This window comes from Anastrepha obliqua, chromosome 1, assembly GCF_027943255.1.
Source record: "Anastrepha obliqua isolate idAnaObli1 chromosome 1, idAnaObli1_1.0, whole genome shotgun sequence".
In the NCBI taxonomy this organism is placed as follows: Eukaryota; Metazoa; Arthropoda; class Insecta; order Diptera; family Tephritidae; genus Anastrepha; species Anastrepha obliqua.
In genome coordinates this window covers 66602508-66732426 of record NC_072892.1, presented here as the reverse complement: position 1 = coordinate 66732426, position 129919 = coordinate 66602508, and the positions used below count along the sequence as shown (strand labels likewise).

Sequence of the window (129919 nt, the reverse complement as noted above, 5' to 3'; positions counted from 1 at the left end):
TTGTATGCTCTTATAAAAAAATTGTAACTGAGCGATTAAGTTCTGCGGCTCCCACGGTCTTTTCCTGCATGAAGTTAAAGAAGTCACACGACAGAGATTCACCCTGAAATCTCATTTGGTATCAAACGGGTCGGAGAGCTCCTTCTCAATTCTGACGGCGCCGCAAGTGTTGAGCGACGTCATTTGCATATTATTTTAGCGGCCTCGGTAGTTCTAGTCTAAGTGCACTAGCCTGTCATCCCAGAGGTTGTGGGTTCGAATCCCACGTAAAGCACGCTCCTCGCACTTTTCCCAGTTTACCTACTTTCCCTGTTTCTAAACAAAACAAACAAAAAAATCTCATTCCTTAAACCCAAAAACTTCTCCTTTCCATCCTTACTCTCGCGCAATAGTCAGCGCATTATTTGCATTGTGGCTGCTAAAACAAGCAAAAACAAAGAAAAACACGTGTTTCACATTTTTCTGGCAGAAGGATCGCACAGATGGTTGAGGATTACCGCAGTTGCCCGCTTCCTCTTGCTGACGTCACTGATGCAATGTGTAACTGTTTGTTTTTCTTTGGTTTTTGCTTGTTTTAGCAGCCACAATGCAAATTGTACGGGAGTAATGATGGAAAGAATAATTTTTTTTTGTTTGCTTAGAAACAGGGAAAGTAGGTAAATTTGAAAAAGTGCGAGGAGCGTGCTTTACATGGGATTCGAACCCACAACCTCTGGGATGACAGGCTAGTGCACTTACGCTAGAGTGCCGAGGGGATTTCATTTAGATAACTATAAGTCTCAAATTAGTATCACATCATTTTCAAACGCTTAATATTTTAGAAAGACCTTTGATTTTAATCATTCTCAAATAAATTTAGAACTTAAATGTTTGCTGGGATGTTCGTGCATAATTATAATATGTACATATACATGCGCACATATATAAATGACAATGCAAATAATACAAAATACGCAAAGATTTTGCTTATCAACAGAAACCGGGGGTTTAACTTACTAAATTTCGCGATAGCGTCAATTATATTCTTAACTGATTGATTTTACGATTTGGATATATGGACTATGGCATAAAAAAGTGTGGCCACGTTCTCGGGTCACATTGTACTTGAATTTTTTTCCTCTTGCAGAGAGAATTAGTATCCTTTGTGTATTATGAAAACAAATCAGCTACTGGCTGTCAGAAAATTGTAAATAAAATAAAAAATATTCCTAATAAAACTAGCTTGCTTTCTTATATATATTTAATTAGCCAAATATCAAATATGCATACATACATATATTTGAATACAGCACTATACGAGGTGTGTTCAAAAAGTATAGCGAATTTTGTGTTTTTTCAAAAATTATTTATTTATTCATTAATATCTATTTTGTCCCCTTCAAAGTAATCCCCATGAGATATTATGCACTTGTGCCAAAGTTTTTCCAATCTTCGAAACACTTCTACAAATAATTTTTTTTATCTTGTTCAGCTCCTCCTTCGATGCCGTCTTTATTTCGTCAATCGTATCATAGTGTCGTCCTTTCATGGATCTCTTCAGTTTCGGGAACAAGAAAAACTCACAAGAGGCCAAATCTGGGGAATACGGTGGCTGTGGCATCATTAGTGTGTTGTTTTTCCCCAAAAAGTCGCGCACAAGTAACGATGTGTAAGCAGGTGCGTTATCGTGATACAAGAGCCAATTTTTGCTCTTCCACAGATCCGGGCGTTTCTGGCGGATTGCTTCGCGCAAATTGCGCATAATTTCGGTCTTGGTTCGTGCGGCAGCTTCCATTGAGATGCTTGAGCTTTGGTTTCCACGTCATACCCATAAACCCACGATTCGTCACCAATTATGAACCTCTGGAGCAAATTTGGGTCGTCGCGGACAGAGTCCAACATCTCATTAGCAATGTTCATGCGATGCAGCTTTTGGTCGAAATTGAGCAGTTTTGGTACGAATTTTGCGGCGACCCGTCTCATGCCCAAATCATTGAAAAAAATCGAATGGCACGAGCCAACTGATATGTCAGCAACTTCTCTAACGGTGATTCGACAATTGGCCAGGACATTTTCTTCACTTCACTTCATCAATTTTTTCGTCAGTTGTTGAAGTGCTCGGGCGTCCGGCACGCTTTTCGTCGTTCACATCTTCTCGGCCTTCTGAGAACATTTTGTACCATGGGTAAACGTTGCTTTGGTCCAAAGTAGCATCCGCGCACTTAATTTCGTTTTTCACACAAAATTTGATTCGTAACCGCGAAAATTCAAAATTCGCGATACTTTTTGAACACACCTCGTATTTCGTGCGCATAGAGTCACCTCTAAGCAAACCCATCGAAGGAGAAAAAAGCAACAGAACGTCTTGCATCCATAGAAGAATGGCAACATAGATGGGATATCAGTCAACGGGCGTTGAACCCATAGGGTTATACCTGAAATCGCACCATGGGTGGCTAGTAAACACGGCGACGTTGATTTTTATCGAAAGCAGCTAATCAGCGGGCACGGATGATGTCGTTTTCGGCTCGGAGACAACCCCTACTGCCCGCACTGCTTCAACACGTTCGAAGATGCAAAGCAAGTTATTTTCCAATGTGACCGTTTTCGAGACGAACGTCAAATGCTGGAAGAACGCTACTTGGACACCCGTTGCAGGTGAACAATCCGATACAAGCCATGTGTTCATCAAACAATAACTGGAATGCTGTTAAGGCACATGCAGCAAAGCTAATGCAGTACCTCCGATACGCGGAGTGAGCGGCTAAAGAACAGAAACTCTTGAGTAAGGAGACACTAACTGTATGACTAACAAACGACCCTCACGAACACCTGAGGTAACACTCACGATGATATCAAACGGGAACAAGTCGATACTAACAAATTTGACACCGCTTTCTTCCGATGTTCCTTTTGTTCCAAAAAGCGGAGCAATGGAGACTATCGATATGTCCAGACTATTCATATGTGAGAAAGAAAAGGGCCTGGATGCACGAGTCATTTGTGATCAATAGACAAAAAAAGACGAGCTTATGGCATGAAGCTGGCTACAAATATGTAGGGTTCAGACATGGATGAATAGAATTGGTCCAATTCCACACCACTCAATGCAGCAAACGATGATCGCTCTACCTCACCCACCAAAAAAACAAAAAGGGCTATATTTCGCATTTTCGGCGTAAACATTTTTAGCAATCCAAATTTTTCTTTACCTCCGGTAACTTCGAAGCTGTATATAACTTTGTCTACTTAGGAATCAGCATAAACTAATAATGTTAGCGTTGAGATCACCCAACAGAACTTTAGTTTGGACTCGCTACACAATTAAAAACAGATTCGCAGATTCGCCGAGCAAAAAACACAAATATAAATGCGTGCGGTGGACGATGCCGAACAAATATGAGAAGGCAAGAGGAACATTCGAAAAAGTATCTTTTGGGATATATAGGAAATAATAACTTTTAAGCAATGATTTAATTGACGAACCAGGACTAGCGTAACAAACAAAAAACAACCACTAAAGAATGGACACGAAAAATATTGGTCGGGCGAAAATCAAGTCGGGCCGAATCGTTATAACATCAAAGTTATATAAGCTATCAAAACAATTTCTATTTTATTTTCTTCTTTATTAAATTTATGTTGAACAAAAAACCCATCTTAATTCTCTTTGTTACAAACAAAATGGTGCAATGTAGATTTAACTCCTCCCATTAAGCGATGGACATCAGTTTTTGTCCATCTGCTCATTTTTAATTTCTTTTTTCGTCTTTAACAATTTTCTTTAAACAATTCCCAATATTTTCCAATGAGTCTCATTTGTGGACAGTTTGGTCAGTTGTGGTTCTTTTCAACAATATTTACCTCGTGATTTTTATGCCAGTTCATAGCAAGGCGGCTTTAATGATATGAAGATAAATTGGACCAGAACAGAGCTGAGCCATTATGTTATTTTATGAATGGCAGCAAACGTTTTTGCAAGTACTCCTTCTGGCAGACATGCTGGCAGATTGCTTGGCATTAGGGGTAATCAGAGTTTTCAAAACATTGGAGTTTTTTTTTGAAAGTTCTTAAAGTATAATATCTAAAATTTGAACTGAATCAACAAGTAGCTAGCAGCAGCAAAACTTTAAATGCGTTTTTCTCAAAACTATGTTTTTTGAACTGGTGATCACTGTAACTTAAAAACCGCTTGGTAAGTTTCACTAAAATTGATACTGCTTTTTAAAAACATAAAAAACTCGTGCCTGATCGAAGGATTGTTTTTACAAAAATTTCGATTTTTTTTAACAATTAATTGTCGACAATCTGAAAAATATTAGTTAATTTTGGTAAAAAGCTTCGATCAGGCACAAGATTATCTATTAATAAAACTGATTTCTCTTGTCCGATTGATTTTAGATGAATCTCCAAAGATTTGTGATGATCACCGCAAGGAACTTCTGGAGAAACGGGCTCCACACAAACAGCGATAACTTTTACAATTATTAATTTTTTTTTACAATTTTTCTAAAGTCAAGTCGAAGCATGATGCATTAATTCTATGTTTTTATTTTTGTTAAATAAAGCAATTGACTAGCAAAAAAAAAAAAATATTGAAAATAATTATTTTTTCGGGCCTCAGACTACCCCCAACCCCATAAAGGCACCTCTGAGATTCCTCCTCTGTTCGTTGCAGTATAAAACTCAGCTTACTGAATTTGACGTATGTTTCATCGTCCATAACCACCCAGCCATATTTATGAATATCTTGACCGTATAATTTTCGCACGTGTTTTATTGCTCTTATTTGGTTTATTATTTCGATTGGGTCCTGCAATCTTTTTACATGAACGTAAACATTCACTTTTGCACACTTCTCGGAAGTATCCTTCCGACATACAAGCCTGTTTTGCAGCATCTCGAAGTGAAAGGTCAGCTTTTTTCAAAATAATGCCACCTCTCCTTTGGCTTGTGATTGCAACACAATTACTTTTTTTCTTCTACTTTCAGGCCTTTGTTCAACCTTGTTTCATTTAACTTTTTTAACACATAAGTTACCGTACTTTTCGGACAATTTAAAGTTTTTGCTTAGACGCAATAACTTCGCTTCCAGTGTCAGCTAGGGATGTAGCTTCCAACGTATTAACTCATTAAAAGATGGCGCCATCGAAAACATTTTAATGACGCCAGTCTTGTTTATGTTGGACTTCATCTTGTCTGGATATGTACATGTAAAGAGTGGTTAAATTTTAAGGGCCGATGTTGAATGTGAACCATACCTAAACGTCAAGTTTTTTTCCGCATTTCATTTGACATTTTTCAATTTCAGACTAACTCAATTTGACTGACACAAAGAGTGACTGTTTGGTGCGGTTTATGGGTCGGCGGCATCATTGGGCCGTATTTTTTTCAAAATGAGGCCAGCCAGGCAGTTACTGTGAATAGTGTTCGCTATCGTGAGATGATAACAAACTTTTTATGGCCCGAATTGGAAGATGTGGATGTGGACGATATATGGTTTCCACAGGACAGTGCAACTTGACTCACAGGTAACGAAACAATGGCTCTTTTGCGCGAAAAATTTGATGGCCGAATAATCTCACGTCGCGGCGATGTCAATTGGCCGCCAAGATCATGTGATTTGAAACCGTTGGACTTCTTTCTTTGGGGTTATTTGAAAGAAAAGGTGTACGCCGATAAGCCAGCAACAATTCAAGAGCTAAAGAATTAGATAATTCGGCACATTAACGGCATAGAACCTCAATTATGCCTCAGAGTCATCGAAAATTTGGACCATCGGATGGAGGTGTGCCGCCGAGGCCGCGGCGTCCATTTGACCAATATATTATTCTATACGTAATTGAGCCATACCAATATTATCATAATAAAGAGGAATGATAATAATTTCCTAAAAAAAATTGTATTTTATTCAAAATCAACACCGGCCCTTGAAACTTAACCACCCTTTATATGTATATGTAAGTATTTACCACTTTATTCTGACGAATACTCGTACATATGTAACAGCGATGAGCTTCCTATTGCCTGGAAATAGAGTTGCGCATTTCAAAGTATATTATAATATTTCTCTGCCCATTACTCTACTTACTATCTTTGAGGGCTCTCAATACATCCATGGTGCTTACTAATACTTGTGCTTGTATATTATACATATATATATGTATGTATGTTATTTATAACAGAAAGTCTTTATTTGTTAAGAGATACTAAGCATGAAATATTCAGTTCTGCTGGCTACTAAGTGACTTTGAGCTTAGCATAGCGACTACCAGTCTAAATGTTGTTGATTAAGGGGTTAGGGGTAGTCAGAATTTTCAAAAAATCGATTTTTTGTTTTTTGCATTTTCTTAAAGTATAATGTTTTAAAAATATTGTGTAAAAATTTGAAGTGAATCCGACAAATACTTTTCAAGTTATTCAACAATTAACAAAGGGCGCTCGGCCGCTCCGGAGCCGATAGCAAAACTTTAAATGCATTTTTCTCAAAACTATGTTTTTCAAACTGGTGAACACTGTAACTTAAAAACCGCTACGTAGATTTCAATAAAATTTATACAGCTTTTGAAAAACATAAAAAACTTGTGCCTGATCGAAGGATTTTTTGTTTTTTCAAAAATTTCGATTTTTTTTAACAATTAACTGTTGGTTTTTTTTTTCTAAAATCTGGAAAAAATTTTCTGAGGCCGCCATTTTGTTCATTTTGAAAAAAAAAAGCTTCGATCCGGCTCGAGATTATCTATCAATAAAAATAATTTTTCTCATCCGATTGGTTTTATATGAATCTGCAAGGACTTGTGATGTTCACCGCAAGGGACTTCTGGAGAAACGGGCTTCACACAAACAGCAATAACTTTTGCAATTATAAATTTTTTTTTTTTTGAAATTTTGGTGAAGTCAAGTTAAAACATGATGTTTTTATGCTATGTTTTTATTTTTGTTAAATAAATTAATTAAGTAGCAAAAAAAAATTCGTGAAAATCATCATTTTTCCGGGCCTCTGACTACCCCTAACCCCTTAATTTCAAAGCACTCAGTCGGCGATGACCACCATCCCAGTGAATTTCAGCCATCAGAAAGCTTGGTATTAGAAACTATTAGCCGTTTGAACGAAAAATGAAACTAAAATGCGAAAAGTGCTATAGGTTTAAGTTAAACTGACATATAAGGAAAACCTTGGCCTGTCTCAATTGCTTGAGTCATTGCAACTCATAGCGTAAATTTTCGCAAGTCATACTATCCAATGCGCATATTGGTAGCTAGCAATGCAAGCGACAAATAAATTAATGAAATTGATTATTTTTGCGACATTCTTGAAGTATTTGTAAAATATCCAGACTGTAAAATGTACAGTATACCCTCTTAGTAGAAGTGAAGTTTGCCATGAATCCTTCTTATTTTTGAATGTTTCTTTGCCGATTCGCTTAATTAAATCTCCCCAAAGGATTGCAATGGGGTTTAGGAGTGTTTTGGGTCATTATCTTGTATAAAAAGTCACCGAAGTGGCATATTCTCCTCAGCAAATAGTAGGTTCGCTTTTTGAAGTATGCGCTTGTCAATAAATTTGTCCATTTTATTGGTTATGAGGAGAATAGGTCGTACTCCATACCAAGGGAAGCATCCTAAAATCATTATGTTACCGCCACCGTACTTGACTGTTCTTTTTTTTGTGAACCGCGGTGAGAACTCTTGTCCTATAGAACGTCTGACATCTCGCCCAGCGTCATTTCCAAATAAATTTATTTTGGTTTCATTGCTCCAAAGTATGTTATACCATGTTTTCACACCCTCGGGTCCACACCATGACTTGTTGGTTGGTTGGTTAGTGTAAGTGTTGATTCGAGCAGAATCCAACTAGCGCTTCCGCACCATTTTGTTTCCACATCCTCGTTGGGATCCCAATTTTGGCTGCTTGTTCTCCGACAGACCAAAAGCCGGTTATGACTGTCGTTAGTCTCTAGGCGTCCCATCGTTTCATGTTTATCAATGTTGATGATTGCTACCAAATGGTTATTCATGGCAGATCCCCTTCTTGCCAGTTCTTTTACTTTTTCATTACCTTCAATGCTGTGATGTCCCGGGACCCAGATTAAGGTAACTTTATAGTTTTCACTCAAGATGGTAAGGCTAGTCCTGTTTTCTTCCACCAGTTTAGAGGTTGTTGTCGCCGTATCCAGCTTCCCCAATTGCCCCTACCTCCGCCTGAAAGGCATTGTAGTCATTAGGGAGACGCACAGATTTTTCAATTTTAAGTCTATGAGAATATATACCAGCTCTAACACCACAATCCATTTTACTGGCTTCTGTATGAACAGTAGTATCGAAGTTGTTTAGTGAGAGCACAGCACATCTCTGAAAGAAATTCATATTAATTTTTAGTTATTAAATGAACTATCTAATTCGCGACATACGTTACATTCAATATTTTTCACTTAATTAGTTAAAATGCAAGAGTTATCCGCAAAGTACCTATTTTACTGGTCAACCAAAGTTACACTTTGTGAAAATAACCGAATCTGTACAACCAATAACGCAACTTTATATTGTATAACACTTCTTTTAATGGTCACGACGCACAGTGCGCCCGATTCCCGAAAAGCTGGCCGAAACTCAAAAAATTAAGTAATTGATTCAAAATTTCTTACTCGGGGGTTGTCGGGGTCGCTGATTACGAATTTGATCTTAAAATTTTGAAAATCCACCCCCTTCAACCCCTATTGGCCACCCCCTCACGTGAAATAGCGTATATTCAAGAACATAATCAAGATGCATGTAAATTTATATGTTTTCGGGGTCGCTGATTAGCAAGTGGTAGCAGCTGAATCTTATTTTATTCAGTAACCATTACTTTTTTGAGTAACCTTTAATAGGTTTCAAAGCAACATATGACGGCGTTGTATTACTATACAGTTTGAAAACTCAAATTTTATAAGAAAAATTGCAAAAAATGTATCTACGTATTGCTGCAGCTAAAAATTTTGTGTCGAGGTATTGATATGTACTAAAGATTTCTCGTATCTTACTAACCTTCCGAAGATGATTCCATTTGGTTTTGTTAAATTTACTCCATTACAAAATCTTTCAAATGTGTACAACTTTCACTATTCATCGACAGTAAACGATGCTCAAACGAAGGCCACTGCGACTGAAAATACAGAGGATACTTAGGGTACAGGACGTTGCTATGAACGGTTTTCACTACTCAAGGCATTACTGTAGCCAACCCAAAGACAAAAAAACTCTATCTAGAAACTTTTTTTTCGACTTTTGGCCAGCTTTTTGGGAATCGGCCGCACTGTGCGACGGGTCACAATTGATTGGATCATTACAACCCATTGAGTAATTTTTCGCAACTCATACTATACAATGCGTATGTATAAAAACATGAAATTGGTTATTTAAGTCCGATTATTTAATTTTCCGCTCTGTAAAATGCACAGCAGAGAACGTTAATGTTAACATCATATCATATCGGAGAATGCTTACGAAAGAATATAATTTCATTAACATTCTCCGATCCAGTGTTGGGGTCTCTGTGAGGAAATTCATTAATATTCTCTGATAGGATGTGATGTTAACATTAATCAATTTCATGATTTTATTCATTCGCATTGGATAGTATGACTTGCGAAAAACTAATCAATTTCTCTTTCATTCATTAACATTATCTGATCCTATGTTGGGGCCTCTGTGCAGAGTACCATATATCCGCTTAACAGCAGTGAAGTTAACATTAAAAAAAAAAATAAATAAATAAGCGTACGCTTCTGTTAGGTGTTTGGCCGAGCTCCTCCTCCTATTTGTGGTGTGCGTGTTGATATTTTTATGAGGAGCTTTTTCATGGCAGAAATACACTCGGAGGTTTGCCATTGCCTGCCGAGGGGCGACCGCTATTAGAAAAATGTTTTTATTAATTTTGCTTTCACCGAGATTCGAACCAACGACCTCTCAGTGAATTCCGAATGGTGATCACGCACCAACCCATTCGGCTACGGCGGTCGAAGTTAACATTTAGGATGCGTTTATATGCACATATGCGCCCAGTAAGTGTAATTATGCAATAAAGTTCCCATTAATTTTTGTGCATTTGCTTTTTATGAATGTAACAAAATAACAAAATGCAATAAATTAATTGGGCTTAAACTATTGCTAGAACAAATGAAGGCAAATTTTAGTAAAAAAACCATTCTCAATTGAAGTGCAAAGCGGGCTCCGATCACAATGAATTCTGAATGGAAATCTGATCTAAACAGGGGAGTAAAATTCTACCTTTTAAACCCAATACATATTGTGCTCTTGACCTTGGGAGCAATTATAGTTTACTTGCTTAAGTGGGCTCTGATGCTAAAAAAACTTGTATGCTCCAATTTTGGTTAAAACAGTGAGTAAGTAATAGCATATTTAGATGCACAATCTCGAAGAGAAATTATTTTGTATGTGGGGTGCCAGTACTGGCAAATCTGTTGTGCATCTCTTTTTTGTAAAGTAAAAAGTATAAAAATAAAAGGATAGACAAATCATAATGCCGATTTATAGAGACGAGCATCTATGGCTTTGCTCATATACAGAGTAAAAAGAAAAGTAAATGACGCACAGTGCAGCGGCTCTACATAAAAAGTGGGAAAAAATAAGGAAATGGATGAGATTTGCTAACAGTGTATTCCTTAGTAGACTAGAGTATCCCGAACCTGAGAACCAGATTTTCTTTTTCATAGCTTTTATATTTTCAATAAAATTCAGACTACGAATAAGATTAAAAAATTTTGTTTGAAGCATTCCAACAATACGAAATCCGTCTGTAGGTGGAACAAAGTATTTTTTTTAATTTTTGCGCACACAGACAATCAGCAAGTGGCAAGTGGTTGCACGTAAAAATATTTCCATCGGAAATTTGCAACTTCCATTTAAAATTAAATGCTGCTTTGACTGCTCAGTTTCCAACGGAGCTTCTATTATGTGATTTGTGGAATGAAAATTTTTGTAATGCCTATCAACTAATAAATACAAGAAATTCAAACCGTTTCAGTTTCAGATTCAAAAATGCCCCTAAGAGCAGACCAATGTTCTCGTGCATATCATTCCCCACATCTTACAAATGTCTACTTTGGCTGGAGTTCTAATGCAAAGCAGCGCTGCTTCGTGTTGCTTCAACGAATGCGATGCACAACTGCAGTACTGTAGTACTCAGGATATTTTTGGAACAGAAGGATGGAGTCACACCTTATATAAAGCATATAAGTATGAAAACCCCATTAATATATTTATTATATATGTATATAGTACCTATATTATTATTATTTATTTATTAAATTATAATTAAAATTATAAATGAATATGTTTACAGCACTAGCTACCAGGACTATCGGCTAAATGCATATGTTTATCCTGATAATTTTTTCTTGCCGTTGCAATGGTTTAAAGGAAAGCAGAAAGCTGTTTTTTTTTCTTCTTGACCACGCTGTGTTGGGCTATTTTGCTTACATGAACACATTGAAAGCAACAACTCCCCAGAGAACGTAAATTATGTCGTGTTGTTGTGGGAAGTTCAGAGAACGTAAATTCATATATTCATATATATATTCATATTCATATATATATTCATATTCATATATATATTCATATATGAATTTACGTTCTCTGAACTGCCCACAACAGCACGACATAATTGATTTAACTGCACTGTAGATGGCAACGTTATTTTTGGAACAGAGTAGAGAGAAGAATTATTTCAAAGAAAGTTTATGTTAGAATTAAATTAATAACAACTAAAATTAATTTCATTCATAAAGGTGTCAATTCGTTTATAAATTATTTGAATACAATTATAATAACTTCTTATATAAAAGAAAATAATGGTACCTATCTCATCTATTTTGGTTATAATGGCAATTGCGGTTATAGAAGTATTCTCATTTGAAATTTCGTTATCATGTGAGAGCTTTCAAAATGTGATTTTATTATTAAATCCATAAGAGAAAGTGTATAAATAATTTTTCAGATTTTGTCCTGTCGTTATTGCGATACCCATAAATATTTCTAACTTTTGTATTAAATTAGTGGAGTTTACTTTTCCCGTAATAATATCGCATTTATTCTGCCTAATCACTCTAATCAAGCCAATGTGTGGCATTTTTTACCCCCTACAGAAAGTGAAAGTGATCATTGCCCGCCTGATTTGAATTTATCTGTGTACGCACGTTCCACAAAATATCTGTGAAAAACCTTTAATGTTACATAAATGGAAGTAAATTATTCCATCTCATTATAGCGGAAATTTAAGCACCCTAACGAAAAATTTACAATTTTGCAAATGGTGTCGTGTTTGGCACTGCTGAACTAGACCACTGCAGTATACAAATATGATTGGAAAGCTTAAAGGTCAAAATAAAGATTTCAATTACTCAATACCACTTTTTTATTTAGTAGAAAAGTTATTCAAAAACAAATTGGATGCTTAATTGTGCGTCACCTTCTATTATCATATTACATTATACATATATGTGTAATAGGTATATATTGAGGAATTATTGAATTTTTTTGTTATATTCTCATGTGAACCCAAATTGTTCCCAGAGCGTACGGCAATATTTTTTTATCATTAAATAAAATTACATCTAGCAATGAAGGCCCTAGTAGCCAGTGTGCTAATTAAGTTAGGGTTATATTGTATATATCCCCTATAAATAATAATAATAATAATAATAATAAAATTACATCTTTTTTTGAGAAAACACTATGAATATTTTTACGATAACACTTCAAACGTTAATGAACAATCACAAAAATGCAACCCTGCGTTGTTGGTTGACAATTTTTATGTCAAAAAACGTGTGTGACATTTCAGCTGATCGATAGCGCTGTTGGCAATGCTGTTAGTTTCTTAGGAAATCTTTCGTAATAAACTATTATACGGTTGCGTGTTTTCTTCAAAATCATTTCGGTGACTTCATTCAATGAAGTATATAAATATTTATTAAAACAAATTTGTGGTTTGATAAAAATTTTATAATTGAATCAAAAACAAAACAACATGTGTTGAAAACGAGTGTGCAATAGAAAAAAAGCGTGTGAAAGAAAATTAACGAGCAGTGTAGTGGAACTTTTGAGTCCGTCGTCTTGCTTTGACTTTGTTTCTTAGAGTGGGAGGAGCACAAATCCAGCGACATTTCCAAAAAAGGCAAGTAAGTACGAACGAGTAATATTATAAACAGATATATCGGAGAGATGTCGGTTTATATTAGACGAAAACTTTGCAATATTTTGTATAAAAACATAAAACCGCACACGAATAACATTCACAAATTACGACCTAGTTTGTGTGAGTACAATGTTTTGAAATTATGAACAAGATAATTAATCACATGTGTGGATACATATTAAATAAACAAGATGCCGAAAATCTTCGCAAGTCTGGTGTGTCAAATCAACAGTAAAATATAAAAACAACAAATAACACTTATACGTAGTGTTACATGCGTGTGTCATTGTACAAAAGTATGAAAATATATGCAATCGCAGGCAGACTTGGATATGCATACAAATATACGTACATATGTACACGCATATTATGTGCTTGAATATAGAACGACAGGCATACAGAGTTTTGTGGGTTGAACCTCAGCTTGCTTCCCTTGGAAGCCGGTTTATAGCGCATTCAAAGCGGCTGTATTTCCTTGTTCACGGCATTTTATTTCCGCCGCCGTAGTATCGAAGGTATTTGGACCCTCTTTTTATTTGCCCATAATCGATTCAATCATAAACTCCACTAGATATTCACCATTTCTTATTTCGCTTATTTCACAGTTTTTGAATTCCTCCCCTTGCCACATTTGGACTTATTTATGGCTATGTGCACCAGTCGTCCCCAACACAACCAGCAGTTGAATTGGGTCAACGTCAAGAAATTGATGTTACCTTTATACGTTGCTGCTATTGTTTTTATAACTATTATTTCTGTTCTCTCCAAAAACTGGTTTCTTATTTCAAGCATTTTTTGACATTGTTAATGAATTTATGTGTGTATTACATACACATACATATGTATGTACAGTGGGGGTACAATTGTTGTTTAACATTTTCTGTAAATCTAGTTAATGTAACAGAGAAATCAGGTCATCATTGAGCGCTGTAATAACGGAAATCTGAGGGAACGGCATGTTCTAGCCAGATTTGATGCTTAGTATTAAATAAATAAAAAAATAAATTATTGGCGCGTACACTTCTGTTAGGTGTTTGGCCGGGCTCCTCCTCTTATTTGTGGTGTGCGTCTTGATGTTGTTGTGGGGGGACCTACAGTTTCAAGCCGACTCCGAACGGCAGATATTTTTATGAGGAGCTTTTTCATGGCAGAAATACACTCGGAGGTTTGCCATTACCTGCCGAGGAGCGACCGCTATTAGAAATATGGTTTTCTTTAATTTTGTTGTTTGAACCTACGTTCTCTCTGTGAATTCCGAATGGTAGTCACGTACCAACCCATTCGGCTACGGCGGCCGCCAATGACATAGAGATTATTTAATCTTCCATTCGGAATCAAGAGAGAATCAAAATTAAGAAACAGTTATTTCTAATAGCGGTCGCCCCTCGGCAGGTAATGGCAAACCTCCAAGTGTATTTCTGCCATGAAAAAGCTCTTCATAAGAAATATCTGCCGTTCAGTTCAGTTGTGAGGTAACACTCATTCAACACAATAAGATGGGAGCTGGAGTAACCAAGATTTTTGTTCAACTGAGTATCAACCCCGAATGAAAACTCAATTTTTCTTCATGGGATCACCATTTCCCAACGAATCTCTTTAGTACACTGGTGGGTGCGAAAAAGTGCGTAACAGGTTTTTTCTCAAAAGTTCATTACTCAAAAACAACAGATTTTAGCTACTGAGCATTCAGCTCAATTAAAGTTTGATTTGGAAAAAGTTAAAAAAAAATACACTTTTTGAAATATTGAATTTCGAAAAAATTTCGCACTTCTTGTTTTTTTTGCAAAATAAAAAATGTTCAACTATTTTTTTGGTATTGTTTGGTATTGTCGCTCGTGCAAGTAATTACGATCATTTTGAACCCAGAATCATTAAAATCGGTTCATTTTTGACTAAGTTATGAGCAATGTAAAAAAAATGTTCTTATGTAATTAAAAAAACGATTTTGAGCCGGAAAACCAAATTGCCAATAAATCTCGAAAAAAACTTTTTTTCGGGCAAACAAAAAAATACGTGTCTCATTATTTTGACCAGAGAGCAACATATTTGAGTTACATCGAAATCGAAGAACATGCCCCGAATAGCCCGGTTGAATTGAAATGGAAAGCATCTATATTATTTTATGTATGCACGTATGGTTGTATGCCCATATGTACATAGATATAAAAGTTTCCTGATTTTCCAACCTAATCAACTGATTGCGTTTTCCATTACACCTGTCTTATCGACGTCTGGTCGCTTATATGCGGCCATTGACCTCCTGTTCGTTGCTTGTGATCAATAAACTAATATTCTTGGTTTCCTTGTTTGAAATTTCCCACTCGTTGTCTGCGCTTGTATACTTCAAAAAAGGAGTGTCGCTTCTGTGGGCTAAGCATCGCAAAAAAATGACAAATTCTTAAAAGCTTCCCTTTCCTTTCGTGAGTCATGCCAGAATTGAATACTTTTATAATTAATAAATAAATACTGAATTTTGTAATCGCGGTCACGCAAAGCAATATCTCATTATTTCATATCTTCCGCTTTTCATACAACATTTACAAAGTAAGTATGCATATAAATTGACAAATGAACTAAAATTGAATATATCTAAATTTATTTGCTTGCAGGCCTTAACAATCAATAAATACTAACTCGCCACCAGAGCAAAATAAATATTTTTGTTTAAAATAATTGCGTTTTTGTGGTGAAGTGAGAAGGGCCACTGCTGTAACTGCCGCTGCCCATCATCGACGTATAATGTCAAAACGGAATTTCTATGAGATATTGAAGTGCACACCAACAGCAAGCTTCGAAGAGTTGCGCCGCAATTACAAACAATTAATTCTACAATGTCATCCGGATAAATTACAACCCGATAACACCAATACCCAAACAACAACGCAAGTTGATAATAGCACCAGCATAACTAATGATTCTGCGTCCACTTCGGCTGCTACTGTTGACCTAAATGCTGAATTGACAATGACCACATCTTTAGATCAACTCAATGGAGAATTTGTGACCATAAATGAAGCATGGAATACGCTCAAAGATCCCACCAAACGACGCCACTACGATGCCGAATTAATGTTGACAAAGTTCCAAGCCCACAGTAATATTTTTGCACGGTTAAAGCTTGCGGACATGAAACGTTGTGCCGCCACAGCAACAACAAGCAGTGGCAGTGGCAGTGACAGTGATATTGGTGAATACTACGAGGGCAAGGCAGCTGAGGGTGGTACATGCTGGTACTATACGTATGACTGTCGATGTGGCGGTCAGTACATTGTTGATGAGTCAGCAGACAGTGAAATACTTGAAAGCAAACAGAAGCGCACTGCCAACGACCACAGCCACAATCAACCGCCACAAGAGTATGAAACGCAACAAAAACAAATGAACCTCGATAATGGCATCGATAAGCCAAACAGCCAACCAGCTGTTGACTGTGATGCAGAGAATGCGCCTTCACCGAATTGCGGCAGCAACAGAAACAGTGAAAAGACTGGTGTTTATGAAGACGTTACAGGCGCTGGTGATGGTGATGGTGACGGTGACGAAGAGGGCGAAGTGCTTGTCGAATGTAGTGAATGTTCTTTGGTGATCGTATTGACTTAAACGAAATGTGAGTTGTTGTCTTTTGAAACAATACGGCACAAATAAATATATACTTAAGCGAGTAAATAATTGTGTACAATGAAATATAAATAAAATAACGATAATTATGAATAACTATGCGCAGCGATTATTGCTTGCGCAGATACCAATACCAATCATCACATGGTAGGCAAAGATGCGATAGTCTGCAGAAGAAAGAGAACAAAACAAAAATTGCTTGAACAGTGAGTCAAAAAATTATTGGCACACTCGAAAAATCAAAGTTTTCAGAGCTATAACTTTTCTTCTAATGAAAGTATAAAAAAATAAAAAACGGCATTTTCTAAATGTATTTATTTAATAAAAACATTTTTCTATTAGCGGTCGCCCCTCGGCAGGCAATGGCAAACCTCCGAGTGTATTTCTGCCGTGAAAAAGCTCCTCATAAAAATATCTGCCGTTCGGAGTCGGCTTGAAACTGTAGGTCCCTCCATTTGTGGAACAACATCAACACGCACACCACAAATAGGAGGAGGAGCTCGGCCAAGCACCTAACAGAAGTGTACGCGCCAATTATTTATTTATTTTTATTTATTATTATTTATTCATTACGTATCTGAACAAAAAAACATTAATATTGACATACATATGTATAGTAGGTTTACAAGTTCAAACTTGAAAGGTAAAATAAGGCACAAATTCACATCAAAAAAGTATTGGCACATTCTTTATGTTAGCTTATGCTTTTGGCTTCGTAACGGTAAACTCCCGTGATTTTCACTCTTGCTTTTTACTTATTTGTACGTTTTAGGATTTGCATACGGTCGCAATCACCTTTGAATACCCTATAAAAGTCTGGGTATCATGACCTTCATTTCGAAGGTAAATAAGAAAAACAGGCTAGAATTTTCTAAACAGCATTTAAATGAGCCCGACGCTTTTTGGAACACCATCATATTTAGTGATGAATCAAAATTCAATTTATTTGGATTATATGGAGCACAAATATTTGGCGAAAGCCAAATGAAGAGCTTCAAGAAAACAACCTGTTCAAAACAGAAATGTGATGGTTTGGGGGTGTTTCGCGGCATCTGGTGTCGGAAATCTCCTGTTCATAGATGAGACAATGGGTAAGCATGTGTATCGCGACATTCTTAAAGAAAATTTAAATCCAAGTGTCAAAAACTGGGCCTTAATGGGACAACTTGACAATTTCAACAAGATAATGACCCAAAACATTCGTCTTATCTTGTGCTGATGTGGTTAATATACCATTGCAAACAGCTTAAAACACCCTCCAATCGCCGGACTTAAATCCTATTGAGCATGTGTGGCATCTTCTGGAACGGAAGATAAGATCCCACCACATAACATCAAAGGATTCTCTAAAAGAGGCAATAATTGCTGGATGGAATTAAATAACACCTTCCGAAACTTCAAATCTGGTAAATAGTATGAAGAGACGTTTGCAGGCCGTTATTCAGTCTACAGGAGGACCCACAAAGTATTAGCGCGTTACAGCTGCAATGGAGCAAGCTGATTACGCTACCTGTGCCAATACTTTTTTGATGTGAATTTGTGCCTTATTTTACCTTTTCAGTTTGAGCTTGTAAACCTTTGTCGATATACATTTTTTTTGTTCAAATACGTAATAAATAAATACATTTAGAAAATACCGTTTTCTATTTTTTTATACTTTCATTAGAAGAAAAGTTATAGCACTGAGAACTTTGATTTTTCGAGTGTGCTAATACTTTTTTGACTACACTATATACTTACATATACAGAAATTAGTAGCTTTCAGCGATGTGCTGTAATTTCTTAAAAAGATGTTTGCTGGAATTGAAAAAATATAAATCCCTGTATACTCAACTGCACTTGACGCAGGAGAACTTTAACAGTTGTTGCTGCTCGACTTGCTTCTATAAGATAGCTTTTTAGAAACGTCTATGCCAATAAATTTGAAACCTGAAAGTTTTTTTTGAAAATAACTCTTCAAATATTCAAAAATCAGCGCGTGTAACTGTTGGTAAGGCGGAAGGGGTAAACAAACAAAACTGTCGGTTCGGGCACACACATCCTCCTCGCTAACCCGATTTGACAACGACGTACTTTCTTCTGTGTGGCTATTGAAAACTTCAAATATTCGATCTTCTAAAGGCTAATACTCGCGAGGAAATCGACGCCATAATATTAGTTTGGGTAAAAATAAATCTATTATTTTGCGTAAAAATTTTGCGCAAAGGGCTTTAAACTGTTTTATGATCGATCTTTAGCTCCTAAGCGATGCATTGGCTACAAAAACTTCGATGATTTCTGTGATTTTATCGACACCGTCGGCATTTTCTTTGACATCAAAAATGCCTGAACGGAATCGACGAAACCAAAATTGCACGTAATTAACTGTTACAACATCGGTAGCATAAACACCAATCACAATTTCAGCAATTTCGTCTTTATCAAAGAAAAATTGTAAAGTGGAACGAATTTTCCCTTTGTTGACTTCCATTGTCAACACCCTGTAACTCACAACTGAATGGAACAAACAAAAAATAGCAAACGAATTTTTTTAGTGTGAAATGTCACCTTCACAACGAGCATAAATTTTTAATTATTTGATCGATACTTTACGAGATATCGATCACTGCATCCATCTACCGAGAAAATAATGGATTTCTTTTTCCCCAATTAATATAAATTCTTAAAAATGTTATGGAAAATGCAAAAAAATATAGCCCAAATGTACATCACTGGAAATGGTAACCTCGATATTAATTACTGTTATTAACCCAATAAATTGTATTATACCAAATAAAATTTGACTCGGACGAAATCGCAATTGATGAATTTTTCATTAAATTTTTCGGAGTTCACTTGTGCCATGTATAGATGGAACATCCTGTGACACATTCATTTTTTGTATATTGGTTATAAAAATTAAATATTTTTATAGTCCGATATAATTTTTAATATTATATGAATAAAAACATCATGAAGACGCGCCAAACAAATAGGAGGAGGAGCTCGGTCAAACACCTAACAGAAGTGAACATTTTTTTATTTGCGATTTTTTTTTTTTTGTTTTTTCATTTGTAACTTTTTTTATCGTTTTTTTTTTCATTTGTCATTTTTTTTTTATTTATCGTGTTTCTTTTTCATTTGCCATTTTTTTCGTTTTAAAGTTGAATATATCGTAAGCTTTGTTGGATGAGGTTCATAATCCAACAAAAACGAAATATCGATAAAACCGACTTTAAATTTTAAATTTACTATTGTGCCCTGAGTATAAATTAAGAGATATTTCATTATAATGCAGTATTTCTACACAACATAATATAAAATAATAGATGCCGGTCTGTTCCGCATATTTATCTCACTCATATGCTTGACACTTGGAGCAAACGAGTGATATGTTCTTTTTCTTATTCTTTGTTATATTTTCCTTTATATTGCTTTAAATTCAACAAAATACAAAGAAACAGTATCTTCCACTGTTCTTTTTATATTTGGTAATCTTTTAAGCAGTGTTACAAGCATTTGCGTTTGACAATGTTTAATTCTCAAGCTTTCCTGATTGGTGAAACATAAGTATTGTAAAAGTGCCTTTTTGTGCATTTTTCATGGTATCTCAGTATAGCGCAAACAACTTTCAAAAAATTGTGTGGCTAACTTTTTCGCTGGCCTATCAAACTATAATCTCTATTACACAGAGTGTACACTTTTGAATGTAATGGTAAATTGAACTATACTACAGCGACAGTGTAAATGAAAGGCAAAATCAATAAGTGACTCATCAAATTCTTGCACTAAATATTTTGTATTGCATTAGTATTTTTTTTGTTATATCCAACCCTTCTGGCATGAATATACGCTCCTTACTATGAAAGTAGGTGTGTCTGATTAAAAAATTTCCTTCAGCTGTGATAGAAAACACAGTATTGATGGATGGCTGTATAGGAAATGTAGATATAATCGGATTCAACGAAGTATGTATCTCGATATTACAGAACCAAAGTGTTGTGGTTGTTTTAGCAGAATTGCAAAGCTTTGTAGAAATTGGTGGGCGTTTGAAGTAGATCGTAGATTTTAATAGGCCCTGAGGCTGAGCGTATGCGGCTTTCTTCCGGCCACATCCGGCCGATATGTCTAATGCTTATTACCGCTATACTTATATACTTATACATCTGGAAAGCGCCGCTTTGATAAAAATGGTGTATTGTCAGCATCAGCTTTGTGGTCGTTGGTGCCCATTAACGGTTAGGCAAGAGTTTCAACAAAGTCAGACCAAAGCAAAAGTGGTGTTATATAAGTTGGTTCCTTCACAAGCAGGAAATGAATAGAACTTTAATCTGCAAAATATCAGAACCTAAACCAGATGAAACTCTTTGCCAGTATTAGGTGGTAATTGATCGCCTATAACAGCATTATTGGAGCAGAGTTGGTGAACGCGGTTACAGTTTCTCGATATTTTGTCGTAAGGCTTCTCACTGTGAAGAAGTTAAGGGAGTTTTTAGAGGTAAAATTTTACTTTGTAACTAAAGCCATGAATGCCATTGCCGAACGCCACTATACTCGTAGAAGAATAATCGGCTATGTGATCTGACCCCATGGGTTGTGTTCTGTAATAATAGCGACCATCAACCGAACGTCTTTTCCTCTAAGTTTTAGAAGAAAGTTCGACAGTTTTCTGTTCGAGTTTGTCACAAAACACTTCGGAGTTCTGCAACATTCTAGACCGGGCCATCGCTCCTTATGTAAATTGTATAGGGTGATCAATTAAGAGGAGTTTTTTTCATTTGCGTTTTTTTTACAGATCGCGCGCGAGTTGTGGCAAACCTTCATCGTGGATTTGTTGAACAGCGTTTGGCATTTCATCATGGAAAGACTCACACCGCAACAACGTCTACAAATTGTTCAACTGCAATAAGCAAAATTGCCGTATTTGGGATGAAGAGCAACCAGAACAGGTTCAAGAGCTACCTTTACACCCAGAGAAAACAACGGTCTGGTGTGGTTTATGGGCTGGTGGAATCATCGGTCCATATTTTTTCAAAAATGATGATGGCCGCAACGTAACTGTGAAGTCCAAGGTCTATGCTGATAAACCAGCTACGATTGAAGCTCTGGAAGCCAACATTACGCGTGTTATTCACGACATACCAGTCGAAATGCTCGAACGAGTGATTGAAAATTGGACCTTCAGAATGGACCACCTTAAGCGTAGTTGCGGTCAACATTTGAATGAAGTCATATTCAAAAAGTAAATGTCAAAGAATGTCCTTTCAAATGATAAATAAAGGTTTTGAACATAATTTACATTTTTGTTTTTTTTTTTAACTATTGAAAAAAGCACCTCATGATTGATCACCCTATATATACAGTTTGTCAAGAATATCTTTGCATAGTGAAGAAAAATTTAAAATTTTAGCTTTGATCGAGAATTCCAACAACAAATAAAATAATATAGCAAACAAAAAATTTATACACACATTCCATTACTGTACTTGTCTACGACTATTAGGCGCCAACAGTTATTAAATAAACACACACAAAAAGATGTTTACTCTATTTAAAAAGGATCAAAAAAATCTTTGCATAACTGATAAAAACAGCAAAAAATGCAGTCTTTTGAGGTTAATATTTTCTATGTCCTCCTTGGGCATCAATTACCGCTTGAAGACGACTTCGCATTGATTTAATTAGTTTCGGAATATCATATTCCAATGGTATTTTTCCCCACTCTTCTCTGATGAATCTTATTAATGCAGTTTTATTAGTTGGCGATCTTTTTCCTACTTTTCTTTTTAAAGGAACCCACAAATTTTCGGTTGGGTTAATGTCGGGACTTTGGGCGGGATAATCAATAACTTTGGTGCAGTTATAGAGTAACCAGGACCTGCATAAATAAGATTTATGTTTAGGATCATTATGTTGATAGTATTTGTATTTAAATTTGTTCGAATTTTCCGGGTCAACAAAGCCGAATTTTCTAATACTGGAAGTCAATTCGTTTTTTTAAATATCAAGATATACTTCCTTGGTCATTATTTCGTCCAAAATTTTTATTTCACCTACTCCCATTGGTGATATACAACCCCAAACCATTTCTGACAGTTTTCCAAACTTTACGGTAGGGATAATATTTTTGTTTTGTAGTGCTGTGAGAGACTTACGCCAAAATCTCTGGGATCCATCATGGTAGTAGAGCATCATTTTCGTCTCATCTGAGAAAATAACATCATCCCAGTACTCTGTGGGAAGTGATATATGCTCGGCGGCAAATCGCAATCTTTTCTCAATGTTTTGTGCTGATTTTCCTAACCACTCTTGAAGAATATTTGTGTTTTTCGAACTTTTCATGCACAGTTTCATGAGAAACTCTTAACCCGTAATCTTTTTCTACTTGAAGAGCTAATCCTCTTGTACTGCTTTGCGGACTATAATAAATAGTTTTAATAATTTTACGTTCAATTTGCTCCGTCACTACGTTTGGTCTGCCTGTAGACCCTTTTAACTCGAGTCTTTCTTCATTTTCAGCAAGATTTATTATATTATATACAGTTCTAATTTTGAGGGAGAACATGTCGGCGATTTCTCTGGCTGATTTGTCTTTGTAGTGATTCAAATACACTAATTGAATAATATTTTTTGAAACTCGATTATTGGCTCCAGTACCTGTGGGATAACCGCTGATCCGCAGTAGGCCAATTAATTCATCGTGGGACAAATCTTCATTTACAATCTCACTAAATACTCCAATATGTTTCCCGCTCCATCTCCTCTCAATTATCTATTCTGCTACTTTCATAATGGCATAATTTCCATTTGGAAAACAGTTACCACTTCTTCCGAAGCGTGATAATACTTATTACTATCGGTTAAGTGCCGACTCCGGAACCAATTACTTTCTAGAAACCATCTGTAAAGAAAAGATCCGTCAAATTTCTTTGAATGTACTCTGGATTAAACCATTGCGTGACAAATTTTCTTCCTCCATTGACATCAAATTTCCTTCCAAAGGAAACTATGGGCATAAGATCGTCCTTAGGTGCGCAAAACATTGGATGGTGCTTAGATAGCATTATAAAGATTTCTCTGTGTCCTGAAGTTTTGTCTTAGTGCCTGGTTGGAGTCTACACTATGTTGATTATTTCAAGATAAAAAAAAATAACTGTTTTAATCATGAAAACAACTTTAGTTTACTGCCCAAAAGTGGTTTAACTCGCCTCTGCGAAAAAGACACCAAATAATTTTTTTATATTTCAATTTGCAAAATGCCACTTTTCAAACGCTTTATTGTGTTTCCATATAAAGATACTCGAGTTTAAAGCCAACTATTTTGAGCAACTTGATATCGTAATTTTAGATAACTCAATATTTTGATACGCAAGGCATGTACTTCTCCACATAATATTTTGAGTTTAACTATGACTTAACAAAAACGTCAAGCTTTGCATATAAAACCAATCTTCACGTCCATTACTCTGAACTCACATACGAATCGCTCAATGCTCCAGTATACTTTATCATACTTTACTTTTACTTCTTTTTCTCTACCAACACATAGCAAATGCAAATACAAATTCATATCGCTCGTTTACCTCAATAGTGTCATAATCCAAAAACATCTTTTTTTTTTAGATGAGTCAGCAGGAACGACTACAAGCTCTTCTTTTATGCTGGGTAAAAATGCATGGCGATATCTATTAACAGCATCTCATTAGTTGAAAATATATATAATATTTACTTTTACTTAGGGAGGCATAATAAATTGAAAACTTTGAAGCCATTTTTCACGAGATTTTGAATTTTTGTGTTATGACACTTTTGAAGTAAATGTGCGATATGTAAATTCTGTGTCTGCTGTCTGCGTCTGACGCATTTACCGCATCTTACATACGAAATCATTTCCGATGTCCAGTTGGCAGTGTCGCGCATATTAATAAGCTCGTTGAGTGTGCCGCAATGTTGAGTATATACACACGTGCACATTTTTTGTGGTTTTTTAAAGAAATTACTTTTTTCCTTCATTTGGTTTGCCCATTCAGTGGCAGAGTCCACAATTATTTTGGCCAAAGGAAAACAAAAGTTAAGTAAATATTTTATTTAAGACTGAAATGGAATGGCGAAAGGAATGGGATGGGAGAACAGTTTACTTAAAGTAGTTGGAAGCTAGGCTATAATTTTTTTTTATTTTTCCCTTGAACTATACGAGTTCTTTTTTCCAGAGTTCCTCTTTACCTTTTCAGTATTTTCACTTTAGCAGCGTGAGTGAAAACCACAATTTTCTTTGCTTTGAAACTTTTGAACATGCCATCCGTAGCAGGGGAGAAGAGAAATACAAGTGCAGAAAGTCTCATATAGAAATATTCCTATAGAAAGCAGATTTGCAATTAAAATGAAAAGGGGGGTTTGTACTTCGGCCTTAAGGCATTTCTCGAAAAAAATCGGAAGTATTTTATATGCTTAACACCTCACCGGGTTCCAGAAGACAGTGGAGTGATGATGTGATTGAGCGACTTCTCAAGTGTGATTCTGATGAAGATGAATTTGTTGGAGATGTAGATTCAGACGCTGAGCCGGATGAAATCATTCAAGATTTTCTTGACGAAGAAACTTCTTCAGACGAGGACGAAATATTGCATAACTTACCTAAAAGTGTTGGTTGTGCCCAAAAGAATGTACGGCTCAAACAGATATACATGGAGTGGAGAAGCTCCGCAATCATCTGGACGTACTCCACGACGAAACATTATATTACACCCACCTGGTAATAAAGGACGTGCTGAACAAATTTCTACACCATTAGAAGCTTTTATCTTTATTTTTTGATAACGAATCTCTCCAATGTATTTTGTGTTACACTAATGCTGAAGCCAATTTACAACGCCAAAATATAAAAACGATCGCCAAAACCACGACGAAGATGATAGCTCTACAAGTATTAGGCCATCGTACACTCGGAACACTACCATTACTGAAATTAAAGCTTTGATAGGTTTATATTATTTGTCTGGAGTTTTAAAGATGAATTCTGTCACGGTAAAAGAATTATTTGATGAAGACACAGGAGTACCATATTTTAGACAACGATGTCTGGATCTAGATTTGAGTTCCTAACAAACTGTTTGAGATTCGACGATAAAAATACTCGTGAGGAACGTCGTAGAGAAGATCGATTAGCTTCAATAAGAGAACTATTTGATGACATTGTGAAGAAAAGCAGCAGTTTTTACACTCCAACAAGTTGTTGTACAATAGATGAGCAATTGCATGCGTTTAGAGGCCGAAGCCAATTTCGAATGTATATACCTAATAAACCTGACAAATATGGTATAAAAATAATATTGATGTGTGACTCAAAAACATTTTATATGATAAACGCAGAGATGTACTTAGGTAAAGAAAGTACAACGAAAACACAACCAGTTGCTGATTATTATCTTCAGTCTCTGACATCTCCCATACACGGATCTAACAGGAACCTGACATGTGATAATTGGTTCACGTCAATACCTTCCGCTACTACTTTACTGGAAAAGAACATAACATTAATTGGTACTTTGAAACAAAATAAAAGATAAATTTCTTCACAAATGAAAGATAAACCATCTTTTCAAAGAAATTCTGCTAAATTTGCATATAGCGGATCTCTAACTTTATTAGCTTACTGTCCACCTAAAGGCAGCCAAAAAAAAGAGGTTGTCTGCAAAGTCGGTTTACTGACGATAGTTTAACGTGATAACGTCATAAGAAAATACTGATTGAATGGTTGCATTTTTCAAAAGAAAATTTTAATTTTATTTGTTTGATACATATTTTGAATGGATATAGAGAATGAGTTAACATTAACATAACATATACTTTAACATAACATAACATAACAAATTACCCCGTATTAAAGCACTTATCAACAGCTTTCATTTGATACCCATATTGTACATACACAACCAAAGGTTACCCGGGTCCACGTTTTGACCTATATCTCGAGACCCCAGTCACGGAGCGGCATGAATACTCTGTACTAAAGCATTCACCAACAGCTTCCATTTGATACCCATATTGTACATACACATCCGAAGGTTACCCGGGTCAACGTTTTGACCTATATCTCGAGACCCTATCTACCAATAGGTATTCAAACTATACGGAAATCATCTTCAATACCTACTTAACAATGTGCGTAAGTTTGGTTTAATTCGGTTCAAAGACACGGCGGGTCCACGTTTTGGCATATATTTCGAGACCCTAGTCATCAATAGGTATGAAAATTACCCCGTATTAAAGCACTTATCAACAGCTTTCATTTGATATCCATATTGTATAAACACATTCTAGGGTCCACGTTTTGGTCTCTATCTCGAGACCCTAGTCACGGAACGGATGGAAATACTCTGAACTAAAGCATTCACCAACAGCTTCCATTTGATACCCATATTGTACATACACATCCGAAGGTTACCCGGGTCCACGTTTTGACCTATATCTCGAGACCATATCTACCAATATGTACCCAAACAATACGGAAACCATCTTCAATACCTCCTTAACAATGTGTGTAAGTTTGGTTTAATTCGGTGCAAAGACACGGCGGGTCCACGTTTTGGCATATATTTCGAGACCCTAGTCATCAATAGGTATGAAAATTACCCCGTATTAAAACACTTATCAACAGCTTTCATTTGATATACATATTGTATAAACACATTCTAGGGTCCACGTTTTGGTCTCTATCTCGAGACCCTAGTCACGGAACGGATGGAAATACTCTGAACTAAAGCTTTCACCAACAGGTTCCATTTGATACCCATATTGTACATACACATCCGAAGGTTACCCGGGTCCACGTTTTGACCTATATCTCGAGACCATATCTACCAATATGTACCCAAACAATACGGAAACCATCTTCAATACCTCCTTAACAATGTGTGTAAGTTTGGTTAAATTCGGTGCAAAGACACGGCGGGTCCACGTTTTGGCATATATTTCCAGACCCTAGTCATCAATAGGTATGAAAATTACCCCCTATTAAAGCACTTATCAACAGCTTTCATTTGATATCCATATTGTACAAACACATTCTAGGGTCCACGTTTTGGTCTCTATCTCGAGACCCTAGTCACGGAGCGGATGGAAATACTCTGAACTAAAGCATTCACCAACAGCTTCCATTTGATACCCATATTGTACATACACATCCGAAGGTTACCCGGGTCCACGTTTTGACCTATATCTCGAGCCCTATTTCCAAAATAAAATATAATCCTTGTTACTCGTGATGTAGCTTTCGAATGGTGAAAGAATTTTTAAAATCGGTCCAGTAGTTTTTGAGCCTATTCATTACAACCAAACAAACAAAGTTTTCCTCTTTATAATATTAGTATAGATATGGTAAATATTACCATACATTTTTTCCTTCAGATATAATAAAAAAATAATAATAATAACATTAAAACAACAGGTATTATTAACAAACTTGGTTTTATTTGAAATTCTTCAAGTAAATCAAAATAATAATAATCAATAAGAAGGCATATGCCAATACAAATACGTGAATTTATATATGTACATATGCGCATATACATACATACATATATACGCTCACTTAAGTAGGGGAGAGCAAGATGTCGAACGTTGCCGTTCGTTTGCTTTGTTTGCTTTGTCGTTCCTTCCGCTCTTTCGCTTGCAGTTCATTCAATGCAATGAGCAAGGTAACTACATATGAGCAAGGTAACACTAATATGAGCAAGGTAACACTAATATGAGCAAGGTAACTACATATGAACAGTAATGAGCAAGGTAACGACACATTTTTTCGTGCGTGCAGCCTGTTAAATCGAATTATAAGACGTTATCACGTCAAAAGGATAGTCACCTTGTTATCAACGATGCACATTAAACCTGATAAAGATAAATCTGTTGTTTTGCCTGAAATAGTTGACTTTTACAACAAGACAAAAGGAGGAGTAGATCGTTTTGATCATCTAAGTCACACTAATTCAGTGTCACGTAAAATCCGTCGATGGCCATTGTGCGTTTTCTTTGGATTACAGCGCTGGTATAAACTCGATGATACTACTGAGCCTAAGTAATGCAACAAATAAAGAAAATGTACCGAATAGACATAATTTTTTAAAAACTTTGTCTCTCCAACTCATAACACCTTTTTGGAAGAGCGCCAAAATTGGCGCACTTTGTCTACCAATATTTGCGAAATGATAAATGGCATACTGAAAACGTCCAGTGAACCTGATGCACCATCTGATGGCACCATAAAGCAAGGGCGATGTAGATTCTGTGCTTACAAGAAAGACAGAAAAAGCAAGACTTATTGCAGCAAGTGCAAAATACCTATATGTGGAGAGCATCAAATAAAAATTTATAGCAAATGTCTTTAAGGGAGGGGTCTAGAGTTTGAGCATTTTTTGTAATGAATTTTTGAGACTTTGCTTTAGAGATATGAATAGTGAAAATGTATTTAAACTTTTTGTACATTATAAAGCATCATTTCAACAATATTGTACTAAATTTTTGTAAGAAAATATCGGAAAATAAGCCGGTGAGGTAACTTTTCCGAAAACGCCTTTTCCAAAAGGTGATTTGCGGTGACTATCGTATCTAGTTGTAGAATCACCTGAAATAAAAAAAACAGAATTATTTGGTTAAATTATCACCAAAAGTTTTGCTCCGATTGAGCTGAAATTTTGGGACAATATTTTTGAGATGATTTACTATAAGAAAAAGCTATTTCCAAAAAATCGATTTTTTGAAAGTCAAACCCTAGACCCCTCCCTTAAAGCATGTTTTGTGAATTTTTTATAATTCAATACAAATTGAATCAATAAACACACTGAAGTTAAAAAAACCGCATTTTTATAATATATCTTATTTGGAAAATATAATCTATAAAAGGAAGGTAGGAAAAGTCAATGTAAAATATGGGTAGGGTTCTAGGGTTAATGTACTTTTTGGTTTGGATAATAAATGGCTTAAGCAAAGACGGAAAATTATTCAAATGACAAACGTCTACAGGCTTTTGTAAGTAATTGTACATTTTTACAATCAGCAATTAAATATTGTCTTTTATGCCAAATTATATTCGCACGCAAGTGTTATTGTCATAAAATTAAAAAAAACTATTTGATTGTGCACTCAAAGCAATCATAAATGCCACAGTGTATTCAAAATGATAAATTATTGTTGTCTCAGTGGCGGGCTGGCACCGGCTTTGCGCCGGTAATGAGTCAGCTGCTATCAGAAAGTACATAAGTTGCTTAGTTGTTGTTGTTTGTAAAATGAGAGGTTGTGACAAGTTAACTTGTACCTGGAAAATCTGTGCATGCACATACATTCATATGTACATGCCGGTGTGTATAAATATGCAAATATTTCTAATTAACTAAAATCTAAAAATTTATCAGCCAAGTAGAACTCCTTTGACCTTTTTCAATTTTTGTTTTTCTTTGTTATTGTAGCTTTTATTCTCTTGCTAAACATTTGCTTCGTTCATCTTATCTGTGACTACTCATAACTGACCTGCAGCAAAATTCCCTCTTCTAAATAGTTACCTTTCTAGTGAAATCGGAACCATGACCAATTCGCATTTCTCTTCTTTTCAAAAAATATGTACAAATACACTTTGGATGGCGACGATTTTGCTAATATAGGTAATCAAAGACTTACATATGTTAAACAAATGATTTTGTAAGTAATATAAGTAATGAATTCTCTACCAAGCCAGATAATGCGGAGTGATTCTGGTTCACTTACAAGAGATGCTTTCCATTTCAATTCAACCGGGCTATTCGGGTCATGTTCTCCGATTTCGATGTAACTCAAATATGTTGCTCTCTGGTCAAAATAATGAGACACGTATTTTTTTGTTCGCCCGAAAAAAAATTTTTTCAAGACTTATCGGCAATTTTGTTTTTCGGCTCAAAATCGATTTTTTTTAATTATATATATAAATATATAATAACTTAGTCGAAAATGAACCGATTTTAATCATTCTGGGTTCAAAATTATCGCCATTACTTACACAAATGACTTCATGTAGAAACAATTGCAAAAAAGTTGTTGCAAATTTTTTATTTTCCAAAAAACAAAAAGTGCGAAACAAGTTTTTTACTCAAAAATTCATTACTCAAAAACAACTCATTTTAGCTACCGGGCATTCAGCTCAATTAAAGTTTGAGATGTTCTTTTCATTTGGAAAAAGTTATAAAAAAAAAAAAATACACTTTTTGAAATATTGAATTTCGAAAAAATTTCAATTTTTTTTCTTTTTTGCTAAATAAAAAATTTTCAACTACTTTTTTGCAATTGTTTCTACATTAAGTCGCTCGTGTAAGTAATGACGATCATTTTGAGCCCAGAATTATTAAAATCGGTTCATTTTTGACTAAGTTATGGGCATTTAAAAAAAATTGTTTCTTATATATTAATATAATTAAAAAAAATCGGTTTTGAGCCGAAAAACAAAATTGCCGATAAGTCTTGAAAAAAATTTTTTTCGGGCGAACAAAAAAATACGTGTCTCATTATTTTGACCAGAGAGCAACATATTTGAGTTACATCGAAATCGGAGAACATGACCCGAATAGCCCGGTTGAATTGAAATGGAAAGCATCAAGAGGTTTCTAACCAAATTTGACGTCACGGTATTACACCATTTAATTTTTTCGTCAGAAATTGAGCCGCGCGTGCACTAAAAAGTACAGTAGAAGACCTAAAGTCTTAGTTTCGAACAATGAAAGATTCTCATGAAGCAGTGTAAGGATATAGAAAAGGTTGCAGGTTGAAGTAGATTTAAGTAGATATGTATGAAATCTAAATAAAATGTTTTGCGGCGCCAGTCCTAACTTTTATTTTATCACAACTTACCGATTTGACTTATTGCGAGGGCAGACTGATGAGGGTCTGAGCTGAAGATTTGAAAATTCATAATATTTGTTGCAAATAATGAACCCAAAGGTGGCCACCGTAGTCGAATGGTTTGGTACGTGACTCCCATTCGGGAGTGCATAGATTCGAATCTGCGTGCATAAAACAGCAAAATCATAGAAAAAGTGTTTTCTAATAGCAGTCGCCTCTCGACAGGCAATGACAAACTTCCGAATGTATTTCTGCCTTGGAAAAGCTTCTCATAAAAAATACCTGCCGTTTGGAATCGGCTTAAAACTGTAGACGCACGTCAGACATAGGAGGAGGAGCTCGGCCAAACACCTAACAGAAGTATACGCCCTAGTTATTTATTTATTTTTATTTAAAAAAAAGAAATACGACGCAAGTAAATTTTTGAAAAATGGGCTGTGCCACATCCACTTTTGGGTGAACGCGTGTATTTCGATAACGATTTAATAAAACTCGCCCAAAATTACCTCTTTCCTATGCAGGGGTACTCTGTATGTATATTAGGGAGGGTCAATTTGTGTGCAACTATTTTTTCGGCATCATTCCTAGCAGAATCGAATTCCACATAAAATTATAAGAAAACAGGTTTTAGAGCATAGCTCTAAAGTCAATTTTGAGCCCCCTAAATTTAAGGGAGCGACATTTGTGATCACATACTTAAATCACTTACTTTTTTTACAATATTCCCAATATTTTTCATGGAAAATTGTTCTTGCTAATTTTTGATAAAAATATGGTTCATCCTTTAACAAAAATCTTATAAATCAAAGTTCTAAACTTTGTAAAAAATTCAACAAATTTATAAAAAATGTCATCAAAATATAAAATTTTTTCATTAGTCTTTAGAAAACTTCTGAGTATGTACTTGTATAGCCCATACAAAGCATATTGTATGCAATTTTTTAATATTTTAAACGGAAAAGTGACTGCATTTATATGTACATCAAAGAAAAACTAAAAAAAAAATATAATAATGAAAATAATTTTCAACAATTAGTGCCATCTTGAAGTTATTTAAGTAAACAATGATATAAAAAAAAATTTTCCTACCAAGAAATTCAAGTACAAGTTTGTAATAAAAAATAACATCCAGTGCTCAAGTAAAAGATCACCATTTGAGCAAAATAAAAAATAAAAATAATAGATTTATTTTTCCACAACCTAATATTAATCTTCCATTTGTGGAACAACATCAAGACCCACACTACAAATAGGAGGAGGAGCTCGGCCAAATACACAAAAAGGGTATACGCGCCAATTATATACAGGGTGAATGATATGAACTGTTACCAACTTCACACTGCTTGTAAAGGGTGTTTTTTTAGAGGTTAGGTTTTCAAGATGAAATAAAACGTATATAGTTTAATGTTATGGCCAAGAATTTAGCTTTATTATAAAGATAAGGGTTTGCCATTATGTTGTTGAAAAATGATTTCGGGTAAGTGGCCGCCGCGGCTGGCTCGAATAAATTCCAGCCGAGAGGCCCAATTTTCGACCACTTTTTGCAGCAATTGGGGCCGTATGTCAGCAATAACGCGCCGAATATTCTCTTCCAAGACGTCAATCGTCTCAGGCTTATCTGCGTAGACAAGCGACTTCACATAGCCCCACAAGAAATAGTCCAGCGGTGTTATATCGCACGATCTTGGAGGCCACGCCACAGGTCCACGGCGCGAAATAATGCGCTCACCAAAAGTTTCCTTCAATAAATCGATTGTTGCGTTGGCTGTATGGCATGTAGCGCCGTCTTATTGGAACCAAAGGTCGTCCACATCAACATCGTCCAATTCAGGCACGAAAAAGTCATTAATCATGGCTCTATAGCGCTCTCCACTGACTGTAACATTATGGCCGGATTCATTTTTAAAGAAATATGGACCAATGATTCCCTCTGCCCATAGAGCACACCAAACAGTGACTTTTTGAGGATGTAACGGCGTCTCAGCAATGGCTTGTGGATTATGTTCACTCCAAATGCGACAATTTTGCTTATTGACATACCCATTCAACCAAAAGTGAGCTTCATCGCTGAACAAAAACCATTATTTTCGAACCGCGCGAACCGAACCATTATTTTCGTAATAAATTTGCACGATTTGCAAACGTTGTTCAGGTGTAAGTCTATTCATTATGAAATGGCAAACCAAACTGAGCATAAATCAAGTGACAGCTGTCAAAAAGACTATCTACGAAAAAAGTAGTGCCAACTTGAAAACCTAACCTCTAAAAAAAACACCCAAAACAGCTCATGACATCAACGTCAAAATTGTTCTAATGACAGTTCAATGTATTGTTTATAAGCCATCAAAAGCATTTGCGTCTCAGTTTTGTTGAATTTTTTTTCTGTGATAGAATTCAAACGTAATAGTGTGATTGCGTTATATTTGGCTGGAAAATCGCAACCAGCCATTGTTCGTGGGCTCAGTCATCTCAAAGTGAATAAAATGTTTGTGTATCGCACTATAAAACGTTACATTGATACTGGTAGCATTGCAAAACGCTATGGAGGTGGACCAAAAAAAAACCTCAACAACGCCAGAAATGGGTCGGAAAGTGAAGGCTCGACTTGAACGAAATCTACGTGGAAGTGGAAAAAAATGGCCAAAGAACTGAAAATATCGCAAGATAGCATTCGACGCATATTGGAAAAATGAGCTCAAGGTCAAGGCTTACAAGTTCCAAAAAGCACATGATCTTACACCCCAGCTAAAAAAAGTTCGGTGCGAAAGAGCAAAGGAGTTGTTGCTCTTGCACGAACGTGGCGAATTTCCTTACATTGTGTTTTCCGATGAAAAAAATTTCCCAATTGAGCAGTTCATAAACACTCAAAACGATCGTGTTTACTTGACCGAACGCTTATACGAAAATTTGGAGCCTAAGTATGGCCACTCGAAGCAATTTCCCATCGGAAGTAATGGTTTGGGCCGCAGTGGCCGCCCTCCAATCGTTTTTATCGAGCCTGCTGTCAAAGTGAATGCCACTTATTATCGGGAAAATGTTTTAGAAGCTGCTTTAGAGCCGTGGACACGCAAACATTTCGGTCGTAGACCATGGACGTACAACACGACTCGGCACCGTCTCATAAAGCTCGTGTGAACCAAGAATGGTTAAAAAATCATGTTCCACACTTCATTTCGTCCACACAATGACTTTTGAACTCGCCAGACGCAAATCCGATGGACTATTCCATCTGGTCCATTTTGGAGAGCAAGGTGAGGACTAAAAAATATGCCAGTATGGATGCGCTGAAAAAAGCGATTGTACGAGAATGGGCCAAAATACCTCAAGATCACATTCGTGCAGCATGCAACTCATTTTTTGAACGTTTGAAGGCTATAGTCAAGGCAAAAGGTGGTCATATCGAACTAAAGTGAATATATGTTAAAATTATAATCATTTTTGAACAATTTTGTCTTTGAAATCAATTAAAACTAATTTAACACAAAAAAGTTATGGTGTTTTGAATAGGTAACACTTCACATCGTTCACCCTGTATATATATATACATATTAAACTGACCCATTGAGTAACCCTATAACTTTTTACTGTAATTTGAAATCTAAGGTTTACGTCAACAAGCCAAAGACACTAGGCGCACTTAAGGCCAATATCCGACGGGAAATAGCCGCCATATCGGCCGAGACGCTGGCCAAAACTATGGAAAACGCCGAAAAACGGGCACATTACGCTATACGAGCTAAGGGCGACCACTTGCGCGATATCATATTCAAAAAGTGATGTAAACGAATCTCCTTGAACTAAATTAAATGTTTTTCACAATGAAACACAAAAAAATGTTTCTTTTTCCATATTTTTTTAATAATCACATGGGTCAGTTTAAGATGGCCAACCCTGTACATATCCAAATACGTGCTAAGGGCGACCACTTGCGCGATATCATATTAAAAAAGTGATGTAAACGAATCTCCTTGAACTAAATTAAATGTTTTTCACAATGAAACACAAAAAAATGTTTCTTTTTCCATATTTTTTTAATGGGTCACATGGGTCAGTTTAATATGGCCAACCCTGTATATAATATTAATCTCCATATTAACCTCGTACTAATTAAAGACAGCTTCTTTTAAAATTTTAGGTCCTGGAAATAGTCTTTGGAGCTATGCTAGTGGACCTTTTCTCTTAGAGTTTTAGGTAGAATCCAAATCTGCTAGAAACGGTGTCAAAAATAAAAAAAATTTAATCCACCTAATGTGCATACATATGTATGTACATAGTCACCAAAGAAAAATGCTCTTAACTATCAGCCACTCAGCCAAACCAAAAATCAAGATGTTTTTACATATTTAATATAAATATAGTATTTCTATTTTATTGCATTGTTTTATAGTTGTTTGTCGTACTTTAAACCTCTCACACGCAATGTCGACAAACACTTTCATTCGTGGATATGTATGCCACATTTTCGCTTGGCGGCAGCATTAATTGCTTTTCACTCGACAATTTAAATTGTTGTAATTCGTCAAACCACGTTATTATTGCTGTTTTTTCAAGCTTCTTAATGCAATTGCCCTCCAAGGTGCAACCACCGTGACAACTAAAGTCACACTAAGAACTAGAAAAGCCCATCAACGTAACGAATGTGTGCGTGTCAGTGGCGAGGCAAAATATCATGAAAGAAGCAAACATACATACATACATAGGAATGGTGTATGGGCATCACATGTAACCGACTAGTGACATCCATGAAGTTGGCATGCCTGCATATGCGTACTTGGACGCCGGCAAAGCAAAGTTTTGTGTACCAGCTGGCCCCAACCTGGTCGTGTTAACGCGGGTAGTGTCTGTATAATCGGTGAAAGAGTTGTGTGCGGAAACGTGTACTTACATGTTTATATTTGAATGGAAGTGTCGGAAGAAAATACTTAGTTGAGCCAGCCCACATTTGCTAAAAAAAAAAAACAATCGCATTAATTGGAGCAGAGATTTTTTCTTTACTTTCGTTTGCTTTTGGTAGTTTTTACGTAAACTGCTTTTAATATAATTACGCTGCGCTTTAAGGCACACAAATGTGAAAATGTTTAATAACATATCAATTAATGCCTTATAAATACATATGTGTGTGTGAATATCTGCATATACCTACGGACAAAATAATATAATTTTCTTCCATATAAAGCAAATGTTCAGTATGTTTTTTGTATGGAAGAAAGTGCTCAAAAAAAGTGTCAAAGATCAACGCGATTCACTCATTCAAACTTCAATCTATCACTTTATTATACTAGAATTGAATTGGCTATATGTTATAACTCCACACCCAGAAATTTTCGAAAGTTGAACATTTTAATGCTAATTCTTTGAAATTTGTTAAATTTTTGTGAATTTTGTCAAAGTTCGAAATTTTGATTTATATAATTTTTGTTGTGGAATGAGCAATATATAAAAATATGAATGACATTCAAGCAGAACCTATGTTCCAAGGCCGTATGGGTTGGTGCGCGACTACCATTCGAAAGTGCGCAGGTTCGAATCTTCGTGCATGAAACACCAAATGTAGGAATAGAAAATTTTTTTCAAACCTCTGAGTGTATTTCTGCCATGGAAAAGCTCATCATAAATCATTTGTTGTTCGAAGTCAGCTTTTGTCTCAAAATAGGCCTCAGTTTCAGCGATAACCTCTTCATTCGAGCGAAATTTCTTACCGGCGAGCTTTTTTTTAGATCTGCGGACAGCCAGTAGTCGCTGGGAGCCAAATATGGCGAATACGGTGCATTTGGCACCAATTCGAAGTTCAGTTCATGTGGTTTTGCCATTGCTCAAAATTATCAATAGGCATTCTTTTAAAAATTATGTTTTGTTTAGAAAAACATTTTTTGGTTTGAGATTCGTGTAAAAATAGACCGTGTAAAAAGAGAGTTTGGTAAAAGATGATAGATTTGCAAGGTTTGCGCAATAACTATGGAGAAAAAGACAATTATGAGGGAACTTTGGCTGCCACACACAGGGGATTCGGCAACCGAAAGCTGGTCGGCCATATCACATGTATTCACACACTGGTTCCATCAATCGTTGTTGATATGGCAAGGAAGCAGCATGGGTGTAGGCTGTATTACTTTTTTTTCGTATATCACTAACACAATCTTATCGCCAGCCGAAAGCTGCACGATAATTTCATTTTTTTTGTATGTCTGTAACACAATCTCAGTTTTTTTTTTTTGTAAACACATCCCCTGTTACATCAGCCCATTAGCTTATTCGCTGTCAAATTCGCTGAGAGCCGTATATCTAACGGTCTGTTATTGGCCACACCCTCTCAATTCGTTTCACTATGGTTTGGTGTATGTAATATAAGGCCTGTTCTAGTCGTCATTTCTCTGCTCGGCTAACTTGACGAGAAATTTGCATGTGAAAGCAACAACAAAGTTGTCGAGCAAGATTCGCCACTAGCCTCATAAAACTGATATAACTCAATATTTTACAAGCAAATGTAATTTTGCCCAAATATGTTTATTTAATATATACCAGTTGCTTCATCTATTCGCCACTTGATAACGCTTGGCGAAAAGAATAGGCCTTTTCTTTCTTTGATGACAAACATATGAGAAAAATTTAAGAAAATATTTAGTTTCAAATGATAAACAAAGCTAAATATCGAAATGAAAACTAAGATTTTTCCAAAGGTTTGAGCATTTTTTTCAAGTGTTTTTAGTTTAATATCGCTTACACATGTGTGTTCACCACTGTATGTACATATGTACAAACATTTGTACGAGTTTTGCGTCTATTGCCAACATTTTGGATCATTAAATTAATAAAAAAAAAAAAGTTGAGACACATGCACTTAAGTACATAAGTAAAGTAAGCACCAATATCAAATCCATATGCGAATATTTCTATTCCACTAGTAGTATTGAATATTTCGAAGGCAACAACAGCATCACTCAACAGCAAATAACATTTTCGTCTTATTTTTTTTAGATTTTTATTACTTAGATTTGTATGGTTTTGGAACGCAGTTGTTCATTCTCTGAATTAATATCAAGCTATTCATTTTATTTACAGTTTAATTCGAAAATAACATACGCCGCCCCTCCACCATATCAACAAATAGACGTCACCGTGGCTAAGGGAAATCGAAAATCGTACACCTCCACAACCGCTGCCATCACAAGCAAAGCCCGTAAAATGGCATCTACCGGCGATATTTGGCTGCAATGGTTCTCCTGCTGTTTTCATCAACCGCAATCACCGTCACGACGACGCCATCAACGCCTGCGTATCGATCGTTCAATGATCGGTAATCCAACGAATTTCGTACACACCGCACATATCGGCTCGGCCGATGTAGAACTCTCCACGAATCATCTGAATGCGTTGCAAACACAGATGCAGAGTAAAGGTGGCTACGAAATGAATTCGATACGGTTACAGGTGAGTGAAATTTACAAAAAACAAAAACAAAAAAAAAAATGTTTTAAAATGGTGTAAAAGAGTTGTGGAGTATGCAATTTTTTGTGTTTTATTGTAACTTTGGGTGGTGCATGTGAGTACTCTCTCTTGCACATTTTAGTATAGAATATTTGCATTTTGTGCTATTGTGCAATATTGCAAGACATAGATAATCTCCATATTAAAATTCTTAAGTTAGAACTTCATGCCGGTCCTTTCAGGCGTTGTCGCATACGCCGCTTATGTAGCAAAACTATCTACTTTTTGGTCTCTTCAGGCGTTAGTAACAAACAGATGTTTCGAACATTCGTTCTCGGTCCACTAAACGGTAAGATTCTAATCGAAAGCTCTTTCTATATTTTATTGAAAGTTTTGCATTGCATTGCAAATTCAAATTGTTTGAAATAAAAAAGCTGTATTCTCATCAAATTCACATTTTTTCAGCCGATAAATTACTTATGGGAAAAATTTTCTCTTCACTTTTGTATTTTGGTCTTCTATTTTGGTTAGATTTTGGTTATTTGTATGCTTTAGTATTTTATTTGATATTTAAGCGTGAAGAAGATTTGAATATTTAAATGTCACGCCTGAAAATTATTATATGGAGTTGCATAATTTTAATGCCTGTAACGCCTGTAAAGTAGAGTACCAGATTCCCGAATTCGCTCGAAACTCGTTCATTGCTCAACTGCTCAAGTTTTTGTTGGAAATTTTCGAAACATTTTTAATTTTACTAGGTTGTTCAATAAGTCCTGCGGTTCAATAAGAAAAGCACAATTTTATTGTTTGAAATAAACTTTATTATTCAGTATAGTCTCCCTGACCCTAAAGGGAACATTTATGCCAACGAAATTCCATTTTAAAAAATCCTAATTTATGGTTTAAATTCCTTATACACTTTCAACATTCGTTCATAAATTTCCTCTGCTTTTAAACCTTCCAAAAATAAAAATTCAATCGCTACTTAATTTTTTCCATTGTAAAATAGTAATTTGTATTAATTTGTAAAACTTAAAAAAAAGTGTTGACAACAACAACTTTGTAAAGCCTGAACAATTTCGTAGCTACAACGACTGAAATAACTGGTGTGGAATTCTAACTTGAGAGCCGCAGCCATGCTCGCCGATAATATCATATTTTGTGTTTATAATAAATAAATAAATATATTGAAATTCGAAAATGAAATTGAAATTCAATGGTAGCTTAGCTTGGTTGGTTGGTTGGTTAGAGTGGTGATTCATCCAGAATCCAACTAGCGCTTCCGCACCATTTTGTTGCCACATCCTCGTTACCAAATTCTTTAACATTTATTTACAGCAGGACTATATCCAGTCTGTGCGGTTTAGGAACCTTATTAGGTTGTTGATGTCTAAGCCAGACAGCTGCTCGAGACTCTCGAACAGCGGTTTGCCCAGGGTTGACATTCTGTCCTTCCATAGGGCAGGGCATTCACAGAGAAAATGGAAGATTGTTTCTTTTTTCTCCGGTTGTTTACAACTATGACAGTATGTGTTGTGAGGGATGCCCATTTTGGCGGCTTGTTCTCCGATATACCAGAAGCCAGTTATGACTGCCGTAAGTCTGCAGGTGTCCCGTCGTTTCATGTTTATTAATGTCGACGATTGCTTGAGGTTGTAGGTGGGCCATAACGTTCTGCTGATTTTGCATTTCGTCTGGTCTCTCCATCTACACTCTGCAATTCGAAGGTATTTTAGGGAAATTGCATTCTTGACCGCACCTAGTGGAGTGAGTACTGGTACTGCAAGAGCGCTATTCATGGCAGATCCCCCTCTTGCCAGTTCATCAGCTTTTTCGTTACCTTCTATGTTCCGGTGTCCCGGGACCCAAATTAAGGTTACGCTATGGTTTTCACTCAAGTTGGTACGGCTAGTCCTACTTTGCTCCACCACTTTAGAGGTTGTTATAGTCGCATCCAGCGCCTGGATTGCAGCTTGGCTATCCGAGAGAATAGCGATATTGCCCTTAAAAGAGAAATCTGCGATTAGTAACCTACAGGCTTCCCCAATTGCTAGTACTTCCGCTTGGAAGACGCTACTGGTATTAGGGAGACGCACAGATTTTTCAATTCCAAGTCTCTGAGAATATATACCAGCTCCGACACCACAATCCATTTTACTGCCATCTGTATAGACTGTGGTATCGAAGTTGTTTAGAGAGAATCCCTTATTCCATTCTTTTTTAGATGGAAATAGTGTGGCAAAATTCCTATTGAACGTTGCCATCGGGACGATGTAGTCAGTCCTCACCGAGGTTAACTGAGTTTGTCGCAATAATAGACTAGCGTGACCATAAGTTTTTTCTTTCCAGCGACCCGCTTCATTTAACCTAAATGCACTCATGGTTGCCGTCTTCTTTATATGTAGGTCTATTGGAATAACGTGTGTCAGTGCATTGAGAGCCTCTCTAGGACATGATCTGATTGCACCGACCGTTATTGCACAGGCTGATCTTTGTATTCTGCCGAGTAATTTGGTATTGTACTCTCTCTCTAGAGCTTTCCACCAAACTACCGAGCCATACGTTAAAATTGGTCGTATAACCGCCGTATACAGCCATAATGTGTGCTTAGGTTGAAGACCCCATCTTCTTCCAAGCATACGTTTGCAGGCATATAAAGCAATTTCTGCTTTCCTTACCCGTTCTTTGACGTTTAACTTCCAGCTAAGTTTGGAGTCCAGAATTACTCCTAAGTACTTTGCGCTGGTTGATAGTGACAGAGTTTGTCCGTTGATATTTGGTAGGGTGAAAGTTGGTACCTTGTATCTGGTGGTAAAAAGCATAAGTTCTGTTTTACGCGGGTTTAAACTTAGCCCACATCCTGTGGCCCAAGAGTTAAGCTCGCCTAACGCCCTTTGGATGATCCCACTGATCGTATTTGGACACAGTCCTGACACCATTAGCACCACATCATCAGCGTACGCCACCACTTTTACCCCACCTCCGTCAAGTTTTATTAAGATTTTGCTGATCACACATAGCCAAAGAAGTGGAGATAATACTCCTCCTTGTGGAGTGCCCCCGTGGACCTTCTTGGTTATGTTGATATTACCCATATTAGCTTTGATGATCCTGGTTTCTAGCATGGAGATGACCCAGTTACTAACGCAACTGTCCACCTCCAGGTCTATCAACGCCCGTTGGATGGCATCTGTGCTAACATTGTTAAAGGCGCCTTCGATATCCAAGAACGCCGCCATGGTATAATGTTTGCTCTCTAGAGAGCCCTCTATAGTTCGGATTACCTCGTGAAGTGCTGTCTCCGTAGATTTGCCTTTAAGGTATGCGTGTTGTGCAGTTGATATACCAGAGCTCTCCAAAGAGCTTCTGAGGTGCATATCCAAAAGTCTTTCAAAGGTTTTTAACAGGAAGGACGAAAGACTGATTGGCCTGAAGTCCTTCGCTGATTCATGTCCTCTTCTACCTACTTTTGGTATGAAGACGACCTTGACTAGTTTCCAGCTATCTGGAATATGGCCTAAGTTTAAACACGCTTTAAAAATTTCCTCTAGCCATGGTAGGATACAGTCCAAGGTTTCCTGTAGCATCTTTGGAATGATTCCATCTGGCCCCGGAGATTTAAAGGGTGAGAAAGATTTGATTGCCCATGCAACTTTTTCTTTGGTAATAATTTCATTTGCAAGATGCTGTGGATTATATTGGCTCCGCCTAATGTTTCCCCTCTCACTTTCGTAAGCGCTGCATCCCGGAAAGTGCGTGTTTAGCAGAAGCTCTAGCGATTCCTCTGCTGTAGCAGTCCAAGTTCCATCAGGTTTCTTGACCCAAGAAGCCATTGAGTGGTCTTTGGAAAGAACACGGCTGAGCCTAGCAGAATCCCTGGTGGATTCGATTGACGAGCAAAATTCCCTCCAGCTCTCTTTTTTGGCGGCCCTGATTGCCTTTTTGTACTGTCTCCGACTTTCTCTGTACAATTCCCAATTTCCCGTCGAGTAGCTGAGGTTAAACGTTGATCTAGATTTTTCCCTTAGTTTTAAGAGCTCACTGCTCCACCAAGGAGGGTGAGTTTTTTTGCTAAATTTTATGGGGCAGGAAGTTTTGTAGGCCCTACTAAATGCCTTTCCCAGTGTTATGACCCTACTCTCAAGGTTTTCCGTGAGAGTGATTTGAGAGATAGGAGTCTCTCCTAACCTATTGTTTACTGCATTTTTGAACCTCTTCCAGTTGGTTCTTAAAGGATTTCGATACGGTAGGGGTGGATCTACCTTAAGATCCAAATCGTAGAGGATCCAACTGTGATCAGAAAATGACCTTTTATTGGATACCCTCCAATTATCTACCCTTACTGAGCTATTTTCAGACAGTAGAGTAACATCAATCACTTCCTCCCATCCTCTGAAGTACTCCGTACTGGGAAAGGTGAAAGTGGGAGTGTTACCCCTGTTACATACCGATAAGTTAGTATCAATAATAAAATTATATAAAGACTCACCTCGGTCGTTTGTCTCAGAGCTTCCCCACAGCGCATGCCTCGCGTTGGCGTCGCATCCGAGTAGCAGGGTTTTGTTTCTGGTTGCCTCAAGTACAAGCCCACAAGCCTCCTCGGGCGGTGCTGGCCGATCATGTGCCATATAGATGGATGCAAGTGTGATGCTGACACCGTCAGCAGCTTCCACCTCAACGGCTGTCACATCCTGTGAACTGTATGATGGGATTAAAAATATGTTTAAGTGTTTTTTGGCTACAATACATGATCTAGGATTACCTTGAGTACGCTTATAGTACAGATTGTAGTTTCTTCCAGGGAACCCCTTCACCTCGTTGCTCCGCACCCAGGGTTCCTGAATTAAGGCTATGTCAACGTTCTCCTCCCCTAGGAGAACGGTTAGGTTGTCCGTTGCAGTTTGTGAATGCTGCAGGTTAATTTGGACAACCTTTAAAACCATTTTTATTGGTTTGCTTCCGCAGGTTCGGCGTCATTTAACTGCATGCCAGTCAGCAGTTCGCTGGTGCCGTCAACCTCATCCTGCTCCTCCTCCGGATTCGCAGAACGGAATATCTTCAGCTGGGCCTTCCGTATGCCGAACCGAAGTTTATTTTCCACTTTTTGCAGTGGTTCAAGGCTCTCTTCTGTAATTTGAAGGAGGAACGACACGCTGTGCTTTTGCGGAGCCTCCGCTTTGATGATCGACCAGTCGGCCATCGGCACTGCGCGGTTGTGAGCCTGGAGATAGGGAATCAGCTGATTGGCTTCAAACTCCATGTTTGGTATCCAGATGCGAGCCCTCGGCCTTCGTGGTATCTCGCTAGCTAGAATGAGCTTGAGCCTCAAGCCATCCCAGCTGTTCTGAATTTCGCCAATCGCTTTTTTCAGGAAATGCAATGAGTACTGGTCATCACATTTGATTACCCGGCAACCGCGAACCACTTCCACCGAGTCGAAACCTGGCGATTGACCCTCCGGGTTCGCCATGACATGGTCGACGATTATGCGAGACAACCGTGCCTCAATCTCCGACCATTTTTCAAGCACAGGTTTGCCGCGGTTGGAAGTTTCGTCCACCAGTGCCATTTGAAGGTGGTCCCGTGCCACCTCACTGAACTGTTTGGTAAGTGTGGGGACAACCGCACCCTGATCTGAGATCTTGTGCTTCTTTGCTGCCCTTTTGTTTTCGTCTTGCGAACGGTTACGTTTCTTGGCCTCTGTCTTTCGGGCGGTTTGGAATGCCAGATATTCGTCCACCACCTTTTGACACCTTGCCTTGTCAGCCTCATCTTTGGGATGAGCTTTACCTTCGGTCTCGTTCTTACGAATCCTGCCAAGGATAGCGAGAGACCTCTGGTAGAGCTTGTACCTTGATGGGCCTTTATTGGCACGCTTTTGCCCCATGGCTTTAGCGGATGTTGTCGGTTTATTTATTGTTGTTGGTGTGCTGTGGCCCACAGCTTTACCCTCAACTGCTTCCTGGCTGGAGGCCAGGAGCTCATCCTCCGTGGAAGATCCGATCCCCAGTTTGTCATGGGTGACCGATTGCTTGTCCTGTAGCTTAGTTTGTGTGTCCGTTTGTTTGTCTTGTGCTGTCAGTGCGTCCGTTTGTCTTTCCGTCACTTTGTCCGTCTGTTTCTCGCCGCTATCCGATTTTGGTTTTTTTGTTGGTTTCATTATTCTGGTTCGTACGGTCACCTGCCCCGCCTAAGGGGCTGCGCATGTCGCCATGCGCGGTGACCAAGGAGGAATTAGGGGAAATAACCGGTCGACCATGGCAGCGCCCCATACCATGGCAAGGCCACCGTTACAACCTGAGGCGGCCTGATATCAGGAGGGCTCCGTTCAAAGACAGCCTTGTTTAATCCCCCGGCTGCCAAACCCACCCAATAGGCACGGGTCGCATCACACCTTGGGTTGAGGGAGTTTTTTTTTAACGAAGTTTACGTCTTCGGCCTGTGTGGTTCGCGGGAGACCTACTCTCCTACCTTCCATATCTGGGAGGTGTTCCCCTATCCACCACCTGGGGACGCGCCCTCTAGGGATAACAGGCTCCCCCAAGGGAGCTTAGCTTGAATATTGTTATCGATTGTTAAGCGGGCTGTATGGCAAGTTGCGCCGTCTTGTTGCAACCAACTGTCGGCGATATTTATCTGATTAATTTTTTGAAACCAAAATTCGTTCAGCACGGCTCGCTAACACTCGCCATTTACCATAACGGTAGCACCCTCCTCACCTCGAAAGAAATTAGGGTCGATGAGGCCGCTAGTGCTTTATGAACTTCACGAACAGATTTATTATTTTTTCATCATGATGACTTGCCAAAACTCACTGAACAGATATGTCAATAGAGTTTATCATTCTCAGGTGTCAAACCATAGTTAGCGATATCGATAGTTCTCATGCACCTAAAAAACACTCGATAAAATATTGTTATTAATCTTTGTTTATTACAAAATAATTTACAATAAATATTATAAAGCACGAGCAACAAAGCCTATCGATTTTTGAGGCTTCAAACTATTACAAAGTTCATTTTATAATATTAATTGATACAGTCACATAACCGTGCTCTACCAGCAACATGCACTACCAACAACACACACTTCCTTATAATACGTTCACATATGCATTAATCACCTATGTATGTATAAATCCACCAAATTAATCTACCCGTTCACATATGGCAGATTACCTCCAAAATTTACAATCAGCTGTCAATCTGCGTTGAGAAGTTTTTCTTCATAGAAATTATTTTGGTGAAATATTTAGGAGTTTTTGGTTTCTTTAATTATTATTAATGATATCAAGAAAATACAAGGAGAAGGAATTTAATAGCGCAATTAATTGGCTGCTAATAATAAACAGTTGAAGGAAATCCGTATGCGACGTTTACTGAGGATGCAAACAATTATGGCAGCAATGCGCATGGGATATTCTATATTACATTTTATAATAAGTAATAAGAGGACAAAACGTTTATGGACGCACGCTTTTTTCTGTAAAACGAATCCCTAATTAATAATATTTAACAAATCTTTTATTAGAACTATGTTTACAGACCTGTTTTCTTTGCCGGCATCCATTTCATTTATTTTGATGTTTCTCCTTACATTCGTAATAATAATTATCGATAACACAGAAAACACAGGGTTGTATGTCAATAAGTATCGTTATTATCTGGGATTATTTTATAATCTCAGATTTTGGGAGAGAAATTTTGTATGGGAAATCGCGCTTTTTAATTACGGATTTTGAGTTAAGCTCGAAAAAGTAGATCATCGGCTTATATGTGAACGTATTATTACTTATTCTCTCCTTACCCCTCCACTTACCATATATTCTCACATCTCTTCTTCAAGTTCCCCTTTGTTACATAACAATAACAACAATTTACATTTTGACTCTCACTATTAGTTTTTAAACTCATATTTGTTAACTTAGTTGTAAGTTGGAAATTATTAAGAAATCTACTTTCGAAAAGAACGGATTATTATTATACTTAATATATATATATACATAAGTAAGTTTAAATATAATATTTAAGATTAATTTTGCTAAAAAAAAGTTTAAATCATATTAGCATGAGAGTCACTCGGTTTGTTTAGGATAGAGAGGGATGGAGAGTACGTTTGTGTAAGGCTGGGGTACTGGGATGTTGTGATGGTTAGTGGGGAAATGTTGCAAAAATGACAGACGGACTGCAGTTCTCGTTTTATAATGCAAAAAGATGATTGGCCTTAGTATACCCTTGTATATCTTTTATTTTATAACATCGTGATTGTTGAAGATAGCCTTAGAGGAATTCCATTGGGGTTTATTTGCTTGTAACTGTGATTGCAGTTGAACAAGTCGGAGGCAAATTTTTGTTTAAGTATGTTATATGTATGTAAGTTATATGTATGTATGTACCTACTTATGCAATTTCTCATTTTTTTTTTCTTTTCTTCATGCAGGCCTGCTGATGCTAATGAACGCTGCCGAAGCTCATCATATCACTTGCGGCACAGTACCCTTAGCTGGATTTTCATCACCTAATCCGGGCGCTTTATATACACAATACGATATTACCCCGATCAGCGCAGTGCAATCAATTGAATCTCATGTATACATACATACATACTTATAGATTTTTTACAACACGCACGCAATGATTTATTGTATTCGTTTATAAAATATACATACATATGTATAATATGTTTTTTTGTTTTGTATGTATTGTAAGACTTTGGAAGCTGAAACACAATTTTAAAGAGTATCAAATCTTTTAACATTTTTGAATTTGATTTAATTTTTAATTTATCGTTGGGTCTTAGCACAAAAAGGGCTGAAAATCGATATCTAGTAGCTGGTGATAAAAAAGAGTATCGAAAAAAAGTAAAATATTTGAAAATTTTTTTATGAAATCTTCAACTGATATTTTTCTTTTCGATCTTTTGCAACTACTGCAGTCGATTTTAAATAATTTGACTATATACGAATACTTTTGTAGGAAAAAGAAACAAACAGAAACACAAGAATAAAGTATGCAGCGCGTGTGTAAAAAAAAATAAATTTAAAAATTCTTTTTAAAAGTATGTAGATGGAGTATGTAAGAGATTATGTACATGTGTGCCTTTAATTTTTAATGAACTTTAAATTGTTTTGTATTTTTTTGTTTTTTCTTTTTTGAGCATACAAACATATGCAATTTTCGCTAACATCTATTTACACATTTATGGATTCTTTTGTGTTTTTACTAGCAATACTTGAAGAATTTTGAATAACCAAAATCAAAACGAAATATACTTACATATAATTTCATTTTAGGCTATGTTTATTAAGCATTTTATTTTGCACTAATTTGTGTACTTAAGAAAGCATTTTAAGCTGCCTACATAATTTTTTGTTCGAACGAATTTGGAGTAAATGTGACCGCGAATACGAGGGCACAGTTTCTTGGACGTACATTTTACTTTATTTATAATTAGAATTTTGAATTTTGACACAACCAAACATTAGATAAATTGTACTGAAAGCATTTTTTGTAGCAGTTTCGCATACATAATCGTACATAGAAAAAAAAAACCGGTTAACAAAAAATAAAAAAACAATATCGAAATAAAAATAAATTTAAAATAGTTGTTGAATTTTTTGAAATGCATTTAAACGCACAATCAATTTTACAGAAATCGAAATGAATACTGCTAATGGTGAGTGCATATGTATGTGTCTTCATATGTATGTGCGCGCATACCACAAAGAACTATTTATATATATTTATTATAAACTAATTACAATTTTAATAATAGAAAATAAATAAAATACGTATTTACTTAACTGTAAGTTCTTTTTCTCACAGAAAATTGTGTAAACATTCTTATTTTATAAAAATCTGGATTGTAAAAAAGGTAGTAAACGTTGTGACAATTACAGCGTAAAATATTGTAAAAAAATTTATATGATCGTATTAGGAATTATTTGGACTCGAAATTATGCATTAAAAACATACGTAAATTTAATGAACGCAAATAAAGTGGTGAAACAGAATTAAAAAAGCGTTTTCTCCTATGCACGTTTTTTTTTTTGAACCCATTTACTGTAGTTACTCATCATGTTGTTGTTATAGCAGTAAAAACATTCCCCATAGATGTACGAAAAGTTGAACGCTGCGCGTTGAACCTTGGGCTGTCTCATTAACTTCGACCAAGAATCTCGGTCCTTTGCTGTTTTTCACTTGAAATACAGGGTGGCTGATGAATTTTGCTACATTAAGAAACTCAAATAACTTTTTTTTTAGTATATGGAATTTATTTATTTTTTTTTTCAAGTTGAAGGTCATTAAATTTTATTAAATGTAGCTTAACTAGTTTTAAAAATAATTGAATTTAAATGCCCCCCATGCTCGTTGACACAAATGCGGCATCTTAGTAAAAAGTTGTTCATTGCTGCTTTGAGAGTTGCGACAGGAATAGCCGCAATTGTTGCCCGAATGGATTGTTTTAGTTCATCCAAATTTGTTGGCTTTGTTTTATAAACTTCTTGTTTACATAAACCCCACAAGAAAAAGTCAGGTGCAGTAAGGTCAGGCGACCTGGGGGGCCAACGAAATTCGGAGTTTCTTGAAATCAGTTTATTGGGAAATTTTCGTCGCAACTCTGTCATAACAGTCTGGGCTATGTGAGACGTTGCCCCATCTTGTTGAAACCACACAGAGTTGAAAGGAATTCTCTTTCGGCGTAGTTCTGGATAGAAAAATTCTTTCAGCATTTTCAAATAACGGTCTCCAGTAACCGCAACGGTGTGACCATTTTCTTCAAAAAAATAAGGCCCGACAATACAGCGTGAGGAAACCGCACACCACACTGTCACGCGAAGAGGATGCAATTCCGTCTCGTGGAGTATCTGTGGGTTAGAAGTACTCCATATTCGACAATTTTGTTTGTTCACATTGCCGTTTAAATCGAAATGGGCCTCATCAGACATGAAAAGGCAGTTTAACATGTTTTGGTCTTCTTCCACCATTTGCAGGATCTTCTGTCAAAATTCCAAGCGAATCGGCAAGTCTGCTGCATTCAGTTTGTTAACCATTTGAATTTTGTAGGGAAATAAGTCTAAATCTTTGTGCATTATTGTTTGCAAAGACTGTCGGCTGACACCAAGTTGAGCAGATAAGCTTCTTGTTGAAACCCTTGGATTGCTTTGTATAGCTGCAGCTACAGCTGCGATCGTTTCCTCCGTCCGAACTGGTGGGTTTCGATGATAAGGCCTTCTTGCGACTGTTCCTTGCTCAGCAAAATTATTCACCAGTCTCATTATGGTCCATCTGTTCGGGGGATCGCCGCCAAACATCCGCCTGTACTCTCTCTGTACCAAAACTACGGACTCCAGTGCGTGATAGCGGCGGACTATCCAAATTCTTGTTTGCGTGTCCCAGTTATCCATTTTAATAAATTTTAAAGATCAATCTGCAAATTAAAACAAAAATGGAAGAGATAACTTAAAAAGAAAAAAAGTTATTCAATTTTTTTTTTTTGGTAGCGGCTTTCATCAGCCACCCTGTATATTGGCGACAATCTATGCATTCCTTGGGCGATCTTTTTTGAAATTTCGTTTGAGTTCATCTTTAGAACATGCCCAGCCCACTCAAGACGCTGAAGCTTGATGTAGCCGGCGATTTGGAAGTCGTTTAGCTCAGCTGGGCATTCAACGTTATAACGTAGGCAATATTTGACGTGTTCTATCCGTGCCGGGCCAAGCATGCGGCGTAGAATTTTTCACTGAAATATGTTAAACGTTTTTGTTCTTCTGCCATACGCATCTCTCAGATTTCAAAAGCATAAGTAAGGCAAGGCCTAATTATTCTTTTATAGAGTTTCAGCTTCGTTCGCTTAGAAAGAAACGAAGAACCTGGAACCTTGCACTCACTTCTTGTTTGGTTGATGCGTCCGTAGAGATGATAGATCGAAGATATTTGAACGATGCCGCCCGCTCTCAAAAGTACCACCACGGCACTCACCGTCATTAACACCCAGGTAAACCGTGGGCTCAACCAAAACCGCCCCTGCCTAATAGAGTTGGACCTAAAAATGGCTTTCGACACAGTCAGCCATGCCACGCTACTAGATGACATTTTACAGTCGACATTCCCGCCAGGGCTAAAGAGGTCGACCGCGAACTACCTGAGTGGTCGTCATTCGTCGGTGCTATTTCGGGACCAAACATCAAAACAGAGGAAAATAAAGTAAGGAGTTCCGCAGGGTGGTGTCCTCTCACCCTTGCTTTTTAACTTGTACATATCGAAACACCCCCAGCCACCAGAGGGAGTCTCCCTGGTCTCCTACGCCGACGACTGCACGATAATGGCGTCGGGCAATGACATTGATGGCCTATGCTCTAAGGTAAACGACTACCTCGCCTGCCTTTCTCGCTTCTTCACTGCGAGGAACTTACAACTTTCCTCTACTAAATCCACGGCGATCCGCTTCACCACCTGGACAAAGGAGGTCAAGCTGCAACTTAAGGTGAAAGTCGATGATACATCAATTCCGACTTTAAACAACCCCAGAATATTGGGAGTTACCTTCGACAGGTTGCTCTCCTTCTCAGCGCACACAACCGCTATTGCCACTAAAGTACAGAATCGCAACAAGGTCCTCAAGGCGCTGGCCGGCAGCACTTGGGACAAAGAAATGTTGCTATCGATTTTCAAGGCAATAGGCCGACCGGTTCTAAACTATGATGCGCCTGTCTGGTCGCCTGAAACCAGTGATTAGCAGTGGACGAGCTACAGACCTGCCATAAGGACCGCGACAGAATGTCTAATAATGTCCCCAATACTATGTCTTCATACGAGTCCCATATGCTACCTGTTAAGGAGCATAATAAACGGCTCAGTAAGCAGTTCCTGCTAGAGTGTTACCGCAGGTCTCACCCATGCAGACACCTGCTTGAACCTAAGCTATCTCCCAGGCACGTCACGAGGCAGTTCCTCAATTACGCGGACGAGATCCAGGACAAAACAGACCGACACCTACTGGATCGGACAGTGTACAGACAGACAGGCAACGACATTCATCGGGAGACCCTTACCACCTTCTTAAGCCCCCGACCCCCGAATGCCGTCATCGGAGTCCAACCCCCACCCATCGCAGACGAAGAGCTCCAACTTCCCCTAGAGTCCCGCGTAACCTCGGCACAACTACGTTCTGGATATTGTAGAAGGTTGAACTCCTACTTATTCAGAATCGACCGCGACATACTAAACATATGTCCGGCATGTGAAGGCACTCCGCACGACTCTAACCACCTCTTCATATGCCCCATCAAACCCACTCATCTAATCCCCTCTCCCTCTGGACCCAACCATTCGAAACAGCTTTTTTCTTGGGCCTACCGTTAGATGAGCTAGACAACGACGATCGCTGATTACACTACACTGACAGGGCAAAGTTACTGCTACAACAACAACAACACCCAATAGGGCAGATGTACATTCATTTGGAACTTTTCCAGCGCACAAACATTCTGTTTTTGATTCGTTCATGCGGAGGTCAAAGCTTCTGGCAGTAACTTTCTGCCCATAAATCCAAACGATTTTCTTGAAAATTATAAAATATGAGGAACTAGCTCAGCTTTTCTAGTCTAGTGGTAGGACTGCTGCATTTAGTTGCACGCTGCAATTGCCAAGCTTATGGAAGTACCCTAGTAAAACATGCAAGACGGACGCCAACTGTAACCGACATTAACCTGTGGTCAGACGCTACTGAATGGATTATTTTTAGCTTCGGTGCTCATCATCATTCTTACCGGCTTGGAAGGCCCTACTAGATGGTAGGGACTATCGGTGAATGTCGTTAATCGCTTATTTGTAAACTGAGAGTTCCAGTAGTTGTTGTGTATATACGTATACGTATGAGAATGTACATATGTATACATATGTATATACATACAATTTTTCGCAAAGCTCAAGAAAATAAGAGAAATTATACAGCATATTATAAAATAATTTCTGCACCATTGTGTGTCATAACACTTCGAGGTACTTATGGTTTTGGTTTTCTTCTTTTTTGACGTGATAACGTCTTATAATTCGATTTAGCCGGCTGCACGCACGAAAAAATGTGTCGTTACCTTGCTCATTAGTGTTACCTTGCTCATTTGTCGACTTGACGTTTATGGCCCCCAAGTACACTTTGCCAGTAGTGTCAAAAAAATAACAAAAACACAAGAATTTAGAATTACTTAGTCGTTGCTGTTGTATTAGCATTTCTCCTGATCACAAAATGGCTCCTCGATTAGAAGGAAACTTGCAAAGTAGGGGAAAGGGAGAGAGAAATGATATTTCATTTTGAGGGGAAGTTGCAAGTTTTTACTGGGTTAATGTTTACAGAGAACTTTAATGATGTAGAGAAGTCTCATGGGCTTTGATAAACGCATTTTGCGAACACATTTTTTCTCCAGAGCTTCTTCTTTTATATGGACTAGTCTATACACTTCGTCTATCGTAGAATGAATTTCTCTAAACCCAAATTGGTGAATCATTGAGCGCGAAAATTCTTTTTAAGCCGGTGGGAAAGTTACCCCCCCAACAGTGGAAGTAACGGAATCGGGCGATAAGAGGTACCATATGTCAGACTGGCTATTTAATAACCACACCTTGTTTGCATAATAAACCTAATCCCATAATGAGTATTTAACGTATTTTCCCCTTACGATGTGCAATACGTTTCAAGCCGTTGGATTACATACATATATTTGAATTTGAATTTGAATTTTGAATTTATTTATTACTAGTATAATAATACATTATAATTTACAATAAACTGTAAGTCCTACAGAGACTATTAAAAGTCTGTTCGTAGGCTAGTAGCATTTATAATGACAATCTTACAAACTAAATATAACATTTAACAAAATAAATTTTGTATGCAACATACGTAACATACATTTGACTTACTAACTAATATAACTAACAACAAACTTACTTATATCTAGCGGTTCTATGAAGGACATAAAATAATTTTCCTTTTTTTTTATTTTACAATGAAATTTTACAATGAAATAGCGCGATATTAACAAATATCATAGGTGTAAATTAGTTTTTGTTAACCAGATTTTTATATCTTTTTTATTTTTGTCGTTAATTACATCATAGGCTTTTAACTTCATTGGAAGCTGATTAAATATTTTAATGCTATGGTTTATGTAACATTTTGAACCAATACGTAATTTACATTTTATGTGCTCAATTTGTCTATTTCTAGTATTTATTATCCTTGATAGAAAAGAATTCTTTAAGTTATTGTAATTTTGTATTAAAGCTGAAAAGTAGAACAACTTTTTTATCGAAAGAATGTTGTTAATATTTAAGGAATTATCCGTTATTGAGTTTTGTTTACTCTTAAATATTATTTTTAATATTTTATTTTGTACTAATTCAATCCTATTTAGTTCAGATTTGTACGCACCTCCCCAAGCTACGATACCGTAAGAGGTGACTGACTCAAATAGGGCATAATAAATAGTTAATAATTGTTCTTTGTTTAATATATATTTTAATTTGGCAAAAACAAAGATTAAATATCTATTTCGTTTTATTAAATAATTAATTTGAAAATCCCATTTTAACTTATAATCGATTAAAATGCCAAGATATTTAGTGCTTTCAACCCGTGTTATTGGAATACAGTTACATTTGCTGTTAGAATCATGATTATGCATAAATATATTAATATTTCCAGGTACAGAATCTTTATAAACTCCAAAAGTTAGAAATACCGTTTTATTAATATTCACAGATAACTTGTTTTGACACATCCATGTAAATATTTTATTTGCAATTAAATTTGCATTTAATTCAGCATCCTCCCAAGTATCGCCACTTATAAGAATGGTTGTATCGTCAGCATACGATATTATATTGTGAGGGTTTTTTTGGCTAAATTGTACAGCACTATATATTTCATTTATGTATATCAAAAATAATAAAGGGCCTAATACTGTCCCCTGAGGGACTCCAATATCTACAATCGTTTCACTACTAACAATACCATCTACCTTTACACATTGTGTTCTGCCAGTGAGATAATTCTTTATAAGATTCAAGGCGAGTCCGCGGATACCAATATCGCTTAATTTTTGTATTAGAATTTTGTGGTCAACCGTGTCAAAAGCCTTTGGTAAATCTAAAAATATTGCAATAATTGGTTTACTATTATCAAGATTTTTATATATATATTCAGCAAAATGAGCTAATGCATCTTTTGTTGATTTTCCTTGGCGAAAGCCATATTGATTTTTATTTAACACGTTATATTTGTTAAGAAAGGAAAGTAATCTTTTATGTATGCCAACTTCTTCGTCTAAGAAGAAAATGGTAAGAGAGAGCTACATACATATGTTCAGCGCTACTTCGCTCCCTACTCCCCCACGCAGCTTTTGTGCCAAGTCTTAAGTTCTAAGCAATTAGGTCTTTATGTAACTGAAGTTGAGCGTTATTCATGATGACCTCGAGAGCTGCAGTTAGGATTATACGCATTACCTCTGTAATGCCAAACATGCTAAAAAACTACAATATTGAGATGAAGATGCTATTGCCAATGGCATGAAATCCCCATACATATTTACGCTTCCACTTCTCTTCATTTATTGATATAATTTACATCGAACATGCAATTCAAACAATTTATGAAATGAAACTCAGAACTATATAATAAATGTATGTAAAATGTGGCAATTTTTGCAAATGGTCCAGCAAAATCGATTGCCTTTATACTGGTGCGTGAATCTTTTTTTTTATTGTTTAATCATTTGCCGTATGTTCATCGTTGTCACTGCCACTTCCGCTGCCACTGCCACCGCCTTTTCCGCGATTACTGCCACCACCTTCGTTCCCGCTCCCGCTGGCGCTGCCGCTGCCACTGGCCTCGCTGTCGCTACCGCCGGCACTACCCTTACCACTGCCATGCTCTTCATCCGACTCGCTATCAGAGTCGCGCAGTGCCTTTACCGATTTTGTCTTGTCCATTTTCTTGCTGCGTCGTCCTTCGAAGTCAGAGCCATCATCTTCATCTGACGAATAAATAGCCGAGCCCTTTTGTTCGGACGTTACTGATGGCGTGCCAAACCCGGCACCGCCACCGCCACCACCACCACCACCGCTGCCTTTTTTATACTTATTCTTAATAGCGCTAAGAGAAATAGCATTTTCGTCATCGCTGCCATCATCGTGATGGTACGATGAATTAGCGCCGCCATGGGCATCATGCGCGCCACTTTTCTTTTTCTTTGGTTGTGGCTTCTGCTGAGTGCGCATCGCTTGACGCAGTTTTTCTTCCTCTTTTTTGAGATTGTATTTACGATCGGTAGTCGGATCTTTGCCGACTTGAGTGAGAATCTTAATACCGCTGGTTTTTTGTGAACGATCGGCCAATGACATTGTCATTTTCTTATGTGTAAACGATTCCGTCGAGTGTGGTCGGAAAGTCAGCTTGGTGCGGAAGACCGCCTGCCCTTGCAAACCCGTACCTTGACGAATGAACATGTGATTGTGATCACCATGCAATGGTTGGCGATAAACATCGAAAGTTTCGTTGCCCAAATGCAACGTCATGCTACCATCTGACCAGCGCACAAAACGCGCATTCGATTCTTTGATCATGTCACCATTGTTGGCCATATATTCACGCCAACGTATGGTGTTACTTACTTTCAGTTTGATGCGCTGTCGACCTTCTTCGTCCATAGTTTCTTCTTCGTCAATTTCATCTTCGTAAGTTTCGGTATCAAAAGGTCGCGTATCAACTGAAAGGAAATTAGGAAGCTTAACGAAATGTATTTCCTTTCCCAGATCAGTTACGATTCGTGGAATTTCCACATCGATTCGTGTTTCGGGAATATGCTCTGGTTCGTCTTCTTTTTGTTGTGGTTCCTCAACACGGGCAGGGCTTCTTGAGCGAGACCGCGAAGCAGAAGAACGTGATCGAGAGCGTGAATGGGACCCTGAAGCTGAGCGATGTGAACCACTGCGGGAGCTGGATTTTGACTTTGAACGTGAACGCGTTCGTGAGCGACTCTTGCGTGAACCGGTATCCGATTTGGGACCTTCGTCTTCCGATAAACTTATATCATCGGCATCACCAAAAATATCAGTTGCGTCAATTTTTTGTGACGGCTGGAAATATTTATGAATTCAAAGAAACGAATAGTTAAGTAATAATTAAACAAAAACCTCTTCATTTTCGCTGTCCGTATCGATGATTCGTGCCTTTTTTGCCCTTACAGCGGCTGTCCCATCGCCTTCTTCCCCACTACCTCGCTTACGTTGAGCACCTTCAGACTCGGATCCACTAGATGCAGACGCTTTACGCTTCTTCCTTTGCCGTGCACCAAAATCACTTCCTGATTCAGATCCGCTTGCAGACTTTCCAGATTTGCGCGATACCGGTGTACCTGATCTCGAGCGTGAGCCAGAATGCGATCGCGATCCTGAACGTGACCTTGTGCCACTCCGAGAACGAGAACGCGATCGAGACCCTGATCCAGAGCGTGAGGAGCCTCCAGATTTTGAACGTGGTGTGCCAGAGCGTGAGCGGTGACTTTGACTACGAGAACGGGAACGGGAACGTGAATTAGCACGATCATCTATTTGCAAGTTAGGCGATTGTGAACGGGTATCTTCATCGTTGGGTGTTTGGTTGGCTGGTGTAGTTGCATTGCGTTTGGGAGATGACTCTTGAGCAACAGACGATTGCTCATGCGTAGCAACGGGCGTATGTTCACGGCTTGCAGCCGGTGATTGTTCTCGACTTCTAACAATTGATTGTTCACGGCTAACTGCTGTTGAATGTTCACGATTTCCAGCGGGGCTGTGTTCTCGACTGACAATTGGTGTTGCAGAATGTCGGCTATGCACAGAACCCGAGGGCCTGCTGTGTGGTGAACCGGATTGAGAACGTGTGCCGGAACGTGATCCGGAGTTGCTGCGAGATGCCGAACTCGAAGATGAACGTGACCGAGAACGTGACTTGCGATCGCTACCACTACCCTCTGATGCTCGACTATGCGGTGTACTGCAAATAATTGGAAAAAATTAAAGAAGATACAAGTTAATTAATCCGATTACTATTACCCGGGTTCAGGATCATGGTTTTCTAATGTGTAACCCGGCGTTGGTGCAGTCTGAGGCGACGGAGTTGGGCTGTGACTGACTTCAGATTCAGAACCTGTTATTTGTGTAGAACAGTTATTGAATAACTTTACAAATTCTTATATTTTTTACTCACCGCTACCATCGACGGAATCATCGCGAACCATTTTACAATCTACAATTATTTAACAAATAATAATAAACGCGACACAGTTAGTGATGAAACGACAGCAAAAATAAATACTCGATACTCTTCTCTCTAAAATCAAGCATTGCGCTTAGCAAGTTAAGGTGACCAACATTTAAAAATATCAATGCAGAACATTGTAGTCTCTTTTATGAAATTTTTTACAAAATCAGGATTTTTGTTTTGTTTTTGTAAATATTAGGTCAGTCCATAAGTTCGTGCGTATTTTACCCATAATTTCACTTTTGTACGATTTTTGCATACAAAAAATTATTCGCGGAATATAACGGAACTATTTATATTTTCTTTGATTTATTGTGCATTCAACAATTGATTTTAATCGCGGATAGAAGCAAGTGTTGTTAAAAAATAAAATGGAATCTCCGAATGCCTATAAGAGGCACATTTTGTATTTTTTTTTTTAAGTGGTAAAAATGCAACAACTGTTGCTGCTGAAATAAACATTGTTCACGGAGAGGATACCGTGAGTGTAAGGACTGTGCAAAAATGGTTTTTAAGATTCCGAAGTGGTAACTGCGACATGGAGGATGGCCAGCGCGCTGATCGTCCAGAAGTCTTTAACTCTGAACCCTTGCTCGAACTTGTGGAAGTTGATCCAAATTTGACAGTTTATATGATAGCTCAGAGGATAAATTCATCACATGGAGCAGTTCACAGACACCTGGGCTCCGCATAGACTTTCCGTCGCCATTCGTAATTCACCTCCCAATTACCATTTGAATTAGTTAGGTGATTCGACATACACAATTTTAGGACGGAATTAAACAATTTATAAGTAATTCAATCTCAATTATCTCGCGTATTATGAACAAATTCTTATCTTCCCAAAGTTTATCGGAAATTTATCCTTTTTACACAACGTTTTTGGTGTTTTTGTAGCTGCGTGAGAACTATCAATATCAATAACTCTGTTTTGACAGCTTAGAATGGTAAATGGTCTTTACATTTTTGTTCACTAATTTTTGACAAGTCATCAAACGATTCCTTAACGCCTTAACAACGCTTTCAAATTAGGGAAATTTACCTTGAAAAAAAAATAATAAATAAATAAATCTGTTCGCGAAGTTCATAGAGCATCAGCGGCATCAGCGGCAAATGAGGAAGGAGCTGCCGTTACGGTGAATGGCGAGCGTTATAGCACCATGCTAACTGAATTTTTGTTGCCAAAAATTAATCAGCTAAACATCGACGACATTTGGTTCCAAGAAGACGGCGCAACTTGCCATACAGCGCAGATAACAATCGATTATTCAAACCACCCTTGACGTCGTACGGACAGATTTATTACAAAAAGTAGTCAAAAAAAAAAAAACTCATAGCTGCAGCGGACATGTGCTGGATATAATATGCACAAAATCAATGCCATGAAATTATCTACCAAATTATAAAAAAAAAAAATTAATTCCAATATTTCTGTTAAAACTCATAAGCTTTTAAAAATCACCCGTAACAACATATTATTCAAATTAAATTCATATACACATACACGCAGGGTTGCTTGTAAACAAAAAACGAAAACAAAATTCTGAAATCATGACATGATTCTGTTAAATTCATTGAGAGTGAGTTCGCAACCTTCAGTATTCTCTCATTCATTGAATGAAGACTGCCGGTAATAAAATTTAGTCAACAATTTTTATTTTCATCGTAAAGAACCATGATTCAATTATAGAAGGTTAGGTAAGTAAACAGCTTTCTCGCTCCCTCTTGACATATCGGCTCCCTTATTTGAAAACGTGTTGCTTCTTTACAAAAAAAAGTACCTATTTCACAAAAAAATTTTTGAATTGTAGTAAAAACTAAACTTTTGGTGCAAATTATTTGGTCGGCAACACCGTTTCCACTTTGACGCTTTGCTTTGTTATTATTCGTTGAAAATCTTTTATCTGTTTGTAAACATTCAAGTAAGTATAATAATAAAAGCTAATTATTTTGTAAATTAATGTCGTTTTTCACTATTTAGGTCGATTATGTCTTACATATGGTGATAGTCGATTATTTGGAGTCGGCTTTCTGCTGCAGAAAACCACCGGTTTGTGAATTTTCATACATGTAAGTCCAGATCAGACATTTGTAAAAATTCTTTTTAAACTTTTTCATTCATAGGTTTTTATAGCAGCGTTTTTGCAAATATAACAGAGACCACCTTACATACAATACATAAACTACAGTTAGTAAGTTCTTTTAGAATATTTGCTAATAAATTGTAATAAATAAAAAGTTTTTATTTGTAGGACTTCACAGACGAGCAATTGCTGCGGAAGGTGTGTGTTGAAGAGCTAGGTGGCCCAACTATTGTGGTTTTTAGAAAGGAAAGCTCGTATGCGCGTATTTCTACCATTGTCTCATGTGGTGCTACGGACAATTTCATAGGAGACATGGAGCGTGTTGTGTATGATGGTGCAAATACCTGTTTAACATGTGACGGTTATTATGTGCCTAGTACTGCTACCTCTGAAATGAATTTGACTTCCGAACTGGCTGTCCACGTCGATACCTTACCCCGTCTAGAACAATATGCTGTACGTAGATGTATGCGCAACACCTACACGAGCAAGTCCTCGCGCTTTAAGTCTACAATTACAGATAAGTTGTAATGATATATTTGTGAGTTATTTTTAAGTTTTTGGTTTACAGGTTTTTGATTTCTGCCTGAAGTAAGTGCAGCGTTCCAACACCTATACGAGCAAGTGCACCCACATTCCTCATATTTCCACTCTGATTCATTACTGAGACACGTGGTATTGATATACGTAAATTTACAAACCATCACAATTACTAAAAGTGGATTATATTACCAATATCTAAAATTTTTCGATGTATTAGTTTTAGTCTATATTAATAAAGTAAATTAAGGTAGACAAATTTTAAACTATAAACTAATATAGTAAATTTGTAATTTTTATTTTTTGGCCGCAATTGAATGGTATGGACTTAGACGACATGTGGTTTCAACAGGACGGGGCCACAAGCCACACAGCACACGCTGCAATTGATTTGTTGAAGAGTAAGTTCGGTGAGCGCATTATTTCCAGAAATGGGCCGGTCGAATGGCCGCCGCGCTCGAGTGATTTGACGCCTCTAGACTATTTTATTTGGGGTTATGTGAAGTCATTGGTCTACAGTAACAAACCGGCGACGATTTGTGAGCTCAGAGCCAATATTGAACGCGAAATTGCTGGAATTTCGGCCGATTTATGCAAAAGAATGGTCGAAAATTTGGTTCAACGATTTGACTTCGTAAAACGTGCACGCGGTGGTCATGCAAAAGAAATCGAATTTCATACTTAAATGTAGATGTTCAAACTCGATAATAAAAAAAAATTAGTTAAAAAAGTCAAACCGTTTGTGTTTTATTCAAAAAAGTTGAAGCGCTCTTACTGAAAAACGCTTTATATTTTGACCTTTGGTGTATTAAAAGACTTGTACTATTGTAGTAAATTAAACACATTAAATTCCTTTATTATGACTATTTTTTGTTCTCTTCCACAAAATATACTCAAATCTATTGCAAGATTATATATATATATATATAATTGGCGCGTACACGAGCTCTTCCTCCTATTTGTGGTGTGCGTCTTGATGTTATTCCACAAATGGAGGGACCTACAGTTTCAAGCCGACTCCGAACGGCAGAAAAAAAAAACACATACATAAGTAACATCACATAGTTCTGCGTGCTCTTGTGTTAGATAAACATCGAAAATATTCTAAATAAATATTACATTTGTTTAAAGAAAAAACTATAATTTTTCTGTCGCTTGTTTTTCTCTTAGTACAGGACTAATTAGTTACTTTACGTACTTTTTTACTACCTTTAGGCAAGAAGGGGAAAACATTTTTCCCTTTTTCCCATCCTTCGTAAATGCAGCCTTAAAATAAGGGAGTGTCAAAGCGCCCTTGTCACTACTTACCTAACCTTCTATAATTGAATCATGGTAAAGAACCAATATTGCTTGACGTGTAATCGATTAATCGTTTTTTGTTTTTATCAAGAAAGCGGTTGCAGTCGCAGGTAAACAAGGAAATATAATAACAGAAACAGTATTTCACAAATCACGCTAAGTAAAAAATTGAAAAGTGTTTATTAAAATGCCTAAAGACGATTGCAAATATTGGGAGAAATGTTATCAGAAAAACGCAGCTCATTTGGAGAAGTATAACCATCCAACAAAGAAAGTTCACGAAGAAAAAGAGGAACTAAAACGGAAAATACCATCCGTAGAGACTAAGCAGCAGCCAAGGGAGGATGAAATCAAAGACAAACCTCACACAGGAACCCCGACTACTGCTGGTAACAGTAGTTCCGATGAACGCAGAGAAATTGATACAACTGATTTGCGTGCTGAAGCGCTTGGTAACATTGCGGGCAAAAACTACATGGAAATACTTGCCAAGCGCATAAAATTCTCAGTTCAGGCGGAATACGACGAATTATTACGTAGCAATGAGTTCATACGACACAAATTCCTCGTGGAAATGCCTCTGGACTTTTACGCCTTTTGGAAATTTGCTTGCAGCTTAAAAAGTGGTGGCACTGGTGAGGAAGTTTTGCAATATTTTGAGAAACAATTCCAACTGCAGTTGGTAGGAGCTTTTGAATTTCTTGCTGGACGCTTCCATAAAGCTCCAATTCGTGAACCAGGTGACTACTTGCGGCACTGGCGATTCTTCTACGACCCACCTGAATTTCAAACAATTTTTGTACGTCGGGATACTGGAATCCATTATGGTTATTGGCGCGATTCGCCACAAGAACATGATAGCCTTTTGTTGGCACGTAACGATGCTGCAAAAGGTTGCAAGTTTGAATTTATAGCTGGCAACACATTTGATGCATTTTTACACTATCTCGAGAAAGATTTCACCAACACACCTTTCACGGGAGCACTGGTGGCAAGCACGCGTAAGGCGCTACAAAATTTTATTAGCGCAAACGAAATTAAATTAGAGACACTCGAACCCTTACGCAAACGACGTAGTGCTAAAGTGGTTGCTAAAACTCTCCATGAAGCTGGGATAGTAGTACCGTATGACGGCAAAACCGAAGTCGGTTATAGGCCTCTGATTATATCGGATGCAGAGCTGAAGAAAATATTGAATTTTTTCGAAAAGGCAGGCGCTTCTGATGATGGTGGTGACAACGAGGATATTAAAGCGGCAGTGATCGAGAAGTTGCAGCCAGTGGCCACTGCCGCCAACATAGCAATGGACGAATGTGATTTTGGCACCGCTCTTGAATTAGGCATTGACTTGTTTTGTAGTGGGCGACGTGAACTACATTCGTTGGTACAATCTTTACTAGTGCCGGCGTATTCACTGCTATGTCGACCACAATTCATTGCTATCTCAAAAGCTCACATTGAGCTACGAAGCAAGTCACATAAACTTAGCATATTTGAAATAAACCAGAATAAAGTGGGTCAATGAAAACATAGCCTAACTGTTAAAATAAATAACTCGTATTTAAAATAGCTGTTATTTGCTATAAAAATAAAGTATGACTGAAGTATTTTTCACACTTCCCTGGACCTCATTTATTTCCATTAGCCCTTATTTTAACACAAATATAAAATTTAAAAATATGACGCACTTCTCGGTATTGTACAGACCTACCGAGCTATTTTTATTTCATATATACAGATGTGAAGATTCCTTATAAACAGGTTTGTATGTTTCGCTGCAATTTACACCCAGTTCCTGCAGCAATTTGAGTATGGGTTTCGCTCCCAATGTATCCAGCGAGACATTATCAGTGTAGGCGACGTAGGCTGATACTGGCAGTTTTTCGTTATGACGCCAACAAGCAACTATGTATTTAAATGGTCTTATAAATCTTCCGCATTAAATTTGAAAAAAAAAACTACTTACTTCCCGCTGCCACGCCAGCTACAAAGTTAGGTGCCTCCAGTTCTTCTACCTGCGACATTTTCGAATTTATGCCGCGCAATAATGTAATCTCGTCACGAATTTTTAGCAAATTCTCACTCTGATATTCAATTTTTGATTTCACAGTTAATGTTATCACCGTTTCAGCTTGTTTCGCATACGGGAGGAGCAACTCAGTAACTTCACCACTATTTGTTAGATCTTCTTGCAATAGCGCAATTAATAATTCCTTATCGTCAATATAATGTAATGAGGAGTTTGCAGATGGTAGTTTACAGATTTTCCGTGCGTCCTGCAACAACGATGCTTCCACGAAATCTGACACATCGGCTCCCTCGATTAGCAGAAACATTTTACTGGACAAAGGTTCTGCTGTTTCGTTCGGTTCATATAAAAGTTCGAGCCTGCAATAGTAAAGTCGGTTACTCTAATACGCTGTTTTAAAAGGACTGAATTAACAAACTCAATTCACTTCTTTATTTCCTTATCCTTTTGTAGTGGCTCATCCTCATCGCAGTCATCCCAGAAAGCACGAGAAGATGGGATATTTAGTTCACCAAAACCCATTGGACAGCTCATTTCAAAGATTTCGGTTTTTGAAGATTTTGGCAGCAATTATATGTTTACAGGTGGAACTGTGATTTTCGCTTGTCATCTAACTCAGCAAGGAGTGCGTTCAGTAAAAAACATGGCGAATCTATACAATTCGCCTTGGTACGAAAATTTTAATTAAAACAGTGGTGCCACAAATTGACAAAAAATTACCTCAAAAAGGTACTAATTTTCCTATTTATTTTATTCTCTTTTGGGACCTTTGTTTTTTATGACACTTTAACGCACGAATATAAAAATAAGGAACATTTATATAATTAGTGTACATATATGTTGTGTACATATATGTTGTAAAATTTCATACCACAGTTTATCAATGGGAATATCTTTCAAATTATCTTTATAAAATTAATATTTGCAATCTCAAGAGATATTAATGTAACAAAAAGATTGAATTTCTTTGTAATTCAAAATAAATCGAAAATTTTGTTAAAAGGACCAACGATATTATCGGCTACGTTTCTCCACACACAATTTCTACAACTTGTGTAGGAGGGTTTTATAAATTTGTTTACCTAACGGTTGTGTGTAACAGCATAAATGAATCGAGATAAATATATACATATATTTACGAATGATGAGAGTACAAAATTTATTATATTTCAATGAAACTTGGTATATAGATTACTCTTTTGGCTTGGGCGAAATTGCCAGTAACCACACGAACTTCCATATAACGGTAGTTTTCAAAAAAGGAAACGTGGTATCTCTGATATAAGTAAAGCAAAATTACTCACAACTGGTACAAATGAAGAACCTATAGAAGAGATTGAGGAAATCTATCAAATTACGAGGGTTGCTATTTATATTTCGAGCTGCGGACACTTGTAGTGGAGTCAGACGTCATCTGAAGAATCGATTGGAAAATTTGACATATTTTATCATAAAACCATGCAGAACGTTTTGATATGTGAGCCATTCAATTGTTGCTTACAGTAAATGGCTATCTTTAAAAATGGATATCTGCAAAAAAATGGTATTAAACCATGAACAATTTCGTGCGATTATTTGTCACAATTTTTGACGAATTTTTTCACAAGCACAATGACCACCTGTTTTTTGAGCATTAATAATCATGTGACTACCAAGCAAAGTTAAACGGTCAATTCTGAATGGTATAGAACTATCCTTCACCAAAATCGCATTGTCTCCCAACTGTCATATCGGCGCTGCCAAAAGGATTTTTGACCGATCAAAACCTCGAATTGATAGCGCATTCACCGTACCCAATGACTTTTTGCTCCTTCCCATTATGAGGTAATAAAAACGCATGCTTAAGAGTTGTCTCAATCAGATTAGACGAAATGATTTGGAAATTGGCCTAAACGAATACAAGTGTATTGATTATCATTGGGAATATTCTGAAAAATAGTAAAACCGTTCCATGCCCATTTTTCCTTTGTTAGACCAAATATATATGTAGATATCGACCCTTATTTATTTAATACATCGGGCGATACAATAGTAAAAGATAATAAACTATTTGTTTCTAAGCTGGCGTACATTTTTTATTTCGCTTTAACTGCCTAATTTCAAGTGTTCCTACATTCATCCTTTGTAAAAAGCTTTGTTTTAGGCATTCGAATTTGAAACTGAATTGAAAGTTTAATCAGCTTAGCGTACATTACGTTAAAAAAGTACTATATTTTTGCAGATGATCTATTCCTCTACAGCAATTCCAATAGCGGAATGAATGCATTCTTCCTTATTGATAAGATGACAAGTCTTGTTCACAAGTGACATCAGTTGATTCACGTCGTTCGCCCAGTTATTCAGTATATCGGAGGCGCTCTTCTTTGTGGTGAAGTAAACAATTCCTACTGGTCGATCAATTTTAACGCGTATGGTATCGCTATTCGCCAACTTTGAAAGATATTCTTCACACCGGTTTGACGGTAAGTTGAGTAATTCACTCATGCGTTGAAGGTGAATGCGAGAATAGTACATAGCGATTATACGAATATTCTATTTAGATAAATAAAGTTATTTCAGCAAACTAAATTAGGAATAAAAAAACTTTTAGAGCTGCTTACATGTTCTATTAGTCGATCCTTTAGCTCAGCAATGCATTTGCGTCCATGCTTTGTGCTTTCTTTAAACATATCATTCTCGGCTAGCACGGTACCAAAATCAGCATTGAATGTGTCAAAACTTATAAGCTCTTTCGACATGAATAAACGTAGTATTTCTCTGAAACAAAAATACATTATTATTTTATCTCTAAATATATTGTCTAATTACCAACCGGTAAGCGGGTATGCCTTCAAGTTTCTTATTTTTCGACAAATGTGCCATCATATCACTCTGTTCGTTGTCATACGGCGCTAATACGCAGTATAACACAGCACAAATCAGTTTTTCCTTTTGCTCCTTTTCTTGTTCTGGAGTCAATTCGACAGATGACAAAGCGGCGGCTGCCACAGCAGCTGCCTTGATTTCATCTTCACGCTTCTTTTTATCTTCCTCACTCAATTTTTTTTTCTCCTCTTCAGTCAACTCTGCTACTGCGGGTGCTGGACGTGCTGGTTCAGCGATTGCTTGATAGTGACGCGAGGTTTTCAAGAACGAACTATCGCGGTCCAACCGAATCATTAAGTTGTAGAATTTCAACTTTAGGTCGTGCTGTATTGGGTCATCGAAGAATTTTATGCTTATCTTCTTGGCAATGATTTGCGTGGAAACGAAATCTTCTTTTAGTAGACAAAGCCGCATTTGCTCTAAAATCAATTCAACCTTCTCCCGCTTATCCATTGAACCGTATGTTTCTACTTGTAGTTCTTCCATTACAGCGGCAGCCCCTGCAATATCACCATCGGCCTCTTTGATGTCAGCTAAGATTTTTGTTAAACGGGCACGCTCAATTTCTACATATATTTTGCCTTCTGTGACTGTGCGCAGCGTATCAATCAGTTTTAATTTGGTGGCCTTATCAGGTGTTTTTTCAACGTAAGTGCAGCACTCCTGAATCATCTTTGAAACAGCTTGCTTTAGCTGCGAACGGCGACGCGCTAGCAATGAAACGTATTCATTCAAAGCATTCCAGTTTTGAGCGTCGAAACAAATCTGGCATATTGCGACAAGAACTCGCGAGCAAGATACCATATCGGCGCCCTGATTAAATAAGTTAAATATATTCTTTAGTCAGCCGAATAAAGCTATCTAATAAGTTTACTTACCAAACGCGTTTGCTTTTCAAGTTGCAACAGTATCTCGATGGCATCATGGAAAGCTTCGGGATTCTTCCTGGCCATATCTTTAGCTAGTGGAATTTTCTCATCACAGGCTGGTGAATAATCAACCTCCATTTTGGTGATGCGACCTCCTTCGAACAAATAATTATCCATTTTGTATGCTCTCCTTCAACTAAAAAATTACCCCAAAGCAGATTATGCGGGTGAATGTGGAGAAATAAAGCGTTATTTTACTACTTGTTTAAATATGAGAACAATGTTTATTGTTGAAGTTACCGTGCAGAAAGGATTGTTTTATATGTTTATCTTCACGTATCACACTATCTTGAACTATAGCAATTTGAATTGTAGAAAAACAATGCGAAATGCGGCTATAAGTAGACTTGGGATAATTCTGCTTACTAATCATGTAAATTGGCTGCGGTTGTAGAATTTACCAATTGTCAATATGACTTGAAGCAGGGTGTGGTAAAATGCGAAAAGAAAAAAAATATGAAAAATTGATGTTGCGGTAAGCCGGTCAATCTATTAAAATATAAAAATGAACAAATTGGTGCAATTTAAAAGCTATTTTTGTTGATATGTATTATTAAAATAATAATGCTTGCTAACTATTTATACCATTATATAGAAATTTAAAACAAATTAGTGATTTAAATTGTACTGTTTGACATTCGAATACTCTACGAACACGAAACACAGCCTTGTCAAATGCCAAAATCAACTGTCAATAGTTTGCTGGTCGCATTTTGCGCCTGAAATTTTGTATCGAATTTATTTTCATTTTATTCCATTTTTTGGCAAAACTTAAAAAGATAACCGTAATTAAATAGAAATAATACCAGACAGTAATAACTGCAGAGTGCAAAATACTTGGTGATTAGTGTTCTGGAAATTATTAGTATCTCTAGAAGCAGTCATTAGCAGTGGCCGATATGGCGAATCTACACGATTTTGAGGAACTGGTGTCGGATGCACTTGAAGTTGTGGAGTTTAAATTAAGTGAGTGTTTTTTCAAACGTTAATTATAATGCTAGTATGAAAATATCATTTACACTTTTCAGTACGCCGCAAGCAGGATATAGAGGATGATAGTTTAACATTCCATCCCTTGATGGCACATCAACTTTTTGGGGAAACGGAGAGCATATTTGGTTATAGAGATTTACATGTGCGTATATTATACACAGCCGGACCGCTCCACATTTATATTGGTGTCGAATATAGTAGTCGAGTTGATGAAATATCAAAAGGAGACATAAGTGCCGACAGTGTCGTGAGAACTATTGCTGAAAAATTGCCCGATGGTTGTTTCTTCATCAATATGGATGAGTTTCTGAAAACACTTGATAAAGCAGACAAATTTCAACCTTTTGGTGAAAAGTTGTCGGAACTCAAAGTAACTGATGCGCAAGGCAAGAAGCGCTTGTTCGAAATATATCTCTGTAATTATAAGGTGCCGTCGTTCTTAAAATTTTTCGGCCGCTTACAAACTTTTATACTTTGGTTTGTTGATGCGGCTTCCTACATTGATGTAGATGATGCCCAGTGGAGTTTTTTCGTATGGTATGTAACCGCAGCAGTATATATTTAGTTTAATACATGAATGTTCTTTTCACGATAGCTATGAAAAGTATAAAAATGATAATAGCAACTATCAATACGCAACCGTTGGCTACACCACTGTATACGAATACTACGCCTATCCGCAGCATATACGGCCACGCATTAGCCAGGTGCTAGTTCTACCACCATTCCAAAAACTAGGCATTGGCACAAAATTCATAGAAACCATATATAAGCATTACCAGCCACAAAAAAATGTCATCGATATGACAGTCGAAGACCCATCTGACGATTTTCAGCGTTTACGCAATTTCGTAGATGCGCGTTTATGTATGGGGTTAAAAAGTTTCGCAAGAGATGTCATTAAGAAAGGTTTCAATAAGGAAATGGTGCGGGAAGCACGTGAATCACTTAAGGTATAATTTTATAACTCGATAATTTCAATTTGAAATGAAATGTTAGTTAAAAATTGTTGCTTACTTTTTCCTCAGTTGAATCCTCGTCAGTGCCGCCGCGTCTATGAAATACTGCGTTTCTTTTATACAAACTGTCTCGATAAAGATGATTATCATGCCTATCGTTTGGATGTGAAGCGACGTTTAAATGCTGTACATTACAAGCAGTTGAATGACATTAAGAAAATGGAAAAGGCAAAAGTGGATACAGAATGGTTGAGAGCGCGCTTACCCACACAAAGTCAACGCATCGAACAATTGCAAAACGAGTATGAGCAAGTAGAAAATGAATATAAAGAAATTGTTAAAAAGCTACGTACGGTTTGCTAATACTGTTATCGCTCATCATTCATTTTATTGATCAGCATGTCCTTTTGTTTACGAATTCATTTCTTTATGTAATAAATTTTAAATTAAATTTTAAAAGTAATACTTTTATTAATTTGTTAATGTTATAACGGGAATATACTGGGGTATTTTTTGAAATATGTTATGCTAATTCCCCATAATATACAACTGTTTGAAGCAATAGCAGTGGCGTATGCCAAAAATAGCTAAATTTCTTTTTTAAATTTAAATAACTGCTAATAAAAAATTTTAATCACCAGTGGTAGCCTTAAATATCGTATTTTCTGAGCTGGTTGTTATATTCAAAAAGTGCTCAAAAATGCAGTGAAGTGTAGTTGTGGCATTTGGGCGCATTTGAGGGAAATTCATATTTTTGTTTAAATATTTATAGTTCCATATACATTTTTTTTACAAAACCTTGCAAAAATTAAACAGATTTCTTTCCGAGAAAAGGGTCGCGCTAAACATTTTCCGGGTGAAAGTGAAAGCCTATTAAGAAATTGCTAAAACTTTCAAGTTATTCCAAATTTGCTCGACTTTTCAGTGAAAAAGTTTGATAAAAGCAAACCAATGGAGACAATTGAAGTGTTTAGAGGCAAGAGCTGAGAGAAGTACTGGGTTTGGCGCGTGAAAATTCCTTTTGTACCTTCAAAAAGATTAGGGATGATCTAAGTCTTGATGTAGATTCTTCAACAATCAGAAACAAACTCATTGAAGCTAAATTTTACGGGAAAAACCCAGGTGTGGTACCATTGCTGGATTCACGTCATGTACAGGCCAGAATAAAATTTGCTGCAGAGTACCTGCATTTGCCAGTTCAGAAATGGTGGAACAACTTGTGGTTGTTATTACTTTACTGAGATCCAAAGGAAGTAAACAATTTGTGGAAAGGCCGAAGAATGTTTCTTTTAACCCTAAATATGACACCAGAGCAGTAAAAGCCGAACAGTATATTGGAAAAAAATCAAGGCCGCCAAGTTCTACTTCAACGCAGTGGAGTCAGCCATGTATAGTACGACAAAGACCAGGAAGTTATCAAAAAATTCGTTTCAAAAGGGGTTGAGGTCATAGGCTGATAGGGTCAGTCATCTCACCTCAATCGCATTGCAATCTTTTCGACGGATGTCAAAGAAGTTGTAGGCAAAGAGAGACCCACAAATATCAAGAAGCACTCGAAGACTGTTAGAAAAACTTAGATGGTCGCGAGATTTAGGTGTTTGGTGGGCTCTATCTCTATATCTAGTAGGTGCACAGCAGTACTTGCCAACAAGGCGAGCTGAATCAAGTTATTTAATGAATTAATACCTTTCAGATTTATTTTTGATTTTAAAAATTATTTATGGGGAAACAACTCCACCGGCCGTAACACTAGATTTAGGAGTTTTGATTATATACTTATTTTTACTGAAAAGAGTCAAATTGACTCATACTACTAAAATTGAAGCTTTTTGCAAAAAAACAGCTCAAACTTAATTGAAATAAAAGATTTGTAATTAAAAATGGCCGCCGCAGCCGAATGGGTTGATGCGCGGGCTACTATTCGGAATTCAGAGAGAACGTAGGTTTGAATCTCGGTAGGTTTGAATCTCTGTGAAAGACTAAAAAGTTTTTTCTAATAGCGGCCGCCCCTCGGCAGTCAATAGCAAACCTCCGAGTGTATTTCTGCCATGAAAAAGCTCCCCATAAAAAAATATCTGCCATTCGGAGTCGGCTTGAAACTGTAGGCCCCTCCATTTGTGGAATAACATCAAGACGCACGCCACAAATAGGAGGAGGAGCTCGGCCAAACACCAAAAAAGGGGTGTACGCGTCAAAACTTCATAAACTCTGTTTTTGAAATACAAAATTGCTATAAAGCCTCATAATTCTGATTTTGTAACTGTCCATTCATTATTCAAGATTCTATGAGCTTCAAGCCCAGTGCATGATTTTAGATTTGTCATCAGGTCTTCGTCAATAATCAATTTGAAAGCCATACTTACCGAACCAAGCGTAATATGCCTTTTAGCATAGGCAGCTGGACCCGATACCTCTTTTAAGGGGGGGGGTAAGGGATAAACGCTAAAAAACTTTTTTCATGAATTTATTGTAGCGAAACGGTTCAAGTCAGTTTATTAAAAGTTGTTGCATATTATAAAGTAACATTTCAAGAATATTTGATAAAATTTTTATGTAAAAATATTGCAAAATGAGCGAATGGGAGCACATTTACGTAGACGTCTTTTCAAAAATACATTTTGCAGTAGTCAGCATATCTCAGCGTAGAATCATCTGAAATCAAAAAAATCGAATAATTTAGTTAAAGTATGAGTTAAACTTCCCCCCCACGTTTATTTTGACGATTTATTTTCATTTTCAGCCATTTGGTAGTCGTTTGAAGTAAAAAGTGATTTTTGACGAAAAAATGCCGCCATTTTGTAGGTGTAAAACCCCCTTAATATAAAAAAAAATGGCGAAAAAAAAAACGTTGGGAGGAGGTTTTTTATATGTAAAATATGTGTGCAAAATTTCAAAAGGATCAGTTGAGTAGTTTTCAAATGCCAATGACTACGCACTTTAAAAAAAAAGGTTCGAGAAACCGCGTTTAAAGTTTTAAGTTATGAAAACGCGCAACTGCTGCGTCTCGGCAGATGTTTCAGGCGGCTCGGCTTTATGCTCTATAACTTAAAAAGTTTTGCTCGGATTGACTTAAAATTTTAACACGGTATTTTTGAAATGTTTTACTACAATAACATGCAAAAAAAAAAAAAAAATCGATTTTAATCTAGCTACATACATACATCTCTATCTTCTGTCAATGTTTTTTATAAATCCCCATCAGCAGCTTGTTCGGTGGAAATTTCTTCATTCTTCATTCAGTCTAAGAATCAGAAATAATCCTTGTTTTTTTGTTTTTGTTAGGAGCAAAAATTCAGAGTTATTGACTTTCGCCTCTATTTCATTTTCGTTCTCACATAGTTGTGTATTAAAAGCATCTGATTCATATTTTGATTGGTCTTCCCCGATTTTGTTCAGTTCATTTTTCTGATTTTTTCCCATAATAGGTCTGTTCATGTGAAAATTTCCGAGAATTTGTTCTCAAAGAGAAAAATATTAAAAAAAAGTACATGAGCGCAGAACCAGTAATATTTGCAAGTTTTACGAACAGCTGATTAAATTGTTGGCGGGAAAAATCCCAAAGAACACATTTTTTTCAGTTGAGCTACCTCCTATTAAATTAGAAAAAAGTAAACATTGCAAAATAATGAGCTTGGCATCACCTGATTTTATTTTCTCCTCAATAATTTGTTTCATTTCGTCATCGATGACAGATGAAGAACATTCCATTAGCAATTGTGGGGGGTTGGACAAGTCCAAGCACTCAGTCAGGAGACCATTGTACTACACCCGGATAGATTTCAGTAGAAAGAATAGAGATAGGAAAGATAAAAAGTGGATGGTAAGACGGATAAATTAGTTTGAGCTCACTTTTCCACAAATCTCTTGGATTCATTGATGAATTTCAAGAGATCCGGAAGAGGAAGAGTATGAACTTTATCCATACTCAATATATCGCAACTCAATATCCTAAGTCTGATTCTGGAAAACGCCGAACAGCTACAGAGAAAATGCTCTGCAGTGTCGTCATCCTCAAGACAGGATAGGCATATCGGGCTGTCTACTACCTCTATGGTAGCCATATGTTGATCATAGAAGTTGTGCCCTGTGATTACACCCACCAGTACTCTCAGGTCCTTTCTGCTGAGTTTTGGGAGAAAGGTCGCTGTTTTCCTGTTTGGTTCTTTCACAAAGCACTTGGCTACTCTGCACGAGTTCAACTCAGACCAACGTCCTCTATGGGTAGACCATATCTATGGGTTGAATCGATACAGAATTGACACCTAGAAAGGATTCGGAGCCCAGTGTCATACTTGCCGAGCCTTCATTTGCCAATTTATCAGCTAACTCGTTCCCTGTAATATCACAATGTCCAGGCACCCAAATAAGACTAACTTTGTTGTGTTTTACAACACTTTTCAGTTTTGTCTTACATTCACCGACTAACTTCGAAGAGCAGCGTGGGTTAGCAAGGGCTTTCAATGCAGCTTGACTGTCACTACAAATTCCAATACCACTACCCCGCCTCTTTTTCTCACTTATACTGGCACATTCAAGATAGCAAAGACTTCCGTAAGGAATAACGTGGCCATCTATCCTGTGGCATAGGAGTACTTAGTGTCTTCTGCTAAGTACCATCCAGATCCGCTTCCATCACTGGTTTTGGATCCGTCGGTGTAGAAAGTGTGCTGATATCTCGTTAATAGGTTCTCTGGCCTTAACCATTGATCGCTATCTGGGATAAAAACATTATACTTCCTACGGAAGCTAATGACAGGCACCCGGTTGTCCACCAGAATCGAGAACAGTGTGCACCGCTCCGACAACTGGTGGTATATCTGACAGTGGCCAGTGCTTACTTCATTTCCCCAGACTCCGTTTAACTTGAGCTTGTACGTCGCCTTCATTGCTTCCTTTCGAATTTGAAGATCTAGAGGTTGCGAGTTCAGAATGGCATTAAGGGCATCACCAGATGTCGTACTCATGGCCCCTGTGATACCCAAGCACACACTTCTTTGTAGTCTTTTTAGGGGTTTTACCCAGGAATTAACTATTGAGGCTTTTCACCATACTACAGAGGCGTGTGTAATAATGGATTCATCAGGGTGATGTACAGCCAGCGTACTATTGCCGGTCTTAGACCCTATGTCTGGCCAAGGGTTCTCTTACACTGCCAGAAGACTTTTAGTGTTCGACAGACCTTCTGCTCGACGTGCTTCTTCCAGGTAAGCTTACTATCTAGGATTACTCCTAAATATTTAGCCTCAGAAGACAGTTGCAGTGTTACCCCTTTCAATGTGGGTAGTAACAGGCCTTCCATATTGTGTTTCATAGTGAAAAGCACTAAGGTTCTTTTTGTAGGATTCACAGAAAGACCATGGAATTCGCACCAATACTGAATCTTATTTAGAACTACCTCCATTTTATTGCATATAGCTTCAAGTGATCGTCCTGAGATTAATACGCACACATCGTCTGCGTAGGCTTGGATGTGTCCAATTTCCTGCAGACCATTAAGAAGAGAGTCCACCACGAAGCACCAAAGTAGGGGTGAGAGTACACCGTCTTGTGGGCAACCCTTCTTTACCTCAACCGTGACTTCTTCATCGCTTTCTCTATCCATAGTAAGCAGTCTTTTGGATAGCATAGAGTGGATCCATCTGACAATGATTTTTCCACTCCATAACTTCTGATAGAGTCAAAGGTAGCATTGTCGAAAGCTCCTTCAATGTCCACAAACACACCAAGAGTGTAATCTCTTGTTTCCAGCCCTTTTTCGATTATGTTAACGCACTCGTGCAGAGCCGATTGGCAAGTTTTCCCACTTTGATAAGCATGTTGTCTGACGTTGAGTGGGTTTCGACTTAGAAACCTCGTCCTGATGCGCTTCTCCACCATATGTTCCAGACCCTTAATCATAAACAATGTCAGGCTTATAGGCTTGAAACTTTTTGGTAAATCGTAGCTGTCTTTGCCTGGCTTTGGGACAAATACAACTTTCACCAAAAGCCACAATTGTGGAACATAAGCGTGCGCAAGACATGCCGTAAAGATTCTTTTCAAACCCTTTATTAGTTGTTCTCCGCCCCGCTTGAGCATGCTTGGGTAAATGTCATCGGGTCCTGGGGACCTAAAGTTTTCGAATGACGAGAAGGCAAAGGCGCACAGTTCTGATTTTGAGTCCGTATAAGCACCATCTGGTTTGAGCGGTGAGTCTAGCCTAGCCGTCCGGTCTGTTTGAAGGGCTTTGTATAACTTCGCTGAACTCTTCCGTTCCTCCAGTTCACTGGAGAAGGTTCTATAAGAGTCCAATTTAGATGATCTAATTTTCTTTTTATATTACTTCCTCAGCTTTTGGTAGGCAGTCCAATCTCCTTCCAACTGAGTTTTAAGAGCTCTGTTAAGAAGACGTTCCACCAAGGGACTGTCTTACCCTCTCTTCTCCTACGTTCCGGGCACATCTTGTTATAACACTCGGTCAAAGTTCGCCCCAATGAGTTTGTGGCTTCTTCAATCGCAGTTATTGTCCGGAGTTTGGGAACATCACGGACTCACTACAACCTGTTGTATAAGGTTGCTTACTTCGGATTCCGGTTTATTACCCTTCCTCCTTTTCTTCTTCCTCGTGTTCATTCTCAGATCTTTTCCTCTTGCCAGATTCGGCTAGAGCAGTGGATGAAGACAGATGTGTCGCAACTCCGGCTCGAGTGGCAGTTGGCATAGCTACGTTTCTCTTGCCTTCTTCGCGATCTTCTGCCTTTGCTGCTTCTTTTGCCTGTTAGACAGATTTCCTCCTGAGGCTGGCATCTGTTCCGTGGCCATTGGTGCGCTGGTACTTTCTGAGCGTGAGCTCGGGCTAACCATAGCTCCAACAGTCGCCGAAGCTGGTGCCAGAACAGAAACCAATTTGGTTTTCTTAGTCGTGGTGACATGACAGGCAGGGGTTATCTGCGTCATAACCACGTCTGCGTCCTCCAAATTGCCTCCCAAATCAGGCGCTTTCTTTATAGCGTCTCTTATTATGTTGTTGGGATAATAACAGCTTTCTTCTTATTTTCCTTGCTTCCGCCTATGCATGTATGTATTTGTATTTTGGGAACTACAGTAACGGTGACTGGAGGCTGTGGTTCAGAAGTACATACCTGTATAACATTGGCCGATTCCTTTTTAATATATGACTTCAAATAAACTTTATAAATTTTATTTAAAATATATTTACTTACTTACCTACTCCATTTTAATCACAATTTTTATTCAAATTTAGCACTTTGATACATGAATATCAAAACCAGATAATATGTAACAATTGTTGTAGTTTTTTCTGGCCAATCACTATCCTCAATGACCCTCATATACTACATGTATATGTAGCATGGGGAAAAGATTTTTCTATCATCCTTGTATATGTAGTTTGTGGTGAAATGCTTTATTCTATTACAACAACACAAATCATCACTGGAACGCATTGTATTTCGACTTACGAGCGCAAAGGTACACAAAAATGATTGTGGTGTTGGTGAATTTATTTTTTTTGAATATACATACATATTCGTACATTATATTGATATTAAATTTATAAATGTTTTATATAAAATGATTTGTTTATCGACTAGCTGCTTATAAATGGTTATCTAACATTCACATCTTCTATACATTTTATCAACGCTCTATCTTTTAAATTTGAAGTCAAAGCACAGGAATTTATTTTCGGATATGGGGTGGGTTTTGTTTTCAAAATTTGAGCGAATTCAGGTCAATTTAGTTAGCTACTGAGTAAAGAGGAATAAGGGGAACAGAAGTACACAAATCGGCATTACTAATCAATATAGGAGCTAAGATCTACGGAAGTGTTCTTTTTTTCAATTTAAATATTTATGTAAATATTAATGTATTCTAAAATGCACTTTTTTACATCATTAAAAAAATATGCATTTTTCTCCTATTGTGTTCCCTTTTGATTTTACACACAGAGAAGCTTACAATTTATTGCTTATTGTTTTAAAAACTTTGACGCAGATAACTTGTTTACAATGCACAAAATGGCTACTAACCTAACATGAACCATAGACCTCCATCCATTTTTCGAAACGTGTAACATCGTCCGCCGAAACAGATTGTTTAGTTCTCTCCATGGCTTCTTGAAAATCCTGTAGTGTTATGGGTTGATCAATGTCTTCGCGACGTATATCCTTAATTTCGGAAGGTGAGCGGCCGGCAATGAGACGACGCATTGCCATCATGGCGGCATCGCGGCATACATTGCTTATGTCCGAACCAGAGTAACCCTTCAGCTGATCGCCAATGAGATTCGTATCCATGTTTGGTGAAAGGCGTACATCTTTGAGGCAGAGTTTGAGAAGTGCCGAACGTGTTTCCTCTGAAGGAAATAAATAATTAGTTATATTCAGTAAATATTAATAAAATTTATTAAAGAACAAGTGGAAAAGTGTATAGTTTTTTAACTTTTTAAAACTATTATGTGTAGGTATGTATATTTACAATATATGTATATAAAAGTGACGTACTCTTGGACATAATACCTTTTTGCCAGGTTTCACCAAACAATCATAAAATTTATCAGACTGTTAACATTTAAAGGTGTGCAATTTCAATTCGAAACTTTGCTATTTTCAATTTTAACAACCTAATAAGTTTAAAATTGATTCGTGAAACATAACAGATATATTAGATTAGATTCTTTATGAGGTTTGCACTGCAGGTAGCTCTAAATATGACTGAACATTGGTGCGAATTGTATGGTCTTTCGGCGAATCCTTTAAAAAGTACCTTAGTGCTTTTTACTAGAAAACGCAATATGGAAGGCCTGTTACTGAAGCACGTCGAGCAGAAGTCTCTCGGACACTAAAAGTCTTCTGCCAGTGTAAGAGAACCCATGGCAAAACATGGGGTCTAAGACCGGCGATAATGCAGTGGTTGTACATAACCCTGATTAGACCCCTTATTATGATACATTCGCGTCTGTAGTATGGTGGAAGGCTACAATAGTTAATTCCTGAGTAAAACCCCTAAAAAGACTACAAAGAAGTGTGTGCTTGGGTATCACAGGGGCCATGAGTACGACATCTGGTGATGCCCTTAATGCCATTCTGAACTCGCAACCTCTAGATCTTCAAATTCGAAAGGAAGCAATGAAGGCGACGTACAAGCTCAAGTTAAACGGAGTCTGGGGAAATGAAGTAAGCACTGGCCACTGTCAGATATACCACCAGTTGTCGGAGCGGTGCACACTGTTCTCGATTCTGGTGGACAACCGGGTGCCTGTCATTAGCTTCCGTAGGAAGTATAATGTTTTTATCCCAGATAGCGATCAATGGTTAAGGCCAGAGAACCTATTAACGAGATATCAGCACACTTTCTACACCGACGGATCCAAAACCAGTGATGGAAGCGGATCTGGATGGTACTTAGCCGAAGACACTAAGTACTCCTATGCCTTACGGAAATCTTTGCTATCTTGAATGTGCCAATATAATTGAGAAAAAGTGGCGGGGCAACAGTATTGGAATTTGTAGTGACAGTCAAGCTGCATTGAAAGCCCTTGCTAACCCACGCTGCTCTTCGAAGTTAGTCGGTGAATGTAAGACAAAACTGAAAAGTGTTGTAAAACACAACAAAGTTAGTCTTATTTGGGTGCCTGGACATTGGGTATTACAGGGAACAAGTTAGCTGATAAATTGGCAAATGAAGGCTCTGCAAGTATGCCACTAGGCCCCGCACCCTTTCTAGGTGTCAATTCCGCATCGGTTCAACCCATAGAGATGGTCTACCCATAGAGGACGTTGGTCTGAGTTGGTCTCGTGCAGAGTAGCCAAGTGCTTTGTGAAAGAACCAAACAGGAAAACAGCGACCTTTCTCCCAAAACTCAGCAGAAAGGACCTGAGAGTACTGGTGGGTGTAATCACAGGGCACAACGTCTGTGGTCAGCATATGGTTACCATAGAGGTCGTAGACAGCCCGATATGCCTATCCTGTCTTGAGAATGACGACACTGCACAGCATTTTCTCTGTAGCTATCCTGCATTTTCCAGAATCAGACTTAGGATATTGAGTTGCGATATATTGAGTATGGATAAAGTTCATACTCTTCCTCTTCCGGATCTCTTAAGATTCATCAATGAATCTAAGAGGTCTATGGTCACTCAAATTAATTTTTCCGTCTTACTACCCACATTTTATCTTTCCTATCTCTCTATTCTTTCTACTGAAATCTATCCGGGTGTAGTACAATGGTCTCCTGACTGAGTGCTTGGACTTGTTTAACCCCCCACAAATCTAATCTAATGAGGTTTGCAGTTCGACCTCATGGTCTTTTGAGCCCCCTACTCATCACAGTACCTCATCCAGAGTCAGTTCCCTTATTGAATTTAGGATAGAGCTGGGATGGATTGAGCGTATTTGCCTTTTTCTGGCTGCAGATGTCTCAACCTTCACCGCGCTATAGCGCTACGTTCCTGGAGAAGTCCAGAAGTGCATTGGAGTCGCCTGGGATTGGTCGCAGAAACGACAGGAGTCAGTATACCATATGCCGATCATGTGCAGATGACTACGCAGCTTGCAGTGACCTGTGGGAATGCCCGTGAGCCAGATGCGAGACATATTAGGCGAAAATCTTTTACATATTTGAAAATGTCTGTTATATTGGCCAAACACAAACGGCCAAAAATAAAAAAAATCTTTTAAGGGGAACCATCTCCAATTTTGGAATAGTGCATTGAATTTTAGACGGCGTAAATTAGATTTTAGAATAGTCAACTGCATTTCAGAAAACGTTAATTGGATTTTAGAATAGATTTTATAAATTTTGAAACCATTATATATTGAAACCAAATAAAAAAAGAGCATATCTGGTTTGGCTAGGTGATACGCTAATTTTCCAAAGAGTGGGACAGCCGAGTTTTTTTTCTTTGCGATCATCTTTTATACCATGTACATATATTTAAGGGAGATGGGCGGTGCCTTCAAGGAAGGCTGACACATCCACAACTGAATTAATTCTGCCCATGAGATGACACTTAATAGGTACATTGTTATTCTCGACTTTTAAATTTTTCTGGAAAAGGAGTGGAAATCGCATGGCCATCTTCAAGATAGAAGCTGTGACCATCAGATCGGTTTCGGTCACAACTTTAATGCTCAATTTCCTGTCAGAAGTGGCTGGAGATCTGATATCGCTCTTAGCGAATAAGCTTCTAAAATAAGCAGAGGAATAGAATCTGACAAATATTTTAGGAACTTACATCAAGAGGAGCTTACAAATTTTCTCATTACTCTGGCCTTTTACAAATCATGATCTATGCAACTAATATTATGGTAAATTTAGTAAGCATGAAGGGATCCGCTCTTTCAAAATTCGCTTTCCTTGTAGTTTTTATGAGTTTGAATGACTTGGCCGACTGAACACCTGCATTGTATCGCGTTTCCTTTGGCCAGAACGCGATGATCCAAGTACATGGCACTTAATAAGATTTCTAAACGTGAAGGTACAGCAACTACCGTTTCAGATTTCTGAGAAAACCATTTTTGGTAAATTTAGGTACAGCGTTGTTGGAGGGACCGATTGAAGTGTGAATGGTTAAGAGATATTTTGGGATGAACTATTCTGAAGAGAAGAACGTCCAACCCACCAAATGCAAAAGTAACACCTAAGCTTCGTCGAGATATGTAACTCATTGTTTACTAAAGCTGGGGTCTACAAGAACGGTATACATATAAATATGTGTACATATGTATACTTATTTCGATTTAATGGGACAAAAATGGCAAGCATACTTAAATATAATATAAAGTTTTCCCCTCAATATTAACTCACCATTTGGAAGTGCAATATAGATTCTTTTCTCGAAACGTCGCCTAAATGCCTCATCAATGTCCCACGGATGATTTGTTGCTGCCAAAACCATGATGATCTTATCATCATGCAGCGTCGCATTCAATCCATCCATCTGGATAAGCAGCTCGGCCTTAAAGCGCCGACTCGCTTCATGTTCCGAATCACTGCCACGCGACGTACACAAGGCATCAATTTCGTCGAAGAATATGGTACTCGGCGCATAGAATCGCGCCATCTCAAACAGCAAACGCACGAGCTTTTCGCTTTCGCCGCGATACTTTGAGGTAAGAGTCGCTGAAGAGACGTTAAAGAAAGTGGTACCACATTCGGTGGCTACCGCTTTGGCTAGCATGGTCTTGCCAGTGCCTGGTGCGCCCACCATCAATACGCCGCGCCATGGTCGTCGTATGCCCTTAAAGAAGTCTGGCATAATAATGGGTAATACAACTGCTTCCTGTAGTATGGCCTTGGCTTCATTCAGTCCGGCTACATCGCTCCACTTGACACTGGGATTACGCTGCAGTATGTCTTTTTCCAGTGTGCCTACCAAATGTGGCTCATAGCCGATGGGTGCGAAAACTTTCGTCTTCGTTTTAGGTGAACTCTTTGGCGTATTTTGTGATGTGGAGTTCTCCTCCAAAGATGTGATTTCTTGATCGTCAGAGTTGGAATTTTCATCAATTGAATTCTTCTTAGGTTTGTCTTTGAGTTTAATTTGCGTGGTGAGCTTACGTGCACGTATGCGCTCGACACTGCGACTCTTGCGAGTCGCCGCCATAGCCGATGCTTTAACACTGCGCGAACTGCGTCCTTTGTCGGTGCTGTTGCTTAAGCTACCACCTACGTTGTGTGCGCTGCCGTGATGGCTCAAATTGATAGATGGCAGTGTCGGCTGGAGTTCGGGATCGCGTGAACGACGCAGCGACGAGATCCAACGGTTGTCGTTATGATTTGGGAATTGTATGTGAGTATTATTGCCACCGCTGCCCGTACCGCTGGCTCCTCCATTGCCATTTTGATATAGTGGATTTGTGGAACCCGCGGTTGGTGGTAAATTTGTGTGGGGACGTGGCTGTGGGGGAACTTCTAGAAGAAAGGTAGAACATAGGTGAAATCAACCGTATTATTCAGTCGATGACATTGTATTTACCTTGCGTTGGTATACGCGTTTTTCGTATTCCCCCCGTCGCAATGCCACTACCGGCACCCAGTGTAGCTGAACTGCTTGGCGAAAGACCGCTTAATGTGGTTGTGCGTGTGGTTTCGGTTTTTTTGATGTTCCCAGTACGTGTCGGCCTGTGTGTGGTTGTGATCTTAGTAAAGGCGAATGGTGGATATTGGTCCAGTATCAATGAGTCCATCATGCGTGCCACATGCGAGAGCCCAGTTGGCGGAGTTGTGGATGTGCTGTTAGATGGTACAGAAAAACAAGGTAAGTCTTTGTTTGGAAATCCGAGCAGTAGAATTATACTCGTATATGTATGTATTTTCATCTTTATACTCCAATACATAGAGCTTTTGCATAAGGAATAGTTTTTCCAGACAATATAGAAAAATTTAAGAAATCTCTAATGGGATGAATGCTGCATTAGGAAATTGTCCATTTTTAATAAAATTCATATATCCCGATCTGGCACGTTACACAAAAGGAATTCATTTTCATATAATCATTGGCATCGTAGCTATACTTTGACCACCGAACCGGATGACCCTCTTTTTAAGGATGCCTAATCAGTTTTTTGTAGTGTTTCCCACAAAAGCTGCGTAAAAAAGATGCCGCAGACTCCGCAGATGGGTTTTTATAGCGAGCTTTTTCCTGGCAGAAATACACTGGGAGTTGTACGAATCGGTAAAAACACTTCAGCTTTAAAAGTAATCGATTTGAATACCGGAAGTTGGAAAACGAAGATTAAGATATCTGCTTGGTAGGTAGGTAAGTAGGTAGCTTGAGAAAGAAGAAACGACTGACGCACTTCATTGAACTAGCTCAAAATCGCTTCGAATTAAGAAAATTAAGAAGAATGGCAAAATTCTCTTTCCTCTAGGACCTAGATACCAATGATAAAAGAAATCCCTTAGATAGTAATCACAGTTCGTCCATTGTGATAAAGACTGACATCTTTTTTTATATCAACCAGACTTGATATGACAAGACTGTAATTTTAATACATATTTATAGATATTCTCCCTTCTTATGCTATTACATAAATACGCCCATAAAAGGCAATGAACTTCCAGGAATGAACTCTAAAAGTAGCAATTAAGGGAATGACAGCAAATTTTAGTGAAATAAAAAAGTTAGAATCACTCGTAAGGACGCAAATGGCCGCATTATACATACAAAAATATATATGCATGTATAGTGTTGGTAAATGTGTCTATTAGTAAGATACACATTTTACATATAACAGAAATGCATGATATGATATATATAAGAGTACAAGGGCGTAGTCAAATATGTCTATTTCTAAAACATTGTAATTAATAATAACAGCTAGAAGTATTTTTTTATAAACTCAATGACAAATTTCATTAAACAATAATAAATCTACAAACAAATTTTCGCTAATTTGTTTCCATTTTCCTAATAAAATTTCAGTATAAAGGACATAATTAATATTTTTAAAGAATCTGCCATTTACAGAGAGTAAATGCCAAATCTTCACTCGTTTTGTGAAACGCGATAGTCAGAAAAATATGCTACCATTAAGACGAAAACTTTACTAAAATAATTTTGGAATTGGAAAAACTAAGTTTAGAAGGACATGCTTATGTTAGAAAACAATCATTTTACAACCTTTACATTATTTTCAAACTTTTGCTGTATTTTTTAGAATTCGAACATAAACTGGAAATCGGTTATATAATATTTTACATTTACATTCATTACTGTCATTCTGGCAGGTGCTACTTTCGTTTCTTTTCAGCCCTAATTTTCCATACCACAGTCTGATTTCCACCCGAAAAACATACCTTTTCTTCAAAAATCCGCCATTTTGTTATTTTTTTCAAAAAACATTTCCCATTGCAGCACCTGCCAGAATGACAAGCCTACAGAATAATAATCAGTTTAACTTTTTCGTTTCAGATGTCCTGAAGAGCCAAAATCCTGTTGACACGCTTACTTTGGTGCCACACTACTACAAAAAAATATGTAAAAAAAAAAAATTGTTTTTGTATACAATTTGATGTCAATAATAACATACTATAAAATCAAAAAGATCGAATTTTATTTTCTTAAAAAAAAAATTCCCAAAAAAATATCTTTAAAAAATGAGTATTTGACCAGACTACTACCTTAAGCAGTTTGAAGTTTAGCTGGAATATTCCAAGTACTTTCCAGCCTTTGGAACACAAATTCTCTTTTGTTATTTCACAAAAGTATTAATCAGGTTGCAATATAGTTATGCGTTTTCAACTTAAACCAATTATCTCGACTCAAGTACGATATTATGAGTTGTTGCTTTCCACGTAATTCGCTAAATTTCCTAGTTTTTTTGTGCAGGTCGGATGCTAAGAATACATCTTATATGCTGTGATTGAGCCGGTAGCGAACGCCATGCAATCGAAGGACAATAACATTATTAAATGCGCCGAACATATACTTGTAAAACAAATTTTTTATCAGGTAAAAATGGAGAGATCGGCTACCGATCGACTACTCAATTATATAGGTATTGACATACGTCGCTGAAGTAGGAGGAAAGGCTTCTATTGAAATTACCATGCCGAATACCTCTTTAATTTGGCCCCAAGTAAACAAGAAAAAGACAAAGGCACTACTTAGCCTCTCAGGAGGGGATATCTCGAAGGTATCTGGAAGGCATTTCCTGAGACTAGGAATTTTCTCCTATGAATATTGCAGAAGTTGTAGAGGTTGCGAAGACGAAGAAACAATTGAGCACCCTTAACACAGCAACCTTATAATTATTAGCGCTAGTCACAAATTGTAAAAAAAATGTGATGTGAAAACAAAAATTAAAACAAAGTAACTGTATCCGTATATTATATAGAAGTATATCTTTGAAAATTTCCAGTGGTTATTTTTGCAAAAAAAAGTTGTTAAGGACTAAGGACAATACTAAATCCTCGAATTTAATTCTTCTAACTTTAATAATTTATGATAAAAAATTAGTACTTTTTTCAAGGATGGTAAAATTGCAAGAGAATATCTTTAATAATTATTCGTTCTTATTTTTTTCAATTTCAGAGAATTTTTTCATTGATACCCATTTTAGTATTCTTGATTGCACTGAAACGCAATTATGTTACTTTTCACTTTAAATAATGTTTGGAATTAATCATAATAAATACTAGGTTGTTCAATAAGTTTTGCGGCTCGATAAGCTGTCACAACACAATTTTGTGGTTTGAAATATAGGGTGATCAATCATGAGGTGCTTTTTTCAATAGTTAAAAAAAAAAAAACAAAAATGTAAATTATGTTCAAAACCTTTATTTATCATTTGAAAGGACATTCTTTGACATTTACTTTTTGAATATGACTTCATTCAAATGTTGGCCGCAACTACGCTTAAGGTGGTCCATTCTGAAGGTCCAATTTTCAATCACTCGTTCGAGCATTTCGACTGGTATGTCGTGAATAACACGCGTAATGTTGGCTTCCAGAACTTCAATCGTAGCTGGTTTATCAGCATAGACCTTGAAACCAACCAGCATAGACCTTGAAACCGTCTTGTTGAAACCAAATGTCGTAGAGATCATTAGATTCAATTTCAGGTAGCAAAAAATCCGATATCATGGTACGGTAGCGAGCATCATTCACAGTTACGTTGCGGCCATTTGTCACAGAACGCTGATTTTCATAATACAGTTGAACAATTTGTAGACGTTGTTGCGGTGTGAGTCTTTCCATGATGAAATGCCAAACGCTGTTCAACAAATCCACGATGACAGTTTGCCACAACTCGCGCGCGATCTGTAAAAAAAACGCAAATGAAAAAAAATCCTCTTAATTGATCACCCTATACAATTTATTATTCAGTATAGTCTCTCTGAACATCTATACCCTAGTCATTTAGGTTAGTCCTTATCGAACCACAAAACGAATTGAACAACCTAGTACTTACAATTCCTGACGTCAGAGGGACTATATTTGGCCAATACTTTCGCGAGCATTTTGATTTTTTCGTCTGTTTAAAAATGTATGATCTTAGATGCATAGAGTTATTAGCGATCCATTTCTTGCCTCATGAGGATTATTTAATGTCACCCTTAAATGATAGATTTTCGCAGCAATTCGAGGCTTAAAATTTTGCTAGCAATGCTTTGCACTATAGCTACAGTGGCACGTTCTTTCAGCACTCTAAGAAGAGTAAAGATTAGGCTTAGAACAACAACGACGAAATGACTCCTTAAGAGTAAATTAAGTAATTTTAAGAATATAAACCATGTATTGTAAATCTATTTTTTCTACTCGTATCAAGTTTTGTGCTTGCTGATAGAAATCCACAAATAGTTCGTTGCTGAAAATGTGGGGAAATTACAGTGAGAGACATTACATTACATTACATTTTGAGGGCAAGTTGCAACTGTCTCAACTGAAAAAAAAGTTAATTTTTTTTTATTTTTCCCACCAACAATTTCATCGGTTCGCCCTAAACCATGTAAATTGTTACTGGTTTTGCGTTCATGTACTTTATTTGATATTTTTCTCTTTGAGAGAGAATTCTTGGAAAGTAAGTTACTGGATAATTTTTATATGAAGAGTCTTATAGTCACATACCCATGCTTCCACTACCAACAACACACACGTTCTTACTCACGTTCTCTTTACCTCTCCTACTTACTTTCTCACATCTCTCTTTCACGTTTCTTAATTTGCTTCCTTACTAGCTGATCTTTTCTTTAATGACATTATGTAAACCAATATTTTTCACGTTGTTCATATTGTTTAACTTAGTTTTAAGAATTATGCAACGTTGGAAATTATTAATAAAGCCACCTTCGAAAAGAATGGATTTTTATATTTTGTTTTACATATGTAGATGAGCTCCCGAAAAAATCGCAAAAATTCATTTCGTTTCATTTAGGATTTTTATATGCTTATAACTCTGCAAATAAATACCCCAATATTCATTTTTGCTCCCCTTTGTGACACGTTGGATACACCCTTGCATATAAAAATGCACTAACTTACATTTGTATGTATGTAAGTATTTGTAGCAGTTAATAAAAATACTTTTACAGGAATATGGCCATTCATTAAGCCCATTTTCCTACTAAGGTCAAGAGTAGTTTCACAACTTTTATGCAAATAAACGAATTTTTAGAAAAATGTTTGATATTCCACCCCGTGTACCTGTACCACCACCTACTTACATAAATATGCTGGCACGCAAATATTTCTGGTTTAATGTACAATCCGCTATGTAGGCACTATATAGATAAACAAAAAACAAAGCGATGAAAATTGTAAACTCGCAAACGATCGACTCCCTTGCCGTAGGGAACAGCTCGGTTGGTCAGTACGGTCTAGACACGAGACATGGGTCGGCCGCCATTATTATCGTGACAAAAAACAAAAATGCGCCATGGCATGCAAGCCAGCCGAAGCAAAGTGAGCGCGTGGGAATATATGTAAACTATGTATATATGTATGTGTGCATGTAAAAGCGACAACAATATTTGATACAAAATATAATAAGTAGCTAAATAAGTGGACGTCAAATATAATGGCTACATAAACATATGCACATATGATATATATGTATAAGTATATTACTCCATACATGGTATTAGAGATGTCATTTTGCGGGATTTTACTGATCCGGGGTTTTTCGGTTTTTTTAATCACGGCATACGAGATGTACCAAAATTAAATGAAGCTTTGCTTTGTTGTATTTTAAATGTAATAGCGAAGTTATTTTTAGAATTCAATGACAATTTATTTTGATTAAAGAAGGATCTTAAAAAAATAAAGCATTTATTGTATTATCCTCCAAGCGTGACCCATGTATATTTATTTCATACCAAACTAGCAGATGAGAAACACCATCCGGCTGCAAGACTTATTGGCTGGATGGCTGCTAGAAACTGGAAAGTTGTCTGCTGGTAATAACCTCTGTCACCACCATTTGAACATAAATAAATTACCTTAATTAAAGCTACTGACATATTATAAGTTTTTTATTAACCCTGAAGTTTGCATATTGTGGGTTAAAACTTTATGTAATTTATCCTTCAGGCTGTGTGTGTCGGTCTTTTTGACTGTTGATTTTTTTCATACTCAAAAAACACAATTCTTCACCAAAATACAAACTCAGCTGCTTTATAAAAAAGGTATTGCAAACTTACGTTTAAACAAAAAGTTTAAATCTCAATAAATGTTGGAAATAAAGCTGTTTTTCCTCAAAAAGGGAGATTTTTATGCTGAAAATTTGGCTAACTGTATTTTGTTATGGAAAAAAAATAATATTAAATACATGTATTTGATAAGTTGAATTGATTTTTATATCGGGTGTTTTTTTAGCTGCATGGCGTTCTATCGGTATCGACAATTATGATTTGACAGCTGAGAATGACAAACTGTGTTGACATTTCTACTTAGTAAGGTTTGGCAAGTATTCGATTCGATGCGGTACCAGCTAATGGTAGTAGAGGAAGAAGAAGGCCTCCTCTGCGTTGGAGAGATCAGGTGAAGAAGGACTCGGCTTCATTTGGTGTGTCCAACAGGCGACGGTTAGCACGAGAAAGAAACGACCGACGCGCTTTGTTAAACTCGGCAAAAATCGCATAAGCAGTTATAGCGCCAATCAAGAAGACAAAAAAGGCCGTCATGAATCGTTTAACGGCAGAGCAACGAAAAAAATAAATCTGTTCGCAAAGTTCATAGAGCAGTGGCGGCATCATCGACCCCTATTTCTTTACTTTCTACCCTGCGGGCGCTATCGAGCCATGCTGACTGCATTTGTGCTTCCAAAAATTAATTATGATGATGGAATTAACTATGGAAAATTTTTGTGCTATTATTTATTATGATTTTCGACTGTTTGCCATTTAAGCACATTGATTTAGTCACTGGTGAAACGATAGTACAACGAGTTCTAACGCCGCAGTCGATCCTTGCAGGATGAATTTCGTGACGGTCGTCCAAATACAGTTGTTGTGCAAAAAAAAAAAAAATCAAAGCCGTACCTGAATTGATAACACAAGATCGTCATGTGACATATCGCGAGATAGAGACATCCTTGGGCATTAGTGAAACAAGCATATATTCCATATTGCATGAACATTTTTTCGTCAAGAGGATTTGTTGGATACAGGATAATTTAACATTGGCCCAAAACAAGAACTCGTGTCGATTGGTGTAAAGAAATGTTGAAGAAATTCAGCTGCGGGAATTCAAAGCACGACATCGTAACGGGTGGCAAATCTTGGATCTATGCATATGGGTCAGAAACAAAACAACATGTGTCTTTCAAGACGGACTTAATCCTACAAAAGTAGTGCGCAGAAGAAGCACTTCGAAGCAAATGGTCGCCTGTTTTTTCGGAAATCTGGTCGTGTCGCAACTGTACTGCAAGGGAAACTTAAAATAGTCTATTCTGAGTTTAATATTTTAAGAAGATTGTTAAGCACTTTCTTTGTAAATGTGCGGACTTGGCAGCTAGGAGATTAAGGCCACTGGGTGCTCCTTTCTTCGACAGCTTGGGGCAGTGCTCTAACCTAAATCCCATCAATATCCTCCATTACATCAACGGCTTTGGTTGGCTGTCTGCCTGTTGGAGGTCTCATAATGGTATCAAAACATCACTTTAGTGCTACTTGTCGAGTGCCAGACTGGTACACAACCATTTGTTTGCCAGTAGTTTTCAGAGAACTAAAGAAATCCAAATGCCGAAGACGAATCATCTTTCATCAAGACAATGCGAACTCTCATGTATCGGCTCATACAAGAGAGTTTTTGAGCACTCAAAAAATCGGAATTATAAGACATACGTCCTACAGCCCTGATTTCGCATCTAATGACTTCTTTTTCCTAACGAACAACAAAAATAAAATGCTCTTCAACGGCTTTAAATAACTCAATTCAAAGGTATCCACTTCTGAGGTGTAAAAGTCCCTTGAAAATTGGTTTAAGAGAATGCAGAAGTGTATTGACTTTCAAGGAGAATATTTTGGAAAACAATAAAACAATTTTCATTATTATTTTTCTATATTTTCATTATTGGACGCAAAATATGTAAGGCAACCCTCGTATATACATATTGTATGCAAAAGCGATAAGAAAACAAAAAAAAAAAAAAAAAAATGTGAAGCCACTTCGAAGTCAATGCTTTGAATACCTTCAATATGACTTTTTAAGTATTTATGCAGCTACAAGTATGTACATATGTAACGTTCTATCTGCATATATGTATGCATATATATGAGTCCATTTACATACATACATGTGTTCTTAAAAATATTCACATTGCCTCTGCGCCGAGTTCAATAAACTCTGTTACGTATTGCCAGGTTATTGAGCTCTTTGCTGAGCCTTTTGTTACTCTACTCCTAACTTTTTTTGTTGGTCTGCTGGAACTGACTTATGTTGGCCAAAGCTTTGACATGAACATGTCAAGTATTAATAGAGTGATTGCACAACAACAATGCAGAGCAACAATAGAAACCAATTGCTACGGCCTATTCGAAAATCACTTTCGTCCACCATACGATTATTCCGTCCCTTCTTACCCGCCTCACATGAACTTCTCCATGCTCAGCAAGCCGGCAATCAACGTTTGATTTTTATTTCCAACCGGTATTTTCCTTAAGTATTTTTTCCTTAATGAAAGCCGCGTAAAGATGCACCTAATTCGATAAGGTTTTATTGGTGTGGCGCTGAAATATTAATTTACGAGCAGCTTAAACAGAATTGCACACATACATACATAGCACCTGAGTAATTTTATCCTTTGCGTTTCATCTAAGAAAGCCACAAATATATGTAGTACATCGTATTTGTTGCATGAGCATGGAAGTTCGTGTGGTATGCATGTTTGAGTGTATATATGAGTATGCTAATACCTCAAGCACACTTTTGTGGACTAATTAGCAAAATTCTCCGTGCAAACAATCACAGAAAACTTAAGGAAACTGTAGCAATAAAAAGTCAAATAAAATGACTATGTCGACCGCCGTAGTCTAGTGGTTTGTGCGTTACTAATACACGATTGGTGTCGGGTTCGGTGTCCATTAAGAACACGAAACATAAAGTGACACAAAATATTTTTTGTAGTAGCGCTCGCCCTTCGGTAGGCAATGCCGAATGTACAACTTTAGCCCTGAAAAAATTCCCCCTTAAAAAAGCAACTGTCATTCGGGTGCGGCATAAAACTGTAGGTGCCCCAATTTTGAAAAAACATTGGAACGCACAACAATGAAAGAGGCCAAACATCTAACAAGGAATTTACGAATCAGTTAAGTAATAGTTTGGGGAAAAGAAATTCATTTGCGTAAAATCCAAAACTTTATTTAAGATGTTTCGGATAGTCCGATTTGGGTCAAATAAGCACCGTTTTGTTGTATACTTTGTTGTCATTTTAAAGGTAGGAAGGCATTACCTTATAAAAGTCTTGGTACTTATTGGCGGAAAACTCTAGTAATCGATTTTCACAATCTTATCTCGACACCAATTTCTCATCACTCAGGAAGTTTTGCAATGAAATGAGAGAAAAAGTTAGTAATCGCTTGGTTCCAGGTCCTGACATTAAGGGGTAACACCACTGTAGAAATTTCAAAAAATTGATTTTTTTTATAGGTCTATGAATAAGTTCGTGCGGTTTTTTTCGAAATTTGAATTTCGGATCATTCCCATGGCTTTTAAACGTTTGGAAATGGTTGATTGATCAACTCCCAAAGTTTTTGCAACCTCTTCTTGCGTTTGAGCCGGATCTTGATCGAGCAATTCCTCCAATTCGGTATCCATGAACTTTGGCGGCGCGGCCAAAATCACCACTTTTAAAGCGTGCAAACCACTTCTGGCACGTTCGCTCAGCTAGAGCATGCTCACCATAAACTTCCACCAAGATACGATGACTTTCGGCTGCTTTTTTCTTCATATTAAAATAATGAAGAAGAATTCCCCGCAAAAACACATTATTTGGCACGAAATTCGACATTTTCAAGTGTGGTAAAAATATTGTTGTTTACGCTTCAAATAAAAAACTTATACTGACGTTTGTGCCTTACGACAGTAGCTCTCCAATGAATGTTTGGAAATGTGGATCGATGGAATAATAATCAAGTTACGCCATCTGTTGTAAAACCGCACGAACTTATCCATATAAGCTTAAAAAATTCTTTGAACCTTTTAAAATAGAGAACAAAAAGTTTTGTACGTTACCGAAGTTTATTTCATAAATATTTTAAGCTTTTAACCAAGCGTTAGTGACTGCTACCTAACGACTTCTCCAAATTTCCAAACTTTAAACGCGTTTTTCTCAAAACACGTTTTCTGAAACTGGCACGCAGCATAACTCAAACAATTTTAAATATTTTTAATCAGGTTTTTCACTACGTCTGTATAATAACCTTCTTAAGAGAAGAGCGTAGGGGATTTTCGATAGATTAATTTAAACGATTGTTATAATTATTTAAGTGCCGTTTTTTTAGTCCAAAATAGAGTTTTTTCCTTCAAATGCTTGCTAATTCCACAAAAATAAATATTTTTTAAATCCCCTAAATGTTTCTCTAGCTATTCTTATCTAGATTAAGAAAAAAAAATGTTTCTTTGTTCCAGATTAAAATTTGCAACCTCTGTGCTGCGTGCCCCGGAACTCCTTCAAGAGAAACCACATTACAAAAATGTCTCCAATGCCGCCATTTTGTAAAATTTTTCGATCAAACTTTGTAGTTTTGTATTTTAGTATATAAGTAATAACTTCCCAAATCAGAGTGATTGTTTTCCCTTTCCTTCTATACAAAAAAATTCTTTAAAAATCGTGTTTATTTTACGCGTGTACAGTGGTGTTACCCCTTAAAAGGCCGAAGATTTGGCGAGTCACTACAGATGTGTGTGGCCTTAGGTTATTCTGATGGACACAACACCTCTTCTGTTGGCCAATTCTGGTCGTTTCTGGTCAATCGCTAACTTCAAACGCTTAAGTGTTTGCCCATACGGAAACAACTTTCAACGACAAATTATTCAATTCAAGTCTTGTCAAATACAAAGTAGAACCTTCCTGGCCATTAGTCCTGATTTGGTCACGGCTGAGCTGTTTCATCATGCTTTGATCACGATCGTTTTCGCACAATATTGTCGTATATGACCCATTTCTCATCACCAGTCACCATCTGTTCAAGAAAGTGGTCGATCACATTCCGTTTGGCCAAGGCATCGCAGATGGAATTTGAATCCATCATGTTTTGTGGTCTTAATTGGTGTGGCACCTTCTTTTTGAATCCAGCTTTGCGCAAATGATTTAAAAATATTTTATGCTCAATTTTTTGCTCCTAGACGATGCTACGACTACTAAAATGTCGAGCAACTTCGATTATTTCTGTGATTTTATCGACATTTTCGACGACGGGCCTGCCTGTGCGAGGTGAATCTTTAACATCAAAAATGCTTGAACGGAATCGGCGAAACCAAAATTGGACGAAATTAGCTAATACAGTATCGGCACCATAAACACAAATTTACAATTTTAGCGGTCAGACTTGTTTTTTCGCCTTTATCAAAGAAAATCTGTAAAATGTACCGCTAATACCCTGTAACTCACAACTGATTGGAACAAACAAAAAACAGCTCAATAATTTGTTTAGTGTAAAATGTCACCTTCTCAACGAGCATAAACTTTAAATTGTTTGATCGATACTTTACGAGATATCGATCGGTGCGGCCATCTACCGAGAAAATAGTGAATTTCTTTTTCCCCAAACTAAGTATTAAATATACACTAGTATATAAGGACTGAGCTTTGTGGGATAAGTAACATTTGAACCAACTGTGAATAAACCCTGAAATCGCAATGAGTATAGCTGATCTGCAAGAATCTGCATATCGATCTTATCAAATGACTTTGTGATATCAACAAATAAGGCACTGCAGGCTTTCTTCCTTTAATTATCTTACAAGTAAATAAAGGAAACAGAGTTTACAGGAGCAGGAGTTGAGAGGTCAAATCGAAATTTAAATTGCAAAGGGCTAAAGAAATTTAATTTCTTCAGGCGGAATAAAATTGTGCCTTTTATTGATTTTTCAAAAATTTCGTAGATGGATGACAGCAGTGACATAAGTCTTTAATTATTTTTTTCTTTTTTATCTACTTTTTCAAAGTAAAATAAATAAATAATTGGTGCGTATCCTCTGTTGGGTGTTTGGCTGAGTTCTTCCTTCTATTTTTGGTGTGCGTTTTGATGTTTTTCCACAAATGGAGGGATCTACAGTTTTAAGCCGACTCCGAACGGCAAATGGGAGATTATTCATGGCAGAAATACACTCGGAGGTTTGTCATTGCCTGCCGAGGAACGCTTAGAAAAAACTTTTTCAATAATTTTGGTGTTTTATGCTCGGAGATTCGAACCTACACACTTTTTATAAAGTGGAGTAAATAATTACTGCAGTCGGAAAAATTCCTGTAACGGTAATTTAACAAAACGATATTTTCAAATATCTACCAAATTAATTCCAAAATGTGAATTATGGTTTAATAATTTTTTCCCCAATGCTGCCTGGTAACTACAACACAAATTTGTGTGGTGAGTTAATGCTCTAAATAATTTCTTAGTCATAATGACTTTTCCTTATTTTCGTTTTGGGTAATTTCCACTGCTTAGTATTTGCTTACGAAATTGGGTTAATGACTATTCTCAAACCAATAAAATCTTTGTATATTTCTGCATGGCTGACGGCTAACAAAATCTATTCCTTAGGCAATGTGGCGCACTGCTGCATTTCAATGTTTCCAAGTGAATCCTGTTGCCGAGTGGTTTTGTCTGCTATTAAATAAATATAAAATTAAAATATTAATTAAATATTAGAAACGGTTTTTTTGTTTTCAAATAGCAACTAGACACTTTTAAAATGCTCGTACAAATGAGAGAGCAGCTTAACCAAAATATTTATTTTATTTTTTTATTTATTGAAAAGAGTAACAATTATAAATAATTATTCCACTTAAAGGTAAGAAAAAAAAGGAACAAGCACTGGCTGCTAAGGCCTTCGGCTATTGTTTTAAATGGTTAATACTATATATCAAGACGAGAAAAGGAAATAATTATATTATACTAGGTTTATTATACGCTAGATTCGAGATAAAAATATATTATATCTACACTGGAGAAGATGAAGATAGTACAATAGAAGGTATGTGGAGTTATTTATTATATATTATGGGAGGGAAAGTTGTACTCTAGTGGGCAATTATTTATTTGCTACTGGCAAGAAACTAGCGCAACCAGAGATGGTATTATTAATGCAAGTACAATAATTACAGTGAACTCCTTTCATGAAGTCGCATGCTATTCAATTTATATGTTTTGTAATTAATATCGTATGCCTGGTTTGCTTTTGCTAACACTCATATCTATTGCCGCCGGCGTGCTAGTATTGATGTGATTGATGATGTATGTGGATTTTGCACTGATTTGTACGTACAGTTTATCGAGAAAATATTTTGACATACTATGATATTCAAGTTATTTGTACTTCTTTAACTGAAAATATCGCTTTTTATTGAATTTGGAGAGCCTTTCAAAATAATAATTTTAACTTATATATTTACAATACCATCACTTCGTAACGGTAAGCGTTTTATATACATCAAAGCAAAAACAAAAATACAAAACTAACTAAAAAAAAAAACTAAGCATTAAAACTAAATAAATCGTGTCAAAAATGAAAATAGGCTAGAGCCAAAATCTGCAAGTGGACGAGCACGGAAAATATCTAACCGCGCCAAACCTACTTTGTTGAGAAAATTAGCGGTAAACCCGCAGATTTCGACAAAAAATCTGGCCAGCGATCTTAGAGATGAGTGTGGGATCGAAGCTTCTCATGAAATATTTCGCCAAGTTTTGCAAAAGCCCAATTATGCTTTTCGAGTTGCTTGAAAGAACCTTTGGCTGAAAAGCGGTTATCTTTTACTACCGACTACGTACTTAGCTCAACCAAATATCTACTAGGATGAAGCGATACATATACTGCGATGAGACTAAAATCATGCTGTATTATGTACAATGAGGGACCAAATAGAGAGGGTAGGCAGCACTAAAAACACTGAAAAGGCAAAATATTACACCGACAGTGAAATTTGGCATACTTTCAGTTATGGGGTGGTGATGCATAGCCAACAAGGGAATGGCTGATTTGGTGTTTATAGAAAACTAGCAAACCCGGCCCCCTTCGCTGGGCACACTAAAATAGAATAGATATGGTTTAGAACAAAAAATATATGATTTTCATATTATTTATTTCTTTATTCTTTATTCAAGTGCTTTGGCATAAACAATATTTTTTGTTTTTCTATTTTTTTTTGAGTAAATATAAAATATAAATTGAAAATCAGGAAAAAAGAAGATTGTTTTTAAATTTCAAATCAACGCATATGAATAAACAATCGTCTTTTTTCCTGATCATCCATGAATTTTTCGTTTCAATTTATAAGTTTTATTAAGCATTGGAGCTTTTTTAACCATTATCCATTTATATTTTTCAAAAAAAAAAAACGAAAAAAAATTTTTTTCCACGAACACATAATTTCATTCGGATTTCACATTAAATTCTCAAATTTCGTAAGAAATTATTCACTGTTCCAAAATCCACTCCAAAAAAATTCACAAACAATTTTTACATGTTGCACTCACGTTTTTTCCTTATGGCATTCAAATCAGAAAGAAATATTGACACATTGTAACTCACACTGTCAATTTGACAGTTCAGTTCCGCCCCAAGCGTTAAAAAAGTAAGCGACATTATGGCTGGTTCAAAAGAACGCTGTACCCGTTGCCAGTGCTCCGAATTACAACCAAACTTCACGAAACCCATCTTCAATACCTACTTAACAATGTGTGCCAGTTTGGTTTAATTCGGTGCAAAGACATGGCGGGTCCACGTTTTGGCATATATTTCGAGACCCTAGTCATCAATAGGTATGAAAATTACCCCGTATTAAAGCACTTATCAACAGCTTTCATTTGATATCCATATTGTACAAACACATTCTAGGGTCCACGTTTTGGTCCCTATCTCGAGACCTCAGTCACGGAGCGTGATGAAAAATACTTTGTACTAAAGCATTCACCAACAGCTTCAATTTGATATCCATATTGTACAAACACATTCTAGGGTCCACGTTTTGGTCTCTATCTCGAGACCCTAGTCACGGAGCGGCATGAAAAATACTCTGTACTACAGCATTCACCAACAGCTTTCATTTGATACCCATATTGTACATACACGTCCGAAGGTTACCCGGGTCCACGTTTTGACCTATATCTCGAGCCCTATTTCCAAAATAAAATATAATCCATGTTACTCGTGGGTGATGTAACTTTCGAATGGTGAAAAAATTTTTAAAATCGGTCCAGTAGTTTTTGAGCCTATTCATTACAACCAAACAAACAAACAAACAAAGTTTTCCTCTTTATAATATTAGTATAGATAAGATCGATGTACGACAATATTTGAATTGGCCATTTGATAAAATGTGGCTTCATTGTTGACAACAAATCTCAGTTTTAATTCTACCAGGTCAACGATCTAAAACTTTTTATTGTACCAAAGTATTTGATATATGAGCCCAAACTCCGGATATAAGCCCAATAGCAAATTTGTGGGCATATTTAAAAAAAGTTGAAAAAAAAAATACCCAGAAGGTCACGCAGAGCGGAAAAATGTTTTTTTCGAGGAATGGCACCAGACACCCCAGGACTATAAAATTGTTCAATTTATGAGAAACAGACTGCTAGGTGTTATACAGTATGTCCGGAATGAGTTTGGCATAGCCAATAAATTAAATTTTTCGACTTCAATAGCAAAAAAATAGCACTCATTATTTATCTTTGACTTCTTTTTTTTACTGATTCATATTTAAAGGGATTTAATAAAAAAACACTTATTTGGAAAAACAACTAATAAAGCAATAAAAAAATAAGATACTATTTCGATACTGTAAATAAACTGTTTTTACATTTTGCTTTTTCAATTTCTGTGTTACTCTTCGATTTACATAATCTCTGCTTTGCAATGATCACTTTGATGCTTTCGTTTTATCATTCAGTGAAAATTTTTTGCTTTATTCGGACTTCAAGTTTTAAATGCCTGACAAACGATTATCCTTTGATATTACGCAATTATTATAATATATAATATCATAAGTACCACTTGGGTAAAAGTGTTGAGGAATTGTCTGAAAGGACCCGAAAATTGTATCAAAACCCAAGAATTTCCTTGAGAGCACTTGCAAAGGAGCTTAACGAGGAGTGTGGTATTGTTGCTCTCATGAAGCAGTGCCCTACTGCTCCACAAATATTCATCGAGACCAGCACGCAATAAACCATTGCTGTCTGCACAAAATATATCAGGTCAGTCCATAAGTTCGTGCGTATTTTACCCATAATTTCACTTTAGTACGATTTTTGCATACAAAAAATTATTCGCGGAATATAACGCAGCTATTTATATTTTTTTTGATATATTGTACATTCAACAAGTGATTTTAATCGCGGATAGAAGCACGTGTTGTTAAAAAATAAAATGTAATCTTCGAATTCGTATAAGAGGCATATTTTGTATTTTTTTATAAAAGTGGTAAAAATGCAACAACTGCTGCTGCAGAAATAAACACTGTTCTCGGAGAGGATACCGTGAGTGTAAGGACTGCGCAAAACTGGTTTTCGAAATTCCGAGGTGGTAACTGCGACGTGGAGGATGCCCCGCGCGCTGGCCGTCCTGAAGTCTTTAACTCCGACGCCTTGCTCGAACTCGTGGAGGCTGAGCCAAATTTGCCATCGATATGACAGATCAGAGGTCAAATTCATCGCATGGAACAGTTCACAGGCACCTGGTTCAGTTGGGAAAGGTTTCAAAGCTGGGAAAATGGATTCCGCTTAGACTTTTCGTCGCCAACCTTCAGGAGAGAGTGAATGTGTGTTCTCAGCTGCTGCAACGGCCTGAAAATGAAAGTTTTTTGAGCCATATCATTACTGGTGATGAAAAATGGGTCATTTATAATAATCCTGTTCCCAAACGCCAATGGTTAGATAAAGATGAGACACCAGAACCGACCCCTAGAGATGGCCTTCACCCAAAGAAGATTCACCTGTTTATTTGGTGGGAAATGGCCGGTATTGCTTATTATGAACTTCTGGAACCAAACCAGACGATAACTGCTGATTATTATTCCCATCAGCTATCAAATCTGAATGAGGCACTTAACAAAAATCGACCGTCTTTAGTGAATAGACGCAAAGTTTTGTTTCACCACGACAACGCAAGACCTCATACCGCAAGGCAAACATTAGTCAAGCTGAACGAGCTCTGATGGGAGCTATTGCCGCATCCACCATACCCTACGGATATTGCACCTTTTCCGTGGACTTCAATCCCATATGAGTAACAAAACTGTTCGTCAAAAGAAGCTATAAAAAGCGATATCGAAGCGTATTTTGGCTCCAAGGACAACAAATTTTTTGAGCAGGGAATTAAAAATTTGTTCAAATGTTGGGAAGACATTGTAAATAATGAAGGAAAATATATTATTGATTATAAAACACTTTAAACATCTTTTTTATTAATTTTAAAACTACCTTTAAAAAACGCACGAACTTATGGACTGACCTTATAGAAAAAGCCTTCTTTTTGTATTAAATCACATCTCCGTACCAAAAGATTATTGGGACGAAGTTATATTTTGCGACGGCACAAAAAGACAAATATGCTGTATTACAACGATAGACCGACTAGAGTATGGCGCAAGCCTCTGACAGCTTTACAAAATCGAAATAAAACTCCCACGCTTAATTTTGGAAAAATTTACGTTGTGATTTGGGGATACATTTGAAGTGTTTATTGGTGGCCCAATGGACGCCAAACAATGTTTAAATATATTAAAAAAAAAACTTAGTTGGCATTGCTAAAAAATTTGGGTTCATCACTAAGCATAAGCCAAATTTAAAGTGACCCAACTAACACTACAACTAGCCAAAACGTTAATTATCCTAATATTCCTAAAAACAGAATTATATATACTTATACATACTTATTCTTAACTTACTTACACCTTATATAAATACTTATTAAATCTTAATTTAGTTAATTCAAAACAAAAACACGAACACTTATCTATTCTACTGATATATGACGCCCTCACTAAAAATCATACAATGGAATATACGAGGATACCAAAATAACTACAACGAACTACAAATATTACTAACACAAACCAGACCACACGTAATTACCCTGCAAGAGACACACATCCAAAACTCGATACCAATGCCAACGCCTATTAATTATAATATATACACATCCACAAACCCATGTAACTCATTTGGAGGATCTGCTATTCTTATACATAAATCCATACAGCATAAAATAATAAACCACACTACTAACACTTTTGATATAGTTAGTATACAAATACAGTCCGTACTCAAATTTACAATTAGTTCCATCTACCTTTCACCAAACAAAAACTTCAATACCAAAAACCTTCAAGATATATTTGACAGCTTGCAACCACCAATTTTAATTACCGGTGACTTTAATAGTTGGCATCCAAACTGGGGATCCCCCAAAAGCAACAGCAGAGGTAATAAGCTCTTTAAATTCGTTAGTCAATCAAGACTAATTCTTTTGAACGATGGCTCACCAACCTACTTTACAACACACCATACATTCACTCATGTGGATTTAACCATAGCTTCACCTTCCATAGCCCTGCAAAGTAATTGGCAAGTAGAATCCTGCCTTTTTGGCAGCGACCACTTCCCAATAACCACAACCATCTTTAACAACCAATCAAACACTACAATAAATGTCAGACCCAGGTTTAACCTTAATAAAGCTAATTGGGAAAAATTCAGCACCCTAGCGAATATACTATGTCAAGCTAAACCACACAGCAATAATACAAATAAAGAAGCGGCCACGCTACACAAAATCATACTCCAAAGCGCAAATGAAGCAATCCCTCAAACGAATTACAATACGAAAAAATGTACACCTTGGTGGAACAAAGAACTCGAAAGATTGAAGAAAGATAGAAATCGCTTTTGGAATAAAGTAAAAATACACATAACAACTGAAAACATAATAAACTACAAAAGAGCAAATGCTCTATTTAAAAGGGAACTTAAATTATCCAAAAACAAGGCAATGCATAAGTTTACAAGCCACATTCACCCCCATACACCCACTGGACAGTTATGGCACACTATACGTCGATTATGCGGCTTAAAACCATACCTTCCGATATACAGTATAGCCCTACAAGATCCAATCCAAACTACCACAACCAATAAACTTACAATAGCCAACTCATTTGGAAAATACTGGTCAAATGAAGCCAGCGACACCAACTTTACACGATCATTTTTAGACCACAAATACTCCTCCTTAACACCAATTAACAGCTTAACCCCAAGCAAAACTGCGCTTCAAATAGAAAGCGATATAACTCCAATAGAACTCTCTATAGCTTTGTCAAAACTTAAGGGTCGCACCCCAGGTACTGATAGAATTTCTTACCCCATGATAAAAAACTTACCGGCGGCCATGAAAACCCGTTTACTTTGTCTTTATAACAACATTTTAAACAATCAAATTCCTCAAATGTACAAAAGCAGTCTCGTCCTCCTCATACATAAACCAAACCAAGATAAATCCTCCATCCGGTCTGCGCAAAATTATTAGACAAAGTAGTAGCTAATCGGCTATGGTGGTTTGTTACCTGCAACAAACTACTACATAGCCAGCAAATTGGATTTAGAAAGGGTAAATCAGTGTCTGATTATCTAGTATATCTAGACCATCAGATCACGTCCTCCCTATTCCAAAAAAAGCATTTGTCAATCATCTCAATCGACTTTACTAAAGCATTTGACAAAATCGGAGTACACACCATTCTAGACCAGCTCTTAGAATGGAAAATAGGTCCTAAAATATTAAACTATATCATATATTTATGACAAACAGAAAAATTAAAATAAGAATAGATTCTCACTTCTCCGAAACATATCCACTACAGAATGGGATACCCCAAGGATCCCCAATTTCAGTCATACTATTTCTTATAGCATACCACAAACTCAGCAAAATTTTATCATTACACAAAGAAATAAACTTTCTGGCTTACGCAGACGATTTCACTCTCATAAAAAAAATTAATAAACATGAAAATACAAACATAGATCTCAACGACATTCACAACGATATTTTGAACTGGTGCAATTACTCAGGTGCAAGCCTCTCAACAGAAAAAAGTAAACACATACACATATGCAAGAAAAAACACTGTCATCCAAATATCACATGCAACAACTTTACAATAAACAACGCCGAAAACTTAAAAATATTAGGTATTGAATTTAATAAAAGATATAGATGGGAAGCCCACATTTCAAAACTTGTCAACTCATTAAATAAACGTTTGAACATAATAAAATGCCTTTCAAGCCCAAAACTGAATGCTAACACTAGTTCAATCATTGCCGCTACCAAATCTTTAATTGTATCAAAAATTTACTATGGATTATACCTTTTTGGCTATACACCTAAGTCCAATATCAACAAACTCAACTCACTACTAAACTCTGCTATACGAACCGCCTTAGGCGCATACCGTACTACACCGATTCGCAACATGACGTTCGAAACAGGCATACCTCCGTTAACACAAATGAGGGAGTTTGCCACAACAAAAATTTGCAAAAACCTAATCGTTAATGACCAGTCAACACTTTCAAAACTTACACACAAAATAATAATTTCTAAACGAAAACACAAAATTCAATCAACACTCACACGCATAATAGAAAAATCTCTGGAATTAGATATTCCCATCAATTATAAACCTAAGACCATCACCCGATTTCCTGGATGGCAACTACCTTTCAATGCCATAGATACATCACTCCACCATTGGAAAAAAGAAAATACGCCTTCAACAATATTCCAAAAACTCTTCTCAGAATTAACCAACAAACTTATAAAAAAAAAGTTCAAACTAATCTTCACAGACGGTTCAAAAAGCGCAAACCAAACAAGCTTCAGCGTTATATACAATGACAGAATATTAATTAGCAAGGTTTTACCTTATTACAGCACAAATTTTGCTGCAGAAACGATAGCCATATTTGAAGCAGTACAATATGCTAGCCAAACACCTGGAAAATTTGCAATTTGTTCCGATTCCTTAGCCTCATTAGAAATGGTAAAAAATATAAACAATAATAATTATTATACAGACTACATAAGAAACTGCTTACTAAAATTCAAAAATAAAATCGAACTCATATGGATACCAGGACACGTTAAAATCAAGGGCAACGAACTAGCAGATTTAGCAGCAAAAGAAGCACAAAACCGCCCCCTAACTATGTCTCTGAACCTCCTACACACAGATATTAAAAAACATGTAACAAAAATATTCAAAAATACACAACACTCCACATTCGAACAAACAACAAGCTGGTACAAATTTGTTAACCCAAAGAAGCAAGCGATCAATGAACACACATTTACACATAATACTAACATAACTAGAAGGGAAATAACAAAAATAATTAGACTACGACTTGGGCACACACGATTAACACACGAATATTTAATAAAAAAAGACCTAAATATCTGCAAATACTGCAATACCTCAGCTACAAACATCAAACACATCCTAGACGACTGCACACATTTTACAAACCACAGAAAATCACTAAACAACACAAAACCTACTGATCTACTTTTAAACAATTCTACAGAGAACATTATTAAACTTATAAACTATTTAAAATATTGTAATATCTTAAATGAAATTTAGCTAACACCCTACATACACATATATACACACCCAGTATATTAGCTTAAGGCCGCAGTAGCCATAGCTATAAGCTTTTTTTGTATTTTATAGTTAACTATAAATACAATTGTCAATAATAATAATAAAAATTCCCCCAAGATAACGATACAAAACATGAGGAGCGTAATGTGCAGATAAGGCTTCTCTACAATTGTGGTAAAGTTATAAATACACCAGCAACTAAGCGCAATAGAAATTTGATGATTACTAAAATTTAGTGATTTTGTCCCGATTCGCTTGCACAATTGGTGGAAATACTTTTTGTTTAAATATTTAGGTAAAAACCCGTAGAAAGACTTAAACAAAAAAATCCAAAATAAACGACGCTTATTCATGTGTGTGTGTTAATATATTTGCTCAGACGAGTTTCCATGCTTGGTTTGTGAACAAAAATTGTTCAAGGTATTCGTAAGCGGCTTACATAAATCGCTGACGAGAACGCTTTATAAATGACGTTTGTAGCTAAAAATTATTCCAGACGTTTTGCGAATATTCGATACAAGCAGACTTATACAAGTATGTATATAAATGGTAAAATACTTGTGAGTGCATTGTCTTTTGCTACTACAGTAAAAGGGTTGCTTATTCGCATATACCAAACTAATCCAACTTTACTCTTTTTATTTGTCTAGAGTGAAGTGGCATTTGTCTTCGTTACATTTATGTATGTTAATTTCTAAAATTTTGATGATTCTACATAAATCTCTACTAGAGCATAAATTAACTGATACGCCATGTAACAAAGGGGGACAACATGGCGTATGAATAATTTAAGTGTTTGAATCTACATATAATCAGAGTTCGAAAATTTCTATCAGCATTTTCAACGTGTTTTTAATAATAAATAAACTAAATATTAAGAAAAATATTCAAGTAGTCAATGAAAGACAAAAAGTCAAAGACAATAAATAGTTTTTATTGACAAAAATTTCTTGTTGCTTTTTTTTTCAACATTCATGTTTGTATTATCTTGAATAGTTCCAAAGAAAGCGTCTTCAAGTATTTTTTTTCACATGGTTTAGTTTGCTCATTTTGTCAGGCATGATTTTTTTTAATATGCCAGAATTATAAGCCTTTCAACAGAGTGTATTCAAATACAAATAGAAAAAATTAATTTAAAATTTTGAATCTGTGCCCTTTCCACCTGTAGGAATTCTTTTCAAGGATGCACAAATACGAATTGGAGGAAAAAATGCAGAAAATTATCACATCAAATGTGCAAACCATTTGTTTTATTTCCCAAAGGATACTTAATATTCTTTATGTGCATTTGTACGTAAATAAATTTTAAAATAAGAGCATAAGAGTGAAGATGGGATCAAAGAATTTGGGGGTACTCGCCCTCAACTTTCTATTATTTGCGTAAGTATACATAACCATTTATTTAAAATTAAAATTTAAGGACTAAATATTTTCATGATTTTATTTGAATTTTACACGCTTTTACGACATCGAAGATTGAAATTTTTGTAAAAATAGTTCTAATTATCATTTCATTGAATGAAGAAATAATATAAAAAACACAGGAAATGGTTTTTAAACGTTAAAAATTCTAAAAGTGCATCCCAATGTTGAGAGCGTGGAATACTTCTTATATCACTGTCCCACTCTTCTCAGAATGAGACTCCGTTGTCTAAACTCTTTCTTCTTTGGATGTCGGGCAGACTTAGACTTGGCAGCCATTCATAATATTTTATAGTTTATTAGAGAGACGAAGTGGTATCCTCACATTTAGAATTAGAGGAGCAGTTTGAGACTAAACGCGTGGTATCACAATAAGTATACTGGATTCCTTTCTTAATTAATCTGTAATGTTTACATTACAATACAATTTTATACAATACAATACACAATTTTTTGTGATTAAGCCCACAGGCTATCTAATTTAAGCGTGACCGGTAAAATTCCAACTTAGAAAAATTTAAATACTGCTCAATAGGCGCATTCTTTTCCAATATACGTTGCGTAATTTGTTAGTTTTATGAGTAATTTAGAAAGTGTGCGTTGTTGTTAAAAAATGAGTATGAAAAACGATTTGAAGCAGTGGTCCTAAATACTCGTACACACTCTAAAGGTCCAAAAATGTCAAGAGCAACAAAATATTTGAAGAAGTCGAAGATTGTTCATAAATAAATGGGTGCAACGGTATATTGAAGTTAAAAACGTAGACCACTTCCCCGGATGAGGACCAACAAAAAAAAAAAAATCTCTCCAACGCAAGATCAGAAAGAAGATCATTAATTTTTTGTGACAAAGCCGAACTTATCGTTGGGTGAAGCTGAGTGTTAAAGAAAATGTGTCAAAAAACTCGATTCGAGAACGTTTACGACGACCTCAAATTCCGGAGCACATTGAAAAAAAACCGCTGCTCTCTATATCACATGAAAAAAGACTTGCACGGGCTAAGGCAAATTCAGCATAGAGTTGGCAAACGTAATATTCCCGGATGAGTCTCTTTTTGGGCGCATAGTTGCATACGTCGGTCCTGGTATACCGCTAATAATCGACAATTCGACAAACGGTTAAATATCCAGTTAAGGTTCATGTTTGGGGCTGCTTCTTTGAAAAAAGGTTTGGCCATTTATTTATGTTTATCGTCAATTTGAATGCAGTTTGGATGAATAAAATTCACCAGAAAGTATTTTCACCGTTAGCGACTGAGATGTTTGGAAGAAGTAGCTAACCTTGGATTTTGCAAGAAGGCAACAGTCCCAAGCATCGACAACAAAGGTGTGTAGAGTGGAAACAGTAAAACGGGACTGGAATATTGGAAGGGCCTTCACAGTCGCTTTATGCCAACCCTATTGAAAATGTTTGGACAGTAGTTAAACAAAAACTCATAAGAAAATAAATATGGACGGTCAAATAGATATCAAGGCAAATTTGACTGATTTGGAGCGAATTACTTCCACAACTTGCGCAGAAATTAACACTTGGCTCGAAGAGTTTAATAATTATTCATTTATTATTATATTTTTTATTGTTATGACTCGAAGATGTGGAGCCTTTATAGCAAATGGTGGTGATTATACATTTTAATGAATATATTGTTTATAGTAAATATTATAAGACCATACAATGCAATTTGTTAGTCGAATAGGTTCTAAGTTATGAAGCAACCCATTCGACTACGGCGACCGCCTGTATATACACTCAACGTCAAGTTTTGACTATTTATTTATTAACTTTTTAATTTAAATTATTCTTTTATAAAAATATAGTTCATGATACAACAAACACCATATAAAGTAAAGTTTCGAGCTTTGTGTTGTACAAAAATTGTAAATATTCAGCAAATTTTCATCAAAATTTCAAACGTTTTACTTAGAGTTTTTAGAAAAATTTTGGATATACAGTTTTATAGATCATTGTATTTTGGTACAATAAAGTGCAAGTGTCAAGTAGATCAAACATCTCACTGATTTTTGAGATTTTTTTTTGTTCGCGGTCTTGTACATTTTCTCCATTTTACGCGTACTCCACATTTTATATGGAAGAAAACATCCAGCACTGCCAGCAGAAAAAATTGTCAAAAACCAACGAAATTTTTAACCACTCGAAACTTGCACTTTATTGCACAAAAACCCAATGACCTATAAATCTGCTTACCCAAAATTTTTCTAAAAATTCAGAGTAAAAAGTTTGAAATTTTGATGAAAATTTGCCGAATTTTAAACAAAGCTTGAAACTTTGCCTTATATTGTTTTTGTTGTAGTATATATGTATGTATATGTAATTGGCACGCTTTCTGGGTGTTTGGCCGAGTTCCTCCTCCTATTTGTGGCGAGTACCTTGATGTTGTTCCACAAATGGGGGGACCTACAATTTTAAGCCGACTCCGAACTGCAGATATTTTTTTTGAGGAGCTTTCTCATGGCAGAAATACACTCGGAGGGTTACCATTGCTTGCCGAGAGGCGACCGCTATTAGAAAAAACTTTTTCTTCATTTTGGTGTTTCACCGAGATTCGAACCTACTTTGTTGTAATATAAACTATATTTATATAAAATTTAAATTACAAAATCATAAATAAATATTCAAAACTTATCAATATGTGCTGTACACTTTCTTTTGACGCTCACAATTTAACTGGCACTTACATATATCTTTTGCAAAGTCCTGTTCTTTTTGGTGTGTTTCTTGATGTTCTTTCCACACATGGAAGGGCCTATAGTTTTATACCGCATCCATACCGAAGATGGATTTTTTATGGGGAGTTTTTTTCATGGCAGAAATAGACTTGGTGGCTTGCCATTGTCTGCCGAGGGGCGAACGCTTTGGAAAAAGCTTTTTCTACAGGGTGCGCCATCTTTTATGTCGGTATGAAAACATTGAATAACTTTGAAAAAACTTATTAAAACTATTTTTTGAATACAATATCAACCAAGTGGCCACCTTTATTAGCAATCACAAACTGCTATCTTTTTTCTGCGTTTGTCATCATCTTGTCAAGCATTTCGGGTTTTATAGCGTTGATTTCGCGTTGTTTCGGTATAAAGCGATCCATGGTTGAAATTGTATTGAATTGACGTATCGAAAACATGTATGTTGAAGTCGATCGGTTGGTAAATGACAAAGTTATTCAGCGTTTACATACCGACATAAAAGATGGCGCACTCTGTAGCATTTGGTGTTTCATGCCCGGAGTTTCAAATCTACAATATGAGCGTTGGTATACCTAGCTATTCAGCTACGGCCGGTCGGTCATAATTTATCTTTTGCAAAAAAAAAAACCGTGTTGGGTATGAACAATCCATGGAGACAATGAAAAGATCAATTGAGTAGTGCTTCGAAAAACTTTGGAATAGCAGATATTGCAATTATATTCTTGTTTTCTATAGTTGATCTATTTCCATGTTTACAAAGGGGAGTTCTGAAAGATGTCTTCCATGATGAAGAAAAAATTCTTGTTGAAATGGAGAATTGAACAAGACGCCCTTAATGAAACTCCTTTAAGCAGTATCAGCTTACGAATGCTAGACTGCTCGAACCCATATATAATTCGATGGTGAAAAGTCGTAAAAATAATTATAGGTACTTTTCCTTTTTAAAGTCTTATAAAAATATAATTCATATTTTCCCGTAAAACTGTGTTGTGAACTTTCGAAAATAACTGTCCTGCGCTGGCATATGTAGGTGTTATCGTAAAACAAGTGTGAGAAAGTAGATTAGCTCTGAGTGACAAGGCCGCAAAGCTCACCACTTCCTTGAGTTGTATGGCAGGGTATAATAATTGTAAAATAGTAATCAGTAAATTGTATATGCATCTGGCCATGTCAATCAACGTCTTAAGGAAACTGTATAAATGTCAAATAAAATTTATTTGCATATAAACAAATAAACACAAACGAGCAGCGAAGTTGAATGAATTATGAACTTGCCCATGGAAAATGGCTTAGCTTTTCACATTTGCACACAATCAGTCAAATGGACGCTATGGAAATGGCAAGCACGCTTGGAATTTCTCACGACCGCAAAGGAGCATTGCACAACGACGAAGTTACAGTTATTCGCAATAACAATAGAAAATTATGTGTATGTATGTATGTAGGTATGTAAGCCATATTTTATGGCATTCTATGTGTTTGGAGTACTTTCTTCTTATTCTATCTTGTTTTTATTCTACTTTGGCGCAGAGTTTGCAAAGTTCGAATAGCAAAGAAAGTATTACTGAAATTTACCAATCATGTAGATCCCAAAGCGAATGATAGGGCGTGTGACGAAAGGTGGACATGAGCGGCACGGCAACTTCATACTCCACATGCACATCGGTTGGGAGCGGTGGGCGTTCTAGAGCTGGACTTGAATTGCCAACGGAGCGTTTACGTAGAAAACTGTAATGGGCGGGAGCTGCTGTATGTGGCGGCGGTGGTAGTGGTGGTGTTGGTTCGCCACCCATGTTGCCATTGAACAGCTGTGAATTGGCATTGGTGATGGCGGAAGCAGTCGATTGTTCGTTGAGCTGATGCTCCAATGCCATACCAAGCCAATTTTGAGCATTTGCGTTGAACATTTTTTTTTTAATTTTATTTCTTTTCTTGTGTTTAATAAAATTTAAAGAAAATAATTACTTAGTTTTTTTATCAAATATACACATTTTTTCATTCACTTTGCACTCTAACGCTGTAACATTGCGTAGCGTTCGACACAATTCTAGCACGCGGGTCTTACGAAAAATTATTGACCATTTGCCGCGAATGCCAAGCACCAACTGACCAACAGTCTGCTCGAAACGGCGGTCATTGGCGGTACGCGAGCAGTGGTCATTTGCACAATAGAAATACTCGAGGGCTACAGGCTTAGAGGGGAGCGTTTACGTTGCGTCGCGTCGCGGTGTGCCACAACAAAAAAGCGGTTTCCATTAACTGCACAAACATTTGTAAAATATATACATTCATACATGTATGTGTGCACAAACTCCTCCATACATGCACGTAGTATGTTGGGTACATAAATAGAAAAGGACCCCCACACCCTTTAACTGTTTATAGGTAATAGTCAGTGTGGCAACACTGGTACTGCTGTCTCACGAAGCGGTTTGAATTAGTGGAGACTTTGAAGGCGCTTGACCACTTGTTTCTTGTTGTTTTTGTTTTTACTTTGCTTACTTCTTTCTGAGACGCTCGTACAATTGTAAGGCTGCACACATACACACGCGCACATGCACATAAATGTATTCGAGAACACACTTGCGTTGCAAAAGGGTAGCGTTTTGAATTTGTATTGAGGTTAAAGGAAGTGGCATTTGTGCTGCTTCTGATTTTTTACCGTTTTTAGCTTTACTACGCTTGAACCTTTTCAAAATGCTTTGTTTGTTATTTTAGTTTTCTACCAAATCGGAAGCGCTAATATGGCTCGGGCTATATTGCCACTCATCTAGAAATGTACGTTGAGGTTGCAAGTTTTGGCTTTTGTTGTTGCTAATGACTGTTATTGTTTTTACGTACATTGAGTGTTTTTTTGTTGTTTGGCGTGTCGTCGGTATTTTTTTTGCAATATCAAATTAGCATTAGTTAGGAATGAGTAAACCCACAGTTGGAATTTAATAATGTGAACTAATAGCCATTTTTAATATTATGGGTTGACTTGTTGTTGTTCTTGTTTTCAAAATGATAACAATATTAATGAAATCGTTTTATAATAAGGTCGACAGTGGCATTCATTCAAAAGTGTTGCAACTGAGTCTAAGTGTACTGCTATCTGACCACTGTAGTGTATTTCAAGCTGAACTAATAGCGATGAAAGTGGCTGCCATCTGGGTCACAGTGACTCACCAAGGATTACACAATCGATCATCATCTACTTTGACAGTCAAGTTGCGATTAAATCTCTACGGTGCAATAATACTTCCTTCAAAGTAGCAATAAGGTCTACTATTCTGCATGAGCTGGCTAAAGAGTGCAGCACGAATATTTTTTGAATTTCTAGACAAAGAGGTATATATTTCTGGGAATTGCATGGCGCATGAGCAAGCTGGGAGCGGAACTGTTCTAAAATCAGTCAACTCTGCCCAATATGAGGTCGTTCCTTTATCCATAAGCAAGCTCTGGGTTAATTCAGTTTTAGCCGCACAGGAGCCTATTAGGCAGATCTGGCCCATAATGGATGGAAATAAATCTAAGTATACCATCTATGTCAACCAACTTTACATAAGCCCAATAGTTGATATGATCACCGAGCAGCGTCTAATAGCAACGCATGGGAAGCGTTTAGTGTTTTTCTCTAACGACTTTTGTGGCAGCTGCAAGAACGAGAAGGAAGTTGAGAGTTTTGGAAACTTTATTTGCTACTTCCCCGCTTTTGTCTAAGCTCTTAGATAGATTGATAGGTAGATAGATTTGAAGTTTGCACTCCCGCAGTTTTTTGTGCCCTCTACTAATCAGTGGAGTATCTACTGTATCTACAATCCCTCATCCAAAGCCAGTTGCCTTATTAAACTTAAGGTAGAACTGGGTTGAGTTGAGCATATATGCTTTTTTCTGGCTGCAATTGGTCGAGATGTCGCAACCTTCTCCACGTTTTAGCACCACATTTAAGGATACGGTGTATTGGAATATCCGGGGATTGGTTGCAGAAACGACAAGAGCGTGTAGTCCAAAGTAGAGACCTCCAAAACGAGCTGTTTAAAAGTTTCAACAGCTTAAAAAAATCATTAGGAGCTAAATCAGGACTGTAAGACGATGGACCCATAATTTCTATCTTTTGAGTACTCAAAAATTCTGATGTGGGGCGATAGGTCAGAGCTCACATTGACTTGGTGAAGGATGTTTGTTTCGGTAGTAGAGTTGCCTTAGGTTTTAGTTTAGCAGCCGCATCGCATATAGGAACAGCGATACCATTTGCCTCAATTCTTCAAAGACTTCAGCCAAACAAATTGAATATACTATTCGAAAAATCGATATTTTTTATTGTACATATATTTAAGAATATCCTGTAAGAACAAAGAGGGCGATCTGGTGACCGACATCCAGAGCATTCTTAAATTATGGAGGGAACACTTCTCGAACCTACTTAATAGTGATAGCTGCGCATGTCACAGAGAATGTGAAGATCCCGATACCCCAATCGTTGACTACGGAATTGATGTTCCGCTACCCGACCATGACGAGGTGAGAATAGCGATAACGCGGCGAAGGAACAATAAAGCCGCGGGCGCCGACGGACTGCCGGCTGAGCTATTCAAACATGGCGGCGAGGAGCTGGTAAGGTGCATGCTTCAGCTCCTATGCAAAATATGGTTGGATGAAAGCATGCATGCCGATTGGAATTTAAGTGTGCTCTGCCCAATCCGTAAGAACGGCGATCCTGCAATTTGTGCCAATTACCGCGGGATTAGTCTACTAAATATCGCCTATAAGGTTCTAGCGAGCGTATTGTGTGAAAGGCTGAAGCCCACCGTCAACCAACTGATTGGACCTTATCAGTGTGGCTTTAGACCTGGAAAGTCTACCATCGACCAAATATTCACAATACGCGAAATCTTGGAAAATACCCATGAAAGGAGAATCGACACACACCATCTTTTCGTCGACTTCAAAGCTGCATTCGACAGTACGGAAAGGAGTTACTTGTATGCCGCGATGTCTGAAAACTAATACGGCTATGCAAGATGACGTTGCTTAACACCAGCAGCGCCGTCAGAATTGGGAAGGACCTTTCCGAGCCGTTTGATACCAAACGAGGTTTCAGACAGGGTGACTCGCTGTCATGTGACTTCTTTTACATGATGTTGGAGAGCATCGTACGAGCCACAGAACTTAATCGCTCAGGCACAATTTTTTTAAGAGCGTACAATTGAACCTCCTGTCATCAAACAAACAGTCGGTGCACTCGCGTATCTGCACCCACGTCATAGTTATGATTTCGAGGTTGTAAAGGACTTGGTATACTTAGGAACCAGCATTAACACCGATAACAATGTCAGCCTTGAAATCCAACGTAGAATCTCTCTTGCCAACAAGTGCTACTTTGGACTAAGTAGGCAATTGAGTAGTAAAGTCCTCTCTCGACGAACAAAACTAACACTCTACAAGACTCTCATCATGCCCGTCCTAACGTATGGCGCAGAAGCGTGGACGATGACAACACCCGATGAAGTGTCTCTTGGAGTGTTTGAGAGAAAGATTCTGCGCAAGATTTTTGGACCTTTGCACGTTGGCAACGGCGAATATCGCAGACGATGGAACGATGAGCTGCACGAGCTTTACGACGACATAGACATAGTGCAGCGAATAAAGATCCAGCGGCTACGTTGGCTGGGTCATGTCGTCCGAATGGTTACAAACGCTCCGGCACTGAAAGTATTCGATGCGGTACCAGCTGGTGGTAGTAGAAGAAGAGGAAGGCCTCCTCTGCGTTGGAAAGATCAGGTGGAGAAGGACTTGGCTTCACTTGGTGGTCCAATTGGCGCCGGTTAGCACGAGAAAGAAACGACTGGCACGCTTTGTTAAACTCGGCCAAAATCGCGTAAGCGGTTATCGCGCCAATTAAGAAGAAGAAGATTTAAGAATACGCACAGAAAACTTAATATTAAGTTACACGCAAATTGGAAAAAGCGTTTCAGAGTGCTTTTCAAACTTTAAACTTGTTTTTCTCAAAATGGTGTTTTCAAAGTCGGTGACCAACATTACTCGAGAACGGCTAAACCGATTAATCTCAATTTTTAGAACGAGCTTCTTAAATATATTTTTCATTAATTAATCGAAGATTTTTTCTCACCGATAAATAATTTATTTTTATAAATAATTTAAGGCCAAAATTTTGGTCAAAAACCGCCATTTTGTCAAAAAAAATTATTTTTCTTATTTCTTCGATTAACTACTAGATTTAACATGACTTTAACGATATCTGTTAGGTTTTTTAATTTCAGTTCCAGTTCAGGGGCTCTCGGAGATCAGCTGTAGCTCCTTATCCTAAATATTTTTACTAATACTAAGTCTTAAAATACAGTTAAAAGATAATATAGTATTTGTAAAAATTTTTAGATCAATAAATTTAAAAGTTTTCTCAGAAAAAAATCTGTAAAACTCGCTTTTTTCGGCCTTCTAACTGCATATAACCCCTTAAACTAATATTGAGAGCTTTCTGTATATCTAGTCTGTAAGATTTTTGTAATCATAGACTTAATAAAGAAGCAAATATGAGTATTATAAGGTGCGCAAAATTAATTATTGTATCGGAAGATTTTTAATTTTTGCAAATTGCGTCGTTCGTTACTTGACTTTGGTGAAGTACACAACTGCAGTATCAAACAGGCAAGCAGTGGAGCGCGTAAAGGTCATAACAAAGGTTTATATCACCAAAAATCGTTTTTTTTTTATTTACATATGTAGTAAAAAAGTAATTTAAAAAGAATATTTGATGATTAATTTTCCGTCGCCTTGTAACTATCCGGTGATAATATTTCAATGAACTCATGACGCTTGTGAACGAAATCGAGAAAAATAAGTGAATTTACTTAAATTCTAGTGGCGTTCAAAATGACGTCGCATACTGTTATATTATACGAGTATATTAGTTGGGGAATAAAGAAATCTATTATTTTCTCAGTAGATGGTTGTAGTTGTCGATATCTCGTGAAGAATCGGTCAAACAATTTAAGGGGGGGTAAGGGATTAACGCTAAAAAAAAAAACACTTTTTTCATGAATTTATTGTAGCGAAACGGTTCAAGTCAGTTTATTAAGAGTTGTTGCATATTAATATATAAAGTAACATTTCAAGAATATTTGATAAAATTTTCATGTAAAAATATTGCAAAATGAGCGAATGAGAGCACATTTACGTAGACGTCTTTTCAAAAATACATTTTGCAGCAGTCAGCATATCTCAGCGTAGAATCATCTGAAATCAAAAAAATCGAATAATTTAGTTAAAGTATGAGTTAAACTTCCCCCCACCGTTTATTTTGACGATTTATTTTCATTTTCAGCTATTTGGTAGTCGTTTGAAGTAAAAAGTGATTTTTGACGAAAAAATGCCGCCATTTTGTAGGTGTAAAACCACCTTAATATAAAAAAAAATGGCGAAAAAAAACGTTGGGGGGAGGTTTTTTATATGTAAAATATGTGTGCAAAATTTCAAAAGGATCGGTTGAGTAGTTTTCAAATGCCAATGACTACGCACTTTAAAAAAAAAGGTTCGAGAAATCCGTGTTTAAAGTTTGTAACGGACTACGCGCGCAACTGCTGCGTCTCGGCAGATGTTTGAGGCGGCTCGGCTTTATGCTCTATAACTTAAAAAGTTTTGCTCGGATTGACTTAAAATTTTAACACGGTATTTTGGAAATGTTTTACTACAATAACATGCAAAAAAAAATCGATTTTTATCCCTATATTTTTATATTTTTTATTTTGCTCTTTTCATTGAAACCACTGAAATAATTGAATATTTACTTGCATTTACATTATTTATTCAATATTTTTTATGTACTTGCACGAGTTTGTGTATACAGTTTGCAAGTATACAGTTAATTGCGTTTTGGCATGTAATGCTTTAATAGGAATGCAAGAAAAAAATAACATAAAAATATACGACTGGCCAACTAGCCAGAGTGACGTCTTTCATAAACTAAGTTTTGTTACAAATAATTATTTTCCTCACAAAAGCACTTGGCTCAGAATAGTGTCAAAGCTCCAAAGCATATATACATACATATGTACATGTATATGTATATAAAACTCGTGTGTAAAGAGGTACGCAAACTATGTGCGAATTTGCCGATAACTCGTTTGTGAGGTGCATTAAACTTTACGGCTACAACAATAGTAACAGCAGGAAAAAAATAGAAACAACCGGCCCAATACTAATCGACTGTGTATGGATGTGTGTGTAGTTGCTATGTAGGATTTGTACTTTTGATTATAAACCTTCCATGTTCTGTTTGTCCTTATGCGACCGCAATTATTTGTGGTGCGCCGTCCATGGGTTGCAGTGGTAAATCACAAAACTATATATGCATGTAGTTTATGTGCGTGTATGTATATATAGTTGCGGACATAACGGTCCCATCAGGTAGTAAGACTGCATTCAAAACTAAGCACATAAGATTTAGAATAGTATGTCGAATTTTGAGTAAATGATCGAAAGTGGAAAGACAGAGTGTTGGTCGTACAGAAAGGAAATATATGCTACTGAAGAAATAATTGGCAATATACCGACGGATATTTCTTCATTAATTTTGAGTTTGCCAAGTGTGTCAAGAGTGCAGTTGACTCGAGACGCATCAGAAGGACTACCTTGAAGGAGATCAGTGTTTGGAACGGATAAGCTAGCCAAATTGATTTACAACTATGAGTAACACTTCTTCTTCTTCTTGATTGGCGCGATAACCGCTTACACGGTTTTGGCCAAATTTAACAAAACGCGCCAGTCATTTCGTTCTCGTATTAACCGGCGCCAGTTGGACACCCCAAGTGATGCCGAGTCCTTCTCCACCTAATCTTGCCAACGCAGAGGAGGCCTTCTTCTTCAGAGCCGGAGTGTTTTTATCCATTTGAACGACTTGACCCAGCCAACGAGGCCGCCGTTTTCGTGAAGCTCACACAGCTTATTGCTCTATCATCTATGATACTCGCAGTCACCTACGGGCAATGCTTCAAAAATCTTGCGCAGTATCTCTCAAACACTACAAGGGACGCCTCATCGAATGCTGTCATCGTTAAAGCTTCTGCGCCATACGTTAGGACGGGCATGACGAGAGCTTTGTGGAGTATTACTCGTAGTTTTGTTCGTCGAGAGAGGACTTTACTACTCATTTGCCTACTTAGTCCAAAGTAGCACTTGTTGGCAAGAGGGACTCTACGTTGGATTTCTAGGCTGACATTAACACCTGTTAATGCAGGTTCCTAAATAAACTAAGACTCTTATAACTTATAAATCATAACGGTCAACAGTGACGTGGGTGCCGATACGCGAGTGTGCCGACTGTTTGTTTGATGACAAGAGGTACTTCGCTTTATCCTCGTTCACCACCAGACCCATTCGCTTTGGTTCTTTATCCAATTTGAAAAAGGTAGAATTAACAGCGTGGTTGTTAAGGCCGAAACCTCGTTTGGTATAAAATGGCTGGGAGAGGTTCTTCCCAATTCTGACGGCGCTGCCGGTATTGAACAAAGACATGCATAGCCGTATTAGTTTTGCGGGCATACCAAATTCAAATACCTTTTCGTGCTGTCGAATGAACCTTTGAAATCGACAAAAATATGGTGTGTGTCGATTCTCCTTTCATGGGCTTTTCCCAAGACTTGTCATATGCTAGCGTTTCTGAGGCCTTTATGATACTTAAATTAGCAGGCTGGATAATTGGCGATAGAAACCAACCTTATACTTTCTCCTAGCAAATGTTAAATTTTCAATAAGCAGGAATTTCTTTAGTATCGACGTGTCATGGTATTTTCTACAACGGAAAAAATCAAGGATCGCTTATTTTCGGAAGGTATAAAAGCAAAAGAAATTTATGAACGAATGTTGAAAGTGTATAAGAACTTTTCGCCATTAATTAATAAAGTAGAAAGATTGGTTGCTGAATTTAAACTTGGTAGTATAAGCCTTGAAGACGATCCACGGCAGGGACGTCCAACAACAGGAGAAATCGTAGAAAAAGTATATTGGAATTGTTGAGTGATTGAAAGAGATTTTTGTAGAAGCCTTATGCATCTCATTGGGCAGTGTGAGCAATATTTTGACTGAAGTGTTGGGCTTCAACAAACTGTGTGCCGCATTCGCTAACAATGGAACAAAAACACATTCGAATGCGACGACGCTCTCAGCAACATTTAGAGCATTACCGAAAGGATAAAGTGGATTTTCTGCATATATTCATCACTGTGGATATGACTTTGGTCTATAACCATGATCCTAAATCAACACAAGACGCCAAAAAGTGGTGTTAATCTGGCTATTTGCTTTCCCTATTTCTGTGGAACTGAGATCTTCCAATTCGTTAAAAAATTGTTTGCCTAGAATAGCAAATCTCCGTCTGGATAGAGCAGGACAATGGCACAGAAGGTGCAAGATTGTCTCCTCCTCTTGCTCATCAAGACAACTTCTACAGAAGTCGTGTGCTTGCACACCCATCCTTTGGGCGTGCCTACCTATTAGGCAATGTCCCGTTATGACTGAAATCAGTGTGCTAAGACTGTGTTTATTTTGGCTTAGCAAAGATTCTGTGAGTTTAGCACTAAGCGTCGGCCACAGTTGATGGGCGATTTTGCAGGTGGCTTCATTGCGCCATCTTTCGTTTGCTTCCCTTACGATTTCTTCAAGGATAAGTAGCTTACATGTTTGTAAGGGAATGCCTATGTCGTTGTCTATGCACTCATCGGTCAACTTGGTGCCGAGTCTCGCTAGTTCATCGGCTCTACAGTTACCCTCAATGTCGCGATGGCCAGGAACCCATATTATCCTTAGGCGAAATGACTCAGCCATCTCGTTAAGAGATGTGCGGCATTTCATGGCTACCTTGGAGGTTGTCGACTGCTGTGTGAGGGATTTTATCGCCGCCTGGCTGTCAGTGAAAATGTAGATGTCATTTCTGGATATCGCATCACACTGTACCAGTGTCGCGGATTTCGTTATTGCCATCACTTCGGCCTGAAAGACACTACAGTAGTCGGGGAGCCGAAAACTGAAGGAGATCCCCAGATGCTCGGAGTATACACCTCCGCCCACCCTGACCTCGAGCTTTGAGCCATCTGTGTATACATGGATAGACTCGTCCTGTCTTACATCGTCCCGTTCCCACTCTTCCCTTGAGGGTAGGAGGGTCGTGAACGATGTAATGGCAAGTGTGGGTGGGAGTGCATAGTCCACCAATCCGGGAATCTCCGAAGTGCCAGCCAGGATTTTGCCGTGACCGTAGCTCTTATTTGACCACTTGCTTAGAGTGTTCAGCCTTATTGCCGTGTTGCGCACGATGTATTTTGCCTGCCAAGTAACTTCCATCTGTTTGCAGACCTGAAAATATTCATGCATAGAAAGCAGTTTTCATCAAATGATGAGGTCATAACAGCTATGGAAACGTAGTTTGAGGGCCTTCCAGATTCTCACTTCAGAGATGGAATTCATGAATTGGAATTGTGTATTACAAACCATAAAATTATGGTTTTCTTATCGACCCGCAAAACTTATTGAACAATCTAGAACAAAGTGGCACAAAATTAATTAATCTATGGGATTTTAGTGAAAGACTTACTCAGGTTATAATACTCATACAACATTCGAGCCGAAATGGTATCGATATCCATATGTAGCTTAAGGCGCTCGCTGCCAGAAAAACTGGATTCACTTACCAATTACTATTTTGGAAACTAGTTGAAATAAATTTCAAGAGGGTAAGCTTTATAAAAAATAAAAGTTTTATAAATTTATTGAGAGATTATTAAATTTGGCCGGGTTATGATGGCGTACTCTGTAGGATCTGACCAACAATACATATCTATATAAGAAGACACACATACATACATACACATGCATGAGTTGTATACAAATATAAGAACTTTTCTTAAGAATAAGAAAATAGAAAGTGGACCATAGAAAATCGAAAACCTCCATAAACATATGTACATACATACATACATTGCATATGTATATGTGATTAAGTAGATTTGAACATATCCCAGCAAGAAGAGTGGCGGTCACGTTACCCTTCACGTAACCGCCACGCGTGGCCGTTAAACTGTCACTAACCACGCCCCTTTACAATCACGTTGTTAAAAGCGTTGGGAAAATCGTGCCAAAAACTTTGTGTACGTGTGTTTTCTATCCTTTTCATACATATGGATTCGTTTGCCAGTGCCAGTTTCATATAAACGTAGCGACGAACAAAATAACTTTTAAGCCAGCGGCGACAGCACAGCGCGATAGCCCAGCGGCTAGCAATGTGGGCTTCCGATCCGAAATCCTTGGTTCGAATCACAAAAAAAAAAATTTTTTTTATACATTTATTTTATTTTGTTTTATGATATGTTTATGAGGAGATTTTTTTCATGGCAGAAATACACTCGGTATTTTGCCATTACCTTCTGATGGGCGACCGCTATTAGAAAAATGTTTTTATTAATTTTGCTTTCACCGAGATTCGAACTGACGTTTTCTCTGTGAATTCTGAATAGTAATCACGCACCAACCCATTCGGCTACGGCGTTTGTTTACTTTGACTGATGCAAAAATCAGGAAAACTATATGAATAAAGTTTGCTTACGCTTACGCATTTGCCAAAGGTTGACAATTTGATTCTCGGCCTACTTTGATATCAAAAAGAGAGAAAAGATATCTTTTTGACTTATTGCTTTGACAGCCACTTGCCGTTTTTTTTTGTTTTTTTTTTCTATTGATGCAAAAATGAGAAAAAATATATGAATGAAGTTTGCTTACTGCTTACACATTTTCCAAAGGTGACGGAGAATAAAAAAAAAGTCGATTTTCAAACAAATACGAGTGCATATGTGTTAGTAACATACAAAAAAGTGTAATTGTGTTAGAGTTTCGGTCACGCAGGTTTTGCTGGGTAACAGTATGTTTTCCGTGTATTGCTATAAGTAAGGCAGTACGTCCGCGGTACATAAGTAGGCGGTGAAAGTATTTCACATGGCTTTGCACAACTACTAAGAAGTCTAAAAGTCACGCTTAATGAATTCAAAGCAGTTTACCAGCAAGAATTGAAGCGTGATAAATATACTATTAACTTTATATTCCCATACATAAAGTCACGGAAAGAATCTTAGAAGAAAAATCGGCCACATCTAATCTTAGTCAATTTTATAGTCACTTAAAGTCGCACGACGAGGAATTACAATATGACGATATTTAGAAATTTACAGAAGTCGAATTGTCAAATGCAACACTTTTATTGCGTCATCAAGGAGACGGCTTTTTGTTGTGAGAATTTATTTGTAATCATTCAATTTTGTTTTTGAAAAACCTTTTTACCAAATAAAAAAATTGATTTTGGTTAATGGAAATCGTTATTTTGACCTTTATAAGTACGTGCACCCATTGCTTTTCTGTTTACAGCATTCTTTTTTTCGCAGATAAACATCATCGAAGGTGCCGTCACACCAGTGGTATGAGTGGCATGCTCCCACTAACTGTATAAAATTCCTCCTTTCAAGGTTGATTCCACTTTGAGGCTGCTGAAAGCAGTTCATCAGCTGTCTCCTGACGCGAGGATGTCAATTCAAGTTTTGTCCGGCATTCACTAGGTTAGGAATTTGTGGGTCAATTGCACTAAGAATTTATCAACTACATTCTGTAAGCCTCGAAAAGTTTCTCGGGTTCATTAAAGAGTAAGAGAAATTTAAATATGAGTAAATTGTATAAATCCTCCTTGTTTTCCTGTTTGCCCTATCCATACTTCCTGCTTTTCTTTGTAGGTGTTAAGTACAATGAGCAGTCATGCCTGAGTCCTATCATTTCTATATCCATATAAATATACAAGGTGAAGCCCAAAATAAACAAGACTGGTGCCACAAAAATGTTTTTCATGGCGCCATCTTTTAATGAGTTAGTGCGTTGGAAGTTACATCCCTAGCTGACTTCCAGTGAAAGCTTAGTGACATTCGGTTCGGTGGACGCGAAGTTATTGCGTCTAAAGTGTGAGTATGTTCGTGTCATCGGTACAAAAGTGAGTTTCGAACAAAGAGCTAATATCAAATTTTGTTTTAAAATCGGTAAAACGTTTACCGAAACATTTGAATTGATGAAAAAAGTTTATGGCGATGATTGTCCATCTCGTGCCAGAGTTCATGAGTGGTTCAAATGTTTCAGAGATGGTTGAAGGACATACATGGCGATGAAGATACGAGCCGCCCAAAATCAGTAATACCGAAAACTTCATCGAAATTGTTCGTAAATTTATCAAAAATGAACCGAAATCATTGTTGAAATTCATGGAATCGGAGTTGAATATCTCCAAAACATCGATTTTAACTGATCATTTGGGCTTACGAAAGGTCTGTGCACGTTTCATACCAAACAAGTTTACTGAGGACCAAAAATTGTTCTGAATTCAACATTCGAAAGACTTCATCAAAGAGGGGGGAAAAGACGAGAGCTTCCTTTACAAGATTGTAACTGGTGATGAGATGAAACGTGGTATTTCCAGCATGAACCTGAAATTAAGCGTCAAAGTGTCGAATGGAAGGCCCCAGACGAGCCACCACCTAAAAAATCGCATTTGGAGTCGATGCTCACTTGTTTTTACGATTCCAAGGGAATTGTCCACAAGGAGTTCGTGCCGACGGGCCAAACCGTCAATGCAATTTTCTAGCTTGGCGTTTTGAAGGGTTTGTTGCATCGCATTCGTCGAACTCGCCCTGAATACCGCGAGGGAGGAAGTTGGCACTTATTGCATGATAATGCACCATCTCATCGATCCACTCTTGTGACTGATTTTTTGACTAGAAATCGCATTTTAACCATCAAACACTCACCGTATTCGCCTGATATGGCTCCCTGTGACTTCTACCTGTTCGGAAAATTGCATTTGGCCATGAAAGGAAAATATTTTGATTCCGGTCAATGACCTGAAACACTCTTTCGAAAAGCTTTTAAATCGCGGCCACAGAGGAATATTTTGAATTTTGCAAGGAGAATTTTTGTGCCACGGTGTTACAATTTAATTAACAAAGAAAGACAAAATACTCAAAATAATGAGATGAATCCCGGTAGTCATGCTCATCAATTCACACACGCGACAACATGAGTGAAAATTGAGATATTACAATGAAACTTTGTCACATGCCCCTCTTGATAAAAGAACCGAAGGTATTAATAAATTGGTTTATATAAGAGTTATTTTTAAAAATGCTGTTACTGTAATAATGAAGAACAAATATCTCTAGAAATAAAGCTGTGCGATCCTTTCCACATTTTGGAAAACATGCGCCGGGTATAAGTGTAAAGTTCGGTTTCACATGAATTGATGCAATTCTTTACTTGTTAGACAAAATTATATTTTCTGCTGCTTTTCTGTTAATGGTAATTGCATGACATTAATAAGAAATGAGTAGCATTTTTAAGTGGTTCGTGCAATTGTAGTATGCAAAAGAGGTGGTTGTTACGAGCAAAACAAATTAATTGAGATGGCTTTTGAGAAAAAGAAAACAAAATTAGGTTTACTATAGTAATTGAATCCTTTATTTCCTACCAAATACAAAACTCCACTAGAAGCGTCACATTCGGAAAAATCAGTTGAACGCCCATATAGTTTTATTTTTTTATTTGGGTTTTTTAACGATTCTTATTAATTTTTTAGAAGCGGATACTAATACGCAATTTTCATTTGATAATTTAACTTGTTTTAAGAAGCGGCCGCCGTAGCCGAATGGGTTGGTGCGTGATTATCATTCGTAATTCACAAAGAGATCGTTGGTTCGAATCTCGGTGAAAGCAAAATTAATAAAAACATTTTTCTAATAGCGGTCGCCCCTCGGCAGGCAATGGCAAACCTCCGAGTGTATTTCTGCCTTGAAAAAGCTCCTCATAAAAATATCTGCCGTTCGGAGTCGGCTTGAAACTGTAGGTCCCTCCATTTGTGGAACAACATCAAAACGCACACCACAAATAGGAGGAGAAGCTCGGCCAAACACCTCACAGAAGTGTACGCGCCAATTATTTATTTTTTTTTTTATTTTTAAGAAGCATTTAACAATATTATCTGCTACTTTGTGTGTTTTAAACGTTGTCGAGAAAAGATCAGCCAATTCAGAAAGCTCATAAAAAATGTGTTTACTTACTTCGAGATGAAGATACCTATATAAAATATGCTACAATTATTTAATATGCACAGGGTCCGGCACTCGAAGTGTAACCTATTAAAAAGCCCATAAATTTAGTTTGGTAAGTTTTTTTTTTTGTTTGTCTTTTTGTCGGGACAACTAGCAAGTGCAGCACTCAGACATTAATTATTGAGTCCATTGTATATTACTACACTTGGATTCCCTTTTAATTTTCTTTAAATCTATCCGATCTCCGAAGAAATCTGAGTAGATCTTGTGGTGCCAAGGAGCCAAGATGGTCGCTTCTTAACACATCAGTGCCAAAGACCTCAAACCTGATTCGGGCGAAGGCGGGGCAGACACACAGGAAGTGGTCCGCCGTCTCATCCTCCTCTTCACAAGCTGGGCAGAGTACACTGTCTGAGATGCCCAACCTTTCCATGTGCTTTGCCCACAGAAAGTGGCCCGTCATTAGTCCAACCAGCCGTCTGCACTCCCCTCTGCTTAATGACAGAAGGGTTTGCGACAGTCGATCGGACATGACAGGTAACATCAGTTTTGTCCATCTGCAGCCTCTCTCAGCCTGCCAAGCTCGCTTGTGGGTAGTAGTTACCCATTTGCTAACCGTGGCCGTGATGGCCGCAGAGGGGAGTGGCAAAGCGGGCTCTGGGCCAAAGAAGTTGGCTTCAGAGCCCATCTTAGCTAAGGAGTCAGAGGTCTCGTTACCCGCGATACCCACGTGTCCCGGGACCCATGTTAGCATCAGGCTATTATGTCTGCCGACATAGTTCAGCCTGGATTTACAGGACTTCACTACCCCTGATGTGGTTTGAGGGCTGTCTAAGGCCATAAGCGCTGCTTGGCTGTCGCTGCAGACACACATGAATCTGCCTCTCCATCGTTTTTCCACAACAAAGTTCATCGCTTCTTGAACTGCATATACCTCCGCTTGAAACACAGATGCATACATTCCAAGAGCAAAGTGCAGTTTTGTCCCGCTGGATTCCACGTAGACCCCAGAGCCGGAGCCATGCTCGGTCCTGGAGCCATCCGTAAAAATGCGAAAACAGTGTTTGCCGGGCTCATTTTCTGAGTCTCCCCACAACTGAGCCTCTGGTAGCACTACACTGTATCTCTTTTCAAGTACGACTCTTGATGGCATTGAGTCAAGGGGCATGGAGAGAATCGTTGGATCGATGTCCATGCCTTCTCTGTGTTCCAATGCCGGACAAGGGTAAGTAAGTTTGGTAAGTTACTTTAATTCAATTCAAAGTAAAAAATGTGTGTAAAAAAATAATACAAAATTAAGAATCAATTTCCTTTTGCTCGATATGACCACCTTTTGTCTTGACTATGGCCTTGAGACGGTCCAGAAACAAATTGCAAACTGGCCGAATGTGATTTGCAAGTATTTTGGCCCACACGCGGGCAATAGATTTTTCAGGGCCTCGAGACTGGTGAATCTTTTAGTTCGGACCTTGCTCTCCAAAATGGCTCAAAGATAGTAATTTATCGAATTCGCGTCTGGTGAATTTGAGAGCCATCGTGTGGACGTTATGAAGTTTGGAACGTTGTTTTTTGGCCATTCTTCGTTCACTCGAGCTTTGTGAGATGGTGACGAGTCCTGTTGAAACGTATATAGTCTGTCACCGAAATATTTGTCTGGCCACGGCTTCAAAGTAACCTGCAGAAGACTTTCCCGACAATATTTCAGATTTATCTTAAGCCAGGCTCGATGGAAATGATTGGAGAGCGCCCATCTACGGTTACAGCGGCTCAAACCATTATCTGTGGCGGGTGCTGCCTCCTGGTGGCCAATCAAAGACTCAAATTTTCGTGTGAAAGGTCGGTCAAATAAACCCTATAGTTTTGGGAGTTTGCGAATTGCTCAATTTGAGGTGCTCGAGCTCACTAACAATCGCTGGTTGTGATTTTCCATCCAAATATAATGCAATCACATTATTACGTTGGAAATCCATTACCGATTTTATTTTTTCGCGTTTCCTCTCAGCAAAATGCTTCCGCGCGCTTATAAACAATACTCTGGACTGTCATTTAGCCAATTAAAAGACAGCTGACGTCCTGCGCGAGTGGTCTGAAGTTGGCTACACCTCGAGTGCCGGACCCTTAGTAAGGAACTATCTTTTAAGTCCTCTGATGACCCATTACCAAACAAATTCAGAAAACATTTTATTTGATATTATTTTTCCAATATAACTTAAAAAATGTCCTTCTGCAATGGGCAGCTATACACTCAACCCTCCGTTGGACACCTTTTTTAAAACCTTCGGTTGGGCACACGGGTCTGGCCTTTATCCACAAATTGATAGAAAACTACATTTTAGGAAGCTACCTGGAAGTCTGGCCAGGCCCGGGTGCCCAATTGAAGGTTAAAAGACCAAAACAAGCCAAGCTATGCACAGGACTGTCCTTTTATTTTCTTCAACACCACCAGCGAGTGCACAATTACAGACTTTAAGGCCTTGAATGTTTTGATAAATTCGGACGACATGATACAGTTGATGGAATAAGTAACTGGAACTTTCGTTATGCCGATCTGTTTGTTTGATAGTTAGTCATACTCGCAAAAGCCAATGCGATCATCGAGGCATACTTTTGGTACTTAGGTAGATAACATTGTTAGATAAATAGATGGATAATATACATAGTTGAGTAAAACAGCAACGAAAGTAGATTTTGTATTCCAATTACTACTCCCCAATTCACAATACCCCAGAAATCTTAAGATTAGTTAACTTCAAGACAAAATTGTACCAGTTAGTATTACTCCTAATATATGATGGATTAACCTATACAGTTCTAAAATAATAACACTCTAGACTCAGCTAATGTCAGGTATTCTTTTCAAATGTGCTAAGACGCCTTATTATCTGCAGATATTGTCGAGCTCCACGTCCGAGTCGAAAAGCCTACTCGATGTAGCCGCGTAGGTTTGTGCGGGACTACACTTCGATTGATCTGATTGATTTAGCCTGGGGTAGCCTCAAAGTTGGATCCCAGCTCGTATGTCGTATACCGGTGTCTTAGCTTTTCGCTTATAAGCTCTTCCTTGATGGTAACTTGCTCCAAGGCAAAGAAAGTGTTCTTGCCCTATTTGTAACGCGATCACAGTCCATCTAGCCAATGCATAGCTTCGTTCCAGGTATTCCCCATTGGCCTGGTACTCATTGAACCAAACCATTTATTCCAAGATAGACAGAGCGCACTCGCTGCGGTACCACGGCTTTCACCAGTTCGGCGTAGTAGTGGAGTAGTCCATCCGAAAATCAGAACCAACCGGTTAGTTTCTCCACTCTACTGTTTTTGTTCGAAGAGATAACTTTCTCTTTTAAAGTCGATTAGAAAGGTGTGACAGAAAGTCACTTAAGTTTTTTGAATGATTCAAGTATTCGTTTAAATATTTATTTTCGAAAACAATGAAAATTTGTAAATTCTCTGCATAAAAACAAAATTGTTGCGTAACATATTTTTAGGCGTCAGAGACCAGGAAACCGGCGAACAGCAGCCAATCACTATGATATGCGAAAATTGATCACTTTTGATTTAGAGAAGGCATCGTAGCGTGAAAAAATATGCTTGGCGCATACACACACACACACACACACACACGAATTTGCCATATGCATTCAAATTATTAAAGTGTCATACGCTCAGTGCCGTCCTACGGCATAACGCGATAATTGCTCGCTGTAAGGCCTCGACAACCGGTTAGAGGGCACGCTATTGTCTGTATGGCCTTCATCATTTTGATATGGGCATGGAAAAGATAATGCAGAGATGTTGACTGTGTCGGAGAAAAAATCAATTTTTCCCTTCAACACATTGTTGTGCATATATGTATGTATGTGTGTGTGTACATACTTGCGCATTTGTAAATACATAACTATTTTGATATGCAAATACTTACATAAATGGCTATTTTTGTAATTATCTTTTTTTTAGCTCAAAAGCAAAACATATCATTACTTTTTGCCTTCCAATTGTTACACTCACCCAGGCAGCAGCGGTAGATAAGATGTGGTGGAATCCAAGGTGCGAATGGCAGTATTGCCGCGCAGCACTAGCTTTTCGCGTGTAATGCGTCGATATGTTTCCTCACCGCGTAATTTCGAGGACATTTTTGCATAATATTTTTTAACTTTGCACAAAATTTGTTGCGAGATTTTCTTTTAGGCTGCAAATTTTGTTTTAATTTTGATATGCCTCGAACTTTTAGTTCACATATTTTGCACAAACATACACATAATTGTACGCGCGTATGTGTGTATTTTTCATTTTAAATATTTATATAAAATTATTTTATTTCTGTATTTTCTTCTTCGTCTATGCGCTTAGGCAGGTCCTATAACCCTCGAATCGACTGCAACACTGTGGCTCTGAATTTTCACCGCCAACCAAACAACCAGTCAGGGCCAACGTACATACGAGCACATACGTATGTTTGCATGTGTGCGGTATCTGGTACATATCTGGCTGTGCATTTGGGCTGTTAGTCAAACAATCAATTCAACTACGCTTCGGATGCGGATGCTGTACGAAGGCGAAGACGAAATGGTTGCCGGTAGGGAAAAGAAAAAAAAGGAGACCTAAAGCAAAGCAAACACAATCGTCAGCAACAACAATAACAACAACTAATAAAAATTGTGTTAATGCGCAGGCTTTTCCACACGAAGGGTTTGCACTCAAATTAAAATTTTTTTTAAATTAATTTTTTTTTTTGAATTCTTTTCCCCACTGCTTAATTTTGCCATTTCTTCATTTATGTAAA

At 37.3% G+C, this 129919-nt stretch overlaps 7 protein-coding genes and 1 long non-coding RNA gene across 12 annotated transcripts; 4 read left to right on the top strand and 4 right to left on the bottom strand.

Annotated features, from left to right (window-relative positions):
* The first annotated feature begins 12826 nt into the window (after positions 1 to 12826).
* LOC129252147 (CDC42 small effector protein homolog) lies at positions 12827 to 48792 on the top strand. 2 transcript variants are annotated; one of them, XM_054890905.1, is made up of 3 exons: positions 12827 to 13160; positions 15787 to 16784; positions 38693 to 38811. In XM_054890905.1, exon 2 carries the CDS (start codon positions 15917 to 15919, stop codon positions 16775 to 16777), a length of 861 nt encoding a protein of 286 aa, XP_054746880.1. In that variant the 5' UTR covers positions 12827 to 13160; positions 15787 to 15916; the 3' UTR covers positions 16778 to 16784; positions 38693 to 38811. The 2 variants fall into 2 exon arrangements, with proteins under 2 accessions (XP_054746880.1, XP_054746881.1); XM_054890906.1 differs by lacking the exon at positions 15787 to 16784 and adding an exon at positions 47498 to 48792 and having other exon boundaries at positions 12845 to 13160; positions 38693 to 39061.
* A 6852-nt stretch (positions 48793 to 55644) lies between these two features.
* LOC129252911 (another transcription unit protein) lies at positions 55645 to 58440 on the bottom strand. Its single transcript, XM_054891069.1, has 4 exons — positions 58307 to 58440; positions 58153 to 58246; positions 57253 to 58093; positions 55645 to 57195 (listed from the first exon to the last, which is right to left on the bottom strand). The coding sequence occupies exons 1-4, from the start codon at positions 58335 to 58337 to the stop codon at positions 55825 to 55827; spliced, it is 2337 nt and encodes a 778-aa protein (XP_054747044.1). The 5' UTR covers positions 58338 to 58440; the 3' UTR covers positions 55645 to 55824.
* Positions 58441 to 60100: 1660 nt separating this feature from the next.
* LOC129249758 (uncharacterized) lies at positions 60101 to 61191 on the top strand. Of its 2 annotated transcripts, XR_008582711.1 has the most exons (5): positions 60103 to 60282; positions 60342 to 60430; positions 60485 to 60552; positions 60613 to 60968; positions 61016 to 61191. It is a non-coding gene; the product is annotated as an uncharacterized LOC129249758 (long non-coding RNA). The 2 variants fall into 2 exon arrangements; XR_008582710.1 differs by having other exon boundaries at positions 60101 to 60282; positions 60613 to 61191.
* A 1169-nt stretch (positions 61192 to 62360) lies between these two features.
* LOC129253042 (histone PARylation factor 1-like) lies at positions 62361 to 63909 on the top strand. Its single transcript, XM_054891271.1, has one exon. It carries the CDS (start codon positions 62471 to 62473, stop codon positions 63806 to 63808), a length of 1338 nt encoding a protein of 445 aa, XP_054747246.1. The 5' UTR covers positions 62361 to 62470; the 3' UTR covers positions 63809 to 63909.
* On the bottom strand, positions 63889 to 64985 carry LOC129253043 (uncharacterized). The gene is made up of 3 exons (XM_054891272.1): positions 64740 to 64985; positions 64250 to 64671; positions 63889 to 64188 (listed from the first exon to the last, which is right to left on the bottom strand). The coding sequence occupies exons 1-3, from the start codon at positions 64844 to 64846 to the stop codon at positions 64010 to 64012; spliced, it is 708 nt and encodes a 235-aa protein (XP_054747247.1). The 5' UTR covers positions 64847 to 64985; the 3' UTR covers positions 63889 to 64009.
* Positions 64986 to 66359: 1374 nt separating this feature from the next.
* LOC129247840 (26S proteasome non-ATPase regulatory subunit 12) lies at positions 66360 to 68487 on the bottom strand. The gene is made up of 5 exons (XM_054887182.1): positions 68347 to 68487; positions 68056 to 68242; positions 67125 to 67990; positions 66913 to 67069; positions 66360 to 66844 (listed from the first exon to the last, which is right to left on the bottom strand). Exons 2-5 carry the CDS (start codon positions 68221 to 68223, stop codon positions 66539 to 66541), a joined length of 1497 nt encoding a protein of 498 aa, XP_054743157.1. The 5' UTR covers positions 68224 to 68242; positions 68347 to 68487; the 3' UTR covers positions 66360 to 66538.
* Positions 68488 to 68774: 287 nt separating this feature from the next.
* Positions 68775 to 70517, top strand: LOC129247845 (histone acetyltransferase type B catalytic subunit). Its single transcript, XM_054887195.1, has 4 exons — positions 68775 to 69072; positions 69135 to 69636; positions 69695 to 70052; positions 70128 to 70517. Exons 1-4 carry the CDS (start codon positions 69006 to 69008, stop codon positions 70419 to 70421), a joined length of 1221 nt encoding a protein of 406 aa, XP_054743170.1. The 5' UTR covers positions 68775 to 69005; the 3' UTR covers positions 70422 to 70517.
* A 7075-nt stretch (positions 70518 to 77592) lies between these two features.
* On the bottom strand, positions 77593 to 129499 carry LOC129248734 (katanin p60 ATPase-containing subunit A-like 1). Of its 3 annotated transcripts, none has more exons than XM_054888360.1 (4): positions 129145 to 129499; positions 83039 to 83295; positions 81868 to 82974; positions 77593 to 78414 (listed from the first exon to the last, which is right to left on the bottom strand). In XM_054888360.1, exons 1-4 carry the CDS (start codon positions 129267 to 129269, stop codon positions 78089 to 78091), a joined length of 1815 nt encoding a protein of 604 aa, XP_054744335.1. In that variant the 5' UTR covers positions 129270 to 129499; the 3' UTR covers positions 77593 to 78088. The 3 variants fall into 3 exon arrangements, with proteins under 3 accessions (XP_054744335.1, XP_054744340.1, XP_054744329.1); XM_054888365.1 differs by having other exon boundaries at positions 81868 to 82971; XM_054888354.1 differs by lacking the exon at positions 129145 to 129499 and adding an exon at positions 110594 to 110925.
* Positions 129500 to 129919: the final 420 nt, after the last annotated feature.

What these genes read in the sequence shown, in the direction of transcription:
- LOC129248734 (XM_054888354.1), bottom strand. Translation starts at nt 110,925, where the DNA reads ATGTTCAACGCAAATGCTCAAAATTGGCTTGGTATGGCATTGGAGCAT. An exon ending in CTTTGGGATCTACATGATTG is followed by an intron (nt 83,296 to 110,593) that starts GTAAATTTCAGT and finishes ACCATCTAACAG; the next exon opens with CACATCCACAACTCCGCCAA. An exon ending in CTATATTGCACTTCCAAATG is followed by an intron (nt 78,415 to 81,867) that starts GTGAGTTAATAT and finishes TATTTCCTTCAG; the next exon opens with AGGAAACACGTTCGGCACTT.
- LOC129247845 (XM_054887195.1), top strand. Translation starts at nt 69,006, where the DNA reads ATGGCGAATCTACACGATTTTGAGGAACTGGTGTCGGATGCACTTGAA. An exon ending in AGTTGTGGAGTTTAAATTAA is followed by an intron (nt 69,073 to 69,134) that starts GTGAGTGTTTTT and finishes TACACTTTTCAG; the next exon opens with TACGCCGCAAGCAGGATATA. An exon ending in CAGTGGAGTTTTTTCGTATG is followed by an intron (nt 69,637 to 69,694) that starts GTATGTAACCGC and finishes TTTTCACGATAG; the next exon opens with CTATGAAAAGTATAAAAATG.
- LOC129253042 (XM_054891271.1), top strand. Translation starts at nt 62,471, where the DNA reads ATGCCTAAAGACGATTGCAAATATTGGGAGAAATGTTATCAGAAAAAC.
- LOC129247840 (XM_054887182.1), bottom strand. Translation starts at nt 68,223, where the DNA reads ATGGATAATTATTTGTTCGAAGGAGGTCGCATCACCAAAATGGAGGTT. An exon ending in GAAGGCATACCCGCTTACCG is followed by an intron (nt 67,070 to 67,124) that starts GTTGGTAATTAG and finishes TTTTTGTTTCAG; the next exon opens with AGAAATACTACGTTTATTCA. An exon ending in AGGATCGACTAATAGAACAT is followed by an intron (nt 66,845 to 66,912) that starts GTAAGCAGCTCT and finishes TTATCTAAATAG; the next exon opens with AATATTCGTATAATCGCTAT.
- LOC129253043 (XM_054891272.1), bottom strand. Translation starts at nt 64,846, where the DNA reads ATGAGCTGTCCAATGGGTTTTGGTGAACTAAATATCCCATCTTCTCGT. An exon ending in AAGGATAAGGAAATAAAGAA is followed by an intron (nt 64,672 to 64,739) that starts GTGAATTGAGTT and finishes TTACTATTGCAG; the next exon opens with GCTCGAACTTTTATATGAAC. An exon ending in AGCTGGCGTGGCAGCGGGAA is followed by an intron (nt 64,189 to 64,249) that starts GTAAGTAGTTTT and finishes TTAAATACATAG; the next exon opens with TTGCTTGTTGGCGTCATAAC.
- LOC129252147 (XM_054890905.1), top strand. Translation starts at nt 15,917, where the DNA reads ATGTCAAAACGGAATTTCTATGAGATATTGAAGTGCACACCAACAGCA.
- LOC129252911 (XM_054891069.1), bottom strand. Translation starts at nt 58,337, where the DNA reads ATGGTTCGCGATGATTCCGTCGATGGTAGCG. An exon ending in AACCATGATCCTGAACCCGG is followed by an intron (nt 58,094 to 58,152) that starts GTAATAGTAATC and finishes AATTATTTGCAG; the next exon opens with TACACCGCATAGTCGAGCAT. An exon ending in CGGACAGCGAAAATGAAGAG is followed by an intron (nt 57,196 to 57,252) that starts GTTTTTGTTTAA and finishes AAATATTTCCAG; the next exon opens with CCGTCACAAAAAATTGACGC.